Raw genomic sequence first — 144,179 nt, 5'->3', positions numbered from 1 at the left:
GTATTGTAGTATTGATTGATTGATTGATTGATTGATTGATTGAAAACTTTATAAACAGATTGCAGAATGGGTACAATACAGTACGGCTCAATGCACACAATTGTTAAGGGGATGCAGACCAGAAAAATACTTTTGTCTTGTTTACATCAGGGTCCCCCATTTTCAATTCATCATGACATTTATGACATACACGACATACAGATATACAGTACTGTTACATCCAGACATTTATGACATACAAGATATACAAATATACAGTACTGTTTAAGAGACAGAGATCCTAAAAGAAAATATATACATATATACATTTGAGGGGGAAGAAACTGTACATTGGAGGGGGTTGGGTGGGGGAATTTGGACATTTACCGGGGCCAGTTTCTAATTGCAGCCATCCATAGGTGCTCTTTGAGAGCGGTTTTGAAGGAGAGTAGGGATTCACATTATTTTACGGCTGTGGGTAGAGCGTTCCACATTATTGTGGCATAATTGCTAAACGTGTTTAGTCCCTTGTTTGAGCCGAATCTGGGTTGAACATGATTTGTGGAACTCCCTCTGGTGTTGTGGTCGTGGAATTCACTGACTTTTGGGAAGTATTTCGACATGTACATGGGTATCTTAGTGGTGTAGTGTATCTTGTAGACCAGGCCCATTGCAAGTTGCTGTACTCTGTTGTCTACTCTAAGCCATCCTAGGTTGTCAAAATGGGCAGGGGTGTGGTGGGTTTTAGGAGTAAGGTCAAGCAGTAGTCTGACCAGTTTGTTTTGTGATGTTTGTAGTCTTGTTTTTATGGCTTTTGAGGTGCTTTGCTACCATGAGGTGCAAGCATATTCGTAGTACCCTTGAATGAGTGCTCCTGTTAAGAGTCTTCAGGGTATTCTTGTTTACCAGAGAGGAGATCCGGTACAAGAATCTTGTTCGTTGGTTGACTTTTTTGATTACATTGGTTGCCATTTTGTGACAGGAAAGATTTGCCTCTAGGATTGATTGATTGATTGAAAACGTTATTAACAGATTGCAGAATGGGTACAGTACAGTACAGCTCAATACATACAATTGTTAAGGGGATGCAGACCAGAGAAAGACTTTCGTCTTGTTTACATCAGGGTCCCCCATTTTCAATTCATCGTAACATATATGACATACATGACATACAGATAGACAGTACTGCTACATCTATACATTTATGACATACCAGATTTGCAATTACAGTACTGTTTGTGATACAAAAAGAGTCCAGAAAAAAAAAAAAAAAAGTATATACATTAGACGTAGAAACTGTACATTGGATTGGGTAGGTGGGGGTGGGGGGGGACTGTACATTGGAGGTGGTTGGGTGGGTGGTTGGGTAGGAGTGGGGGGGGGGGGTAGGAGGGGTGGGTGGGGGACACTGTACAACTGTACAAACAAAACTGTACATTGGATTATTGACAAGACCATACTTGGTAATTTACTGTACATTGGAGGGGGTTGTGTTCGGACATTTACAGGGGCCAGTTTCGAGTTGCAGTCTCCCTTAGGTGTTTTTTGAGAGTGTTTTTGAAAGTGGGTAGTGATTCACATTCCTTTACAGCTTTGGGTAGGGCGTTCCACATTGATGTGGCATAATTGCGAAACGTGTTTAGTCCCTTGTTTGAGCCGAATCTGGGTTTAACATGATTTGTGGAGCTCCCTCTGGTGTTGTGATCGTGGTATTCACTGACCTTTGGGAAGTATTTTGTCATGTACATGGGTACCTTGGTCGTGTAGTGTATCTTGTAGACCAGGCCCATTGCAAGTTGCTGTACTCTGTCGTCTACTCTAAGCCATCCTAGGTTGTCAAAGTGGGCAGGGGTGAGGTGGGTTTTAGGAGTAAGGTCAAGCAGTAGTCTGACCAGTTTGTTTTGAGATGTTTGTAATTTTGTTTTTAGCGCCTTTGAGGTGCTTTGGTACCATGAGGTGCAAGCATAGTCGTAGTACCCTTGAATGAGTGCTCCTGCTAGAGTCTTCAGGGTATTCTTGTTTACCAGTAAGGAGATCCGGTACAAGAATCGAGTTCGTTGGTTGACTTTTTTTATTACATTGGATGCCATTTTGTCACAGGAAAGATTTGCCTCTAGGATGGAACCCAGGTAGGTAATATCTTCTTTCCTTGTGACAATATTGTCACCCACTGTAACTGAGAAGCCGTCGGTCTTGCTGAGTTTGTTATTTGAACCGAAGAGAATGGACTCTGTTTTGCCCATGTGTAATGATAGTTTGTTATCAGCGAGCCATATGCAGATTTTGCCTAGTTCTGAGCTGAGGGTTTTTTCAACCTGTAACTTGTTCTTGTCAGAGACCAGCAGGGCTGAGTCGTCCGCAAACAGGAACAAGTTGCAGTCACAAGCTGACGACATGTCATTTGCATAAATTAGGAACAGTAGCGGACCTAGTATGCTTCCTTGTGGAACACCACAGCTTACTGTGAGGGGGGGGGATAGGGTACCGTTTACCTCCACCATCTGCTCTCTCCCCTCCAGGTAGGATTGCATCCAGCTCACTGATAGACTATCAAAACCAATTGCTTTTAGCTTGTCAATCAGAATGGTGTGATTGACAGTGTCGAAGGCCTTTTGTAGGTCCAGCATGACCATGCCGCAGTATTTGCCCGCGTCCACCTCTTGTTTGATGTGGTCGTTTAAATAGAGAAGGCATGTGTCAGTGGAGTGGGATGTTCTGAAGCCAGATTGGAATTCGTAGATTCGATTTTTTTCCGCAAGGTATTTTTCGACCTGTTCGTATACAATTTTTTCCATGACTTTCGAGATGGAGGTAAGGATAGAAACAGGGCGGTAGTTGCCTGGGTCTAATTTACTGCCTTTTTTGTGCAGAGGGGTCACTCTCGCAATTTTGAAGTCCTTGGGGACGTGTCCCTGTTTTATGGAGAGGTTTATTATGTGTGTGATGACTGGGGTGATGGCGGCTGCTGAGTCTCTGAGGAATTTGGAGGGGATGTTGTCATGGCCAGTGGCCTTGTTGGGTTGGAGGGCGCTCAGTTTTTTGAGTACCTCATCTGTTGTTACCATTTCCAGTTTGAAGTCGTCTTTGTGGACCCCTAGGTTCTTGTAGTATGCTACTATGTGTTCTACCCCATAATGCCCTGAGTGGGAGGGTAGTTTGTTTACCAGTGTTGTTGCTATGTTTGTGAAGAAACTATTTAAGTAATTGGCTACCTCCAGCTTTTCTGTGATGAGCGTGTTGTCCGTCTTTATGTTTGAGAATCTGGTTTTAAGTTTTTTACTGCAGCCTAGTTGGTTATTGAGTAATTTCCAATGTTCACGTGGGATGGAACCCAGGTAGGTAATTTCATCTTTCCTTGTGACAATATTGTCACCCACTGTAACTGAGAAGCCGTTGGCCTTGCAGAGTTTGTTATTTGATCCAAAGAGATGGACTCTGTTTTACCCAGGTGTAATGATAGTTTGTTATCAGCGAGCCAGGTGCAGATTCTGCCGAGTTCAGAGCTGAGGGCTTTTTCAACCTGCAACTTCTCCCTGTCAGAGACCAGCAGGGCTGAGTCGTCCGCGAACAGGAACAAGTTGCAGTCATCACAAGCTAATGACATGTCATTTGCATAAATTAGGAACAGCTCACTGGGAGGGGGGGGGATAGAGTACCGTTTACCTCCACCTTCTGTTCTCTCCCCTCCAGGTAGGATTGCATCCAGCTCACTGATGAACTATCAAAACCAATTGCTTTTAGCTTGTCAATCAGAATGGAGTGATTGACAGTGTCGAAAGCCTTATGGAGGTCCAGCATGACCATGCTGCAGTATTTGCCCGCGTCCACCTCTTGTTTGATGTTGTCGTTCAAATAGAGAAGGCATGTGACAGTGGAGTGGGATGTTCTGAAGCATGTTCTGAAGTATAACTAAGGGCTAGATCCACAAAGAATGGATTGCACGGAGCAAGTTGCACCCTTACTTACAATTCATTTCGAATTGAAAATGGGGGACCCTGATGTAAACAAGACGAAAGTCTTTCCCTGGTCTGCATCCCCTTAACAATTGTGTGTATTGAGCCGTACTGTATTGTACCCATTCTGTAATCTGTTAATAAAATTTCCATTCAATCAATCACCGTGCAGATTGATTGATAGTTTTATTAACAGAATTGAAAATCGTACAAACTGGGAACACTTTGCATACATTCATATAGTTCCACATTATTTAAAATATTTAGTATTTTATTGGTCGATATAGATCAGATGTTATGCAGCAGTAGCCTATAATAAACACATGGAGACAGAAACCGTCTGCATCTGCAGCAACGTCATTCTCCTTCCTGCCTCTTCACAATAAAAGTTCTGGGTAGCGCACAGTTTTCGGAAATACCGGAATAATGTGTATAATTTCATACTAACGAATAACAAGTAATTATCTGTTCGAACCTGTAGTCAATATATGAATATTAATTAACGTATTAGCTGTAATATAATTGTCGGAATTATGATAGACTGTGCGTGTGCGCCGCTTCCCGAGATAACGAGGCGTCCCTGAACTTTTATTTGTGAAGAGAGGCGAACGGACAGGAAAGAGAATGACGTCGACGTAGATGCTAGTAGCAGTTATCTGACAATGGACACCACGGAAAAACAGGGTAAAGTACTAAAGATGTAAAAACGTTTGGCATGTAGAATTAAAGGCTGTGATTATACAACGTCAATGTCAGTGCCACTGACTGCTGCAAGGAGTGAGCACGAGAAAGACATAGGCTGAGATTCGCTTTAGGGGTTCATTAAAATAAACGTGGCTCACAAAAAAAAAAAAAAAAAGCAGGCGAAAAATAAACTCTGCGCGCTTCGATGTACGTTGTCGCTGCTGCACTTCCGCGTCCCGTGGAGCTCGTGAAGGGAGCGCGTGAGTGAATGTTGATTAGAGAGCCTTGCCGACTAGCCGTAGTTACAAGTTACACAACCAGTGACGTCACAAGGCTCTAATCAACGTTAACTCACGCGCTCCCCCCCCCGCTCTCCCACGAACCTAGTCCCTTTCGTGACTGTGATGCACCGAGTGAATCCACAGTCACTTGCTCCTCCAACGAATGTTGACCATGAAGGACTGGTTCTGGCCGAACCGTTCGTTATACAAGAATCGCAGACATGTCAAAGGTACTCACAGTTGCACGAGGGTTTCGGACAGAGATACGGGATGGTTTGAAAGCTCGGCGTTGCTAATAAACATTTTAAATATTTTTTATAAACTGCTCAACCCTGCATTATTTCCGGCGTTGGGTGCATGATGCAGTACCTTTGAAATGTCTCTGTGATATTTGTATAACGAACGGTTCGGCCAGAACCAGTCCCTCATGGTCAACATATGTTGGTTTTCTATTGAGGAGCAAGTGACTGTGGGTTCACTCGGTGCATCAGTCACGAAAGGGGCTACCACGAGCTCAACATACCGGAACGGAAGTGTTGCGGTGGTCTATAATATGGCTGCACTTTGCTCTCGTCCAAAAAAAATGTTTTCGGTTTCTTGTTGCCGACACGTGATATATGAATATAAAAAGTAACGGAGTGTCGATTCTTGGCATTATTTAACTAGGTTCTTAGTATACCTCAACGTTAGCCCATTTATGAACTATTACTCGGATATAACTCAAATCACCAGCAGAGGAGGCTCCTCAAAGCAAACAAAGCGCCAGTTGTCCACTGATGATGACGTAGGCTGATAAATGAGAATGGCTGCCTTTCCTTGTGTGTGTGGATATTATCGCGAGGCCGGTTGCTAACTAACTAACCACTGCTCTTGGTTATTAGAACACAGTTGTGGATGTGTGCCCGTTTGCAAATAAAATAAACGGTACGTTTGAACTCTTTTTGTATCACAAAGAAACAGTACTGTATTTGTAAATCTGGTATGTCATAAATGTATAGATGTAGCAGTACTGTCTATCTGTATGTCATGTATGTCATATATGTTATGATGAATTGAAAATGGGGGACCCTGATGTAAACAAGACGAAAGTCTTTCTCTGGTCTGCATCCCCTTAACAATTGTATGTATTGAGCTGTACTGTACCCATTCTGCAATCTGTTAATAAAGTTTTCAATCAATCAATGTAGGATTTTCAATTCCAATTCATTTGGAATGAGGACCAATATACACATGACCACATAACCTAATTATATGCAAATAATTTGAATAAGGACACACAAACAAGACAGATAGGCTTAACAACAGCGTGGGCTATCCATGTAATAAAGCAGCTAACATTAAATGGGCACAGAAACATCCTCAATCACCAACACTGGACAACGTTGTCTCCGAGCCCCTTCCTCTACACCCATCACCATGTACTTCAAATACTCAGATGACCGCTGTCATACTTGCATTCTTTACTCGGTTTTAGGCTATCAACACCGTATAGCTAGCTTCACACAGTGGTGCAAGAAGAAGCTGAATCTCACAAAGACAACAGAACTGTTCATTAGAACTTCCAGTATTCTGGTCTGATTATACTGTAGTATTCTGATCTGATCATACTGCAGTATTCTGGTCTGATCATACTGTAACAAACTTGGGTTGTTCGTTATTGATGACTCTCAAGGCTGTTGTTATTTCTCACTTTATGTCTTTATTGCAAACATCAGATATGGCTTCGGTACAATTGACTGGATGCAGCACCTCTGCACGTAACCGGAAGACTCATTGCTATAACTTTCCCATGCATCAAGAGAGCGCACCCTAGGTGCCACACCCTCTTATACCTTTCCCAGGTCAGCCCCTGCCCCCTCCCCTCTACCAACCCCGGGCCCGCACAACCAACAGCGTCGCCTGCCAGCCCCAGGTTGGTAGAGCGCAGAGCGACAGCCCGGCCGACCAACGACCCAAATCCCAGGGTCGCTACAATAATGTAGTATTCTGGTCTGATCACACTGTACCCACAGCATAGCCCACAAGCCCACCTGCATCAATAATGAACCTGTTGAGATGGTGGTGTGCTTCAATTCAATTAAAAAAAACTTTATTAGTCCCCGCAAGGGGCAATTTAAGGCATGATATGACAAACGGCTGTATTTCTATACATTCAAGTCTATCTGTATGTCGTGTATGTCATATATATTATGATGTATTGAAAATGGGGGACCCTGATGTAAACAAGACGAAAGTCTTTCTCTGGTCTGCATCCCCTTAACAATTAAGTGTGTATTGAGCCGTACTGTATTGTACCCATTCTGCAATCTGTTAATACAATTTTCAATCAATCAATTTCAATCAATTAGCTAACTCAGCTGAGTTAGGTTCACTGGCAGTGGATGGGTACGATGCTTAACGTTACCCATCTTCCCAGTCAAGCTAAATCTGACGGCCGCTTGGCATCTCGTTAGGTGAGTGGTGTTGAGGAATATCTGAAATAAGTAAGATTTATGTCGCACGCACGTCCTCATAACTCCCACAACGCTGTTCTGTATCCTGCAAATAAGTTGGCTATATTGACGTTAGCTAGAAACCAACCACCTCTCTGACCTGCTAGAATATATTAGCTGCATGCACCGCTCATATCGGACGCATTATGGTTGATGTTTGTTGCTGAGATTGGGCGACCTGTGGTAACCCCTATAAATGTTTGGTATTCATAAATAATATAACTGAATGCAAGTTGACGCTAACATCAGACGATCAGGGTGTCGATGCAGATATTCAGGCAAACGCCCGCTCCCAACGCCAGACAGGAAAAACACAAGGGTTGCGTTCATTTTACAGTTTAATGTTAGCTTATGGTTGCATCAGTTGAAAATGGGCACCCACAATTTTTCTAAATATTCTTCCATGCTGGAGCTTGATTTGGCTACCACAGAACACGGTAGACGTAAAGGCATAGTTCAAGGTTTGTATTATTTGTGATGTATAAAGTGTACATTACAGTGAAATGCTTGGTTTTGTTCTATAGTAGACTGCAACCCAAATCTTTGGCTATCTTGAAAGCTTTCCACTGTACTCACTATATTCAGTGTTTGAATGTGTGTTTCAATTCTCTATGAATTGAAAATGGAGGACCCTGATGTAAACAAGACGAAAGTCTTTTTCTGGTCTGCATCCTCTTAGCAGTTGTCTGTATTAATTGAGCCATACTGTATTGTACCCATTCTGCAATCTGTTTCAATCAATCAATGAATGAATCACCAATGAATATAGCTGTACCAATTTATTTACCCATTGCCATTGTTTTGTTCAAGTTATGTATGAAGACAAACATGCCATGACAGCTGTTTACTGTTATGGCATAACAAACATTTTAATGATTGTTCAGTTGTCCCCTAAAATGCAACATGACTCACTGACTCACTGAAATAGGGTTGATGGGGCAGATTAAACATCAATGTGTGAATCCCAGAAATTGGTTAGAATAGCTGCAGACTAATTAGTCATTCCTTTTGCTCCTCAATTTTGTAGTTAATCAAACCATGAGATTGTGCAGATCTGATGGGCTATATTACCAATGGGCCTCAAGATGACATGCTCATTTGGGGTTTAGCCTCAAAGTCGGGCATTGTTGAATAAGTCCCCACAGTCAAGAAAAAACACAAGTACAAGGTCACTGCATTTTTTTATTTTTTTTTTAATAAACCCCTTTATTTTAAACACTACACCATATTTGATCTATTTATTTAAAAAAATATTTGCACTACCTCATTTTTGCATTTTGTTCTGGCATTTTGTACATTTTAGTTTTGTATATATATATATTTTTTTTATCTACTTTTTCTCCCATTTTCTATTTTTCTCCCATCCCAATTTCATATTGTCCAATTCTATCCTCCCCTGTCTTGAACGCTGTTAGGCCATGCCTCCCACTGGCCGGCTGCAATGTGGATGAAGCCTTGCATCACGTGTCCCCTCCGGTACACGAGGAGGCAGCCGTCGCATCTTTTCACCTGCACAGCGCGATATCTCAGTGGCGAGGGTCTGCGTGGGAGGGACACGCCGCCCCCGTTGCTTCCTGATTCTGCTGCGCAGGCGCACCAACCGACCTGTAGGAGTCGCTGTCCACAACGTCCGATCCCCACCCACCAGCTTCCCACCCCTAACACTGCCAATTGTGTTAGTATGAACGACCAGCCAAGCTGGTAGCAATGCCGAGAGCTGGGCTCGAACCCAGCATCTCCTGCATTAGTGGCGAGCGCCTTGCCCACTGCGCCACTTAGCCGCCAGTTTTGTATATATATTGTATATTTTCTTCTTTTACTGTATGAAGCACAATCTCGGGTGGGTCATACAGAACCAAGCATTTCACTATAATGTACATGTACCTTATATGTGATAAATAAAACAACTTGAACTTGAAACAGCGGCACAAAACACTCAAAATGGGGGCGACTCACACAGTGACGTAAAACTAAGCTCAATTAAATCAAAATGTTATTTTCCAGCCAATGCAGAAGATACTACTACATACCCAGGGCTTTGACAGTTTTTCTCAACTCCATCCTCGAGGAACACTCGCAGGGTGGATTTTGTTTCTAAAATACATTTTGAATGTGATTTAATTCAATGTGACCACTAGAGTGTTTTGTATTTTAAGAACAGAAGGTCTCAGCTCTTCACGAGCTGCAACCACCTTTGTCACTCTGTTTAATCCACATACTGCTGACATCGGGTGTTCTGAAGGATCAGATTAAACCGAATATATATATTTATTTATATATATATATTTAATTGTATTTGTATATCCCCTGATATCCCTTGTATATTCCTTGTACAATATGCATTGAATATCCCTTCTAGTCTACTGAACATCCCATAATAGTCTCCATTCTACCATTGGACGAGACCTTGGTGCTTGGTCGCTATACCCCTCAGACCAGGTTCAATCGTACCGCTCAACATGTATGGACAAGTCCTAGTTCCGCGTAGGAATATGTCTACCGCACCACTAATGGTACTATTTGTTCATAGTGCGTATATATACTGCGCTATTAAAGTAGAGCTTTCTTTTAGTCCAGTTCCTTACCCTCCAACAGAGTGACAGACGCAAAAGCCTCCCCACGAACCACGTGGGGGCAGTAAGGCCAATTCGGCCCAGTATCGGCATTGAGACATCGTGTATATTAATATTTGAATAGTCATATTTGGCACTATATCGTCGAGTTGGACGTATTCTATTAAGCTAATAATAGTCTATTCATATATAGTGCCTCGTGCGGTAAGAGTTCTATAGTAATCAGCACCCCCATCGTTTCGGGCATCAGCTGGACGCTTATCCAGGGTGGTTGACCCCACGTGAAGCTGCACCCGAGGAGCTCCAGGCCAAAGAGCGAGTGGACCTGTATATTGGATTATTCTACCGACGACGGCTAGCCTTCCACGGCTTGGATTATGCTTTGAGTACTTTGATTATTCTATGGATAAAGGCCAACACTGCGGTGTGTTGGAAATACCCCCCACGGAGAGGACGACAGGTGAGAAGACGCTCTACACGACGAGGTCGCCTCACGTCTCTCCATCGTGGACCGGAGGACGCCGGCCACAGAGAGTCCAACTGCTTTCATCTGTGGATCGAGGATCGCTGGGCACCGGGTCGCACGACTGTGGGCTCTCCCAGGATACCCTCGGCCAGACGGGATACAGCCAGACTCTACCCCCCCCCCCCCCCCTCCAGCTGTCCTACAAGCAGTCGGAACCTTCCCCTAGTGTATCCAGCTATATAATCATTCAAGTATCATTGCTATTGTTCCCTAAATATTCCAGGTTGTATATTTGCTTCCTGCGCAATCAGAGATTGGACATTCGATATTGATCTACCTACGAATACTCATTTGCCATAAAAGTGCATACTATTTCAAATCATAAATGTAATTAAGTGATCGTTGTACATACCTTTTGCTATGTATTAAAACTCAAACTTTCGATTTGGTACATTTGTGTTGGATCCGTTTATCAGGTGGGAGTGTTCAACATATTCATACCTAGTACTGGGTGGCCAGAGTCTAAAGTACAAGAGGTAGTGGTAGTAAGTATCATATCTAACAATACAGTCAGGGAATTGTACCCCTCAGTTACATCGGGAGTTCAATGATGGAAACTAACCAAAATCCATCAGAGCATGTGCAAGAAACTAGTATTCAACTCTAGGAAAGGTCTGGGAAAGGTTTAGTTGAAGCCATAGGTGCCAGCAGAACTGGATCCCAAGGGTTCACATACTTATGCACACAAGGATATTTCATGTTTCATGATTGTCATCATTGTATTTAGTAAATCATCTAAATATATTCAAACTATTTGTTTTTCTTCAAGCATGACATGCTTTATCAGAAAATGTAGCTTAGATGAAGATATAATAAAGATTAATGTGTGAAATATTTGAAAAACTCACTACATACTTTCGAGCAACACTATATATATATTTATTTGTTGTGACATTTGGACGCTGCGTCCAGGCTATAGACGCAGAGCTTACAGGTGAAGCTCTGTGAATAGTGGTATAAAACAAATCGAGAAACTGCTTTAACATATATTCCTTTATGCTGACGAGTTTGGCTTTCTTTGTATTAGTTGATTCTTGTTTGTTTTGCTTGGTTGGTTTTGTTTAGCCCTATGATTTCAGGGAAGTCTTGCATTATATGAATCAGTGACTGTAAAAATTTGTTTCCCTCAGACACCTGAAGAAAAGATGTGCGAAGAGGAAGACTGCAGCCACAACCTGACGTCTAGACGGGAGTATGAGCCGGACGTGAAGGAAGCGACCCCACCCTCCTCTAACTGGCCTTCGTCATCGGGCTGTCAGAAGACTGACAACCTTGTTAATCCTAAAACCATAGACTCTTGTAAAGTGGAGCGGAAACCATAGACTCTGGTAAAGTGGAACGGAAACCATAGACTCTGGTAAAGTGGAGTGGAACACAATAGACTCTGGTAAAGTGGAGCGGAAACGCGGCATCACAACGCGAGAATGGAGAAGATGTCCGGAGATATGCCTGAGAATATCTTGACCTCTCCGGCAGACGTTAAGATGGATTCTGTGGAAGTCCATAGAAAACACGGACACCCCTTCAAGACGAAACCCACAGGGGCTGAGAAATACGAGTCTCCTTCTGGTCCCGAGGCAGCCGGGGAAAACGAGCCAAGCGATGTAAAACCTTGCACGGATAGTGCGATTCCTTTGCAAGCGGACATAAACCACAACAACAACGTTGGGATTTTTGAAACCGATAGCGCAAAAGGACCTGTAATCCACTGTCTGCCCCAAAATAACATATCTGGTCCTTGCGCCGTCGCTAACGGCGAACCGGCAGATGGTACCCCAGTCAAAAAGAAAAGAGGAAGGCCGAGGAAAATCAGACCTCTTACCGACAACTCTGTGAACTCTGTGAGCCCTGTGAACTCTGTGAACTTGGTGAACTCTGTGAGCCCTGTGAACTCTGTGAACTTGGTGAACTCTGTGATCTCTTGTGAAATGGACGTCTCTGATGCTGATAAGGACAGCGGCCCTGCGAGGAGACTGAGGAGCCGGAGGGAGCAACCCCCTACGGCGGCGTTGGATGGAAACGCAGCCACTCCTCCCTCTGTGTCGCCTGCAAGGAATACAAACGAAGCGAAGCAGCGAGGGTTCAAAAGGAGGCGCAGGATACCCGATCAGCACAATCTAGCTAAATTGTCCAAAGTCGGTGGGGATGTTTCGCCAGCGGCGGGCAGCGGAGTAGAGGGCGATGTAGGGAAACTGAACACTATCAAACGGGAGGCGGATGGAAACAGGGAAGGACAGTCGACCTCCCGGCCCGGAGAAGGGCCGAGGACCACAGTGAGACAGGTAGCGTTGGGACACAGGAAGTTACTTCCCAGGCCCCCGGTGATCCCCGCACAGCCTAGTCCGAGCGGCGAGCCCGAACACAGGAAGTTACTTCCCAGGCCCCCGGTGATCCCCGCACAGCTTAGTCCGAGCCGCAGAGCGAGCGGCGAGCCCGGAGCCGACCAGTTGCCGAACGCGAGCCGCGAACCACAGTCGCTGATTGGCGCCGCGGCTCCGCAGACTCTGGATCCTTCCGGCTCGAGTGCGAGAGGCTCGGAGGGAGACGGAAACCCATCGAGGACAGTTGACATCCTGTCCAATGTCAAGGATGAGGATGTTGAGATGGAGCTGGATAATTTCGATTCCATGTCGCAATCAAACAGTCTCGCGCGTTCGCAATATCATGCCAACGCTGCGGTGAAGTCCGAGAGTCCCAGTTGGAATTACGAACGCGACGAAGGCCAGACAAAGCGGCGGAGAAAGGTTACATTTAATGAACAAGGCGTGCCCAAAGTCCCCAGAAAACGACGAAGCCTTTTTGGATACAGGAGAAGCAAGCAAGAGAAGAGAAAGAGACCTTTGTTACCGGGAGAACCGGTTCCGGTGCCGATAAAGCGGAACCGTAGAAGTAAAAATACATCTCCAGCGAGAGACGACTCCGGCGACTCAGATAATCAGGAGGATGACGGCCAGATAACGGAGAGTGGCTCCACTAGAGGAAAGGAAAAGGTCCTGTTGAAATGTAAGGACTGTGGGCGTTCGTTTAAATTTCTGTCTCAGTACGTCATCCACCGCCGCATTCACACAGGAGAGAGACCCTACGAGTGCAACGAATGCGGTAAATCCTTCAGCAAGAACTCTAACTTAAATCTTCACCTGAAGACGCATAAAACCTACCACCGTGCGAGCCACGAGTATCCTTCCCACATGAAGATGCATTCGCACGTGCCCAAGCAGGACCCCAAGGAGGAGAAGCCCGAGAGACTCAGGAGACGACGTAACGACGATTACGGCAAACAAAACTCTCATATGCCGGTTTTGGTGCGTAAAAACAGTAAACCAACGTGCCAATATTGTGGGAAACAATTCCCGTTTCAGTCTGCGCTAGTAAGACATGTGCGCGTACACACTGGGGAGAAACCGTACACATGTGATATATGTGGGAGGGGCTTTGGTCAGGCATATTTTCTCCGTGTTCATGAGTTGACACACTGGTCCGTCAAACGCTACAATTGCACACTCTGCGGCAAGTCATTCACTCATTATAGTAATGCGAAAAACCATCCCTGCAGATTTGTAAAGGACAACCGGGAGCCTAAGAAGCGTTTCAAGCCGTCGCTGTCCTACACTTGCCACATCTGCAAGAACACTTACTACCAACTACAAGACTTCAACAGTCACATGAAAGACCACACCGGCGCAAAGCTCTACCGCTGTTTATTCTGCGACAAGCTCTTTGGCGTGTTGTCAGAGTTCAACATACATCGCCAGCAGTGCGTCAGAGCCAGAGGGGACCGCGGTGGTAACGAGGCGAGGCGGGGAACGTTCGAGCTGTCGCTGCCCAGAAACAGGAGGAACTCCTCGGGACAGATCACGGCTCCCGTCGTCCCGTCCGTGAGCGGCGGAAGACGGAGGCTGACGAGTCACGAGACTTTGCACCTCCGCCACGAGAGACCCTCGACGAAGCCGTTCCAGGCTGCCGGCGTGCCTCCCGAGCGTCTCACGCACCTCGCATCGACCTTAAACAAGCTGGACAACGGGTCGGACCCCAGGAGATACTCGTGCCCGAGCTGCGGCCGACTCTTCCGGCACATGGGGAGGCTCCGGGCCCACATGCTCACTCACGCCCGCGGCCAGAGTTACACGTGCGGCTCCTGCGGCAAAACCCTGGCGAGCTGGCAGAAACTGTGGCACCACCAGAGGATCCACCGGCAGCGGCGGGGGCGCTTCACGTGTCCCCAGTGCGGCCAGGGCTTCCGCTTCGTCGGGCCCTACAAGAGACACATGACGGAGCACCCGGAGTATCGCTGGATTCAGGGGAGGCCGAATAAAGTGTCACTCCCTTATCAGTGTGACGAGTGCAACGCCAGCTTTAAGACCCTGGATTTGCTCTTCAGTCACCAACTTTGCCATTCCTCGTCGCAAGACGCAAGCAAGGCCTCCGATTACCACGTATCCCTAGACGCTCATACCGCACACTCTATCGGGAATGTGGTCACCGCTCAAGCGAACACTGGTCCAACGGACCTCCCCCCTGAAACTCGCCACGCCGGCTACTACCTTCCCCTCCAAGTGGACGCCTCGCCGGAGGTTTCTGTTCCCTCACTGCCGCCGCCTGCGGTTCCCTTAGCCCAGAATCGGTGTCTCGAGTCGCGGAAAACCGCGGAGGAGCGGCCCGGCGGCACGCCGTGGCGCCCGGAGGGAGAATCCACCCCCGGCCGTGACGAAACGAACGCGTTGGGTGCGCAGGCCGAGACGTTGAAAAGTCCGGAAAAGCGGGTTACCGGTGGCGGTGTGAAGTTAAAGGATTGTGAAGAGCCTTCCGAGGGCTTGCAGTGTGTCGTGTGTGGCACCACAAGCCCTACCGTCTCACACCTGTACCAGCATTACTTGCACCATGCGAGAGGATTCTAATGGGGAAACCGTGATCTATACCGGTATGTACAGGTGCATCTCAATCAATTAGAATATCGAGGAAAAGTTGATTTATTTCAGTAATTCAATTCAAAAAGTGAACATTATATAGATTCATTACACACAGAGTGAAATATTTCAAGCCTTTATTTCTTTCATTTTTGATGATTATGGCTTACAGCTAATGAAAACCCAAAATTCAGTATCTGAGAAAATTAGAACATTACATAAGACCAGTACAATATAGAATATATATATATTACAGAAATGTCGGCCTTCTGAAAAGTATATGCTTGGTTGGGGCTCCTTTTGCATGAATCAATCAGTGCGGCGTGGCATGCAGGAGGCAACCAATATATTTCCTCAATATTCAAATTGATTGAGATGTGCCTGTATATACATCCGCTCTCGTGTCCAGACCACACAGGCTATTGTGACGACTGAGGCGTTTGCATTTGACTTGTGTTGTTGCCTTACAGTGTGTGTGTGTGTGTGGGACGTCCCACTTTCTAAGATGTTTTACTCCTCAAAACAAACAATTATGTAGATGTTGAATATGTTTTTCTTTTTTTATATAAAAACATAATGCATTATTTTACTTTTTACTTACTTAAACATTGAATCACTGTATGGCCAATATTGTTTTTGTATTGTAGTTAATGGCGTGTTTTCTGGCAAAAGCATAGATCTACATCTATATTACAACCTCCACCGCCCTCTGAAATGATGTGTTAATAAAATATGATTCCTGTTTACACCATGAGCATGTTGGCCTTTTAACACTTGGTTCTGCGCACTTAGATCCATGCAAGTTTCTTTTTAATGAATTAAGAACCAGGCTTTCGGCCAGAAGACCATCGTCAGGGCCCGGGAGTTAAAAACCTGTAATCCCTATCTGATTGGATCAGATTTGTATTCATTCATTTCAACTCATTATGAATTGAAAATGGGGGACCCTGATGTAAACAAGACGAAAGTCTTTCTCTGGTCTGCATCCCCTTTAACAATTGTGTGTATTGAGTTGTACTGTACTGTACTGTACCCATTCTGCAATCTGTTAATAACTTTTTTCAATCAATCAATAGGGATTCAATGTTTTGAACTCCTGGGCCCAGGGCATAGCCTTTTAACACTTATTAAATGTTTTTGATAACAAACCGTTTAAAGGCTTGTGTCAATAAGTCATAGCGGTAATTTGATTGATGAATTTGGGGAAGTCAGACGATGCCACACGATGTTACAACAATGACCGGACAGTTTCTCCTCCCCCTCACAGATGATGCTTAGAAAATCTGTATGAAACACGGATGTTTTCAGAATAAATTATATTGGGAGTGCTATGTACATCCTGAGTAAAATACTGCAAGTATGTGGATTGTATACGAACCGTTTTCAAAACGGATATATGTACTGTATGAAGGTGTCCACTAAGAGTGCCAATACACGAGGAAGTCTGATTTCTGGCAGATTTTAGTGTCTGTTTGCATTTGAAAACCTGTTACTCTGATGGAAACCCAGTTGTATATACCGGTATTTTATGTTCATAATTATGCATTGTGTAATTCAACAATAAAAGTACCTTTTTATGTTCATGTATTTCTTATGTTTTCCCCTCCATGGTTTATAGATTGAATATTCTGTTCATAATGTTTAATTTGGCTATTATATCACAACATAATTATCTTATTAATTATTATTTTCTCATGATTTTGTTGATATATTGTACAATGAGATGAGAGGCACCTTTGTGTGACGCAAAACAAAAACATGTTATTTGATGCTAAGAAATACATCTAATGGCTGCTTTTTAAAAATTAGATACAGGCTACAGTACCTATGGCTGATGTCTTGCACAATTGTTTAGGCTGACATGAATGGGAACTATTTTACAATTTCTTTCACTATTTGGGCACTTTTACACAATTCATGTGAGTCTATGGAACACCTCTGTTTTTTTTTTTTTTTTTTTTTTTTTTTGTATCAAGTCCTCAAAAACAGCATTTTTCTACCTCAAGATCTTAAGCCGTTTTGAGCCTGGGCAGCAGGCTGGGCTCCAACCACAATGGGAACTGTGTGGAGTGTGTGAGTCTCAACATGCAGCGGTGTCTCTCTGACATCACAAATCATCACATTTTCAGATGACTCAGTTCAGTGAGGGTGAATATTGTGAGAGGAGAATTGGAAGAATGCGCCAATATGAGAATTAGAGACATAGATCATATTAATATAAGTCCACATAGCTAGGAAACAATGCTAAACAATCAAAAAGGCCATTTATAAGATAGTTCCCCTTTAACAATGAATGATCACCAAGATAAAACAAGTTTAAATAGGCCCTTTTTGAAAGGCACAGAGAGGGATTGAACCCATGATCTTCGGTTTACGAGACTGACGCCTTACCACTTGGCCACCATGCCTGCAAAATAACTATTACAATTTTGTTTTCTATAGTTATAATTCTTCTGAACTTTGCCAAGCATTCTGTCTTTAGTAATGTAGGGGATGACTAAATAACCTAATTCATGTGAAGTTAGTTCTGTACTGGAGCCACTGATTTAAATTACCTGAGGGAGGCAAGGACCCCAACATTTAGGAGACCTAGAAATACTCTAATCATATTCAATTGCTTATGTTAACCTGTCACACATTTTCTTTATGATATGATGGTTATTGTCAAGTGTTTTTCTCATAGAATGGTATATCTTACAATGAATGATAACCAAGATGGACCAAGTTTAAATAGGCCATTCTTGAAAGGCACGGATGGGGATTGAACCCATGATCTTCGGTTTACGAGACCGACGCCTTACCACTTGGCCACCATGCCTGCAAAATAACTATTACAATTTTGTTTTCTATAGTTATAATTCTTCTAAACTGTGCCAAGCATTCTGTCTTTAGTAATGTAGGGGATGACTAAATAACATAATTCATGTGAAGTTAGTTCTGTACTGGTACCACTGATCTAGATTACCGGAGGGTGGTAAGGACGCCAACATTTAGGAGATCTAAAAATACTCTGCAATAATATTCAATTGCTTATGTTGTCAGACATTTCTTTATGGTTAGAATCACATTGTCTATTGAGTGTTTTCCTCATAGACTGGTATATCCTCAATATCTTAACAATGAATGATCACCAAGATAAAACAAGTTTAAATAGGCCCTTTTTGAAAGGCACAGAGAGGGATTGAACCCATGATCTTTGGTTTACGAGACTGACGCCTTACCACTTGGCCACCATGCCTACAAAATAAGTATTACAATTTTGTTTTCTATAGTTATAATTCTTCTGAACTTTGCCAAGCATTCTGTCTTTAGTAATGTAGGGGATGACTAAATAACCTAATTCATGTGAAGTTAGTTCTGTACTGGAGCCACTGATTTAAATTACCTGAGGGAGGCAAGGACCCCAACATTTAGGAGACCTAGAAATACTCTACTCATATTCAATTGCTTATGTTAACCTGTCACACATTTTCTTTATGATATGATGGTTATTGTCGAGTGTTTTTCTCATAGAATGGTATATCTTCAAAAACTTCACAATGAATGATAACCAAGATGGACCAAGTTTAAATAGGCCATTCTTGAAAGGCACGGATTGGGATTGAACCCATGATCTTCGGTTTACGAGACCGACGCCTTACCACTTGGCCACCATGCCTGCAAAATAACTATTACAATTTTGTTTTCTATAGTTATAATTCTTCTAAACTGTGCCAAGCATTCTGTCTTTAGTAATGTAGGGGATGACTAAATAACATAATTCATGTGAAGTTAGTTCTGTACTGGTACCACTGATCTAGATTACCGGAGGGTGGTAAGGACGCCAACATTTAGGAGATCTAAAAATACTCTGCAATAATATTCAATTGCTTATGTTGTCAGACATTTCTTTATGATATGATGGTTAGAATCACATTGTCTATTGAGTGTTTTCCTCATAGACGGGTATATCCTCAATATCTTAAAGGGGAACTATTTTACTATTTCTTTCACTATTTGGGCACTTTTACACAATTCCTGTGAGTCTATGGAACACCTCTGTAATTATTATTTTTTTTTATTCATTGTTTTGTATTTCTAATCAAGTCTTCAAAAACAGCATTTTTCTACCTCAAGATCTTAAGCCGTTTTGAGCCTGGGCAGCAGGCTGGGCTCCAACCACAATGGGAACTGTGTGGAGTGTGTGAGTCTCAACATGCAGCAGTGTCTCTCTGACATCACAAATCATCACATTTTCAGATGACTCAGTTCAGTGAGGGTGAATATTGTGAGAGGAGAATTGGAAGAATGCGCCAATATGAGAATTAGAGACATAGATCATATTAATATAAGTCCACATAGCTAGGAAACAATGCTAAACAATCAAAAAGGCCATTTATAAGATAGTTCCCCTTTAAGAAGTTAAATAGTAGCTTTTTATATATATATATATATATATATATATATATATATATATATATATATATATATATTAGGGCTGTCAAAATTAATGCTTTAACTTTGGAGATTAATTTAAATGAATTAAAGCATTAAAATAAATTAATCTATGCAGTGAAAAATCAAGTTCAAGTTTCAAGTTTCTTTAATAGTTGTCATACAGAAGTACAGAATACTTTTATACAAAATGCTTCTTACTGTTTTTTTTTTTTGATCCACTTTTTCTCCCATTTTCTATATTTTCTCCCATCCCAATTTCGTATCATCCAATTCAACCCTCCCCTGTCACGAACGCTGTTTCTTGCCTCCCACAAGCCGGCTGCAGTGAGGACTAAGTCATACATAGCACAAGTCCCCTCCGGTACTTGAGGTAACAGCAGTCGCATCTTTTCACCTGCGCAGCTCGACCTCTCAGTGTCGAGGAGTAACGCGTGGGAGGCTCACGCTGCCCCCGACACTTCCTGATTCTACTGCGCAGGCGCACCAACCGACTTGTAGGAGTCGCTTGTTCACAACGTTCGATCCCCACCCTTCAGTTTTTCCCTCCCCGTAATACGGCCAATGTGTATTACTGCGGACGACCAGCCAAACTGAAAAACAATGTGGAGAGCTGGATTCGAACACGCGAATCCTAGCGTCTCCACACTGGTGGCGAGTGCCTTAGACCACTACACCACCTAGCCGCCCAAATGCTTCTTACTGTTACGCTCCAGAGACTGTGCAAGACAAGATAAGTATGAAATAAAATAACATAGTAAAATTAGAAGTAAAAAAATGAGGTCACAGTGTTCAGTTTAGACATATGTACAATGTTCGATGCAGAAGACGTAACTGAGTTACCATACAATATACAATACTGTGCAGTGTACTAATATACAATACTATATAGTGCAAGGCAGAAATGGGACGAGGTGCAATTTAGGTACAATTCACAGTAGGTGTACGAGTTGTAGTGCAAATCCTTTATCAATAAATATAAAGTGTAAAGTGTGTTTGTGTGATCTAAAGTGTGGAGAGTGGGTGCTGCAGTGTGTTGTTTGTTTGAGTGAGTGTGTGGGTGTGTGTGCTGTGTGCATTTGATGGTTGTTGCATAGTGTTTATTGTTCGTTTAGCAGCCTGATGGCCTGGGGATAGAAGCTTCTTCTGAGTCTTTCTGTGCTCGCCTTAAGACTCCGGTATCGCTTGCCTGACCGCAGCAGTTCAAAGAGGCAGTTGTTCGGGTGGCTCGAGTCCTTAATAATTCTCTTAGCCTTCCCCTTGCACCGCTTGTTGTAAATGTTCTGGAGGGTGGGAAGCCCCCCTCCAATTGTGCGTTCGGCTGAACGTGTCACTCTTTGTAGTCTGCTACGGTCTTGTGCAGTGCTATTCCCAAACCAGGAGGTGATGTTGCCGGTCAGGATGCTCTCTATTGTACATGAGTAGAAGTTCCTAAGGATCTTCTGACTGACTTGGAACTTCCTTAGGCGCCTGAGGAAGTAGAGGCGTTGTCGTGCCTTCTTCACAACACTGTCAATGTGTGTGGTCCATGTCAAGTCCTCGGATATGTGGGCTCCGAGGTACTTGAAACTGTTCACTCTCTCAACCGGTGCCCCGTCGATGCTGAGGGGGCTGTAGTCCTTGACCCCCGACCTCCTGAAGTCCACAATCATCTCTCTTGTTTTGCTGACGTTCAGGGAGAGGCAGTTCTCCTGACACCACTGTGACAGGTTCTCTACCTCTTCCAGGTAGGCCCTTTCGTCGTTGGCAGAGATCAGGCCCACCACTACTGTGTCATCAGCAAATTTGATGATGGTGTTGTTGTTCCGCTGTGCTACGCAGTCATGTGTGTACAGGGAGTAGAGGAGGGGGCTCAGAACACAGCCCTGGGGGGCCCCTATGTTGAGCGTGATGGATGAGGAGGTGCAGTTGCCGGCTCTTACCACCTGGGGTCTGCCCGTCAGGAAGTCCAAGACCCACTGGCAGAGGTCATAGTTCAAGCCCAGGTCCCTGAGCTTGGCTATGAGTTTGGAGGGGACTATGGTATTGAATGCTGAGCTGTAGTCGATGAACAGCATTCTCACATAGTTCCCCTGCCTCTTGTCCAGGTGTGATGCTGCTGTGTGCAGCACATGGGCTATGGCGTCCTCCGTGGACCTGTTGGGGCGATATGCAAATTGCAGAGGGTCCAGGTTGATGGGGAGGGAGGAACAGATGTAGCCCTTCACTAGCTTCTCAAAGCACTTCATGGCTATGGAGGTGAGGGCTACAGGGCGGTAGTCGTTGAGGCAAGCGGGCGTAGATTTTTTGGGTACAGGGATGATGGTGGACTTCTTCAGACAGGTGGGGATGACAGCCTGTTCCAAGGACAGGTTGAAGATGTCAGTGAATACCGGGGCCAGTTGGTCGGCACAGACTTTTAGGACGCGGCCGGGGATGCCGTCCGGTCCTGCTGCCTTCCTGATATTCACTTTTTTAAAGATCCGTCTCACCTCATGCTCTGTTACCCTGAACACTGAGTCTCCATCAGCAGACCCCCCCCCCCCCCCATTGCCGTGGTTTGTAGGCTGGTGTTGTTATTCACAGCCTCAAACCTCGCATAGAAGGAATTGAGATCATTTGCTAAGGAGATGTCACTGTTCAGCTTGAGGGGGGTGCCTTTGTAATCTGTCATTGTTCTGAGGCCCTGCCACATGCCTCTAGAGTCAGCCTGTTCAAACTGAAGTTCAACTTTATCCCTGTAACGCCGTTTTGCCTCTATTACTGCTCTCCTGACGTTGTATCTTGCCATCTTGTGTTCTTCCATGTTGCCTGTCACCAGCCCGGTGTTGTATGCTGATGTGCGCACTTTCAGAGCCTCACGGACGGATTTGTCTACCCAGGGCTTTTGATTTGGGTAGATTTTAATTTTGGTGGAGGGGATTGTTTCTTCTACCAGAGTACAGACATAGTCAAGCACCGTTTCGGTGTATTCGTTAATATTGGCTGTGTTATCACGGAATACACTCCAGTCTGTGCATTCAAGTGCAGCTTGGAGTGACTCCTCTGACGTCACGGTCCAACGCTTAACCTCTCGCGAGACCACCGGCGTTCGCTTGAGACTTTGTTTGTACTTCGGCAAAAGAAAGATGGCGGCGTGATCGGACTTACCGAATGGACTAAGAGCCTGTGACTTGTACCCATTCTTAAATTGCGAGTATACATCTTCAACGTTAGTATATTTATATATATATATTTGCTTTTCTATCATATAATAGAAAAATATTATTCTATTATATGATGAATTGAAAATGGGGGACCCTGATGTAAACAAGACGAAAGTCTTTCTCTGGTCTGCATCCCCTTAACAATTGTATGTATTGAGCTGTACTGTACTGTACCCATTCTGCAATCTGTTAATAAACTTTTCAATCAATCAATCAAAGACGGCACTAATACCGGTAGATGCGGTCATTCACTCACACTTTGCCACTCTGCCCCTAGTGGTGGCTCACCGGCAGGGCACTTTGTGTAAGATGAGTTTTGGGTGAATGCTTTGCATCTATGATACCGACCGTGTCCTTGTTTTAAAACTTTTTAATACATAGATGAATTCATAGATGACATTTTCTTTTATAGATATAGCAATGGTCCAACGTTGATGAATGAGGAAACTAGACAATAGTTGGCAAAGAATTATCTCTTTATTATGTTAAATTTTCTTCATTCCTGTCCTTAAAGCAAATGCTCCGTCCAGTGAAGATGAGTTAGTTGTTGGACATGGTGCTTCGGATCCAGGAGGTGTACCTGCAGACCCTGGCGTAGACGCCGGGCCTGTTCCTCTCGGCACACCCGTAACCCCAGGACACCACACCCTGGAGCTGGTTGTTGCAGACCAGGGGGCCACCGGAGTCACCCTGAGAGAGAGAGAGAGACGTGAGGTGTGAGGTGTGTGAGGAGCAGGGGTGTAAAAAGTACCCATAAATTATACTTAAGTGAAAGTATGGGTATACCGTCTCAAAATCTTACTCAAGTAAAAGTCAGAGTATCTGGCTAAAAACACACTTGAGTAAAAGTCAAAAGGTTTCTACTTTTAAATGTACTTAAAAGTAAAAACCTTTTTTCTGACTATTCTTCTGATAGCAGGTGTTTAATCAAAGATCCCCGCTTTCTAGTCTTGCACAAGGACCAATCAGCATGGGTATGGGCGGGTTCATTTTCCATTGATGGGGATTTGATTGGCTGTTTTTAAATAAAGTGCGGCCGCAGGATTAATAAGGTTAATGTTAGTTTGGCCAGAGAAACAAATATACTCATTAAAATAGTTGGACCTGCGAGATTTTTACTTTGTACTTTGTAGGTCTGCATTTTAAATGTAAGGAGTCAAAAGTATGTTTTTTTTTCTCTGAAATGTAATCGAGTAAAAGTACAAGTATACAAACCTAATAATACTCGAGTAAAGTACAAATCCCCAAAAACGTAAGTATTGTAACAAAGTACAATTACTCGAGTACTTTACACCCCTGGTGAGGAGGTGCACTCTGAAACGATGGCTTTTGATTCCTACCTGGCAAGAGTCCTTTCCTCCCTCGAGGTAACCGGCACAAAACATGTTGGAGGTGATCTGTCCAGGGTAGGACTTCGAGCAGCTGCTGTCACTCAGGATGGGCATTTGCAGACACATCAGGCGGTCTGGGTAGTTGCCTATATAGAGGGGGGGGGGGGACGAGACGATAATATAACTTGTTTTTTGTTCAATTATCTTTTTATTGATTATTTTTACAATAATACAAATATAATTCAATTTAAAATAAAAACATCTATGTATTAATGTACAGTCCCCTCCCCATCATATGTATATACTCTGTCAGGATCTAGGGGTAACAGTACTGTATATTTGAATACCGTTTATGTCACAAATGTATCAGTACTAAATACCTCTATGTCCCTATGCCATAAATGTCATGTATGTTGTGTATGTCATAAATGTCTATATGAATTGAAAATGGGGGACCCTGATGGAAACAAGACAAAAGTCTTTCTCTGGTCTGCATCCCCTTAACAATTGTGTGTATTGAGCCGTACTGTATTGTACCCATTCTGCAATCTGTTAAATAAAGTTTTCATTCATTCATTCATTCATTCATTCATTCATTCATTCATTCACATATTTCAGTATAAGTAATCGAGGCATAACACAATGATGTTGGTGGATAGTCGGAGGTCCATGACGGGTTCCCAAGTTCTAAGAAAGACGTCCTCCTTGTTCTTCAGAGTATATTGTTCCAGTTGCAAAGTGTCATGAGAGTCTTTGTAAAGAGGTCAAGTGTTGGAGGTCTTTGTTTGTTCCAGTTGAGCAGGATCAATTCTTTAGCTATATGATATTATCCCAATTCTCTTCACAGATATGGGATCTAATGTCTCGTCTAAATCAGTAACATTTTGATGATTTCGTAGAAGTTGCTTAATGTCATAGTTCTACTGTACTTAACACGTTTCGCAAATTATGCCACATCAATGTGGAACGCCCTACCCACAGCCCTACCCACAGCCGTAAGAAAATGTGAATCCTTACCCACCTTCAAAACCGCTCTCAAAGAGCACCTACGGGTGGCTGCAATTAGAAACTGGCCCCGGTAAATGTCCGAACACCCTCCTAATGTACATTTCCCTCCCCCTTATCTGTTAGGATCTCTGTTTAACAGTACTGTATATTTGCATATCTTGTATGTCACAAATGTAACCGTACTGTATGTCATGTATGTCATAAATGTCATGATTAGATTCGATTTTTATATCTGTATGTCGTGTATGTCATAAATGTCATGATGAATTGAAAATGGGGGACCCTGATGTAAACAAGACGAAAGTCTTTCTCTGGTTTGCATCCCCTTAGCAATTGTGAGTATTGAGCCGTACTGTACCCATTCTGCAATCTGTTCATTAAAATGTTCAATCAATCAATCAATCAATACTTACTGCCAGAGCCGCTGGTGTTGCCCCACCCGGAGACCAGGCAGCGGGTACCGGAGCTGGCACAGCTGCTGGGCAGAGACACGGTGCGGACGCTGCTGTTCAGCGTGGCGGGCTTGCTCAGCTTTATCAGCATGATGTCGTTGTCCATGTTGCTGCTGCTGTACCGAGGGTGCCTGATGATCTTCGCAGTGCTGATGAACTGCTCGGTGCCCTCGTTGACGGCGATGTTGTGCTCGCCCAAACGCACCTGGATGCGGCTGTGTCGAGAGAGGGATATATGGGGGTTGCATATGTATGTAAATTTGTAATAAAGCAATCAGTAGATCTGTTTTACAGGTATGAAGTATCCATGAGTAGCAGAGTAGCATTGCCTGTAGCCTGGTAAGCCTAATACCTGGAGGTTTGCCGTTGGCCTAAAGTGTATATACCTCAAATTAATCTGTGATTATAAATGTTGGCCTAAAGTGTATATACCTCAAATTAATCTGTGATTATAAATGTTGGCCTAAGGTGTTTAAATACCTCAAATGAATCTGTGATTATAAATGTTGGCCTAAGGTGTATATACCTCAAATTAATCTGTGATTATAAATGTTGGCCTAAGGTGTTTATATACCTCAAATTAATCTGTGATTATAAATGTTGGCCTAATGTGTTTAAATACCTCAAATTAATCTGTCATTATAAATGTTGGCCTAATGTGTTTAAATACCTCAAATTAATCTGTCATTATAAATGTTGGCCTAATGTGTTTAAATACCTCAAGTTAATCTGTCATTATAAATGTTGGCCTAAGGTGTTTAAATACCTCAAGTTAATCTGTCATTATAATGTCAAAATGTATCTGTCATTATAAATGTTGGCCTATGGTGTTTAAATACCTACAATTAATCTGTGATTATAAATGTCGGCCTAAGGTGTATATATACCAAAATGTATCTGTCATTATAAATGTTGGCCTAAGGTGTTTAAATACCTCAAATGTATCTGTCATTATAAATGTTGGCCTAAGTTGTATACCTAGGTAGCCTATAGGTATACCTAAGATTCTTTAAAATTGAAAATCGATCAGCCAATGCTTATGGGAGTCTTCTTAAAGTTAACTGAATGTAAAAATGGAATCTAATCTACAGCACTTACGACTTGTAGCAGTGAGCAGCAGACACCACCCAGGTGCTGGAGATCAGGGAGGCGCCGCAGAAGTGGTAGCCAGAGCTCAGAGACACCTGGTAGGGCGCAGAGTTCTTTCTGCACTCATAGCCTCCAACGATCTTGTCATCCTCATCCTCAATAGGTGCGGCATCTAAGAGAAGACAAAATATAAACGGTTATAGGGTGCATTTATCTCTAGAGCTTTTATCCAAAGCGCTTTTACAATTTTGCACTCCTCACATTCACCCATTCACTCACACATTCACACACCGACGGCAGAGGCGACCATGCAAGGTGCCTACCTGTTCATCATTTTAGCATTTTCTTTTAAGTTAGCATTTTGTACGTCATTGTTTGCATTTTGTACTTTAGTTTGTACTTTAGTTGTATATTGTGTGTATAGTGTTTGGACTTTATTCTTTTAACTTTTTTACTGTATGAAGCACAATCTCAGGGGGCTCATACAGAACCAAGCATTTCACTGTAACCTTACTGTATATGTGACAAATAAAACAAAACTTGAACTTGGGAGCAGTTAGGGGTTAGGTGTCTTGCTCAAGGACATTTCGACACACTGCCCAGGAGGAGCGGGAATCAAAACCGGGAACCTCTGGATTACCAGACGACCACTCTACCTCTCGAGCCACTGTATTGTTTGGTTTATACATGGTAGAATATGTCAAAGAAATGTCTTCAGATCTTTTGTCTGGCTTGTCTGAGTTATGGATACGTCCTCGACTATGGTCACTTTGGTCACTCAAAATTGCTCTGTGAATATACATTACCACAGGCACGTGCACACATAGAGGCCAAGGGGTGCTTGAGCACCTGCCTTTTTGAGCCTCATCAAAAAAGTGCCCTTTTTGAAAAGATTAAAAATAATTTTTTACCGTTACGCATAGCCTATAGACTGCCCTTCCAACTGAAAAATTTCAGGATAGAATCAAAATATTAGGTAAAGAGAGAGAGATGCCCCATATTCCATTGCAGTTTGCACGGCCTCCTCACCGTGCCTCTCCGCGGATCTATATATTTTATGCATAGCGTGGGTGGTGATGATGATGATGATAGAAACCGCTGTGGCGCATACAGTTGAATGCTGGTATTACACTCATTGAGGGACACGAAGAAGTCAAGTCCGATGGGATTTGGGAATCTCAAATACAAATCGGGATTGGAATAAAAAATGCATTTATATTAAACAATACAGAATATACACTTCTTGGGGTCTGTAGGTTAAGCACTTATTCCCTCCCCCCTGAACATTTATGGAGATGTATGGGCCTTTTAAGTCAGTGATAAAAGTGTCTTTCAAGGATAAGTGAGCTCCTGCACTGATTATTATAGTTCAATATTCAATATTTGATCACCAAAACCCCCCAAGAAACATAAAAAGCCCCCCCCCCCCCCCCCCCCCCGAAAAGGGCCCTTGAAAATCGGGCTTAATATATACACACAAGTGTAGTGCCCTTTTCAGCCTTTGAGCACCTGCCCCTCTAAAGTCCTGTGCACGTCCCTGCATTACCACCACCAGTAGCATTATCTCAAGTCGTTATACTCACATGCTGCTGCGAACAGAGCCAGGAGAATGAAAGCCTTCATGGTTGCTGTGGTGACACTCCCAACTACTGGAGGCCCTTTTATATCCTCCATGTCGCTCTGGTATCTGATCGGCCAAGGGCGCATATTTCTATATTTATCCATCTATCAAACATATGCGTGTGAATAATGCACATGTGGTAGATGAGGGCACGGCTACCGATAATGGGCTTTTAGCCCATTTTCTCTCTTTCTCTCTCTCTCTCTCTCTCTCTCTCTCTCTCTCTCTCTCTCTCTCTCTCTCTCTCTCTCTCTCTCTCTCTCTCTCTCTCTCTCTCTCTCTCTCTCTCTCTCTCTTTTACGAATAAGGTTTGTGCAACACCCTTGTGCAACTGTACATCATATGTATATACTCTGTCAGGATCTAAGGGTAACAGTATACTGTATATTTGCATATCGCATATGTCACAAATGTAACAGTACTAAATACCTGTATGTCATGTATGTCCCAATGCCATAAATGTCATGTATGTCATAAATGTCACTATGAATTGAAAATGGGGGACCCTGATGTAAACAAGACAAACGTCTTTCTCTGGTCTGCATCCCCTTAACAATTGTGTGTATTGAGCCGTACTGTATTGTACCCATTCTGCAATCTGTTAAATAAAGTTTTCATTCATTCATTCATTCATTCATTCATTCATTCACGTGTAACAAATAGAGAATAATCCTAGAATAAACATTTTCTCATAATAATATACTTTATATTTTCTCTTTCCCTGGAGATGTTGGTTGCTATGTTGATATATTCTGGGATGGAACCATATGGCCATTTTCCTGGTTCAGTTCTAAACCCGCACGGATAGAAACCAATGAGAAAGGTAACATTTGGTGTTTTCACTTATCCTATTACATAAACCTTTCAATGACGTTTATAATGCATTGCATTATATTCGTAACCACTGATGGTGTCTATAATAGTTGGAAATATCTTACTGAAAAAATCCAGATGAGCTAACATGGAAGTACAAACCAAAACACCCAAACAACTGCCTCTTTGCACTGCTGCGGTCAGGCAAGCGCTACCGGAGTCTCATGGCCGGTAGAGAGACTCAAAAGGAGCTTCTATCCCAAGGCCATCAGGATGCTCAATGACTCTATGCAAAACTAATAACCCACCCATCTACACTCATTGCACACACATCCACATGCACACACTTTTAACATTCACTTTAGACACTTTTTAACACTACACCATATTTGATCTATTTATTAATACACATTAATTGCACTACCTCTCTACCTAATTTTTGCATTTTGTTTAGCATTTTGTAAATTCTTTGCTTTGTATATTGTATATTTTGTATAATGTTTGGTCTTTATTCTTTTACTTTTTACTGTATGAAGCACAATCTCAGGAGGCTCATACAGAACCAAGCATTTCACTATATACATTTACATTACATTACATTACATAGTCATTTAGCTGACGCTTTTATCCAAAGCTACTTACAAGTTCTGTATGACAAGTCATCAGGAAGGGCACAACTCTATCAGCTGAGTAACAATGTTCATCCAAGTGTTGAGTGCTACAGTGTAGGTTAGTTTATTAGGACAAGTGCATGACAGTACTGTCTTGCGTTGCTGGTAGGGTTAGCTCGCCTAGTGCAGCTTTCAATACACAGTAGCAGGAGTTGGTTGGGCTTGACGTGCCGAGACAGCTTGTACACAACCCTCAGCCTGTCTGGCCTCACGTGGTATGAGGCTGCAATCCATCACCTGGAAGACAATAGGCGTGGGAAGAGGACTAACAAGCCAACTCCAAAAGCCCTCCAGGGGGTTGGGCGAGGGGCTAACATCCCCACCCCGTAAAACACTATATTGTTACAGAAACGCCAACAAGAGATAAACAAGACATCAACACCTTGGCCCAGGGAAGAGAAGGGTCTTCGATAAGAAGGTCTATGACACCATGTGGTGAAAGCCAGAAGTCTCTGGAAGCCACACGGCCGATCACCCTTCTTTCATCCAGGGCTGCCCATATCGGTACGTGGAACGTGAGAACCATGTATGAGACGGTTAAGACATTTCAAGTAGCAGCAGCGATGAGGAACTATAATCTCACGCTGCTCGGAATAAGTGAGACAAGATGGACACAGTCCGGACAGAAACGACTGGCCTCAGGAGAGTTACTGCTGTACTCCGGACACGAAGAGGACAATGCCTCCCACACCCAAGGAGTAGCACTGATGCTATCTAAAACAGCACAGACAGCGCTCATAGGATGGGAAGCCCATGGTCCAAGGATCATCACCGCATCCTTTCGAACCAAGAAGAAGAGGATCAATATGAACATCATACAGTGCTATGCTCCTACCAATGACAGCGAGGAAGCAGACAAAGACCAGTTCTACAACAGACTGCAGTCCATTATAGAAAAGCACCCAGAGAGAGACATCACAATCCTGATGGGAGACCTTAATGCCAAGATCGGAAGTGACAACAGGGGGTACGAAGATATAATGGGAAGACACGGATTGGGGGCCATGAATGAAAATGGGGAGAGGCTGGCGGACCTGTGCGCTATGAACAACTTGGTCATTGGCGGCAGTGTTTTTCCCCATAAGAACATCCACAAGGCCACTTGGGTATCGCCAGACCACATAACCGAGAACCAGATTGACCACGTCTGTATCAGCAAGAAATTCATGAGGTCCATGCAGGATATAAGAGTAAAGAGAGGAGCAGATGTGGCTTCAGACCACCACCTTGTCGTAGCTAGCCTGAAGCTGAAGCTGAGAAAGAACTGGATGTCGGCACATACAACACGACACAGGTACAACACAGCTTCCTTGAGAGACGCCAGTAAGCTGGAAGAGTTTAGAGCAGGGGTAGGCAACCCTAGGCACGGGGGCATTTGCATAGGCACAGGGGGCAGCAGTAAAAAAAAAAAAAAAAAAAATTTGCTTTGAAATATTATAGTGAAATATTTTGCACTGTTGTCGCATCTTGTTGAAATCCTCCCACAGGTTCTTTTTACTACCACATATTTAATTGAGACCCTTTATTTGTTTATTATTTCAATTTAGCTGGAAATACATTGCTACATCATTCAGTAACATTTGCAGAGCCTTATAACAAAAACATTATTACGGTCACCATTGTGACCAGTGGAATTAATCAACACATTTTATTATTTATTTTTCTATTTCATTGAACATTGCACATGTTAAAAGCAATTTTTTGTACTCAAAATGTGAGTATTACCAAGTCAACTTGTGTTCTTAAAACAATGACAATAAACATAGTTTTATTAGGTTGAAATAATGTGGTTGTGTACTTATTTTTCTGTTAACTTATTATGGATTGAAAACTGAAAACCTTAATGCACAGTAACTGAACTCAATATTTTTAAGTTTTGGTAACTTATTATTATTATTTTTTTTACAGTGTAGTCTTGCGATCAATCAAAACTTATTTACACGATATACCTCACATTCACCCTCCATTCACATCCTGGTGTTCTCCTGGTGTTCTCCATTAGGCCTGTAGGTGGAGCTATGACAGCACACGTACAGTACACACACCGGTGTGTGATGTGTCCAAAAATGAATGGGCAAATGTGAGTGAAATTGTCGCACTGTATGCAGCTGTTTGTCTGCATTGATTTAGGGTTGATACAACCATCATAATAATATTGTTAATAATAACAATAACAATAATGATGTAATAATGTAAAAATTATCATAGAAAATACCTGATTATGAGAAAAAAATTATTACGATGCATGGAATATTGTTGAGGCACACTAGTTACAACTATATTTCAAACAGGCACTCCATGTCAAAAAGGTTGCTGACCCCTGGTTTAGAGTAACACTCAGCAACAAGTTCCAAGTTTTACAGGAGCTGTTGGAAGAGGACGAGTGCACCCTGGAGAACAGTTGGAAGGAGATAAAAGAGGCAGTGTTTCCGTTAGAAAAAATTGTTGCCGGTCTCCGTGACCTGCAAGATTTCAACTACCGGACAAATGAGATTAATTCCGGTCATAGTTTATTGAGCTTTAAAACAATTGATAGGCAGGCTCATGTCATCCTCAAGGCATGTAGATTTATAATATTATTACTTAAAACTAGGCTACTTTTGCGTATACAGTCATTAATATATTCCAAATAAAATAAGTCCCTCGATACTCCGTCTCCGTGCTGCTGCTGACTTGAAATAAAATAGACCGCGTATGTGGCAGTCGGTCCGACACTGAACAGCAGTCTGTTATAATCACATTTTTATGAGCTAACGAATTCCGTTATATTGGACATTTGTATTAATTATATCAAGCGAAGAACTGAGAAAGCAGAGAGACTGCAACATTATCGTGGTTTGCGTGACTACTCTCTCCACCTCAATGTCACGCGGTCGAAAAGGGCGCTTGTCTATTGGACAGTGGAAATGTGTGTGTGGCTGCGATCCTGTGTGTGCGCGCGCGCGTGTGTGTGTGTCTGTGTGTGTACTGCGGAGCCCAGATCAGCGGAGCCGAGTTTTGACATGGCATTGATCCATTGTTCTATTGAAGCACATTACCTACCACCATCCTCTCGCTAAACAACTTGTAGACCACGGTGTTTTTATGAGTGCCCACAAGTAGCCGTTTTAATAATATAATAAGCCGCGCGCCTCGGTAATAATAATAAGCCGCGTTTTTTCTTCCTTCTTCCCAAGATGCACAGACATAGAGAGAGAGAGAGAGAGAGATAGATAGATAGATAGATAGATAGATAGAGAGATTAGATGCAGTGTGCTTGTTTTGCAGTGAGTGCTGCGAGCAGTGGTAATAATAATCACTTCCTATATTTGGTTCGCGTTTGGTCCGATGAAGCGAACCGAGACCTACGTTTTTAAAGCTCTCGCTGACAACGTCGTTGTCATTATTAGAAGCAACGAGGAAACAAATGTAATGATCGTTTCGTTCATCGCATAGGCTATTTAATTTTAGCCTATTTTAATACAATTCAAATAATCAAATTGTGCTTAGACTCAGGGAATTATTTTCACCGGACATTAAGACCGGAGAAATTAAATATGTCGGACTTCAGGAGATTTTGCCGGACAAATACCGGTAATTACCGGCTAACGGAAACGCTCTACCTGCCAGGAAGTTCTTGGCCCCAAGAAGCACCAGCACAAGGAGTGGATCTCAGGGGACAGTCTGCGAAAGATCCAAGAGAGGAGGGAGAAGAAGGCGGCAGTGAACAACAGCCGGACAAGAGCAGAGAAGGCCAAGGCACAAGAAAGGTATGCAGAAGGAAACAAGCTAGTAAAGAAGAGCATCAGAGCAGACAAGCGAAGGTATATGGATGACCTGGCAACAGAGGCAGAGCAAGCAGCAAGAGAGGGGAATATGAGAGAACTGTACAACATCACCAAGAAGCTGGCAGGAAAGTACAGCAAACCAGAACGACCTGTGAAGGACAAAGAGGGAAGACCGATAACAACGGGAGAGGAGCAACAGAAGAACAGATGGATGGAGTATTTTGAAGAACTTCTAAACCGGCCAGCACCACAGAACCCACCAGACATCGCACAGGCTGACACAGACCTACCCATAGCCTGCAACGCACCAACCAGGGAAGAAATTAGGAAGACTATCAAGCAGCTGAGGAACGGAAAGGCTGCAGGACCAGACAACATCCCTGCGGAGGCACTGAAGTCAGATATAGAAACCACGGTGAAGATGCTCCACCCACTCTTCATGAAGATATGGGAGGAAGAAGACGTGCCAGGAGATTGGAAAGAGGGCTATCTCATCAAGATCCCAAAGAAAGGCGATGTATTATTTTAAAAATAATCAATAAAAAGATAATTGAACAAAAAACAAGTTATATTATCGTCTCGTCCCCCCCCCCCCCCCCCCGCTCTATATAGGCAACTACCCAGACCGCCTGATGTGTCTGCAAATGCCCATCCTGAGTGACAGCAGCTGCTCGAAGTCCTACCCTGGACAGATCACCTCCAACATGTTTTGTGCCGGTTACCTCGAGGGAGGAAAGGACTCTTGCCAGGTAGGAATCAAAAGCCATCGTTTCAGAGTGCACCAGGGGTGTAAAGTACTCGAGTAATTGTACTTTGTTACAATACTTACGTTTTTGGGGATTTGTAGTTTACTCGAGTATTATTAGGTTTGTATACTTGTACTTTTACTCGATTACATTTCAGAGAAAAAAAAACATACTTTTGACTCCTTACATTTAAAATGCAGACCTACAAAGTACAAAGTAAAAATCTCGCAGGTCCAACTATTTTAATTAGTATATTTGTTTCTCTGGCCAAACTAACATTAACGTTATTGATCCTGCGGCCGCACTTTATTTAAAAACAGCCAATCAAATCCCCATCAATGGAAAATGAAACTGCCCATACCCATGCTGATTGGTCCTTGTGCAAGACTAGAAAGCGGGGATCTTTGATTAAACACCTGCTATCAGAAGAATAGTCTGAAAAAAAGTTTTTACTTTTAAGTACATTTAAAAGTAGAAACGTTTTGACTTTTACTCAAGTGTGTTTTTAGCCAGATACTCTGACTTTTACTGAGTACGATTTTGAGACGGTACCCATACTTTCACTTAAGTATAATTTATGGGTACTTTTTACACCCCTGCTCCTCACACACCTCACGTCTCTCTCTCTCTCTCAGGGTGACTCCGGTGGCCCCCTGGTCTGCAACAACCAGCTCCAGGGTGTGGTGTCCTGGGGTTACGGGTGTGCCGAGAGGAACAGGCCCGGCGTCTACGCCAGGGTCTGCAGGTACACCTCCTGGATCCGAAGAACCATGGCCAACAACTAACTCATCTTTACTGGACGGAGCATTTGCTTTAAGGACAGGAATGAAGAAAATGTAACATAATAAAGAGATAATTCTTTGCCAACTATTGTCTAGTTTCCTCATTCATCAACGTTGGACCATTGCTATATCTATAAAAGAAAATGTCATCTATGAATTCATCTATGTATTAAAGGTTTTAAAACAAGGACACGGTCGGTATCATAGATGCAAAGCATTCACCCAAAACTCATCTTACACAAAGTGCCCTGCCTGTGAGCCACCACTAGGGGCAGAGTGGCAAAGTGTGAGTGAATGACCGCATCTACCGGTATATATTAGTGCAGTCAATAGATTTTTTTTTTTTTTACTAATTAATCTCACAATTTTCTGTAATTAATCTAGATTAAAAATATTTTTCGATTTAAGACCGAAGCTTGTAACAGATATTTACTTGAGTAAAATCATGGAATTAATGTAAGATCAACACAAAGTACATTTAGATTCAAATACTATTTTAATAGTAATATAAATCATATTAACAAAAATGTGTTCCATCTTCATGTCAGATGATTGTCAAAAAGGTGCATGAGTCGATGCGAAAAAAGAACAAGCAAATATATATATATATAAATATACTAACGTTGAAGATTTTTCACTGCATAGATTAATTTATTTTAATGCTTTAATTCATTTAAATTAATCTCCAAAGTTAAAGCATTAATTTTGACAGCCCTAATATATATATATATATATATATATATATATATATATATATATATATATATATATATATATATATATATATAAAAAAAGCTACTATTTAACTTCTTAAATATTCATGTCAGCCTAAACAATTGTGCAAGACATCAGCCATAGGTACTGTAGCCTGTATCTAATTTTTAAAAAGCAGCCATTAGATGTATTTCTTCAGAAGGATAGCATCAAATAAGATGTTTTTGTTTTGCGTCACACAAAGGTGTTAGGGTTTGACACCGACCCCAAACGCACGACACAAGAGAGTAGGAATTCAGAGTTGCCAAATACAAGGGCTTGTTTATTTGAATACTAAATATAAAGAGTACAGGATAGGCAAGTCAACAAGACAGGTACATAGGCCAGGGGGCAAAAGTTCTGCTGCTCTGCAGCTTCTCCCATGGTGGTAGTCTGGGAATAGCAGATGTTGACGTCAGAACCGCTCTGCAGAATTCTCTCGTCAGAATCTCCGATGTGTTGCGAGACCGAGAGAGGGAGAGAGGGAACGAGTCAACAACAGTGCAGGTTGAACGAGCAGGAGAACAGGGTGAACTAATCTTCGTGTAATTAAACACAGTGAGCACAATTCCAAAACAAATCCCAAGTGAAACTCTTCGTGTAAAACACACAGTGAGCAAAATTCCAAACACAGTCCCAAGTGAATATCTTCGTGTAATATACACACAGAAGTGAAGTCCAAAAACAATCCAAATGTGAATAATATCTTCGGTGTGAGCAACACACAGAGGGAGATGAAAAAGTCCCAAAAATATTATCCCAGAGGGAACAAACAAAAGGGAACGCTGGGTGAGTGACTGTCTGACAAAAAGGTGGTAATCTTTAGTGTAATAGTAACACACGAAAAACGGAATAGATCAAGACAGTCAATAAAAACTCACCCAGACGTAATGCGTAATGGTGCTGGAACAACAGCGGAGCGAGCGCGCGCCACGGGAACAGGTGTCCAAGGGGAAGGCTTCTTGGAAAAATCCTGGAGATAGCACAGAGAGCAAAAGCAGCAGCAGCAGCAAAACGGAGAATGCAACCAGAGAAAAATCAAGACGATCCAACAAACTTAGAGTGGAGAAACGGGGTATAAATAATAAGGGATTGATTGATTGACAAGCAGTGACAGCTGGGGAATGTGATTGAAAAGCGTGCGGACCTGAGAGAACCAATCAGCGACGTCTCTGATGACGTCACTGGGGAGAAGCGTGTGAATGAGGGAATTGAAATAATTAACAGAAAAAACAAATGAAAACAGAGCGAGGTGGTTAAAGGAACAGAACGAGTGAGAGAGCAAGGACAGAAACCTCACAGTACCCCCCCCTCCACGGGAGCCACCCGGCGACCAGGCCGACCCGGCTCGTCAGGATGGGCTCGATGGAAGTCGGTGATCAAGCCGGGATCCACGATGAGCTGCCGGGAGACCCAGCTACGCTCCTCAGGGCCGTAACCCTCCCAGTCCACCAGGTATTGGAACCCCCGGCCCCGCCGACGAACGCCCATCAACCGGCGGACCTGCCACTGGGGGTGACCATCCACCAACACGGGAGGCGGCGGATCAGGAGCTGGAGGCATAAGGGGACTGAGGGAGACGGGCTTAACCCGGGAGACATGGAACACGGGGTGGATGTGCATGGATGCAGGAAGCTTCAGGCGCAGGGCCGCCGGACTGAGTACCTTCAGGACCTCGAAAGGCCCGACGAAACGGGGGTTGAGCTTCTTGGCCGAGGACCGTAGCGGGAGGTCCTTCGCGGAGAGCCACACCCTCTGCCCAGGGCGGTAAGTCGGCGCAGGAACCCGGCGCCGGTCGGCACCACGACAGGCGCGCTCAGATGTCCGGAGCAGGAGCGAGCGGGAGAGCAGCGGACCAATCATCACAGTACTTCAAGAAGCCCGTGGTGGGGAAAGAGCCAAACCTTACAGCACCCGGCGACCCACACGGCTCGGGCCTGCCCGGACGGGACCCAAGGAAGCCGGCGATCAGGGGCACTGGAGAGGGGGACAAAGACAGAGGCCCGGAGAGGGGGACCGGAGACGTGGACAGAGGACCGGCGAGGGAGGCCGGAGACGGGGACTGGGACCCGACAGCGGAGGCCGGGCACAGGGACAGAGAACCGGCGAGGGAGGCCGGAGACGAGGACTGGGACCCGGTGAGGGGGCTGGACGGCACCTGAAGACACCGGGCACGACAGGAGGAGCTCCACCCCTTGATGGCACCGGAGGACCAGGCGATGTGGGGCTCGTGCAGCGCGAGCCAGGGCCTGCCCAGGACCACAGGGACAAGAGGAGAGCTGGTGACGAAAAACTGGAGCCTCTCAACGTGGTCACCAGCAACGGTGAGAAGGACTGGACAGGTGCGTTGAGTGACGTCAGCCAGGCGGCGATGATCCATTGCGAAGACCTCCAAGGGCCTCTCGAGGTCCTCAAGAGGAATGTTGGCCCGGGTGGCAAACCCAACGTCCATGAAACTCCCATCAGCACCAGAGTCCATGAGTGCACCCACCGTTGCCCGCTGGTCCGCCCAGGCTAGGGTGACGTCCGCCAGACGGTTGGGTGGTGCACGGGTGGGTATGGACGAGAGGTCCGGAGGCGACTCACCAGCGGGCCTCCGGGGCGGGGGACAGGAAAGACGGCTCACCAGGATCTCCCGGGGTCTTGGCGAGCCTGGTCCTCTTGGCCGGGCACGGCAATTGGAGACACGGTGTCCACCCCGGCCACAGTAGAGGCAACGGCCGGAGAAGAGCCTGGACTCCCGTTCGGCCGGGCTAAGGCGGTTGCGTCCCAGCTGCATGGGTTCCTCCCCGGTCACGGCTCGGGAGGGAACAAACCCACCAGTCACGGAGGGGGCAGGGCGGTCAGCACCGTAGAGGCGGCCGCCGGGAAAGGGAGCCCCTGAGCGGCGGTCGATGGCACAGTCGTAAGGCCGGCGAGGCGGAAAGACCTGAGCCCTGGACTCCCTGAAAACCCCCTTGGGGTCGTAGTAATCGGGGGGTACGTCTGGGGTAAAGAAAACCTCCTCGAGGTCGTGGTCCTCGGGGGGTACGTCTGGGGTACAGAAAACCTCCTCGAGGTCGTGGTCCTCGGGGGGTACGTCTGGGGTACCGAAATCCTCCTCGAGGTCGTGGTCCTCGGGGGGCGCGTCTGGGGGTCCCCGTCGGGTTCTCTCTCGTCTCCTCTCCTGGAGGCGTCCGTCGATGCGGATGGCGAGGCAGAACAGGTCCTCGAGGGAATCAGGTTCCTCCCGGGTCGCGAGCTGGTCCCTGACTGCGTCACTGAGCCCACTCATGAAGGTTAGGCGAAGTGCTGGGTCGTTCCATCCACTCTCCACCGCCGCCAGTCGAAACTCCAGGACGTAGTCAGTTACCCGGCTGCTCCCCTGTCGGAAGGTCCCCAACCGGGCTCCAGGGTCCAGACCTCGGGCTGGATGGTGGAACACTCTGCGGAGCTCCGCCACGAAGTCTGGATAGGAAAACAAAAAATCTGCTTCCATTGCCCAGGAGGAAGTGACCCACTGGGCAGCATGGCCTGAAAGCAAGTTCGTTATATAAGCCACTTGGGACCCACGAGCAGAAAAACGGCTTGGTTGATGACGGAAAACCAACTCACATTGCATGATGAATGTGGCACACTCCTCGGGATTACCGTCGAACAGCCGTGGGACGGAGAGACGGGGTTCCCGAGATGCGAGATCTGCTGGGGCTGCGGGGAATGCTCCTGAAGGTTGTGAGAGATGAAAGGCATTAACGGTGTCGCCCAGCGAGTGAAGCTGAGCGAGAATGTCGGACTGTTGTCCTGCCAGAGCGGCCAGGGACCCTTGAATAAGCAGGACCTGCTCTCGGAGTCCCTGTACAGCAGCTGCAGCCGCATCCAGCTGTAGGGCGTGTTCCTTGGCTGACTCTAACTGGACTGCCGCTGCTGTGCTGACTCTCTTGCGGGCGCAGACTGCGCAGGCCAGTACGAACCCCTTGACGTCGTTCCTCATGGTGGGCCACCAGAATCGACGAGCCAGGAAGGAGAACGTGCGATGAACGCCCGGGTGGCAGGCGAACCGGCTGGTATGGCCCCACTGAAGGACCCGGGACCGGACTGAGTTGGGGACAAAGAGACGATTAACAGGTACATTGCCTGGAGCGCGATGGAAGCGTAGGGCACGCCTTACCACCCCCTCGATGCCCAAGGTGACTACTCTCTCTGTGTCGGCTGGGGTCGTCATTGGTTGGATCGTAATGTTAGGGTTTGACACCGACCCCAAACGCACGACACAAGAGAGTAGGAATTCAGAGTTGCCAAATACAAGGGCTTGTTTATTTGAATACTAAATATAAAGAGTACAGGATAGGCAAGTCAACAAGACAGGTACATAGGCCAGGGGGCAAAAGTTCTGCTGCTCTGCAGCTTCTCCCGTGGTGGTAGTCTGGGAATAGCAGATGTTGACGTCAGAACCGCTCTGCAGAATTCTCTCGGCAGAATCTCCGATGTGTTGCGAGACCGAGAGAGGGAGAGAGGGAACGAGTCAACAACAGTGCAGGTTGAACGAGCAGGAGAACAGGGTGAACTAATCTTCGTGTAATTAAACACAGTGAGCACAATTCCAAAACAAATCCCAAGTGAAACTCTTCGTGTAAAACACACAGTGAGCAAAATTCCAAACACAGTCCCAAGTGAATATCTTCGTGTAATATACACACAGAAGTGAAGTCCAAAAACAATCCAAATGTGAATAATATCTTCGGTGTGAGCAACACACAGAGGGAGATGAAAAAGTCCCAAAAATATTATCCCAGAGGGAACAAACAAAAGGGAACGCTGGGTGAGTGACTGTCTGACAAAAAGGTGGTAATCTTCAGTGTAATAGTAACACACGAAAAACGGAATAGATCAAGACAGTCAATAAAAACTCACCCAGACGTAATGCGTAATGGTGCTGGAACAACAGCGGAGCGAGCGCGCGCCACGGGAACAGGTGTCCAAGGGGAAGGCTTCTTGGAAAAATCCTGGAGATAGCACAGAGAGCAAAAGCAGCAGCAGCAGCAAAACGGAGAATGCAACCAGAGAAAAATCAAGACAATCCAACAAACTTAGAGTGGAGAAACGGGGTATAAATAATAAGGGATTGATTGACAAGCAGTGACAGCTGGGGAATGTGATTGAAAAGCGTGCGGACCTGAGAGAACCAATCAGCGACGTCTCTGATGACGTCACTGGGGAGAAGCGTGTGAATGAGGGAATTGAAATAATTAACAGAAAAAACAAATGAAAACAGAGCGAGGTGGTTAAAGGAACAGAACGAGTGAGAGAGCAAGGACAGAAACCTCACAAAAGGTGCCTCTCATCTCATTGTACAATATATCAACAAAATCATGAGAAAATAATAATTAATAAGATAATTATGTTGTGATATAATAGCCAAATTAAACATTATGAACAGAATATTCAATCTATAAACCATGGAGGGGAAAAAATAAGAAATACATGAACATAAAAGGTACTTTTATTGTTGAATTACACAATGCATAATTATGAACATAAAATACCGGTATATACAACTGGGTTTCCATCAGAGTAACAGGTTTTCAAATGCAAACGGACACTAAAATCTGCCAGAAATCAGACTTCCTCGTGTATTGGCACTCTTAGTGGACACCTTCATACCGTACATATATCCGTTTTGAAAACGGTTCGTACAATCCACATACTTGCAGTATTTTACTCAGGATGTACATAGCACTCCCAATATAATTTATTCTGAAAACATCCGTGTTTCATACAGATTTTTTAAGCATCATCTGTGAGGGGGAGGAGAAACTGTCCGGTCATTGTTGTAACATCGTGTGGCATCGTCTGACTTCCCCAAATTCATCAATCAAATTACCGCTATGACTTATTGACACAAGCCTTTAAACAGTTTGTTAGCAAAAACATTTAATACATGTGTTAAAAGGCTATGCCCTGGGCCCAGGAATTCAAAACATTGAATCCCTATTGATTGATTGAAATAAGTTATTAACAGATTGCAGAATGGGTACAGTACAATACAGTACGGCTCAATACACACAATTGTTAAGGGGATGCAGACCAGAGAAAGACGTTAGTCTTGTTTACATCAGGGTCCCCCATTTTCAATTCATAGTGACATTTATGACATACACAACATACATGACATTTATGGCATTGGGACATACATGACATAATACAGGTATTTAGTACTGTTACATTTGTGACATATGCGATATGCAAATATACAGTATACTGTTACCCTATATGATGTACAGTTGCACAAGGGTGTTGCACAAACCTTATTCGTAAAAGAGCGAGAGAGAGAGAGAGAGAGAGAGAGAGAGAGAGAGAGAGAGAGAGAGAGAAAATGGGCTAAAAGCCCATTATCGGTAGCCATGCCCTCATACCACATGTGCATTATTCACACACATATGTTTGATAGATGGATAAATATAGAAATATGCGCCCTTGGCCGATCAGATACCAGAGCGACATGGAGGATATAAAAGGGCCTCCAGTAGTTGGGAGTGTCACCACAGCAACCATGAAGGCTTTCATTCTCCTGGCTCTGTTCGCAGCAGCATGTGAGTATAACGACTTGAGATAATGCTACTGGTGGTGGTAATGTATATTCACAGAGCAATTTTGAGTGACCAAAGTGACCATAGTCGAGGACGTATCCATAACTCAGACAAGCCAGACAAAAGATCTGAAGACATTTCTTTGACATATTCTACCATGTATAAACCAAACAATACAGTGGCTCGAGAGGTAGAGTGGTCGTCTGGTAATCCAGAGGTTCCCGGTTTTGATTCTATATATTGATTCTATATGAATTGAAAATGGGGGACCCTGATGGAAACAAGACAAACGTCTTTCTCAGGTCTGCATCCCCTTAACAATTGTATGTATTGAGCCGTACTGTATTGTACCCATTCTGCAATCTGTTAAATAAAGTTTTCATTCATTCATTCATTCATTCCCGCTCCTCCTGGGCAGTGTGTCGAAATGTCCTTGAGCGAGACACCTAACCCCTGACTGCTCCCAAGTTCAAGTTTTGTTTTATTTGTCACATATACAGTAAGGTTACAGTGAAATGCTTGGTTCTGTATGAGCCCCCTGAGATTGTGCTTCATACAGTAAAAAAGTTAAAATAATAAAGTCCAAACACTATACACAATATACAACTAAAGTACAAACTAAAGTACAAAATGCAAACAATGACGTACAAAATGCTAACTTAAAAGAAAATGCTAAAATGATGAACAGGTAGGCACCTTGCATGTTCAAGTTCAAGTTCAAGTTCTTTAATAGTTGTCATACAGAAGTACAGAATACTTTCATACAAAATGCTTCTTACTGTTACGCTCCAGAGACTGTGCTAGACAAGATAGTATCAAATAACATAATAACATAATATAGCATGAATTTAGAAGAAGAAAATGAGGTCACAGTGTTCGGTATAGACATATGTACAATGTTCTGAGTTACCATATAATATACAATACACAATACTATGCAGTGTACTAATGTACAGTACTATCTAGTGCAAAGCAGAAATGGGATGAGGTACAATTTTAGGTACAATTTACAGTAAGGTGTACGAGTTGTAGTGCAATCCTTCATCCATAAATATAAAGTGTGGGGAGTGGGTGCTACAGTGTGTTTGTTTAAAGTGGGTGTGTGCTATAAGTGTGTGGAGTGGGTGCTACAGTGTGTTTGTTTAAAGTGAGTGTGTGCGTGTGGATGTGTGTGCTATGTGCGTTTGGTGGTTGTTGTTGTGTAGTGTTCATTCATTGTTCGTTTAGCAGCCTGATGGCCTGGGGATAGAAGCTTCTTCTGAGTCTTTCTGTGCTCGCCTTGAGACTCCTGTATCGCTTGCCTGACCGCAGCAGTTCAAAGAGGCAGTTGTTCGGGTGACTGGAGTCTTTAATGATTCTCTTAGCCTTGCCCTTGCAACGCTTGTAGTAAATGTTCTGGAGGGTGGGGAGCCCCCCTCCAATTGTGCGTTCGGCTGAACGTGTCACTCTTTGTAGTCTGCTTTGGTCTTGTGCAGTGCTATTCAGGATGCTCTCTATTGTACATGAGTAGAAGTTCTTAAGGATCTTCTGGCTGACTTGGAACTTCCTTAGGCGCCTGAGGAAGTAGAGGCGTTGTCGTGCCTTCTTCACAACACTGTTAATGTGTGTGGTCCATGTCAAGTCCTCGGATATGTAGGCTCCGAGGTACTTAAAGCTGTTGACTCTCTCAACCGGTGCCCCGTCGATGCTGAGGGGGCTGTAGTCCTTGACCCCCGACCTCCTGAAGTCCACAATCATCTCCTTTGTTTTGCTGACGTTCAGGGAGAGGCTGTTTTCCTGGCACCATCCCGCCAGGACCTTGACCTCTTCCAGGTAGGCCCTCTCGTCGTTGGCAGAGATCAGGCCCACCACCACTGTGTCGTCAGCAAATTTGACGATTGTATTGCTACTCCGCTGAGCCACACAGTCGTGTGTGTACAGGGAGTAGAGGAGGGGACTCAGAACACAGCCCTGGGGGGCCCCTATGTTGAGGGTGATGGATGAGGAGGTGCAGTTGCCTGCTCTCACCACCTGGGGTCTGCCAGTCAGGAAGTCCAAGACCCACTGGCAGAGGTCATAGCCCAAGCCCAGGTCCCTGAGCTTGGCTATGAGTATGGAGGGGACTATGGTATTGAATGCCGAGCTGTAGTCGATGAATAGCATTCTCACATAGTTCCCCTGCCTCTTGTCCAGGTGTGATGCTGCTGTGTGCAGCACATGGGATATGGCGTCCTCCGTGGACCTGTTGGGGCGGTATGCAAATTGCAGGGGGTCCATGTTGATGGGGAGGGAGGAGCAGATGTAGCCCTTTACTAGCTTCTCGAAGCACTTCATGGCTATGGAGGTGAGAGCTACAGGGCGGTAGTCGTTGAGGCAAGCAGGCTTGGATTTTTTGGGTACAGGGATAATAGTGGACTTCTTCAGGCAGGTGGGGATGACAGCCTGTTCTAAGGACAGGTTAAATATGTCAGTGAATACTGGGGCCAGTTGGTCGGCACAGACTTTTAGGACTGGTCGCCTCTGCCGTCGGTGTGTGAATGTGTGAGTGAATGGGTGAATGTGAGGAGTGCAAAATTGTAAAAGCGCTTTGGATAAAAGCTCTAGAGATAAATGCACCCTATAACCGTTTATATTTTGTCTTCTCTTAGATGCCGCACCTATTGAGGATGAGGATGACAAGATCGTTGGAGGCTATGAGTGCAGAAAGAACTCTGCGCCCTACCAGGTGTCTCTGAGCTCTGGCTACCACTTCTGCGGCGCCTCCCTGATCTCCAGCACCTGGGTGGTGTCTGCTGCTCACTGCTACAAGTCGTAAGTGCTGTAGATTAGATTGCATTTTTACATTCAGTTAACTTTAAGAAGACTCCCATAAGCATTGGCTGATCGATTTTCAATTTTAAAGAATCTTAGGTATACCTATAGGCTACCTAGGTATACAACTTAGGCCAACATTTATAATGACAGATACATTTGATTTGATTTTGATTTGAAGTCTTTATTTTGAACATGCAATGAATACAACAAACAATAACAAAAAAGAAAAACAACTCAATCTGCATGTTCGAAAAGGAGTAGGAAGAAGTATACACTTATTTAATCCTACCCCTTTTCCACTACTCAAATGAGTGTACTATTTTAAACATAAAAAAAAAAAGAAAAAAAAATATATATATATATATATATATATATATATATATATATATATATATATATATGCAAAACAAAAAACAAAAACTATATATGTATAAAATAAAATAAAATAGAAACAAAATAAAAATGTAAACACCTGTGAATATCAAGTCCCTTCTTCATCCCTGTACCTTGTGAACATAATTTCCTTATACATCAGTTTGAATTGTCTCATGTTTGGACATTGCTTTAACACCACATTAAGACTGTTCCACAGTTTCACTCCACATATTGAGATGCAGTGTTTTCTCATGTTAGTGCGTACGTTTAGCACCTTTAAATTGTGTTCTCCCCTCAGATTATAACCCCCCTCCCTATCAAAGAACAATTCTTGAATGTTTCTTGGAAGTGCATGACTTTTTGCTTTATACATTAATTGTGCCGTTTTAAATTCCACAAGATCATTTAACTTCAATGTCTTTGACTCCAGAAACAATATGTTAGTGTGATCACGATAACCTGCAATGTGAACTATCCTTATGGCCCTTTTTTGGAGTATAAAAAGTGGTTGTAGTGTAGACTTATAATTGTTTCCCCAGACTTCAGCACATTTTTGTATATATACAACTTAGGCCAACATTTATAATGACAGATACATTTTTGTATATATACAACTTAGGCCAACATTTATAATGACAGATACATTTTGGTATATATACACCTTAGGCCGATATTTATAATCACAGATTAATTGTAAGTATTTAAACACCACAGGCCAACATTTATAATGACAGATACATTTGAGGTATTTAAACACCTTAGGCCAACATTTATAATGACAGATACATTTAGGTATATATACACTTTAGGCCAACATTTATAATGAGTTTAATTTGAGGTATATATACACTTTAGGCCAACATTTATAATGACAGATTAACTTGAGGTATTTAAACACATTAGGCCAACATTTATAATCACAGATTAATTTGAGGTATTTAAACACATTAGGCCAACATTTATAATCACAGATTAATTTGAGGTATTTAAACACATTCGGCCAACATTTATAATGACAGATTAATTTGAGGTATTTAAACACATTAGGCCAACATTTATAATGACAGATTAATTTGAGGTATATAAACACATTAGGCCAACATTTATAATCACAGATTAATTTGAGGTATATACACCTTAGGCCAACATTTATAATCACAGATTAATTTGAGGTATTTAAACACCTTAGGCCAACATTTATAATCACAGATTAATTTGAGGTATATAAACACATTAGGCCAACATTTATAATCACAGATTAATTTGAGGTATATACACCTTAGGCCAACATTTCTAATCACAGATTAATTTGAGGTATATACACCTTAGGCCAACGGCAAACCTCCAGGTATTAGGCTTACCAGGCTACAGGCAATGCTACTCTGCTACTCATGGATACTTCATACCTGTAAAACAGATCTACTGATTGCTTTATTACAAATTTACATTACACCGTATATGCAACCCCCATATATCCCTCTCTCAACACAGCCGCATCCAGGTGCGTTTGGGCGAGCACAACATCGCCGTCAACGAGGGCACCGAGCAGTTCATCAGCACTGCGAAGGTCATCAGGCACCCGCGGTACAGCAGCAGCAACATGGACAACGACATCATGCTGATCAAGCTGAGCAAGCCCGCCACGCTGAACAGCAGCGTGCGCACCGTGTCTCTGCCCAGCAGCTGTGCCAGCTCCGGTACCCGCTGCCTGGTCTCCGGGTGGGGCAACACCAGCGGCTCTGGCAGTAAGTATTGATTGATTGATTGATTGATTGAACATTTTAATTAACAGATTGCAGAATGGGTACAGTACGGCTCAATACTCACAATTGTTAAGGGGATGCAGACCAGAGAAAGACTTTCGTCTTGTTTACATCAGGGTCCCCCATTTTCAATTCATCAAGACATTTATGACATACACGACATGCAGATATAAAAATCTAATCTAATCATGACATTTATGACATACATAGATAGATAGATCTTTATTTGTCATTGTTGGTACAACGAAATTTGTTAGGAACATCACCACTGGCATACAACATAAGATATAACATGTGCAAAATAATAATGTCAATAATAGTAGTAATATAGTAATAAGTAATAAAGTATCAATGTCCCAATGTCCCAATATATAACATACCATCATTGTCCCAAGTGCATTTAGTGCTTGTGCAAATAAATTAATAAATATAAATATAAATATTTCAGTCCAGTGAGTTGATGGAAGGAGGGGGGGGGGGGGCGTTGACTTGCAAAGGATGAAGTATTGTATAGTGCATCAATGCAAGTCCGGTTCACAGTTATTGTTGTAATGTGGGAGTGGGAGTTATGTCACCGGGGGTGGGATGCGGGGGGGGGCAAGTTGATGTTCGTCGTTGAGCAGCCTGACAGCCCGTGGGTAGAGGCTGTTGGTCAGTCTGCTGGTTCCGGACTGGATGGATCTGTACCTTCGACCAGAGGGCAGCAGTTGAAAGAGATGGTTTGCTGGGTGGTACTGGTCTAGTAAGATGTTATTTATACGCCGTAGGCAGCGGGAGGTAAAGACTGTGGAGATATCTGGGAGGCTAGCTCCAGTGATCCTCCTCGCAGCCTTGACCACTCTGTGGAGGGCCTCCTTCTCTGCCCTGGTACAGCCAGTAAACCACACCAGTAGTCCGTACGTGAGTACACTCTCTACTGCGCAGTGGTAGAAGTTGGCCATCAGTCCCTGTGGGAGTTTAGCCCATTTAAGCTTCCTAAGGTAGAAAAGGCGCTGCTGTGCTTTGCCCACAGCAGAGGCAATGCTGACCCCCCAGGACAGGTCATCAGACATTGTCACGCCCAGAAACTTAAATTTTGAAACCCTCTCCACCTCCTCATTTCCAATGAGGAGTGGAGAGTGGCTGAGGTCACCAGTCCTGCGGAAATCGATGATCATCTCCTTGGTCTTCGTGGGGTTGAGAGCAAGGTTATGACCATCGCACCACTCCACTAGTTGCTCAACCTCCCTCCTGTATGAGGTCTCATCATTCCCTCTGATGAGGCCAAGCACTGTTGTGTCGTCTGCAAATTTTACTATGAGGTTAGATGGAGAGGAGGAACAACAGTCGTGTGTAAAAAGAGTGTAGAGAAGTGGGCTGAGTACACACCCCTGAGGGGCCCCGGTGCTAATGGGCAGGGTGGGGGATGTGTGCTTGCCAATCCTAACATGTTGTGTGCGATTTGTGAGAAAGTCCAAGATCCAGTTGCATAGTGTGGTGTACATACATGACATACAGTACTGTTACATTTGTGACATACAAGATATGCAAATATACAGTACTGTTAAACAGAGATCCTAACAGATAAGGGGGAGGGAAATGTACATTAGGAGGGTGTTCGGACATTTACCGGGGCCAGTTTCTAATTGCAGCCACCCGTAGGTGCTCTTTGAGAGCGGTTTTGAAGGTGGGTAGGGATTCACATTTTCTTACGGCTGTGGGTAGGGCGTTCCACATTGATGTGGCATAATTGCGAAACGTGTTAAGTACAGTAGAACTATGACATTAAGCAACTTCTACGAAATCATCAAAATGTTACTGATTTAGACAAGACATTAGATCCCATATCTGTGAAGAGAATTGGGATAATATCATATAGCTAAAGAATTGATCCTGCTCAACTGGAACAAACAAAGACCTCCAACACTTGACCTCTTCAAAAAGACTCTCATGACACTTTGCAACTGGAACAATATACTCTGAAGAACAAGGAGGACGTCTTTCTTAGAACTTGGGAACCCGTCATGGACCTCCGACTATCCACCAACATCATTGTGTTATGCCTCGATTACTTATACTGAAATACGTGAACATAGATGTTTTTATTTTAAATTTAATTATATTTGTATTATTGTAAAAATAATCAATAAAAAGATAATTGAACAAAAAAACAAGTTATATTATCGTCTCTAGAGGTATTTAGTACTGATACATTTGTGACATAAACGGTATTCAAATATACAGTACTGTTACCCCTAGATCCTGACAGAGTATATACATATGATGGGGAGGGGACTGTACATTAATACATAGATGTTTTTATTTTAAATTGAATTATATTTGTATTATTGTAAAAATAATCAATAAAAAGATAATTGAACAAAAAACAAGTTATATTATCGTCTCCGTCCCCCCCCCCCCCCCCCCCCCCCCCCTCTATATAGGCAACTACCCAGACCGCCTGATGTGTCTGCAAATGCCCATCCTGAGTGACAGCAGCTGCTCGAAGTCCTACCCTGGACAGATCACCTCCAACATGTTTTGTGCCGGTTACCTCGAGGGAGGAAAGGACTCTTGCCAGGTAGGAATCAAAAGCCATCGTTTCAGAGTGCACCTCCTCACCAGGGGTGTAAAGTACTCGAGTAATTGTACTTTGTTACAATACTTACGTTTTTGGGGATTTGTACTTTACTCGAGTATTATTAGGTTTGTATACTTGTACTTTTACTCGATTACATTTCAGAGAAAAAAAAACATACTTTTGACTCCTTACATTTAAAATGCAGACCTACAAAGTACAAAGTAAAAATCTCGCAGGTCCAACTATTTTAATGAGTATATTTGTTTCTCTGGCCAAACTAACATTAACCTTATTAATCCTGCGGCCGCACTTTATTTAAAAACAGCCAATCAAATCCCCATCAATGGAAAATGAACCCGCCCATACCCATGCTGATTGGTCCTTGTGCAAGACTAGAAAGCGGGGATCTTTGATTAAACACCTGCTATCAGAAGAATAGTCAGAAAAAAGGTTTTTACTTTTAAGTACATTTAAAAGTAGAAACCTTTTGACTTTACTCAAGTGTGTTTTTAGCCAGATACTCTGACTTTTACTTGAGTACGATTTTGAGACGGTATACCCATACTTTCACTTAAGTATAATTTATGGGTACTTTTTACACCCCTGCTCCTCACACACCTCACACCTCACGTCTCTCTCTCTCTCTCAGGGTGACTCCGGTGGCCCCCTGGTCTGCAACAACCAGCTCCAGGGTGTGGTGTCCTGGGGTTACGGGTGTGCCGAGAGGAACAGGCCCGGCGTCTACGCCAGGGTCTGCAGGTACACCTCCTGGATCCGAAGCACCATGTCCAACAACTAACTCATCTTCACTGGACGGAGCATTTGCTTTAAGGACAGGAATGAAGAAAATTTAACATAATAAAGAGATAATTCTTTGCCAACTATTGTCTAGTTTCCTCATTCATCAACGTTGGACCATTGCTATATCTATAAAAGAAAATGTCATCTATGAATTCATCTATGTATTAAAAAGTTTTAAAACAAGGACACGGTCGGTATCATAGATGCAAAGCATTCACCCAAAACTCATCTTACACAAAGTGCCCTGCCGGTGAGCCACCACTAGGGGCAGAGTGGCAAAGTGTGAGTGAATGACCGCATCTACCGGTATTAGTGCCGTCTTTGATTGATTGATTGAAAAGTTTATTAACAGATTGCAGAATGGGTACAGTACAGTACAGCTCAATACATACAATTGTTAAGGGGATGCAGACCAGAGAAAGACTTTCGTCTTGTTTACATCAGGGTCCCCCATTTTCAATTCATCATATAATAGAATAATATTTTTCTATTATATGATAGAAAAGCAAATATATATATATAAATATACTAACGTTGAAGATGTATACTCGCAATTTAAGAATGGGTACAAGTCACAGGCTCTTAGTCCATTCGGTAAGTCCGATCACGCCGCCATCTTTCTTTTGCCGAAGTACAAACAAAGTCTCAAGCGAACGCCGGTGGTCTCGCGAGAGGTTAAGCGTTGGACCGTGACGTCAGAGGAGTCACTCCAAGCTGCACTTGAATGCACAGACTGGAGTGTATTCCGTGATAACACAGCCAATATTAACGAATACACCGAAACGGTGCTTGACTATGTCTGTACTCTGGTAGAAGAAACAATCCCCTCCACCAAAATTAAAATCTACCCAAATCAAAAGCCCTGGGTAGACAAATCCGTCCGTGAGGCTCTGAAAGTGCGCACATCAGCATACAACACCGGGCTGGTGACAGGCAACATGGAAGAACACAAGATGGCAAGATACAACGTCAGGAGAGCAGTAATAGAGGCAAAACGGCGTTACAGGGATAAAGTTGAACTTCAGTTTGAACAGGCTGACTCTAGAGGCATGTGGCAGGGCCTCAGAACAATGACAGATTACAAAGGCACCCCCCTCAAGCTGAACAGTGACATCTCCTTAGCAAATGATCTCAATTCCTTCTATGCGAGGTTTGAGGCTGTGAATAACAACACCAGCCTACAAACCACGGCAATGGGGGGGGGGGGGGGGGGGGGTCTGCTGATGGAGACTCAGTGTTCAGGGTAACAGAGCATGAGGTGAGACGGATCTTTAAAAAAGTGAATATCAGGAAGGCAGCAGGACCGGACGGCATCCCCGGCCGCGTCCTAAAAGTCTGTGCCGACCAACTGGCCCCGGTATTCACTGACATCTTCAACCTGTCCTTGGAACAGGCTGTCATCCCCACCTGTCTGAAGAAGTCCACCATCATCCCTGTACCCAAAAAATCTACGCCCGCTTGCCTCAACGACTACCGCCCTGTAGCCCTCACCTCCATAGCCATGAAGTGCTTTGAGAAGCTAGTGAAGGGCTACATCTGTTCCTCCCTCCCCATCAACCTGGACCCTCTGCAATTTGCATATCGCCCCAACAGGTCCACGGAGGACGCCATAGCCCATGTGCTGCACACAGCAGCATCACACCTGGACAAGAGGCAGGGGAACTATGTGAGAATGCTGTTCATCGACTACAGCTCAGCATTCAATACCATAGTCCCCTCCAAACTCATAGCCAAGCTCAGGGACCTGGGCTTGAACTATGACCTCTGCCAGTGGGTCTTGGACTTCCTGACGGGCAGACCCCAGGTGGTAAGAGCCGGCAACTGCACCTCCTCATCCATCACGCTCAACATAGGGGCCCCCCAGGGCTGTGTTCTGAGCCCCCTCCTCTACTCCCTGTACACACATGACTGCGTAGCACAGCGGAACAACAACACCATCATCAAATTTGCTGATGACACAGTAGTGGTGGGCCTGATCTCTGCCAACGACGAAAGGGCCTACCTGGAAGAGGTAGAGAACCTGTCACAGTGGTGTCAGGAGAACTGCCTCTCCCTGAACGTCAGCAAAACAAGAGAGATGATTGTGGACTTCAGGAGGTCGGGGGTCAAGGACTACAGCCCCCTCAGCATCGACGGGGCACCGGTTGAGAGAGTGAACAGTTTCAAGTACCTCGGAGCCCACATATCCGAGGACTTGACATGGACCACACACATTGACAGTGTTGTGAAGAAGGCACGACAACGCCTCTACTTCCTCAGGCGCCTAAGGAAGTTCCAAGTCAGTCAGAAGATCCTTAGGAACTTCTACTCATGTACAATAGAGAGCATCCTGACCGGCAACATCACCTCCTGGTTTGGGAATAGCACTGCACAAGACCGTAGCAGACTACAAAGAGTGACACGTTCAGCCGAACGCACAATTGGAGGGGGGCTTCCCACCCTCCAGAACATTTACAACAAGCGGTGCAAGGGGAAGGCTAAGAGAATTATTAAGGACTCGAGCCACCCGAACAACTGCCTCTTTGAACTGCTGCGGTCAGGCAAGCGATACCGGAGTCTTAAGGCGAGCACAGAAAGACTCAGAAGAAGCTTCTATCCCCAGGCCATCAGGCTGCTAAACGAACAATAAACACTATGCAACAACCATCAAATGCACACAGCACACACACCCACACACTCACTCAAACAAACAACACACTGCAGCACCCACTCTCCACACTTTAGATCACACAAACACACTTTACACTTTATATTTATTGATAAAGGATTTGCACTACAACTCGTACACCTACTGTGAATTGTACCTAAATTGCACCTCGTCCCATTTCTGCCTTGCACTATATAGTATTGTATATTAGTACACTGCACAGTATTGTATATTGTATGGTAACTCAGTTACGTCTTCTGCATCGAACATTGTACATATGTCTAAACTGAACACTGTGACCTCATTTTTTTACTTCTAATTTTACTATGTTATTTTATTTCATACTTATCTTGTCTTGCACAGTCTCTGGAGCGTAACAGTAAGAAGCATTTTGTATAAAAGTATTCTGTACTTCTGTATGACAACTATTAAAGAAACTTGAAACTTGAACTTGATTTTTCACTGCATAGATTAATTTATTTTAATGCTTTAATTCATTTAAATTAATCTCCAAAGTTAAAGCATTAATTTTGACAGCCCTAATATATATATATATATATATATATATATATATATATATATATATATATATATATATATATATATATATATATATATATATATATATATATAAAGCTACTATTTAACTTCTTAAAGGGGAACTATCTTATAAATGGCCTTTTTGATTGTTTAGCATTGTTTCCTAGCTATGTGGACTTATATTAATATGATCTATGTCTCTAATTCTCATATTGGCGCATTCTTCCAATTCTCCTCTCACAATATTCACCCTCACTGAACTGAGTCATCTGAAAATGTGATGATTTGTGATGTCAGAGAGACACTGCTGCATGTTGAGACTCACACACTCCACACAGTTCCCATTGTGGTTGGAGCCCAGCCTGCTGCCCAGGCTCAAAACGGCTTAAGATCTTGAGGTAGAAAAATGCTGTTTTTGAAGACTTGATTAGAAATACAAAACAATGAATAAAAAAAAATTATAATTACAGAGGTGTTCCATAGACTCACAGGAATTGTGTAAAAGTGCCCAAATAGTGAAAGAAATAGTAAAATAGTTCCCCTTTAAGATATTGAGGATATACCCGTCTATGAGGAAAACACTCAATAGACAATGTGATTCTAACCATCATATCATAAAGAAATGTCTGACAACATAAGCAATTGAATATTATTGCAGAGTATTTTTAGATCTCCTAAATGTTGGCGTCCTTACCACCCTCCGGTAATCTAGATCAGTGGTACCAGTACAGAACTAACTTCACATGAATTATGTTATTTAGTCATCCCCTACATTACTAAAGACAGAATGCTTGGCACAGTTTAGAAGAATTATAACTATAGAAAACAAAATTGTAATAGTTATTTTGCAGGCATGGTGGCCAAGTGGTAAGGCGTCGGTCTCGTAAACCGAAGATCATGGGTTCAATCCCAATCCGTGCCTTTCAAGAATGGCCTATTTAAACTTGGTCCATCTTGGTTATCATTCATTGTGAAGTTTTTGAAGATATACCATTCTATGAGAAAAACACTCGACAATAACCATCATATCATAAAGAAAATGTGTGACAGGTTAACATAAGCAATTGAATATGAGTAGAGTATTTCTAGGTCTCCTAAATGTTGGGGTCCTTGCCTCCCTCAGGTAATTTAAATCAGTGGCTCCAGTACAGAACTAACTTCACATGAATTAGGTTATTTAGTCATCCCCTACATTACTAAAGACAGAATGCTTGGCAAAGTTCAGAAGAATTATAACTATAGAAAACAAAATTGTAATACTTATTTTGTAGGCATGGTGGCCAAGTGGTAAGGCGTCAGTCTCGTAAACCAAAGATCATGGGTTCAATCCCTCTCTGTGCCTTTCAAAAAGGGCCTATTTAAACTTGTTTTATCTTGGTGATCATTCATTGTTAAGATATTGAGGATATACCAGTCTATGAGGAAAACACTCAATAGACAATGTGATTCTAACCATAAAGAAATGTCTGACAACATAAGCAATTGAATATTATTGCAGAGTATTTTTAGATCTCCTAAATGTTGGCGTCCTTACCACCCTCCGGTAATCTAGATCAGTGGTACCAGTACAGAACTAACTTCACATGAATTATGTTATTTAGTCATCCCCTACATTACTAAAGACAGAATGCTTGGCACAGTTTAGAAGAATTATAACTATAGAAAACAAAATTGTAATAGTTATTTTGCAGGCATGGTGGCCAAGTGGTAAGGCGTCGGTCTCGTAAACCGAAGATCATGGGTTCAATCCCCATCCGTGCCTTTCAAGAATGGCCTATTTAAACTTGGTCCATCTTGGTTATCATTCATTGTAAGATATACCATTCTATGAGAAAAACACTCGACAATAACCATCATATCATAAAGAAAATGTGTGACAGGTTAACATAAGCAATTGAATATGATTAGAGTATTTCTAGGTCTCCTAAATGTTGGGGTCCTTGCCTCCCTCAGGTAATTTAAATCAGTGGCTCCAGTACAGAACTAACTTCACATGAATTAGGTTATTTAGTCATCCCCTACATTACTAAAGACAGAATGCTTGGCAAAGTTCAGAAGAATTATAACTATAGAAAACAAAATTGTAATAGTTATTTTGCAGGCATGGTGGCCAAGTGGTAAGGCGTCAGTCTCGTAAACCGAAGATCATGGGTTCAATCCCTCTCTGTGCCTTTCAAAAAGGGCCTATTTAAACTTGTTTTATCTTGGTGATCATTCATTGTTAAAGGGGAACTATCTTATAAATGGCCTTTTTGATTGTTTAGCATTGTTTCCTAGCTATGTGGACTTATATTAATATGATCTATGTCTCTAATTCTCATATTGGCGCATTCTTCCAATTCTCCTCTCACAATATTCACCCTCACTGAACTGAGTCATCTGAAAATGTGATGATTTGTGATGTCAGAGAGACACCGCTGCATGTTGAGACTCACACACTCCACACAGTTCCCATTGTGGTTGGAGCCCAGCCTGCTGCCCAGGCTCAAAACGGCTTAAGATCTTGAGGTAGAAAAATGCTGTTTTTGAGGACTTGATACAAAACAATAAAAAAAAAAAAAAAAAAAAAAAACAGAGGTGTTCCATAGACTCACATGAATTGTGTAAAAGTGCCCAAATAGTGAAAGAAATTGTAAAATAGTTCCCATTCATGTCAGCCTAAACAATTGTGCAAGACATCAGCCATAGGTACTGTAGCCTGTATCTAATTTTTAAAAAGCAGCCATTAGATGTATTTCTTAGCATCAAATAACATGTTTTTGTTTTGCGTCACACAAAGGTGCCTCTCATCTCATTGTACAATATATCAACAAAATCATGAGAAAATAATAATTAATAAGATAATTATGTTGTGATATAATAGCCAAATTAAACATTATGAACAGAATATTCAATCTATAAACCATGGAGGGGAAAACATAAGAAATACATGAACATAAAAAGGTACTTTTATTGTTGAATTACACAATGCATAATTATGAACATAAAATACCGGTATATACAACTGGGTTTCCATCAGAGTAACAGGTTTTCAAATGCAAACAGACACTAAAATCTGCCAGAAATCAGACTTCCTCGTGTATTGGCACTCTTAGTGGACACCTTCATACAGTACATATATCCGTTTTGAAAACGGTTCGTATACAATCCACATACTTGCAGTATTTTACTCAGGATGTACATAGCACTCCCAATATAATTTATTCTGAAAACATCCGTGTTTCATACAGATTTTCTAAGCATCATCTGTGAGGGGGAGGAGAAACTGTCCGGTCATTGTTGTAACATCGTGTGGCATCGTCTGACTTCCCCAAATTCATCAATCAAATTACCGCTATGACTTATTGACACAAGCCTTTAAACGGTTTGTTATCAAAAACATTTAATAAGTGTTAAAAGGCTATGCCCTGGGCCCAGGAGTTCAAAACATTGAATCCCTATTGATTGATTGAAAAAAGTTATTAACAGATTGCAGAATGGGTACAGTACAGTACAGTACAACTCAATACACACAATTGTTAAAGGGGATGCAGACCAGAGAAAGACTTTCGTCTTGTTTACATCAGGGTCCCCCATTTTCAATTCATAATGAGTTGAAATGAATGAATACAAATCTGATCCAATCAGATAGGGATTACAGGTTTTTAACTCCCGGGCCCTGACGATGGTCTTCTGGCCGAAAGCCTGGTTCTTAATTCATTAAAAAGAAACTTGCATGGATCTAAGTGCGCAGAACCAAGTGTTAAAAGGCCAACATGCTCATGGTGTAAACAGGAATCATATTTTATTAACACATCATTTCAGAGGGCGGTGGAGGTTGTAATATAGATGTAGATCTATGCTTTTGCCAGAAAACACGCCATTAACTACAATACAAAAACAATATTGGCCATACAGTGATTCAATGTTTAAGTAAGTAAAAAGTAAAATAATGCATTATGTTTTTATATAAAAAAAGAAAAACATATTCAACATCTACATAATTGTTTGTTTTGAGGAGTAAAACATCTTAGAAAGTGGGACGTCCCACACACACACACACACTGTAAGGCAACAACACAAGTCAAATGCAAACGCCTCAGTCGTCACAATAGCCTGTGTGGTCTGGACACGAGAGCGGATGTATATACAGGCACATCTCAATCAATTTGAATATTGAGGAAATATATTGGTTGCCTCCTGCATGCCACGCCGCACTGATTGATTCATGCAAAAGGAGCCCCAACCAAGCATATACTTTTCAGAAGGCCGACATTTCTGTAATATATATATATTCTATATTGTACTGGTCTTATGTAATGTTCTAATTTTCTCAGATACTGAATTTTGGGTTTTCATTAGCTGTAAGCCATAATCATCAAAAATGAAAGAAATAAAGGCTTGAAATATTTCACTCTGTGTGTAATGAATCTATATAATGTTCACTTTTTGAATTGAATTACTGAAATAAATCAACTTTTCCTCGATATTCTAATTGATTGAGATGCACCTGTACATACCGGTATAGATCACGGTTTCCCCATTAGAATCCTCTCGCATGGTGCAAGTAATGCTGGTACAGGTGTGAGACGGTAGGGCTTGTGGTGCCACACACGACACACTGCAAGCCCTCGGAAGGCTCTTCACAATCCTTTAACTTCACACCGCCACCGGTAACCCGCTTTTCCGGACTTTTCAACGTCTCGGCCTGCGCACCCAACGCGTTCGTTTCGTCACGGCCGGGGGTGGATTCTCCCTCCGGGCGCCACGGCGTGCCGCCGGGCCGCTCCTCCGCGGTTTTCCGCGACTCGAGACACCGATTCTGGGCTAAGGGAACCGCAGGCGGCGGCAGTGAGGGAACAGAAACCTCCGGCGAGGCGTCCACTTGGAGGGGAAGGTAGTAGCCGGCGTGGCGAGTTTCAGGGGGGAGGTCCGTTGGACCAGTGTTCGCTTGAGCGGTGACCACATTCCCGATAGAGTGTGCGGTATGAGCGTCTAGGGATACGTGGTAATCGGAGGCCTTGCTTGCGTCTTGCGACGAGGAATGGCAAAGTTGGTGACTGAAGAGCAAATCCAGGGTCTTAAAGCTGGCGTTGCACTCGTCACACTGATAAGGGAGTGACACTTTATTCGGCCTCCCCTGAATCCAGCGATACTCCGGGTGCTCCGTCATGTGTCTCTTGTAGGGCGCGACGAAGCGGAAGCCCTGGCCGCACTGGGGACACGTGAAGCGCCCCCGCCGCTGCCGGTGGATCCTCTGGTGGTGCCACAGTTTCTGCCAGCTCGCCAGGGTTTTGCCGCAGGAGCCGCACGTGTAACTCTGGCCGCGGGCGTGAGTGAGCATGTGGGCCCGGAGCCTCCCCATGTGCCGGAAGAGTCGGCCGCAGCTCGGGCACGAGTATCTCCTGGGGTCCGACCCGTTGTCCAGCTTGTTTAAGGTCGATGCGAGGTGCGTGAGACGCTCGGGAGGCACGCCGGCAGCCTGGAACGGCTTCGTCGAGGGTCTCTCGTGGCGGAGGTGCAAAGTCTCGTGACTCGTCAGCCTCCGTCTTCCGCCGCTCACGGACGGGACGACGGGAGCCGTGATCTGTCCCGAGGAGTTCCTCCTGTTTCTGGGCAGCGACAGCTCGAACGTTCCCCGCCTCGCCTCGTTACCACCGCGGTCCCCTCTGGCTCTGACGCACTGCTGGCGATGTATGTTGAACTCTGACAACACGCCAAAGAGCTTGTCGCAGAATAAACAGCGGTAGAGCTTTGCGCCGGTGTGGTCTTTCATGTGACTGTTGAAGTCTTGTAGTTGGTAGTAAGTGTTCTTGCAGATGTGGCAAGTGTAGGACAGCGACGGCTTGAAACGCTTCTTAGGCTCCCGGTTGTCCTTTACAAATCTGCAGGGATGGTTTTTCGCATTACTATAATGAGTGAATGACTTGCCGCAGAGTGTGCAATTGTAGCGTTTGACGGACCAGTGTGTCAACTCATGAACACGGAGAAAATATGCCTGACCAAAGCCCCTCCCACATATATCACATGTGTACGGTTTCTCCCCAGTGTGTACGCGCACATGTCTTACTAGCGCAGACTGAAACGGGAATTGTTTCCCACAATATTGGCACGTTGGTTTACTGTTTTTACGCACCAAAACCGGCATATGAGAGTTTTGTTTGCCGTAATCGTCGTTACGTCGTCTCCTGAGTCTCTCGGGCTTCTCCTCCTTGGGGTCCTGCTTGGGCACGTGCGAATGCATCTTCATGTGGGAAGGATACTCGTGGCTCGCACGGTGGTAGGTTTTATGCGTCTTCAGGTGAAGATTTAAGTTAGAGTTCTTGCTGAAGGATTTACCGCATTCGTTGCACTCGTAGGGTCTCTCTCCTGTGTGAATGCGGCGGTGGATGACGTACTGAGACAGAAATTTAAACGAACGCCCACAGTCCTTACATTTCAACAGGACCTTTTCCTTTCCTCTAGTGGAGCCACTCTCCGTTATCTGGCCGTCATCCTCCTGATTATCTGAGTCGCCGGAGTCGTCTCTCGCTGGAGATTTATTTTTACTTCTACGGTTCCGCTTTATCGGCACCGGAACCGGTTCTCCCGGTAACAAAGGTCTCTTTCTCTTCTCTTGCTTGCTTCTCCTGTATCCAAAAAGGCTTCGTCGTTTTCTGGGGACTTTGGGCACGCCTTGTTCATTAAATGTAACCTTTCTCCGCCGCTTTGTCTGGCCTTCGTCGCGTTCGTAATTCCAACTGGGACTCTCGGACTTCACCGCAGCGTTGGCATGATATTGCGAACGCGCGAGACTGTTTGATTGCGACATGGAATCGAAATTATCCAGCTCCATCTCAACATCCTCATCCTTGACATTGGACAGGATGTCAACTGTCCTCGATGGGTTTCCGTCTCCCTCCGAGCCTCTCGCACTCGAGCCGGAAGGATCCAGAGTCTGCGGAGCCGCGGCGCCAATCAGCGACTGTGGTTCGCGGCTCGCGTTCGGCAACTGGTCGGCTCCGGGCTCGCCGCTCGCTCTGCGGCTCGGACTAAGCTGTGCGGGGATCACCGGGGGCCTGGGAAGTAACTTCCTGTGTTCGGGCTCGCCGCTCGGACTAGGCTGTGCGGGGATCACCGGGGGCCTGGGAAGTAACTTCCTGTGTCCCAACGCTACCTGTCTCACTGTGGTCCTCGGCCCTTCTCCGGGCCGGGAGGTCGACTGTCCTTCCCTGTTTCCATCCGCCTCCCGTTTGATAGTGTTCAGTTTCCCTACATCGCCCTCTACTCCGCTGCCCGCCGCTGGCGAAACATCCCCACCGACTTTGGACAATTTAGCTAGATTGTGCTGATCGGGTATCCTGCGCCTCCTTTTGAACCCTCGCTGCTTCGCTTCGTTTGTATTCCTTGCAGGCGACACAGAGGGAGGAGTGGCTGCGTTTCCATCCAACGCCGCCGTAGGGGGTTGCTCCCTCCGGCTCCTCAGTCTCCTCGCAGGGCCGCTGTCCTTATCAGCATCAGAGACGTCCATTTCACAAGAGATCACAGAGTTCACCAAGTTCACAGGGCTCACAGAGTTCACCAAGTTCACAGAGTTCACAGGGCTCACAGAGTTCACAGAGTTGTCGGTAAGAGGTCTGATTTTCCTCGGCCTTCCTCTTTTCTTTTTGACTGGGGTACCATCTGCCGGTTCGCCGTTAGCGACGGCGCAAGGACCAGATATGTTATTTTGGGGCAGACAGTGGATTACAGGTCCTTTTGCGCTATCGGTTTCAAAAATCCCAACGTTGTTGTTGTGGTTTATGTCCGCTTGCAAAGGAATCGCACTATCCGTGCAAGGTTTTACATCGCTTGGCTCGTTTTCCCCGGCTGCCTCGGGACCAGAAGGAGACTCGTATTTCTCAGCCCCTGTGGGTTTCGTCTTGAAGGGGTGTCCGTGTTTTCTATGGACTTCCACAGAATCCATCTTAACGTCTGCCGGAGAGGTCAAGATATTCTCAGGCATATCTCCGGACATCTTCTCCATTCTCGCGTTGTGATGCCGCGTTTCCGCTCCACTTTACCAGAGTCTATTGTGTTCCACTCCACTTTACCAGAGTCTATGGTTTCCGTTCCACTTTACCAGAGTCTATGGTTTCCGCTCCACTTTACAAGAGTCTATGGTTTTAGGATTAACAAGGTTGTCAGTCTTCTGACAGCCCGATGACGAAGGCCAGTTAGAGGAGGGTGGGGTCGCTTCCTTCACGTCCGGCTCATACTCCCGTCTAGACGTCAGGTTGTGGCTGCAGTCTTCCTCTTCGCACATCTTTTCTTCAGGTGTCTGAGGGAAACAAATTTTTACAGTCACTGATTCATATAATGCAAGACTTCCCTGAAATCATAGGGCTAAACAAAACCAACCAAGCAAAACAAACAAGAATCAACTAATACAAAGAAAGCCAAACTCGTCAGCATAAAGGAATATATGTTAAAGCAGTTTCTCGATTTGTTTTATACCACTATTCACAGAGCTTCACCTGTAAGCTCTGCGTCTATAGCCTGGACGCAGCGTCCAAATGTCACAACAAATAAATATATATATAGTGTTGCTCGAAAGTATGTAGTGAGTTTTTCAAATATTTCACACATTAATCTTTATTATATCTTCATCTAAGCTACATTTTCTGATAAAGCATGTCATGCTTGAAGAAAAACAAATAGTTTGAATATATTTAGATGATTTACTAAATACAATGATGACAATCATGAAACATGAAATATCCTTGTGTGCATAAGTATGTGAACCCTTGGGATCCAGTTCTGCTGGCACCTATGGCTTCAACTAAACCTTTCCCAGACCTTTCCTAGAGTTGAATACTAGTTTCTTGCACATGCTCTGATGGATTTTGGTTAGTTTCCATCATTGAACTCCCGATGTAACTGAGGGGTACAATTCCCTGACTGTATTGTTAGATATGATACTTACTACCACTACCTCTTGTACTTTAGACTCTGGCCACCCAGTACTAGGTATGAATATGTTGAACACTCCCACCTGATAAACGGATCCAACACAAATGTACCAAATCGAAAGTTTGAGTTTTAATACATAGCAAAAGGTATGTACAACGATCACTTAATTACATTTATGATTTGAAATAGTATGCACTTTTATGGCAAATGAGTATTCGTAGGTAGATCAATATCGAATGTCCAATCTCTGATTGCGCAGGAAGCAAATATACAACCTGGAATATTTAGGGAACAATAGCAATGATACTTGAATGATTATATAGCTGGATACACTAGGGGAAGGTTCCGACTGCTTGTAGGACAGCTGGAGGGGGGGGGGTAGAGTCTGGCTGTATCCCGTCTGGCCGAGGGTATCCTGGGAGAGCCCACAGTCGTGCGACCCGGTGCCCAGCGATCCTCGATCCACAGATGAAAGCAGTTGGACTCTCTGTGGCCTGTCGTCCTCTCCGGGGGGGGTATTTCCAACACACCGCAGTGTTGGCCTTTATCCATAGAATAATCAAAGTACTCAAAGCATAATCCAAGCCGTGGAAGGCTAGCCGTCGTCGGTAGAATAATCCAATATACAGGTCCACTCGCTCTTTGGCCTGGAGCTCCTCGGGTGCAGCTTCACGTGGGGTCAACCACCCTGGATAAGCGTCCAGCTGATGCCCGAAACGATGGGGGTGCTGATTACTATAGAACTCTTACCGCACGAGGCACTATATATGAATAGACTATTATTAGCTTAATAGAATACGTCCAACTCGACGATATAGTGCCAAATATGACTATTCAAATATTAATATACACGATGTCTCAATGCCGATACTGGGCCGAATTGGCCTTACTGCCCACACGTGGTTCGTGGGGAGGCTTTTGCGTCTGTCACTCTGTTGGAGGGTAAGGAACTGGACTAAAAGAAAGCTCTACTTTAATAGCGCAGTATATATACGCACTATGAACAAATAGTACCATTAGTGGTGCGGTAGACATATTCCTACGCGGAACTAGGACTTGTCCATACATGTTGAGCGGTACGATTGAACCTGGTCTGAGGGGTATGGCGACCTGGCACCAAGGTCTCGTCCAATGGTAGAATGGAGACTATTATGGGATGTTCAGTAGACTAGAAGGGATATTCAATGCATATTGTACAAGGAATATACAAGGGATATCAGGGGATATACAAATACAATTAAATATATATATATAAATAAATATATATATTCGGTTTAATCTGATCCTTCAGAACAGCCGCCCCCTAATTGGTCCCAACCCAATTAGTTAAGCAGAGACAGATTAACCGCACTGTCTACCACTCAAGGGTTCGCTGTAAGGGTCAGTCAACTCACAAAGTCATAGGGTCATGGTCATCATCGATTGTGTCTGGGAGTCGGGGCAGTTCTATGAGCCTCGCCACAGGACGGGTGTAAATGCGCCCCTGGACGAGTACTTCAGCTGCTCGGACCTTGCCATCGGCACCGGTGATCACTTTGCTTACGCGGCCAGCCGGCCACATAGCTCTGGGTAGTGACTGGTCAATAATCATGACGACTGTTCCTTCCGTCAAATTGTCTCTCTCTTTTACCCACTTCTGGCGGGTCTGTAGAGACGGTAGGTAGTGCAGTAGGAAACTGCTCCAAAACTTGTCGGCTAATACTTGGCTGTACCTCCACATTCGTCGGCCGTTCGCTTCTTCAGGCCGGTACATTGTCTGGGGTAACGCGGGATCTAGCCGCCCCATCAGGAGGGTGTTGGGGGTGACTGGGTCGACATCTGCTACATCACTGGAGACGTAACCGAGGGGCTTTGAGTTCAATACTCCCTCAATCTCCGTGAGAACTGTCATTAGGACTTCTTCCGCCAGTCTGGGCCCCAAGTACTGCGTACCGGGCTGTCTTTATAGAACGTACTTCTCGTTCCCAAGTTCCACCGAAGTGGGGTGCGTTTGGGGGGTTGAATTGGAAGTCAATCTGGGCTGGAGCGAGGTGGGTCTTAAGTTCTGGGCCCATAGCTTGGAAGCTCTCCCTCAGCTCTCTTTCTCCGCCTTTGAAGTTTGTCCCGTGATCGGACAATAATGTAGACGGTTTTCCTTTCCGTGATGTGAATCTTCGGAAGGCCATAAGGAATGAGTCTGCGCTCATGGTCGGAAGGAGCTCGATATGTATCGCTCTGGTGGTCATGCATTTGAATACAATACCCCACCGCTTCTCGGTGCCTCTTCCTTTCTTTATGTGCAGCGGGCCAAAACAGTCCATGCCTGTTGAGTGGAATGGCTTGTCGCCGAGTCGGAGGCGACATGGAGGTAGGTCAGCCATCCGTGGTATGCTGGGCTGCGCGCGCCACTTTCGGCAGTCTAGACAGGTTCGCTGGAAGCGTCGCACCGCCTCTCTTCCTTGAAGTATCCAGTAACGACGTCTGATTTCCGCGAAGACTCTCTCTGCTCCTGCGTGGTGTACATCCTCGTCGTATTTCTTTATAATCAGCTCTGTGACCTTGTGTCGGCTGTTCAATACGATCGGGTACTTAATGTCATCCGGTAAATTGGGGGCTCTCCGCAGGCGACCACCCACTCTGATGAGGGTATGTGTGTCACTCTCGGGGGCCAGATGAATCAATCTGCTGTCTGATGGGACGGGCTTTCCTCCCTGTAGACAGTCTAGTTCATCGGGGAACGAGTCTCTCTGGGCTCGTTGCAGTAGAAGCAGTTCTGCTTCCTCGTAGTCAGCTGCTGACATATCAGCGGGGGACTTAATCTCTGGGTGGTGCCGCAGGAATGTCCGTTGCTGCGCACTCTCTATGGTAATGCAATCGTCTATGTTGGGGTCTGCGGAGACAACAGTGCTCAATCCACAGAACATGGGTTTCTTATTCTCAGCCTCCTCGTCACTTGCTTCCCTCGTGGTGGGCGTGGGCCAATCTCCTTCCGGGAGCTTGAGGAATGCTGGTCCGTCACTGTAGATGTTATGACGGGTTAAGTCATCTAGGGACATTCCCCGGGTGATGATGTCAGCTGGGTTGTGTTTTGTATCAACATAGCGCCAGTTTGCTTCTCCGGTTAACTCTCCGGTTAACTCTTGAATCTCAGTGACTCTGACTCCCACGAAGACTTTGTATTTGCATGAATCCGATTTGATCCAGGCGAGTACTGTCGTGGAATCTGACCACAGGATTGTTCTATGCACCGGAATGGTGAGCTCACGTTGGATGAGCGTGGCTAGATGCGCTCCTGCGAGGGCTGCGCAGAGCTCTAGACGTGGGATAGACTGTTGCTTGCGTGGGGCTATTCTCGAGCGGGCGAGGATGAATGCTGTGTAGATCTCTCCCCCCTCTTCTTGGGCCCGCAAGTAGGCTACTGATCCGTAGGCGACCTCGGAGGCGTCACTGAAGACGTGTAAATCCATTTTACATGTCTCTGGCCTCGCCGTGGGTGGGAAGTAGCTTCGGCGTATATTAACGCCTGGGAGTGAGTGGAGTTCCATCTCCCACTCTCTCCAGGTGGATGCAAGGTGTGCGGGAATGGGGTCGTCCCAGCCCTGGTCCTTGTCCCACAATGCTCGTACAATCATCTTTGCCCTGGTGGTGTACGGTAGTATACATCCTAACGGGTCATATTGTCGGGCGAGTGTTCTGTACACACTCCGTCTGGTGGTCGGTATTGCCGTCGACCTTCCCTGCTCCGTGGTCAGGGGTTTGTGTCTATAGTGGAGCGAATCTGTTTTGAAGCGCCACACTAGTCCTAGTGTCATCTCTTGGGCTTCTCCTGGGATTGTGGCCATCCAGGTCTCGCTGCTCGCTGCCTTGTCCTCGGAGGAGAGGCTGCGCAGTACGTGCGGATCGCTGCTGGCCCACTGCCTGAGATCAAAGCCGCCTTTGATCAGAGAGGCGCGGAGTTTATGTAGGAGAGCCTCGGCTTCTTCCTGGGTCGAAACGCTTTGTAGACAGTTATCTACGTAGAAGCTGTTCTTCACACTGTGTCGGACCTCTTCGTCCGCTGCTGGGTCCTCTGCGACATGTCTCTGTAGTGCAAATGTAGCACAGCATGGGCTGCATGTAGTTCCGAAAGGGAGGACTTCCCATTGGTAGATGGCTGGGTGCTCATCTCCTGGCCTCTCTCTCCATAGGAACCGCAACAGGGGCTTGTCCTCTACTAATCTCACCTGCAGGAACATCCCTTTGATATCCCCGCTGATAGCCACCTTGTCCTGGCGGAAGCGGAGTAGTACGCCTAGTAGGGAGGGGCCGAGTGTAGGACCGGGCAATAGCTCTTTATTCAGATTTTGGGATCCGATCTGGTAGCTGCAGTTAAACACGATGCGGTCTTTGCCGTTGTGATGAACCTTGTGGTGGGGCACGTACCACGATTCAGTCGTCTGGTCGGCCTCTTTAATGTCAATCTTTGTGACGTGTCCCGCTGTGATGAGCTTCTCAATCTCAGCGCGGTATACACTTTCTTGGGCGGGGTCCTTGGCTAAGCGCCGCTCTGTGTTTAGTAGGTACCGCTCTGTGGCGTCTTTCTTTGCGTGAAAGGTAGGCATCCCTTCCCGCCGCAGGAGTGGCGTGGCGTATCTCAACACGCCGCTGACTGGGACTCTCTTTGTTCCCGTCTCGAGGAGGTTAATGGCGTAGATGTCGTCTTTAGAGCGAATGTCTTTCTTTTCGTTCTTAAAGGGCATTTGTTCTAAGGTCCATAGCCTCTCTACATGCTGCAGGAGTGCAGTGTCTCCCTCTGTGACTCGGGAGTGGAGACAGCTAGTGGCTGTGGTTCGGTTGAGAGATTTGGCGAGTGGGCCTTGGAGAGTCCATCCTAGGCGGGTCTCGACTGCTGCAGGACAGCCTCTGGGTCCGGTATGAACCCGGTCTATCGGGACAATGAGGTCTGCATGGTCGGAGCCTATCAACAGTGTCGGGGTAGCACCGTCTATGAGTGGGATCGGTAGCTTGCGTAGATGTACATATTTCTCCATCAGCTTGGCTACGGGGTATGTGTACCGCGAGAGTCCTATTTCTTGGCTGGTGAAAGCGTCTGTAATCCTGTACCGTCGCTCGGGCTGGCCGCTTGCTGCGATAGAGAATGAGACATTCTCGCCCTTTATCGTTTTCAAATCTCTTCTTATTGTCCGAATTGTCATTTGGTTTTCGCTCCCCCGCAGCCCTAGCTGGGCCGCAGCGGACGCGAGCAGGAGGGTCTTCTCTGACCCGTCATCAAGGACGGCGTAAGTGTCCATGACTTTATTCTGGTAGCTCAATGTCACACGGACTACCTTTAAGAGCACTCTGGCTCCGCTGCTGCTGGCGGGGTCGATGTACATGACGCTTGCTTTGCTGCTTGATGGTGCGGGTGGAGGCCGCCGTCTGTTACTGTCGTGGAGTATGTCCAGATGGGCTCCATCGCACCGACTGCACTTTTTCTTTAAGCGGCATTCGGCTGCCATGTGTGATCGCGCACAGCGAAAACAGCGTCTGTTGGACTTTATCCATTGACTCGCTTCCTCCGCATTCATCTTGGGGAATGAGTCACATTGTGACAGCCAGTGTTCTTTCTCACAGTAGGGGCACACTATCTTCCACTTCTCCTTTCTTGGGGGGGTACTGTGGCTCCTACTGCTTGGCACTGACTCCGATTGGTGCATGACAGTCACCGATCTTCTTCCATCATTTAGTCTCCTGGTTCCTTCTCTGGAGCCAGGGGTGCTCCGTCCGAATGTATCTAGCCGTAAGCTGCTGACTTCTCTCGCCAGGAAGTCGGCTAGATCGAGGAGGTTCGGTTCGGGGCCATTAGGGTCTCGGTGGTCTCTCTGCCGCCTAAAGCGCTCCTGTCGGGCGGGCGGTAGCTTCTCCAAGATCCTCTCTACATTTGAGTTGGCGTATAGTTCATGCCTACCCTTTTCCCTCTGCGCTCCCAGCATCCCTACCAGGGACTGCACTCTGATGGACAGGTCGTCCAGTGCTCGATTGTCTGTTGCTGGGGGTAGGCGGTCGATGTGCCTGATCTCCTGGATCACGTAATCCCATATACGTCCATATCTCTGGTCCAACGCTACCAGCGCTGCGGTGTATGGGGTCGTGGAAGTGGCGTAGGCGAGCGCTATGTTGTGCGCGCGGGGTACCTTTAAATGCTTCAGTAGTATCGCGTATTTATGGCGTTCATCAATGACATCCACCAACATTGTCTCCAGACACATGCGGAGCTCCGTATACTGGGCCCGGTTCTCCTGAGTGAAGTCTGGTACCATAGGTGTGCCAATGTATGACGCGGATTGTTGATACATCGGCGAGCGTTGGGGGAGAGGCCTCCTAGGCGAGTCTCCTCCTGCTCCTTGGCGTGGGCTGGTACCGGCTGTGTACCATGGCCCGCTGGTCCAGGTGCTGTTCCTCGGTGCGGGTCGTGCGTCGTGCTCACCCGTGAATAGCGTCGGGGGTCTGTAGCGCAGCTCCGCGGGGGTATAGCCTGGGCTGTACTGGACCTCCTGGTCCGGTAGAGTACTGTGCTGTCGTCGGGCGTGGTTCTCCTCCTCTTCCTCTTCGTCTTCCGTTAGGTCATCCAGGGCTTGTAGTCTCTGATTTAGCCTCTCCGCAGTGTATGCTGCTCCTTCCTGGTGGCTGGGTCTCGCTTGGACCGGTTGGGGAAGGGGGTCTGCGGGGGGTATAAACCTCGTCTGTTGGTCAAGTTCAGGGTCGCTTACTCGGCTAGGGGATGCCGCCCTGGAGTGATGTCTAGACGAGTTCCTGGAGCCTCTGGTGGAGGGAGGGGGTGTTGTCCTTCTGATCAGCTGTTCTATTAGTTGCGCTTGTGCTCTGTCGCGCTCGGCTTCGCGCTTGGTGAGATCCGATTCTCTCTGGGCACCGGTGGCGGCGCGCTGGGCGTCGGCCCGGTCTCTTGCCATGTTCTCTTCCATCTGAATGCGTCTTATTTCCAGGCGTATGTGCTCTTCTTCGCTCCGTTGCTGTATCTGCAATCGATCGCGTTCACCCTGGAGTCTATCGCGTTCAGTAGAGGCTTTCAGGCTGACGAGGAATGCCTGCTGTAGTGTCCTCTCTGCCTCGCTGGGAGAAGACGGTTGTATAGGGGAGCCGTCCCTTGGGGTACTCCGTGCGGAGTCTTGGAGCTCTATCTCCACGGTGCTCTCCTCATCTTCTTCCGTGCCGAGTTCTCTCTCGGTAGTGTTGTCTTCCTCCCGGGACTCGTCGGGGACTACTTCTTCGGTATTGGCGGGGTGTAAAGTCATGTCTGGTTCCCCCTGGTCCCCACCGTGAGCTGGGTCAGTTACGTTAGAACCCATAGGGGCCTCTATGGTCGGGGTAGCCTGGTCGTTAGGGTTAGACATAATTTTACTTTCTAGTTTTACCGCGTTTACTGTTGGTAGAAGACTAGGTTGTTGACTGACAGCGTAAGCCTCTAGGTACTGAGGGAGCTGTCGTTTGCGCCGCGGGCGTTGTTGGTTAGGAGGATCGTTTCGTGGAGTGTTCATCATAGGCCATTTTAATATTAATAACACTATATTAATATTACACTGATTACCCTCCGGCTCGAAGGACCAATTGTAACTGAGGGGTACAATTCCCTGACTGTATTGTTAGATATGATACTTACTACCACTACCTCTTGTACTTTAGACTCTGGCCACCCAGTACTAGGTATGAATATGTTGAACACTCCCACCTGATAAACGGATCCAACACAAATGTACCAAATCGAAAGTTTGAGTTTTAATACATAGCAAAAGGTATGTACAACGATCACTTAATTACATTTATGATTTGAAATAGTATGCACTTTTATGGCAAATGAGTATTCGTAGGTAGATCAATATCGAATGTCCAATCTCTGATTGCGCAGGAAGCAAATATACAACCTGGAATATTTAGGGAACAATAGCAATGATACTTGAATGATTATATAGCTGGATACACTAGGGGAAGGTTCCGACTGCTTGTAGGACAGCTGGAGGGGGGGGGGGGGGTAGAGTCTGGCTGTATCCCGTCTGGCCGAGGGTATCCTGGGAGAGCCCACAGTCGTGCGACCCGGTGCCCAGCGATCCTCGATCCACAGATGAAAGCAGTTGGACTCTCTGTGGCCGGCGTCCTCCGGTCCACGATGGAGAGACGTGAGGCGACCTCGTCGTGTAGAGCGTCTTCTCACCTGTCGTCCTCTCCGTGGGGGGTATTTCCAACACACCGCAGTGTTGGCCTTTATCCATAGAATAATCAAAGTACTCAAAGCATAATCCAAGCCGTGGAAGGCTAGCCGTCGTCGGTAGAATAATCCAATATACAGGTCCACTCGCTCTTTGGCCTGGAGCTCCTCGGGTGCAGCTTCACGTGGGGTCAACCACCCTGGATAAGCGTCCAGCTGATGCCCGAAACGATGGGGGTGCTGATTACTATAGAACTCTTACCGCACGAGGCACTATATATGAATAGACTATTATTAGCTTAATAGAATACGTCCAACTCGACGATATAGTGCCAAATATGACTATTCAAATATTAATATACACGATGTCTCAATGCCGATACTGGGCCGAATTGGCCTTACTGCCCCCACGTGGTTCGTGGGGAGGCTTTTGCGTCTGTCACTCTGTTGGAGGGTAAGGAACTGGACTAAAAGAAAGCTCTACTTTAATAGCGCAGTATATATACGCACTATGAACAAATAGTACCATTAGTGGTGCGGTAGACATATTCCTACGCGGAACTAGGACTTGTCCATACATGTTGAGCGGTACGATTGAACCTGGTCTGAGGGGTATAGCGACCAAGCACCAAGGTCTCGTCCAATGGTAGAATGGAGACTATTATGGGATGTTCAGTAGACTAGAAGGGATATTCAATGCATATTGTACAAGGAATATACAAGGGATATCAGGGGATATACAAATACAATTAAATATATATATATAAATAAATATATATATTCGGTTTAATCTGATCCTTCAGAACACCCGATGTCAGCAGTATGTGGATTAAACAGAGTGACAAAGGTGGTTGCAGCTCGTGAAGAGCTGAGACCTTCTGTTCTTAAAATACAAAACACTCTAGTGGTCACATTGAATTAAATCACATTCAAAATGTATTTTAGAAACAAAATCCACCCTGCGAGTGTTCCTCGAGGATGGAGTTGAGAAAAACTGTCAAAGCCCTGGGTATGTAGTAGTATCTTCTGCATTGGCTCGAAAATAACATTTTGATTTAATTGAGCTTAGTTTTACGTCACTGTGTGAGTCGCCCCCATTTTGAGTGTTTTGTGCCGCTGTTTCAAGTTCAAGTTGTTTTATTTATCACATATAAGGTACATGTACATTATAGTGAAATGCTTGGTTCTGTATGACCCATCCGAGATTGTGCTTCATACAGTAAAAGAAGAAAATATACAATATATATACAAAACTGGCGGCTAAGTGGCGCAGTGGGCAAGGCGCTCGCCACTAATGCAGGAGATGCTGGGTTCGAGCCCAGCTCTCGGCATTGCTACCAGCTTGGCTGGTCGTTCATACTAACACAATTGGCAGTGTTAGGGGTGGGAAGCTGGTGGGTGGGGATCGGACGTTGTGGACAGCGACTCCTACAGGTCGGTTGGTGCGCCTGCGCAGCAGAATCAGGAAGCAACGGGGGCGGCGTGTCCCTCCCACGCAGACCCTCGCCACTGAGATATCGCGCTGTGCAGGTGAAAAGATGCGACGGCTGCCTCCTCGTGTACCGGAGGGGACACGTGATGCAAGGCTTCATCCACATTGCAGCCGGCCAGTGGGAGGCATGGCCTAACAGCGTTCAAGACAGGGGAGGATAGAATTGGACAATATGAAATTGGGATGGGAGAAAAATAGAAAATGGGAGAAAAAGTAGATAAAAAAAATATATATATATACAAAACTAAAATGTACAAAATGCCAGAACAAAATGCAAAAATGAGGTAGTGCAAATATTTTTTTAAATAAATAGATCAAATATGGTGTAGTGTTTAAAATAAAGGGGTTTATTAAATAAAAAAATAAAAAAATGCAGTGACCTTGTACTTGTGTTTTTTCTTGACTGTGGGGACTTATTCAACAATGCCCGACTTTGAGGCTAAACCCCAAATGAGCATGTCATCTTGAGGCCCATTGGTAATATAGCCCATCAGATCTGCACAATCTCATGGTTTGATTAACTACAAAATTGAGGAGCAAAAGGAATGACTAATTAGTCTGCAGCTATTCTAACCAATTTCTGGGATTCACACATTGATGTTTAATCTGCCCCATCAACCCTATTTCAGTGAGTCAGTGAGTCATGTTGCATTTTAGGGGACAACTGAACAATCATTAAAATGTTTGTTATGCCATAACAGTAAACAGCTGTCATGGCATGTTTGTCTTCATACATAACTTGAACAAAACAATGGCAATGGGTAAATAAATTGGTACAGCTATATTCATTGGTGATTCATTCATTGATTGATTGAAACAGATTGCAGAATGGGTACAATACAGTATGGCTCAATTAATACAGACAACTGCTAAGAGGATGCAGACCAGAAAAAGACTTTCGTCTTGTTTACATCAGGGTCCTCCATTTTCAATTCATAGAGAATTGAAACACACATTCAAACACTGAATATAGTGAGTACAGTGGAAAGCTTTCAAGATAGCCAAAGATTTGGGTTGCAGTCTACTATAGAACAAAACCAAGCATTTCACTGTAATGTACACTTTATACATCACAAATAATACAAACCTTGAACTATGCCTTTACGTCTACCGTGTTCTGTGGTAGCCAAATCAAGCTCCAGCATGGAAGAATATTTAGAAAAATTGTGGGTGCCCATTTTCAACTGATGCAACCATAAGCTAACATTAGACTGTAAAATGAACGCAACCCTTGTGTTTTTCCTGTCTGGCGTTGGGAGCGGGCGTTTGCCTGAATATCTGCATCGACACCCTGATCGTCTGATGTTAGCGTCAACTTGCATTCAGTTATATTATTTATGAATACTAGGCCTGCCACGATAACAAATTTTGCTGGGCGATTAATTGCCCCCGAAAATATCGCGATAAGCGATATTATTGCGACCGGTTAAAAAAAAAATTGAGAAATTTATTTCCCAAAACTTTTATTTTGAAGCCCACCGCTCCGTCTCTTCCGGTTTAAGACTTTTATTTTGAAGCCCACCGACCGGACCGGAAGTAATGTTGCGATTATCCTAGCCGACAACTTGTCTCGTCTGGTTGTGTTTTTTAGTTTTAACGTTAGCTACTAACGTTAGATGCAGCTACTACAGGCAATCAACGATGAGGAGGACGCGTCAAAGCCGTATATAATAGAATAGCTGTGGTGCGTAGGCACTGCAGCACGACTCGAAAACGACCCGTTATAATAAATTAATTCATGTTTAACTTGTCCCCGTCTCCAGTGCTTTGACTAGCCCCACCCGTTCATTGTAAACAATGATGCATGTAATTGTATTAACGTTATTCTGTGTTATTCTAACGTTACACTACAAATAACGCTACTTGGTTAAAAGGAGCAACACTATTGAGAAATGTAGGTAAGCTAAATATGTGGCGTTGCTACTGCCCCACGGAGCTCCGTAGTGCTCTGTAGTAACGCCAGCGGCCAACCCACACGGAGAGTGACTGACAAGGGGCACTGGTTCCGCCTCATTAAAACAAACGCGCAAATAGCAATTAATCGCGCCCGTCAAAATCATTGCATTCATTTTAATTATCGCGGCAATTAATCGATTTATTGCTTATCGCGGCAGGCCTAATGAATACCAAACATTTATAGGGGTTACCACAGGTCGCCCAATCTCAGCAACAAACATCAACCATAATGCGTCCGATATGAGCGGTGCATGCAGCTAATATATTCTAGCAGGTCAGAGAGGTGGTTGGTTTCTAGCTAACGTCAATATAGCCAACTTATTTGCAGGATACAGAACAGCGTTGTGGGAGTTATGAGGACGTGCGTGCGACATAAATCTTACTTATTTCAGATATTCCTCAACACCACTCACCTAACGAGATGCCAAGCGGCCGTCAGATTTAGCTTGACTGGGAAGATGGGTAACGTTAAGCATCGTACCCATCCACTGCCAGTGAACCTAACTCAGCTGAGTTAGCTAATTGATTGAAATTGATTGATTGAAAATTGTATTAACAGATTGCAGAATGGGTACAATACAGTACGGCTCAATACACACTTAATTGTTAAGGGGATGCAGACCAGAGAAAGACTTTCGTCTTGTTTACATCAGGGTCCCCCATTTTCAATACATCATAATATATATGACATACACGACATACAGATAGACTTGAATGTATAGAAATACAGCCGTTTGTCATATCATGCCTTAAATTGCCCCTTGCGGGGACTAATAAAGTTTTTTTTAATTGAATTGAAGCACACCACCATCTCAACAGGTTCATTATTGATGCAGGTGGGCTTGTGGGCTATGCTGTGGGTACAGTGTGATCAGACCAGAATACTACATTATTGTAGCGACCCTGGGATTTGGGTCGTTGGTCGGCCGGGCTGTCGCTCTGCGCTCTACCAACCTGGGGCTGGCAGGCGACGCTGTTGGTTGTGCGGGCCCGGGGTTGGTAGAGGGGAGGGGGCAGGGGCTGACCTGGGAAAGGTATAAGAGGGTGTGGCACCTAGGGTGCGCTCTCTTGATGCATGGGAAAGTTATAGCAATGAGTCTTCCGGTTACGTGCAGAGGTGCTGCATCCAGTCAATTGTACCGAAGCCATATCTGATGTTTGCAATAAAGACATAAAGTGAGAAATAACAACAGCCTTGAGAGTCATCAATAACTAACAACCCAAGTTTGTTACAGTATGATCAGACCAGAATACTGCAGTATGATCAGATCAGAATACTACAGTATAATCAGACCAGAATACTGGAAGTTCTAATGAACAGTTCTGTTGTCTTTGTGAGATTCAGCTTCTTCTTGCACCACTGTGTGAAGCTAGCTATACGGTGTTGATAGCCTAAAACCGAGTAAAGAATGCAAGTATGACAGCGGTCATCTGAGTATTTGAAGTACATGGTGATGGGTGTAGAGGAAGGGGCTCGGAGACAACGTTGTCCAGTGTTGGTGATTGAGGATGTTTCTGTGCCCATTTAATGTTAGCTGCTTTATTACATGGATAGCCCACGCTGTTGTTAAGCCTATCTGTCTTGTTTGTGTGTCCTTATTCAAATTATTTGCATATAATTAGGTTATGTGGTCATGTGTATATTGGTCCTCATTCCAAATGAATTGGAATTGAAAATCCTACATTGATTGATTGAAAACTTTATTAACAGATTGCAGAATGGGTACAGTACAGCTCAATACATACAATTGTTAAGGGGATGCAGACCAGAGAAAGACTTTCGTCTTGTTTACATCAGGGTCCCCCATTTTCAATTCATCATAACATATATGACATACATGACATACAGATAGACAGTACTGCTACATCTATACATTTATGACATACCAGATTTACAAATACAGTACTGTTTCTTTGTGATACAAAAAGAGTTCAAACGTACCGTTTATTTTATTTGCAAACGGGCACACATCCACAACTGTGTTCTAATAACCAAGAGCAGTGGTTAGTTAGTTAGCAACCGGCCTCGCGATAATATCCACACACACAAGGAAAGGCAGCCATTCTCATTTATCAGCCTACGTCATCATCAGTGGACAACTGGCGCTTTGTTTGCTTTGAGGAGCCTCCTCTGCTGGTGATTTGAGTTATATCCGAGTAATAGTTCATAAATGGGCTAACGTTGAGGTATACTAAGAACCTAGTTAAATAATGCCAAGAATCGACACTCCGTTACTTTTTATATTCATATATCACGTGTCGGCAACAAGAAACCGAAAACATTTTTTTTGGACGAGAGCAAAGTGCAGCCATATTATAGACCACCGCAACACTTCCGTTCCGGTATGTTGAGCTCGTGGTAGCCCCTTTCGTGACTGATGCACCGAGTGAACCCACAGTCACTTGCTCCTCAATAGAAAACCAACATATGTTGACCATGAGGGACTGGTTCTGGCCGAACCGTTCGTTATACAAATATCACAGAGACATTTCAAAGGTACTGCATCATGCACCCAACGCCGGAAATAATGCAGGGTTGAGCAGTTTATAAAAAATATTTAAAATGTTTATTAGCAACGCCGAGCTTTCAAACCATCCCGTATCTCTGTCCGAAACCCTCGTGCAACTGTGAGTACCTTTGACATGTCTGCGATTCTTGTATAACGAACGGTTCGGCCAGAACCAGTCCTTCATGGTCAACATTCGTTGGAGGAGCAAGTGACTGTGGATTCACTCGGTGCATCACAGTCACGAAAGGGACTAGGTTCGTGGGAGAGCGGGGGGGGGAGCGCGTGAGTTAACGTTGATTAGAGCCTTGTGACGTCACTGGTTGTGTAACTTGTAACTACGGCTAGTCGGCAAGGCTCTCTAATCAACATTCACTCACGCGCTCCCTTCACGAGCTCCACGGGACGCGGAAGTGCAGCAGCGACAACGTACATCGAAGCGCGCAGAGTTTATTTTTCGCCTGCTGCTTTTTTTTTTTTTTTTTTTTTTTTTTTTATAGCCACGTTTATTTTAATGAACCCCTAAAGCGAATCTCAGCCTATGTCTTTCTCGTGCTCACTCCTTGCAGCAGTCAGTGGCACTGACATTGACGTTGTATAATCACAGCCTTTAATTCTACATGCCAAACGTTTTTACATCTTTAGTACTTTACCCTGTTTTTCCGTGGTGTCCATTGTCAGATAACTGCTACTAGCATCTACGTCGACGTCATTCTCTTTCCTGTCCGTTCGCCTCTCTTCACAAATAAAAGTTCAGGGACGCCTCGTTATCTCGGGAAGCGGCGCACACGCACAGTCTATCATAATTCCGACAATTATATTACAGCTAATACGTTAATTAATATTCATATATTGACTACAGGTTCGAACAGATAATTACTTGTTATTCGTTAGTATGAAATTATACACATTATTCCGGTATTTCCGAAAACTGTGCGCTACCCAGAACTTTTATTGTGAAGAGGCAGGAAGGAGAATGACGTTGCTGCAGATGCAGACGGTTTCTGTCTCCATGTGTTTATTATAGGCTACTGCTGCATAACATCTGATCTATATCGACCAATAAAATACTAAATATTTTAAATAATGTGGAACTATATGAATGTATGCAAAGTGTTCCCAGTTTGTACGATTTTCAATTCTGTTAATAAAACTTTCAATCAATCAATCTGCACGGTGATTGATTGAATGGAAATTTTATTAACAGATTACAGAATGGGTACAATACAGTACGGCTCAATACACACAATTGTTAAGGGGATGCAGACCAGGGAAAGACTTTCGTCTTGTTTACATCAGGGTCCCCCATTTTCAATTCGAAATGAATTGTAAGTAAGGGTGCAACTTGCTCCGTGCAATCCATTCTTTGTGGATCTAGCCCTTAGTTATACTTCAGAACATGCTTCAGAACATCCCACTCCACTGTCACATGCCTTCTCTATTTGAACGACAACATCAAACAAGAGGTGGACGCGGGCAAATACTGCAGCATGGTCATGCTGGACCTCCATAAGGCTTTCGACACTGTCAATCACTCCATTCTGATTGACAAGCTAAAAGCAATTGGTTTTGATAGTTCATCAGTGAGCTGGATGCAATCCTACCTGGAGGGGAGAGAACAGAAGGTGGAGGTAAACGGTACTCTATCCCCCCCCCTCCCAGTGAGCTGTTCCTAATTTATGCAAATGACATGTCATTAGCTTGTGATGACTGCAACTTGTTCCTGTTCGCGGACGACTCAGCCCTGCTGGTCTCTGACAGGGAGAAGTTGCAGGTTGAAAAAGCCCTCAGCTCTGAACTCGGCAGAATCTGCACCTGGCTCGCTGATAACAAACTATCATTACACCTGGGTAAAACAGAGTCCATCTCTTTGGATCAAATAACAAACTCTGCAAGGCCAACGGCTTCTCAGTTACAGTGGGTGACAATATTGTCACAAGGAAAGATGAAATTACCTACCTGGGTTCCATCCCACGTGAACATTGGAAATTACTCAATAACCAACTAGGCTGCAGTAAAAAACTTAAAACCAGATTCTCAAACATAAAGACGGACAACACGCTCATCACAGAAAAGCTGGATGTAGCCAATTACTTAAATAGTTTCTTCACAAACATAGCAACAACACTGGTAAACAAACTACCCTCCCACTCAGGGCATTATGGGGTAGAACACATAGTAGCATACTACAAGAACCTAGGGGTCCACAAAGACGACTTCAAACTGGAAATGGTAACAACAGATGAGGTACTCAAAAAAACTGAGCGCCCTCCAACCCAACAAGGCCACTGGCCATGACAACATCCCCTCCAAATTCCTCAGAGACTCAGCAGCCGCCATCACCCCAGTCATCACACACATAATAAACCTCTCCATAAAACAGGGACACGTCCCCAAGGACTTCAAAATTGCGAGAGTGACCCCTCTGCACAAAAAAGGCAGTAAATTAGACCCAGGCAACTACCGCCCTGTTTCTATCCTTACCTCCATCTCGAAAGTCATGGAAAAAATTGTATACGAACAGGTCGAAAAATACCTTGCGGAAAAAAATCGAATCTACGAATTCCAATCTGGCTTCAGAACATCCCACTCCACTGACACATGCCTTCTCTATTTAAACGACCACATCAAACAAGAGGTGGACGCGGGCAAATACTGCGGCATGGTCATGCTGGACCTACAAAAGGCCTTCGACACTGTCAATCACACCATTCTGATTGACAAGCTAAAAGCAATTGGTTTTGATAGTCTATCAGTGAGCTGGATGCAATCCTACCTGGAGGGGAGAGAGCAGATGGTGGAGGTAAACGGTACCCTATCCCCCCCCTCACAGTAAGCTGTGGTGTTCCACAAGGAAGCATACTAGGTCCGCTACTGTTCCTAATTTATGCAAATGACATGTCGTCAGCTTGTGACTGCAACTTGTTCCTGTTTGCGGACGACTCAGCCCTGCTGGTCTCTGACAAGAACAAGTTACAGGTTGAAAAAACCCTCAGCTCAGAACTAGGCAAAATCTGCATATGGCTCGCTGATAACAAACTATCATTACACATGGGCAAAACAGAGTCCATTCTCTTCGGTTCAAATAACAAACTCAGCAAGACCGACGGCTTCTCAGTTACAGTGGGTGACAATATTGTCACAAGGAAAGAAGATATTACCTACCTGGGTTCCATCCTAGAGGCAAATCTTTCCTGTGACAAAATGGCATCCAATGTAATAAAAAAAGTCAACCAACGAACTCGATTCTTGTACCGGATCTCCTTACTGGTAAACAAGAATACCCTGAAGACTCTAGCAGGAGCACTCATTCAAGGGTACTACGACTATGCTTGCACCTCATGGTACCAAAGCACCTCAAAGGCGCTAAAAACAAAATTACAAACATCTCAAAACAAACTGGTCAGACTACTGCTTGACCTTACTCCTAGAACCCACCTCACCCCTGCCCACTTTGACAACCTAGGATGGCTTAGAGTAGACGACAGAGTACAGCAACTTGCAATGGGCCTGGTCTACAAGATACACTACACGACCAAGGTACCCATGTACATGACAAAATACTTCCCAAAGGTCAGTGAATACCACGATCACAACACCAGAGGGAGCTCCACAAATCATGTTAAACCCAGATTCGGCTCAAACAAGGGACTAAACACGTTTCGCAATTATGCCACATCAATGTGGAACGCCCTACCCAAAGCTGTAAAGGAATGTGAATCACTACCCACTTTCAAAAACACTCTCAAAAAACACCTAAGGGAGACTGCAACTCGAAACTGGCCCCTGTAAATGTCCGAACACAACCCCCTCCAATGTACAGTAAATTACCAAGTATGGTCTTGTCAATAATCCAATGTACAGTTTTGTTTGTACAGTTGTACAGTGTCCCCCACCCACCCCTCCTACCCCCCCCCCCCCACTCCTACCCAACCACCCACCCAACCACCTCCAATGTACAGTCCCCCCCCACCCCCACCTAACCAATCCAATGTACAGTTTCTACGTCTAATGTATATACTTTTTTTTTTCTTTTTCTGGACTCTTTTTGTATCACAAACAGTACTGTAATTGCAAATCTGGTATGTCATAAATGTATAGATGTAGCAGTACTGTCTATCTGTATGTCATGTATGTCATATATGTTACGATGAATTGAAAATGGGGGACCCTGATGTAAACAAGACGAAAGTCTTTCTCTGGTCTGCATCCCCTTAACAATTGTATGTATTGAGCTGTACTGTACTGTACCCATTCTGCAATCTGTTAATAACGTTTTCAATCAATCAATCAATCCTAGAGGCAAATCTTTCCTGTCACAAAATGGCAACCAATGTAATCAAAAAAGTCAACCAACGAACAAGATTCTTGTACCGGATCTCCTCTCTGGTAAACAAGAATACCCTGAAGACTCTTAACAGGAGCACTCATTCAAGGGTACTACGAATATGCTTGCACCTCATGGTAGCAAAGCACCTCAAAAGCCATAAAAACAAGACTACAAACATCACAAAACAAACTGGTCAGACTACTGCTTGACCTTACTCCTAAAACCCACCACACCCCTGCCCATTTTGACAACCTAGGATGGCTTAGAGTAGACAACAGAGTACAGCAACTTGCAATGGGCCTGGTCTACAAGATACACTACACCACTAAGATACCCATGTACATGTCGAAATACTTCCCAAAAGTCAGTGAATTCCACGACCACAACACCAGAGGGAGTTCCACAAATCATGTTCAACCCAGATTCGGCTCAAACAAGGGACTAAACACGTTTAGCAATTATGCCACAATAATGTGGAACGCTCTACCCACAGCCGTAAAATAATGTGAATCCCTACTCTCCTTCAAAACCGCTCTCAAAGAGCACCTATGGATGGCTGCAATTAGAAACTGGCCCCGGTAAATGTTCAAATTCCCCCACCCAACCCCCTCCAATGTACAGTTTCTTCCCCCTCAAATGTATATATGTATATATTTTCTTTTAGGATCTCTGTCTCTTAAACAGTACTGTATATTTGTATATCTTGTATGTCATAAATGTCTGGATGTAACAGTACTGTATATCTGTATGTCGTGTATGTCATAAATGTCATGATGAATTGAAAATGGGGGACCCTGATGTAAACAAGACAAAAGTATTTTTCTGGTCTGCATCCCCTTAACAATTGTGTGCATTGAGCCGTACTGTATTGTACCCATTCTGCAATCTGTTTATAAAGTTTTCAATCAATCAATCAATCAATCAATCAATCAATACTACAATACTGAACGACGTAGGTTGGGTCGGGAAATACCTGACCTGTCATCTATCTATCTGAAAGATATCTGTGGCTAAAACCCAGAGTGCGCTCAGAACTTGTAGGTGTGGAGGCACAGGAATAGATCTTGACATATCTAAATATGCGTTATATGCGTACGGCCTGGGCGGCCAGAGCATCTAACTGTTCTAACAGCAATATATAATCCATTTCAGAAGCAGAACGCACACAATAAGTTATAATGATAATAATAATTATTGCAAGTTCTGGCTTTTTTTAGGTCGTATTTGGGGCTATTTGGGGGCAATTGACCAATGGTTTGCTTTCAACCCATGAACTCCTTCCTCTCTCGGCTTTTTATATAATTTTAAAATTGTCTCTACTAGAACTGTATTGCATTGTTTGCAAAGTGTCTTTGAGCATTAGGAAAAGTGCTATATAAATCTGATGTATTATTATTATTATTATTATTATTTAAAAAAAAAAATCTCATCTGGGTAAGAGTTTCTTATCTGGGTAAGAGTGCTCTCGACCACTCTTAGAATCTGGTCTTGCCTAAGAGAAAAGCAAAAATAAGAAAACATTGCTGAATCCCAGGTAAGAACAAAATAAGGGGGAGCTCCAGTAGCTCACCACGTACCGCGAGTGCTATTTCAGCGCCGTGGACAACCGTGCTCGTCATGGATCTGGGGCTGAGCGAGTTCGAATCCCGGACTGCAGCCGTGCCTTTCCCAGAGTGTCTTCCCCCCCATCTGAACCCTTTCAGCCTGCTTCTGTCGGTCGAACTTGACCAAGTATAAATGCGATAAACGTATAAAAGAGCCAGGGAAATGGCCAAAGTTAAAAAAAAAAAAAAAAAAAATAACAAAATAAGAAAAAATGCTAGTTAAGAACAAAATAAGAGGAAATCTGTTCTTATATCGCTTCGTGAATGAGGCCCAATGCCTCCAAAAGGCTTGGCCTCCCCACCCCCCACCCCCAACCTCTCAGACCTCAACAGCTAAAACTGCTGCTGTGACCCATTGTCACCTCCATATTTATATTGTAAACACTGTGAATCGGAACGTGCAATAACGTCAATGTTACTCACTGTGCCTTATATATCTTGTATATTTATATACAAGCACTCGCTTGTATTTAAATTGTTTATTTTTTAGCTAAGTATTGTGTGGTTTTCTGTGAATGGCAGACTAGCAAAGTAAGATTTTCATTGTATGGCAAACTGTCTGTTTAACTGTGCACATGACAATAAACAATCTTGAAAAGTCATCATATGCAAAGCACAACCTTTACCACATGACCCCAGGAACCCCCCCAACCCATTCTACACACTACTTCCATCTGGTTTCAGCAGTGGAACGGAGAAATCTCGGGTCTGGCGCTCAACCGCTGGCGAGTTAACCCGGGATATCTCGGGTCTGGCGCCGAATGTGTTAATGACCGATTAGTCCACTAATTTACTAAAAAGGACACTCACCGTGAATCTTTAAAGGGTAAAGGCTTTGCGGTGGATTTTACGGCGGTCGGGCCAATGTCCGCTGTTCCCACGGCCTTCACCTCAGCCACCATCTGGAGGTACATGGAACACATCTCTCCAAATGAGACTTGGAAACCACCCACTGTCAGTTTTGTTTGCCTGGCGGCGGGATGGCCTAGAGCAGCAGTTCTCAAACTACGGGTTGCGACCCAAAGTGGGGTCGTGGGTAGGTGACAGGTGGGGTCGTGCATTGAAAAGTAAAACATTTAAAAATCTATATTTCTTTGTTTTTTGGCAACATATTTTGGTTAAATATGCCTCGTTTTATAAATGTGTATTGATAACATAGTGCTGTAATTAAATGTTCTAATAAATATGCATGATCAAGTTCAACAACGTGTGGTTTTATTTTGATATTCCTTAATTCCACATTGAAATTACGCAATACATTAAAGAACAGAAATTATACAACTTTGATTTTAATCTGAATCCCCCCCCCCCCACAAACTAGATTATTGTACTGGATCTCCTCTCTGGTAAACAAGAATACCCTGAAGACTCTGGCAGGAGCACTCATTCAAGGGTACTACGACTATGCTTGCACCTCGTGGTACCAAAGCACCTCAAAGGCGCTAAAAACAAGATTACAAACATCACAAAACAAACTGGTCAGACTTCTACTTGACCTTACCCCTAGAACCCACCTCACCCCTGCCCACTTTGACAACCTAGGATGGCTTAGAGTAGACGACAGAGTACAGCAACTTGCAATGGGCCTGGTCTACAAGATACACTATACGACTAAGGTACCCATGTACATGTCAAAATACTTCCCAAAGGTCAGTGAATACCACGACCACAACACCAGAGGAAGCTCAACAAATCATGTTAAACCCAGATTCGGCTCAAACAAGGGACGCCCTACCCACAGCTGTAAAGGAATGTGAATCCCTACCTTAAAGAGCACCTACGGGAGGCTGCAATTCATGCTACACTTGAAAAAGGCCACAGGCCGAAACGTTGTGTTAAATTATATTAAACTTGGGAACACTGCAGACGGTGTGCTGACTTTTTTTCCACAACTTTGCAATTCGAAACTGGCCACCGTAAATGTCCAAACACCCCCACCCCACCCCCTCCTAAATAATAGACAGTCTCCTCCCCACCGCACATATATTCTCTCCCCACCGTATGTATATTTCTCTCCCACCCACCCACCCCCTCCTAATGTACAGTCTCCTCCCCACCGTATGTATATATTCTCTCCCCACCATATGTATATTTCTCTCCCACCCACCCACCCCCTCCTAATGTACAGTCCCCTCCCCATCATATGTATATACTCTGTCATGATCTATGGGTAACAGTACTGTATATTTGCATATCGTATATGTCACAAATGTAACAGTACTAAATACCTGTATGTCATGTATGTCCCTATGCCATAAATGTCATGTATGTTGTGTATGTCATAAATGTCGCTATAAATTGAAAATGGGGGACCCTGATGTAAACAAGACAAACGTCTTTCTCTGGTCTGCATCCCCTTAACAATTGTGTGTATTGAGCCGTACTGTATTGTACCCATTCTGCAATCTGTTAAATAAAGTTTTCATTCATTCATTCCTCGTATCCATCGGTTTCCAGGAATTGCCATGCAATCAGAGCCCCTGATTGGTTGCCATAGTTGTTGACCTAAAATGCAGCTGGCAAAACATAATGGTTTGATTGATTGAACATTTTATTAACAGAATGGGTACAGTACAGTACAGTACAGCTCAATACACACAATTGTTAAGGGGATGCAGACCAGAGAAAGACTTTCGTCTTGTTTACATCAGGGCGGGGGTGGGGGAAACTGTACAACTGTAAAGCAAAACTGTACATTGGAATATCGACTAACCCATACTTGGTTCTAAGAAGAGGGTCTCGTGTATTCTTGGGTTAGGTCATTTACTGTACATTGGAGGGGGTTGGGTTAGGACATTTAGAGGGGCTTTTGGTATCTCCCGAAGCAACGAGTGGTAATGTTAATATTAGTAGCATAAACACAACGAGTGGTAAAGAATACTACAGTATGATTAGATCAGAATACTACAGTATGATCAGATCAGAATACTACAGTATGATCAGATCAGAATACTACAGTATAATCAGATCAGAATACTCTGACATACACTGTACAACTATACAAGCAAAACTGTACATTTGGAATATTGACAAAACCATACTTGGTCATTTACTGTATATTGGGGGGGGTTGGGTTAGGACATTTATAGGGGCCAGTTTCGAATTGCAGTCTCCCGTAGGTGTTCTTTGAGAGTGGTTTTGAAAGTGGGTAGTGATTCACATTCCTTTACAGCTTTGGGTAGGGCGTTTCACATTGATGTGGCATAATTGCGAAACGTGTTTATGTAACGGGGAAGCCCGTGGGTATGTCCACAGTCACGGAAACAGGGGTGTTGATGAGTGACTGTGGCATTGCGGGCTGGTAAGTTAAACTCACTTCCTCATAACAGGGTTAACAGACGCATAGGTATGGTAGTTAGGAGTGAATTCACTTCTTAGTGCAGCGGCCTGTGTCGTTGCCCGCGGCGCGGGAGCCCCCTGTTCGACTCCCCCTCGGGACATTAACATTTAACATCAACACAACGCAGACCAATATGATCCGTCACAGTGGTGCCCAGTGACCCAGATGTCCTGAGGGAGGTGAGTGTAACGGGGAAGCCCGTGGGTATGTCCACAGTCACGGAAACAGGGGTGTTGACGAGTGACTGTGGCATTGCGGGCTGGTAAGTTAAACTCACTTCCTCATAACAGGGTTAACAGACGCATAGGTACGGTAGTTAGGAGTGAATTCACTTCTTAGTGCAGCGGCCTGTGTCGTTGCCCGCGGCGCGGGAGCCCCCTGTTCGACTCCCCCTCGGGACATTAACATTTAACATCAACACAACGCAGACCAATATGATCCGTCACATTTAGTCCCTTGTTTCAGCCGAATCTGGGTTTAACATGATTTGTGGAGCTCCCTCTGGTGTTGTGATTGTGGTATTCACTGACCTTTGGGAAGTATTTTGACATGTACATGGGTACCTTGGTCGTGTAGTGTATTTTGTAGACCAGGCCCATTGCAAGTTGTCTACTCTAAGCCATCCTAGTTTGTCAAACTGGGCAGGGGTGAGGTGGGTTTGATAAGTAGGTTTATAGAAGGATTATGTGCATGTATATTCAAACAGGTATATATATATGCAGTAAATACATAAATATAGATTGTCTTTGTGTAACGGAGGTACCGCGAGTATATCCGATGGACTTCAAGTGTTGTGAAGTGACTGTGGATGTTAGCGGTACTGCAAGTTAAACTCACTCCCCCTTAACCCTTTCACTGCCACACGACAGAAGGTTAACCCTTTACTATCACACAACCGACGGTCGGCTGTTGTGTGGCAGTGAAAGGGTTAACCTTCTGTGTATTGTCGCAGTGAAAGGGTTAACCGTTTGGTAGTGCGGCAGTGAAAGGGTTAAAAGGCAGGAGTTCACCTCTTGGTATAGTGGTCTGCGATGTCGCCCGCGGCGCGGGAGACCGGGGTTCAGCTCCCACTCGGGGCAATCCCTTAACAGGGGTTGAATCTGAAACACAACACAGAGCAATACGAGACCGGTTACATTTGCTTCTGTCTCATCCTTCCTCTCCCAGTAACCATCCCTCACCTCCTCTCTCCGTCCCTCCCCTTCCAGTGCCCCCCCCCCCCCCCCACACACAGATGGTGTTGACATTTATTTCAAGATGCCTGGGGGGCGACGACGGTGGCGAGCGCGCCAACTTCCTGCCTGCCAAAATGGACCCAGAGGAGAGCCGAGAGCAGACTATCCAAGAGGGGTGTAAAGGTACACGTATCCGTACCGAACCGTTTCAGTGTGTACCGTACCGTACGGCTGTGTACGGAACGAATACAACGGTATGTTAACCACTAACGACCGCCCACCGGGGGCTGTTTTTTTTCACAATCTAATATAATTATTATTATAATTTTTTTTTTTTATTAATTTCAATATAGAATATTCGTTGACAGCCCTACAAGTACAATTAGTTACTGCACACTACATCACCCCTGAGTGGAACATGTACCGAAAACCTGTACCGAACCTTGACTTCAAAACCGAGGTATGTACCGTACCGTGGTCTTTGTGTACCGTTACACGCCTACTATCCCATAATATGGGGCGTGACCCACCCTGTGTTACCGTCTCCTTCTCATTCCGGCAGAGGGACACTAGACCACAGTGACCTGCAGCACAGATAAAGAAGAATCCTATGTGGGGGGGGCAACAGTGGCTCGGGAGGTAGAGCAGTCGTCTGGCAATCCGGAGGTTCCCGGGTTCGATTCCCGCTCCTTCCGCCCAGCCACGTGTCGAAGTGTCCTTGAGCAAAACACTTCAAAAGAACACGCCAAAATTTTTGGGAAATTAGCTTATCGTCTTCTCCAGAGAGAGAGAGACAAGAAGATGGTTAACTTACCAGTTTCCTCTCTGTGTGCGTTCAGTAGAAAGCTATCTGGCTGCACGTTAGCCTAGCTTAGCACAATGAATGGAAGCGAACAGAGCCGGATAGCCTAGGCATTGTCCAACTAACACCTCTCCCGAAGGCTAACCGGCCATGTCCGCTTCCATTCATTGTGCTAAGCTAGGCTAACATGCAGCCAGATAGCTTTCTACTGAACGCACAGAGAGGAGACTGGTATCTATCTTCTTGTCTCTCGCTGGAGAAGACGATAAGCTAATAATTTTGTTGGGGAAAAAACCTAACTTCTCCCGGTGAGCAGGTCGGCACCTTGCGCGGTCGCCTCCGCCCATCGGTGTGTGAATGTGTGAGTGAAGGGGTCAAATGTGAGGAACAAATTGAAGTGCTTTGGATAAAAGCTGCTATATAAATGCACCATTTACCGTTTACCATTAGACCACAGGGCCTGTGTTGGCCTGCGTTCAGCACGACTGCAGAGGAGCACAGAGAAAGAAAGACCCACTGCAAAAGTGTCAAACTGCCCACATGCATGTAGTACTTTTTGAGTGTTTCATATAACATTTACATCTCTTATGTTTATTTGGGATCCCCATTAGTTGTTGCCTTAGAGACAACTATTCTTCCTGGGGTCTTTGTGTGTGAGACCAGTTGGATGGACACTACAGACTCGTGACTGTCGCTCTCCTGCTCCTCGGCCGGTGACAGTTCTGAGCAGGATGGATGCTTGTGTCGTGCAGGTCCACACAGTGGCCTGTTGGCCTGTGTTGAAATATGACACGTATATCATGTAAATTAATAGCAGAGACATACTCCCATCATTACACTATACAAAGTCTGTATCCTCCTAAAAGGACGTCTCCCAGCCAGAGGGCCACTCACAGATTCTTATCAGTGACCTGCTGACCCTTGGTGCAGGCCGTCCCTCTCACACACAAGCATACACACACACATACACACAGGACAGATACACACACACTTACACATAGGACAAGCACACACACACACACACTTCCACACCCCCACACTCTCAAAGCACACACACACACAAACCTACACACACGCACACATCTCCCCCACACACACACACACACACATACATACACCCTCGCTCTCAACGCGCACACAGTTACTCCTTTGGTGCTGAAATCCCACCAGACCACCGGATCAAATAATTCAACAAAATGCCACAAGCCAACTAATATACGACCAGGTCAAACACTGGTCACATACTCTAGTCTCCATTAGTTACAGATCGTTATCATAGAGACACACACGCACAAAATGCGCACGTAAGTGTGCGTACCACGCACTCATGCACGGCTGACATACAGGCTGACCAATACACAAGACACACGACGTGCACTGAGGAGAGACACCACACACACACACTGGACTAGGGGACTAATAAAGATCACCCTCACAGGGAAGGGGGGACTTCTTCTGCTTTGACTTCTACTGGACACTGACTGGACGGACTGACTGGACTCCACGGACGAGACTGCTGGACTGACCCACAAAGACTTGACTGTTTTTTATTTCTTTTATATACTCGACCGGCCGGTTGTAACAATCTAGATTTCAATTGTACCTTGCTATATTCACCTTGTATAAATACTTTGCTTATTCACTTTTATATTACATTGCTTGTTAACTTTTTATAATAAATACCTTCAAAAGTGTTTCATCTCTTATATTTTTAAATATTTTATTACAACTTTCACGATTGAGTCTAAAACGTGACACCTGCATTCAGTGCGACTGCAGAGGAGCACAGGTAAAGAAAGATACAATGCTAAAGTGTCAGACTGGGGCGACAGTCGTCTGGTAATCCGGACAGCGTGTCGATGTGTCCTTGAGCAAGACACTTAACCCCTAATTGCTCCCGATGAGCAGGTTGGCACCTTGCATGGTCGCCTCCGCCGTCGGTGTGTGAATGTGTGAGTGAACGGGTAAAATGTGAGGAACAAATTGTAAAGCGCTTTGGATAAAAGCTGCTATATGAATGCACCGTTTACCATTAGCCATTAAACTTTGCACAATGCATGTAGTACTTATTGGTACTAAGGGTGTTTCATGAATTGACATTATAACATTTACATCTCTTATGTTTATGTTTATTTAGGATCCCCATTAGTCGTTTCCTTAGAAACAACTATTGTTCCTGGGGTCCAGACGAAAGACACAATAAAACCCTCACGTCTTTGAGCATTTGATAAAGTGCTATATAAATCCGATGTATTATTATTATTACATTTACAACAGTTACAATTATCAAAAACGATTGAAAATAAATTCAAAAATAATAATAAGAATATAAGAAGTTATCTCACCAGAATAACAAACTCGTGACTCTCGCTCTCTTGCTCCTCTGCTGGTAACGGTCCTGAGCCGGATGGATGTTTGTGTTGTGCAGGTGATTGAAGAGAGGAGGAACCAGAGCTCTGCTGGACGTGGTCCCCGCCCTGTCGGAGGTCCCTGTGGTCCCTGTGGTCCCCGCCCTGTCGGAGGTCCCTGTGGTCCCTGTGGTCCCCGCCCCGTCGGAGGTCCCTGTGGTCCCCGCCCCGTCGGAGGGCCCTGTGGTCCCCGCCCTGTCGGAGGTCCCTGTGGTCCCTGTGGTCCCCGCCCCGTCGGAGGTCCCTGTGGTCCCTGTGGTCCCCGCCCTGTCGGAGGTCCCTGTGGTCCCTGTGGTCCCCGCCCCGTCGGAGGTCCCTGTGGTCCCCGCCCTGTCGGAGGTCCCTGTGGTCCCTGTGGTCCCCGCCCCGTCGGAGGTCCCTGTGGTCCCTGTGGTCCCCGCCCCGTCGGAGGTCCCTGTGGTCCCTGTGGTCCCCGCCCTGTCGGAGGTCCCTGTGGTCCCTGTGGTCCCCGCCCTGTCGGAGGTCCCTGTGGTCCCCGCCCTGTCGGAGGTCCCTGTGGTCCCCCCCCGTCAGAGGTCCCTGTGGTCACCGCCCTGTCGGAGGTCCCTGTGGTCCCCGCCCTGTCGGAGGTCCCTGTGGTCCCCGCCCTGTCGGAGGTCCCTGTGGTCCCCGCCCTGTCGGAGGTCCCTGTGGTCCCCGCCCTGTCGGAGGTCCCTGTGGTCCCCGCCCTGTCGGAGGTCCCTGTGGTCCCCGCCCTGTCGGAGGTCCCTGTGGTCCCTGTGGTCCCTGTGGTCCCTGTGGTCCCCGCCCTGTCGGAGGTCCCTGTGGTCCCCGCCCCGTCGGAGGTCCCTGTGGTCCCCGCCCCGTCGGCCTAAGCTTAACCGGCGAAATAACTTGCCGTCACACGATATCGCCCTGCTCTAAGACAAACTCTAACCTTAACCAACTTCGAAAGAGCGCCTAAGCTTAACCGTTCAAAGTACTTGCCGTCACATGATTGGGCGCACATGTCACATGACCAGAAACGTCAGTGGCCAATCAGAGCGCAAAACGGGAACGCGGAAACACGAACCGTTTGGTAAAAGCGATCAGGCGTACAGCCCCCCCCAACCCCACCCCACCTACCCAACCTCCTCCAATGTACAGTTTCTACGTCAAATGTATATACACTCTTTTCTGGACACTTTTTGTATCACAAACAGTACTGTATTTGCAAATCTGGTATGTCATAAATGTATAGATGTAGCAGTACTGTCTATCTGTATGTCGTGTGTGTCATATATGTTATGATGAATTGAAAATGGGGGACCCTGATGTAAACAAGACGAAAGTCTTTCTCTGGTCTGTATCCCCTTAACAATTGTATGTATTGAGCTGTACTGTACTGTACCCATTCTGCAATCTGTTAATAACGTTTTCAATCAATCAATCAATCAATCAATCAATCAATCAATCAATCAATCAATCAGCCTACTCAATCAATCAATCAATCGTCATGACTCATGGCCAATCACTTCCTTTGATCCCCCACCAGGGGGCAGTCCCAGCCACACTCCCTATGATGTATTTAAAATGTATGGTAATGTGACCATAAAATAACTTGACAAACAAATAAGGGGGGGGGGGGGGGGGGGGGTTGTGAATCCCAATCCCACTGTAAATGACCAACAACGACCGATCATCATTTCTAGAATGTGAACCTGGGATCATCTTGGGAGACATCTGCTCTGTCTATCTGTATGTCGTGTGTGTCATATGATGAATTGAAAATGGGGGACCCTGATGTAAACAAGACGAAAGTCTTTCTCTGGTCTGCATCCCCTTAACAATTGTATGTATTGAGCTGTACTGTACTGTACCCATTCTGCAATCTGTTAATAAACTTTTCAATCAATCAATCAGTCATAGACTGGAACTCCATTTCAGTGACCTGACAGGTTTGGTAAGATTTGCTAACATTCATTAACAGAGAATGAAGTCACCCTAGTTCATTGTTAACGTTGCTCTGTAAATATTTTTTATGTACAGATACCGAGATGTCACACCATGTTACCTGTTACCTGTTTATTGCACAATGTTGTTTTTATTGGATTCTATTATATGTTGTACCACTGTATTGCACATCGTTGCGGGCAAGACCACCCGCATTTCATTGTATACTTGTATGCCGTGACAAATAAAACTCTTGACTTGACTTGAACGTTGATTGATTGATTGAAAACTTTATTAACAGATTGCAGAATGGGTACAGTACAGTACAGCTCAATACATACAATTGTTAAGGGGATGCAGATTGCAGACCAGAGAAAGACTTTCGTCTTGTTTACATCAGGGTCCCCCATTTTCAATTCATCATAACATATATGACATACAGATAGACAGTACTGCTACATCTATACATTTATGACATAAATACAGTACTGTTTGTGATACAAAAAGAGTCCAGAAAAGAGAGTATATACATTTGACGTAGAAACTGTACATTGGAGGAGGTTGGGTAGGTGGGGGGGACTGTACATTGGAGGTGGTTGGGTGGGTGGGGGGGGGGGGGTTGGGTAGGAGGGGTGGGTATTTTGACATGTACAAGGTTAAACTGGTTAACCTTAATGTTAAAGCATAGAACCCTAACCATCACTAGTTTGTCAACAAATTTAAAGTGAATCGCATCTTGTGAGAGCAGGGGCGAATGTTAGGATTCACCATTGGGGGGGGGGGTAAGGTGCCTGGTGGTCCTCCCCTGGAGATTTTGAGCATCAAACACTTCATTTCCTGCATTCTGAGAGACATGTCTGCAAGGTTGAGATGGTACGGTCTTGTAAGGGTGTCTGAAACTGTTGGTTAATATATAGTTACAGGTATAGTGACCATATTTATTGTAACATAATATAACTGATTATAGCCTATATAGGGCATACAGACCCTCATCTGCACCTTTCATCATTACATTATTGCTTACTTGCTCATATTTGATGAAATATGACATAAATAATAGCAGAGACATCTTCTCTCATTCCTTGACACACAAGCACACACGACACCCTCTCTTCTTCTCCCCCACACAGACACACACACATTGAGTTAGCATGGCAAGGCCACAGGCCACTCACAGATCGTTATCGGTGCACATCTCCTCTCCCCACTGCCCACAGAGCAAGGCGAATAAATTAAACTAATTTGACACGAAATGCCACAAGTCGCTGAATTATATGACTAGCGAAATACCACACTCTCCATCAATCACAGATCGTTATCAATAAGACAGACACACACACATATGTGCACGTAAATGTGCGTACCACGGACTCACTCATGCACGGCGGACATACAGGCTGACCAATACACAAAGACACACGACATGCACTCAGGACAAAAGACACATACACACTGGACTATGGGGTCGCTAATAAAACACTCGGACAGGGAAGGACGGGCACTTCTGCTGCTTTTACTTCTTCTGGACACTGCTTGACGGACTGACAGGATACTGACTTGACTGCATTTTCTTTTTCTACACAACCGGCCGGTTGTACCAACTTGATTTCAATTGTATCTTGCTTATTCACTTTTTATAATAAATACCCTCAAAAGTGTTTCATCTCTTTTATCTTTAAATATCTTATTACAACTTTCACGTATCCAAGTTTAAAATACGTGACAATATTCAGAGTTAATTATATTGTTTACACTGCTTATTTTTATCTGTACTATATTTATGTCTTTCTACTATTACCCTGCCCATACCTGTACCTCCCCTCCCCCCATGCTGCTATGACTCCTGCATTTCCCCCAAGGTGATCAATAAAGGAATATCTTATCTCTCCTGGGTGCCAGGCTTCATCTTGTCAAACACTGAAGAGAGGCTTATGGCTGTATTTCTGGAACTCTACATGGTGGGAGAACCAGGGAAGACAACATAATAATATATATTATTATTATATTATATTTAGGATAGTGTTGTGACACAGCTGTTTCCTCTTGTCGTCTCACAGCCTTGAGGATGTCAATCTGATCTTCAACCAAAACGTGTCGAAATCTACATCAGGTAGAACGTCCATCTGTCAACACGCTGGTAAAAGTCTGTAGTGGATTGTTGCTACTACAACATTGTGCCAAGAAAAACGACAGAATGCCTGTAAGAATGTGAATTTAACTTTATGTCTGCAGACATTCCACCTGCCTTTTTGCCTTGTTTTTTTTTTTTCAATTATTGGATTGTATTTTTGTTCCGTCTCTCAGATTGATAGAATGCTGCTGCAGCATGAGACATACATGTGCTCACACACACACATTGCACTGCACTATTTTACTGTCTATTCTATTTTACTAACGATTTTATTGCACTGCACTATTGCATTATTTTACTGTCTATTCCATTTTACTCTTTTATTAATGTCTATGTGATTATCAAACTGTAAACAAAGGGGCCTAATATTAGATCCCAATATGAAAAACGATGTGATTTAATGTTCTATGCCCTAACTTGACTGTCTATTTTATGCTTGTTTTATAATTATTTTATGTCTGAACTTTATGCATTGCTCTTGATCTGCCAATTTTATGCCAATTTTTTTTTTAACTGCTGTGAAGCTCTTTGAGCTGCAATTCTTGTATGAAAGGTGCTATACAAATAAAGTTGATTAAATCTTCATACAGGCAGGGTGTGAAATATGTAGGATCTTGGGGAAGGTATAAGAAAAATTACACTCAATACACACATTCATTACATGAATGGTTAGATGTGCATATGTATGTCTACTATAACCGATAGGCATTACAGACCCTCATCTGCACCTTTAATCACTTGCTCATATGCGTATTCAGAGTTAATTCTATTGTTTACATTGCCTATTTTTACTTTTCTACTGTACTATAATTGTATTGTGTGTATTTATGTCTTCAACTATTACCCTGCCCATACCTGTACCCACCCTCCTGCTATGATGCCTGAATTTCCACAAGGGGATCAATAAAGGAATATCTTATACATAATATTCTATTAAAGTATTCCTATAATTTGTATATGTGGTCTCACATCTGTGTATATGGAAACAATTGTTATGTGTGCCTTTGTAAGCACATATGGACCGAGCGTCTCCAAATTATGAGACCCAATGTGTTACAACAAGCACTGTGATCGCAGCCACTGAAATGCAGTTTGGTGAGGAGTTCAAACTTATATAGAATAGAAACCTTTTGCTATGTCCGCCTGATAAGTGGAATCCTACTCCTGGAAATAGAAGCAGGTAAGTGATGAAGGTAATGTTTTTGATCTGTCCTGACTCCTGGGAGATAATGCAAATAAATTGCACTTAAGTGTTATTGTACGGTAGTACTAGGCTACTTTATATGATAACCCGTGTGCACCTTTGTAAGAATGCTGAACACATATCTGCATTTTTTTTGTTTGTTAGATTACAATGAGAAGTTGGATTGAGTGGCAAAGTGCAAGATACTACAGAATAGACCCACACCATCAGAAGATGTTTTGGTTGTTGGGACATCATTTCGCCTACCTATTTCCCAGTATAACCATATGATGGTCAATTTGAGGATATATCAAGGCAAGTAAAACATTTAAAATTACGCAGGGAAGGTTTAACCTTGGGGTTAAGGAAAAGGTTAATAAGCAGCTTTTAAGGCGACGGGTTTTGCTTGTTTCCAAAACATGACTAGGCGCATCAGGCGCACAACAATGACGTAGGGTGTGAGGCCGCGCCCCCCGGATGAAAGGCAGAATTCGTAAACATAATCGTTTCATCATTAGAACACGATTTGAGCTATATTATTAATACCACTGCGATTGGCTAATATAACAAAGTTTCTAAGCACATTATACTCATAAACCATCTTATTCCGGGGTCATAGTCCTACATTAGAAAAACTGCAGATCTATTTTACAGATCCATTTCTTTTCGAGTTGGTTATTAATTAGAAAAAGGTCGTTAATCTGAATTTCCAACTGGGAACTTCCGACTTAAAAAAAAAAAGGAACCCAGGGTTGGTGTCGGGAAAGTAGCTCACGTTCATACATATTTATTGACTTTACATTACAAGCTCATGGAAACATATTGGAATTCTTAATCCGGGCGGTGTTCACAAGCTCCTACTTGTGAATGGAATTTGCCATAAATGCCATTTGAAAATCTGCCCCATTATCCCAAACACACAGCAGAGAGAATATACGTGTTTTATTCTTCTTAAAATGGGTCCTTAATTTCTAACAAACGGGTAGAAACACACAAGACATTGTGGCCAGCAGTCCCCACAACACCACAAACTCTGAACCTACTATAAAAAAAAACATATTTACATAAAAAGTTTAAAACAGAATATACAATATGTAATTATGCAAACTCAAGAGGGTGTAAACCATGCGGTTACAAATTTTTTAGCAAAAAGGCAGGTTTGCCAAATTCCTTTTATTGGGGTATTAATGCTCATTCTTTGCTGCACCTACAGAAGACGACAATCCCACCCTCCTAACATTGTAAAGCATCAGATCCATCTACTAAAATATATCAGAGGATGCTCAGCAGCACTGTGCACACTTTGCATTGCAAGTTGGACTGAGTGAGGACCAAAACACGTGGAACCAGGAGGAGGCGGCCATCTGTAGCACGCGCCCGGTCCACTCTCCGAAAGTTAACAGAACGTAGATAGTCAACATGGGGGGAATGCTTTTTTTGGGATGGGGGGGACAATTCATATCTTTATAACGGGGAGAGAGGAAGTTAGTTGGTAGAACATTTGAGTAGTTTTGGCCGGGGGGCTATCGACTATGTAACAGTCATCTTCCGAAGCCATTTCGCCTTTAGTTACGGGAGACGCCCCTCCCACACTGGCCGATCCGTCCGTCTTGTGGTACATCGACGCCGCCACGCCCAGGTTTCTGTTGCCAGTTATCTGAATCGAAGGATACGGGCTTCTCACGGGCGCCACTTTCTTGTACCTGTTCACTTGTTTGCCAAACATCGCCTGTTTCTCCACAAACTCCTGCGCCCTGACGCACTTGTGCCTCTGGAGCAGCATGAGGCTCCCGAAGACGATGCCGCAGACCCGGCACGTGTGCGTCTTCGACCCGGAGGCCGCGATGTTGATCTGCAGCTTCCTGGGGATGGTGGCGGTGGGCAGCTTCCCGGCCCAGCCGGCCGGACTCCGGCCCTTAAAGGCCACGTTTGGCAGCGTGTTGGTCAGTGGCATCGCCGTGATTAGTCTGGTCTTAAGGGAGGAGCTGGGCGAGTTGCACTGATGGTAACGAGGCACTGATTTCTTGCTGGACAGGAGGAGGCCGCACCCCAGGCAGCCCACGATATTATCCTTAGTGTGGGTGTTGTGGTGCAAGGTGAGCTCACTCCTCTTGACAAAATTCTGCTCACATTTACCACACTTGTAGGGTCTCTCCTTGTCGAACTGACGCAACGTGTTGACCAAGACCACCGGCTGATATACTGTCCACAGGTCCACCGTCGGCGCGCCAGAACCGGCAAAGAAGTTAGAGTTGATCTGTGCTGGGGGCGTGGCGTTCGGTACTAGAGGTCTCTGTGAGACAGGTGGAGACGACATTTTTGAAGCGTGAGCAGCAGACTGCGAGGGGATTTGCCACCCTCGAGATGACAAAAAAGGAACCGCCGATCTGGGTCCCGCCTTGGTCAGAGAAGGCCTCGGCGCGGGGACTTTCCACGTAGCCGTTGACAAAAAGGGATTATCTGATTTGGACCCCTTCATCAAATGCGGTAACGACAGTGCGCTCAGTATCGGCAACGTCGAGCGGCCCTGCTCAATGGCCTCGAGTCTCCTCAGTTGCTCTTCCTGCTGCTGGTGCTTCTCCAACCTGCGCTTCAATATAGTCTGGTGATCGAGCACTTTGTGGCCCGGTTCATGCTTCTTGCTGTGGTCCAGCATGTCCATGTAGAAGCCAAACTCGGTTCCACACGAGCAGATGTAACTGGCGGCGGGACAAGTGTGTTCCTCCAACAGCATCCGGTCTGGAAACATCTGCTCACAGCTGAAGCAAAATGGGGGATGATCTTCTGAGAAGCCTTGTGCCATGCTCACGGTCTTGGCCATTAGATACTGGACTTTGGGTTTCCCCCTTTTCATTACGAGGCTTTGGTTTTCGTAAACACCTGTCAAGGCGTCCTAGTGGGGCATTCAAAGTATCTATCGGATGGAAAGGAGAGAAAAACACGTTAGCCACTCGTTATACGTTTGCCATGTGAAATAATCACACATTCCTGGTGATCTAGAGCTGCAGTTTGTCCACTATAGGCAAATGATATGCAGTTCAGGGCTGGGCTAGTATAAAAAAGGGATGCTAACGTCACGTTAGCTGTAAAATAAAGCTAACCAATAGCATGCATAACGTTACTAACCACACAGTCGAACAATAAGAAGCATCCGAACCGAGGCCATGGATATTATTAACACGATCCTAACAAGTCAACGTATAGATGTACGGTAGCGTAACGTGTTAGACAAACAGAAGATTCTGATTTGGAAACAAGTTGGCTAACGTTAGCGTTGTTAGCTAGCCATTTGCACAACATGCGGTCAGTCTAAAGAAGCGCGCGAATGTAACGCTACTAGCCTAGCTAGCATTAGCCAAAGTAACATTAGCCGCCGGTGGAGAACATCTCCGCTACCTGTACAAAAATAAAAAGCAATGCCCAAGAAGGAACGGAGTTCTATATGTTACTTATTTCACTAAAACTAGACAAGGCAGCAACTGGTAAAAGCACTTATTACAACGCCAATAATAATAACCTACCGGTGTGTAGCTGGAGTCGGCCGAGGGGAGACGTTTCTTTGTAGTTTATCTCTCAGCTAGCTAGCTAGGTCAGTGCACTTCTTCTGCGCACGGCGCGGCGTTCACACTGCAAGCTGTTATAAGCCTGCTCCCAGTGTATAGTGACACCTACCGTGCGGAAGAGATATGGCTGGCTCGTATTCTCGAAGTCAACTTCCTGAATGAATGAATGAAAACTTTATTTAACAGATTGCAGAATGGGTACAATACAGTACGGCGTTAAGGGGATGCAGACCTGAGAAAGACGTTTGTCTTGTTTCCATCAGGGTCCCCCATTTTCAATTCATATAGACATTTATGACATACACAACATACATGACATTTATGGCATAGGGACATATAGGTATTTAGTACTGATACATTTGTGACATAAACGGTATTCAAATATACAGTACTGTTACCCTTAGATCCTGACAGAGTATATACATATGATGGGGAGGGGACTGTACATTAGGAGGGGGTGGGTGGGTGGGAGAGAGATATACATACGGGATACGGCGGGGAGGGAATATATACATGTGGTGGGGAGGAGACTGTCTATTAGGAGGTGGTGGGGGTTTTGGGCATTTACGGTGGGCAGTTTCGAATTGCAGCCTCCCGTAGGTGCTCTTTAAGAGCGGTTTTGAATGTGGGTAGGGATTCACATTCCTTTACAGCTTTGGGTAGGGCGTTCCACATTGATGTGGCACAATTGCTAAACGTATTTAGTCCCTTGTTTGAGCCGAATCTGGGTTTAACATGATTTGTTGAGCTTCCTCTGGTGTAGTGGTTGTGGTATTCACTGACCTTTGGGAAGTATTTTGACATGTACATGGGTACCTTAGTCGTATAGTGTATCTTGTAGACCAGGCCCATTGCAAGTTGCTGTACTCTGTCGTCTACTCTAAGCCATCCTAGGTTGTCAAAGTGGGCAGGGGTGAGGTGGGTTCTGGGGGTAAGGTCAAGTAGTAGTCTGACCAGTTTGTTTTGTGATGTTTGTAATTTTGTTTTAAGCGCCTTTGAGGTGCTTTGGTACCATGAGGTGCACGCATAGTCGTAGTACCCTTGAAGACCCTGTGGTCTTTTTAACTTTCTGTCGTGCATCACATAGATATCTATCTATGGTGCATCATGTCTATGGCTTGGGGGGGGGGCATGCACTTTTAGAATCACCGGAAAGGCTTTCGAAATAGTGAAATGCCATGTTGGCCTCGATATTTTCAAACCAAATGATATGAAAAGGTTATGTAATGAACGAGAATGTGATAAAAAAATATGTACTAAAAACGGAGCTCAACGCATACATTTGTCCACATACATTGTTCCACAAGGAAGCATACTAGGACCGCTACTATTCCTAATTTATGCAAATGACATGTCGTCAGCTTGTGACTGCAACTTGTTCCTGTTTGCGGACGACTCAGCCCTGCTGGTCTCTGACAAGAACAAGTTACAGGTTGAAAAAGCCCTCAGCTCGGAACTAGGCAAAATCTGCATATGGCTCGCCGACAACAAACTATCATTACACATGGGCAAAACAGAGTCCATTCTCTTCGGTTCAAATAACAAACTCAGCAAGACCGACGGCTTCTCGGTTACAGTGGGTGACAATATTATCACAAGGAAAGATGAAATTACCTACCTGGGTTCCATCCTAGAGGCTAATCTTTCCTGTGACAAAATGGCATCCAATGTAATAAAAAAAGTCAACCAACGAACGCGATTCTTGTACCGGATCTCCTCTCTGGTAAACAAGAATACCCTGAAGACTCTAGCAGGAGCACTCATTCAAGGGTACTACGACTATGCTTGCACCTCATGGTACCAAAGCACCTCAAAGGCACTAAAAAACAAATTACAAACATCTCAAAACAAGCTAGTCAGACTACTACTTGACCTGACTCCTAGAACCCACCTCACCCCTGCCCACTTTGACAACCTAGGATGGCTTAGAGTAGACGACAGAGTACAGCAACTTGCAATGGGCCTGGTCTACAAGATACACTACGCGACCAAGGTACCCATGTACATGTCAAAATACTTCCCAAAGGTCAGTGAATACCACGATCACAACACCAGAGTGAGCTCCACAAATCATGTAAAACCCAGATTCGGCTCAAACAAGGGACTAAACACGTTTAGCAATTATGCCACATCAATGTGGAACGCCCTGCCTAAAGCTGTAAAGGAATGTGAATCACTACCCACTTTCAAAAACACTCTAAAAAAACACCTACGTGAGACTGCAATTCGAAACTGGTCCCTACAAATGTCCTAACCTAGTTGTACAGTAAATGACCAAGTAAGGCTTTGTCAATATTCCAATGTACAGTGTAAACTGTGTGTGTGTCCCCTACCCAACCCCCCCCCCCCCCCCCCACCTCCAATGTACAGCCCTCACCCAACCCACCCAACCCCACCCCACCCAACCAACCTCCTCCAATGTACAGTTTCTACGCCAAATGTATATACACTCCTTTTCTGGACACTTTTGTATCACAAACAGTACTGTATTTGCAAATCTGATATGTCATAAATGTATAGATGTAGCAGTACTGTCTATCTGTATGTTTGATTGATTGATTGATTGATTGATTGATTGAAACGTTTATTAACAGATTGCAGAATGGGTACAGTACAGTACAGCTCAATACATACAATTGTTAAGAGGATGCAGACCTGAGAAAGACTTTCGTCTTGTTTCCATCAGGGTCCCCCATTTTCAATTCATCATATGACACACATGACATACAGATAGACAGTACTGCTACATCATATATGTTATGATGCATTGAAAATGGGGGACCCTGATGTAAACAAGACGAAAGTCTTTCTCTGGTCTGCATCCCCTTAACAATTGTATGTATTGAGCTGTACTGTACTGTACCCATTCTGCAATCTGTTAATAAACTTTTCAATCAATCAGTAGAAATCCGTTTGTTTCCCCCCAATACCAAGATGGCGGCGGTCTCGTGACGTCAGAGTGTCTTCGAGATATTGACAACTGCACTTCCTCGTTACGTGGAGCTCGTGAGGGGGGAGGGGGGAAGAGCGCGCGGGGGGATAAAATGAATGCATGTTAATTCGAGCCTTGACGTGGTTGTAGCTTTCAAACGTTCATTCATTTGATCCCCCGCGCTCTCTCCCATGAGCTCAAAATACCGGAAGTGTTGCTACATAGGCTGCTACTGTAATTTTCCACAATGCTCATGCTGTAAATCAAGACTCGCCCAGGTGAAAGGTGATGGCACCCAGTCATATAGGTTGGGTAAAACGAGAGAAAATATCCAACGTTTTAACAAAATCTCTAGAACTCACTGCCCTGGCTGTATGCAACGTTATGTCTTGCAGAAACACAGCAGTGCCGTCATGGTCATATATCCATAAGAAATATCCATTTAAAATACTGGCTAACTAACAGTCTCCCTCAATTAATATTCAATGTGTTTGTGAATGAATGAATGAATGAAAACTTTATTAACAGATTGCAGAATGGGTACAGTGCAGTACAGCTCAATACATACAATTGTTAAGGGGATGCAGACCAGAGAAAGACTTTCGTCTTGTTTACACCAGGGTCCCCCATTTCCATTTCATCGTAACATATATGACATACATGACATACAGATAGACAGTACTGCTACATCTATACATTTATGACATACCAGATTTGCAATTACAGTACTGTATTTGTGATACAAAAAGAGTCCAGAAAGAAAAGAGTATATACATTAGGCGTAGAAACTGTACATTGGATTGGGTAGGTGGGGGTGGGACTGTACATTGGAGGTGGTTGGGGGGGGGGGGGGGGGGGTAGGAGTGGGGGGGGGGGGGGGTGTTGGGTAGGAGTGGGGGGGGGGGGGGGGGGGTTGGGTAGGAGGGGTGGGTGGGGGACACTGTATAACTGTACAAACAAACTGTAAATTGGATTATGGGACTGTACATTGGACTGTACATTGGAGGTGGTTGGGTGGGTGGGGGGGGGGTGGGTAGGAGGGGTGGGTGGGGGACACTGTACAACTGTACAAACAACACTGTACATTGGATTATTGACAAGACCATACTTGGTAATTTACTGTACATTGGCGGGGGTTGTGTTCGGACATTTACAGGGGCCAGTTTCGAGTTGCAGTCTCCCTTAGGTGTTTTTTGAGAGTGTTTTTGAAAGTGGGTAGTGATTCACATTCCTTTACAGCTTTGGGTAGGGCGTTCCACATTGATGTGGCATAATTGCGAAACGTGTTTAGTCCCTTGTTTGAGCCGAATCTGGGTTTAACATGATTTGTGGAGCTCCCTCTGGTGTTGTGATCGTGGTATTCACTGACCTTTGGGAAGTATTTAGTCATGTACATGGGTACCTTGGTCGTGTAGTGTATCTTGTAGACCAGGCCCATTGCAAGTTGCTGTACTCTGTCGTCTACTCTAAGCCATCCTAGGTTGTCAAAGTGGGCAGGGGTGAGGTGGGTTCTAGGAGTAAGGTCAAGCAGTAGTCTGACCAGTTTGTTTTGAGATGTTTGTAATTTTGTTTTTAGCGCCTTTGAGGTGCTTTGGTACCATGAGGTGCAAGCATAGTCGTAGTACCCTTGAATGAGTGCTCCTGCTAGAGTCTTCAGGGTATTCTTGTTTACCAGTGAGGAGATCCGGTACAAGAAACGAGTTCGTTGGTTGACTTTTTTTATTACATTGGATGCCATTTTGTCACAGGAAAGATTTGCCTCTAGGATGGAACCCAGGTAGGTAATATCTTCTTTCCTTGTGACAATATTGTCACCCACTGTAACTGAGAAGCCGTCGGTCTTGCTGAGTTTGTTATTTGAACCGAAGAGAATGGACTCTGTTTTGCCCATGTGTAATGATAGTTTGTTATCAGCGAGCCATATGCAGATTTTGCTTAGTTCTGAGCTGAGGGTTTTTTCAACCTGTAATTTGTTCTTGTCAGAGACCAGCAGGGCTGAGTCGTCCGCAAACAGGAACAAGTTGCAGTCACAAGCTGACGACATGTCATTTGCATAAATTAGGAACAGTAGCGGACCTAGTATGCTTCCTTGTGGAACACCACAGTTTACTGTGAGGGGGGGGGATAGGGTACCGTTTACCTCCACCATCTGCTCTCTCCCCTCCAGGTAGGATTGCATCCAGCTCACTGATAGACTATCAAAACCAATTGCTTTTAGCTTGTCAATCAGAATGGTGTGATTGACAGTGTCGAAGGCCTTTTGTAGGTCCAGCATGACCATGCCGCAGTATTTGCCCGCGTCCACCTCTTGTTTGATGTGGTCGTTTAAATAGAGAAGGCATGTGTCAGTGGAGTGGGATGTTCTGAAGCCAGATTGGAATTCGTAGATTAGATTTTTTTCCGCAAGGTATTTTTCGACCTGTTCGTATACAATTTTTTCCATGACTTTCGAGATGGAGGTAAGGATAGAAACAGGGCGGTAGTTGCCTGGGTCTAATTTACTGCCTTTTTTGTGCAGAGGGGTCACTCTCGCAATTTTGAAGTCCTTGGGGACGTGTCCCTGTTTTATAGAGAGGTTTATTATGTGTGTGATGACTGGGGTGATGGCGGCTGCTGAGTCTCTGAGGAATTTGGAGGGGATGTTGTCATGGCCAGTGGCCTTGTTAGGTTGGAGGGCGCTCAGTTTTTTGAGTACCTCATCTGTTGTTACCATTTCCAGTTTGAAGTCGTCTTTGTGGACCCCTAGGTTTTTGTAGTAAGCTACTATGTGTTCTACCCCATAATGCCCTGAGTGGGAGGGTAGTTTGTTTACCAGTGTTGTGGCTATGTTTGTGAAGAAACTATTTAAGTAATTGGCTACATCCAGCTTTTCTGTGATGAGCGTGTTGTCCGTCTTTATGTTTATGTTTGAGAATCTGGTTTTAAGTTTTTTACTGCAGCCTAGTTGGTTATTGAGTAATTTCCAAAGTTCACGCGGTTTGTTTTTGTTTTCCTCGGTTTTGTCATTGATGAATTTTTTCTTTGCTGTTTTGATCATGGAGTTTACATCATTTCTTAGTCTGTTTCTTTGCAGTTTGAGTTCAGTCACGTGGGCTTGGAGTTCACTGCTCGTGCTTATGTTAAGCTTTGACTGACTTTTACGAAACTCAGAGCATTTTTTGTCTCTGGTTTTCATAGCGGTCAGTATTTCAGCGTGCATCCACGGCTCAGCGCGATTTTTTACCCTGGTGGTTCTTAGGGGGGCCATGTTGTTTAGTATCGTTGAAAATTTGGTTTTGAAGCCAAGCCATGTTTCTTCAACCAGTGTACCATTGAGCTCATCTGACCAGTCCAGACCCTCCAGTTCAAGGTTAAAGGCCTCGCTAGATGAATATAGGTCAGGCATATTTCACAGGATACCCTTTTCATGAAGAAGTGAATGACAACTGTCAGTATTATGTACAAAACTGTGTATACATCTGATTAGCACCATTACTCATTTATATATTTTATACCCAGTTAAATCACCTGTACATTGTATATTACTATTGCACTTTACTGTTACATTTGCAGTCGTTGGATGCCAAACCTATTTTCGCTGTACTCTATGACAATACATTTGAATCTCATCTAATTATGAGCGTATTTCCCATCTCTTACAGGGCCATTTATTTTTATGGCTCTGAACTATATTGGATGTTCACTTTTAACTGCACACTACCTTTTGGATACATATGGGTCCTTCATCAAAGCAGTCTCCAATTATCCATATTATGCACCTGCATACTAGGATCCTTAGTTGCGGCTTCCGAATTATCCATGCAATATTCTGTATGCAAAACAGATTTGTATGAATACTATAAGGAGCTACATTTTAAGTATGGAGTGGATGGATCGTTGCAATCCCACATTTCTCATAAATTTGATAACCCAGGGTGAGTATTCACGAAAAACATTCAGAGTACTCATCTAGAGTCTGCAGTCAATTTCTACAAATTGTTGGCTCCTGAAGGTGGAAATTGTGCAATTCACCTCGAATGTAATACAAGACCAGACAAAGCATCAGAAGGGCTGCACAAACTGTTCATATTTTACTTTAACTAGTACAGGTCTTCCCTTAATTAATGTTGTGGTTGGCTATTGGCATAGCATAGGCCTACTTTTCCTATATTATGTTTGCATCATCTAGTGATGCAAGCAAGCTCATTCTAATCATAACTTGTAACAAAATTGCAATAATCTTTTTGTTTGCCTAATAAAAACAACCCCATTACACACAAAAATGACAGAGAATGCACTGGTGGCTAGTTTTATTGACACAGACAAGCTACTGACACAAGCTACATAATTTTCCTCTATGATAAAGTCCCGACTTGAGTATTATTTATGACAAAGTAGTCAGGAATATTTAAAAGTGGATGAAGCTATATGTAATATGAAGGTAGAAATTCACATGTAAAAACAAGAGAAATAATAAACAAAAAATTATCTATGATGGCTGGTTAAGATGCTCAGTCACATTCCACCAAAACAAAAGTACAAGGTCAAAAGTATCCCCGCTCAGTTAAGAAATATACAACCAACTGGCAAACACAGGAAAAGTCTAAATAATGGAAATGTTTTATTGTACGACAAAGTTATTCCATAATGCATTCGTATGGGATTCTTTTTAGATTCAAATTATAATACACACTCTTACGCAGAGTTGCCTGCACATCACGTGACAGTCATCCAACTCTACACAGGCAAGCGATTATAATATATATACACACAGGGAGCAGACATTCTTGAGAAGAACTTTTGAAATAAAGACTAGTTTGCATAGGTGTTCATTTGGGCTTTATTGCCGTACAGGCAAACATCCATTTCAACATGTCATGTTACTCAGAAATAATCTTTAGATTCTATTGAGGGGTCTTGTCCAGTGTTTTCAAATTTAGTTAACTTAGTTTTTCTTGTTAACAAAGCTGAGACCAGGGCCTGTAACAACAATAAACAATAATGTATTTTTCTTTTAGGAGTGCTGATCCAAGCGGCTCGTCACCAACACGTGAGACACCGGTATCGAATCCGGCTGTCAGAGTTGCCTCCGGCTTGGGCCGGCCGTCATACTGACTCAATTGGCAGAGTCAGCGGGAGGGGAGTCGATGGGTGGTAATCTGGTCGTTGTAAACAGCGACTCCTACAGGTCGGTCAGGGCGCCTGCACAGCAAGGACAGGAGATGTCGAGGGTAGTGTGAGCCTCCCACACGTTACACCTCGCCAATGAGAGTCCGCGCTGGCAGGTGAAAAGAAGTGGCTGGCTGACTCTGCATGTATCGGAGGGGACATGCGATAGATTCAACCCTCCCTACGACCGACCAGTGGGGGGCACATGCGAGCAATGATCAAGACAGGGGAGGGGGGAATTGGCGCGACTAAATTGGGATGGGAGAAAATTTGAAGACATTTTGCCAAGTTAAATTTGTAGTCAGATATTTGATTCGTTTCAAGCACATAATTTGCTTATGATTTTTGCAGTGTGGAGTTCTCTCTCCCGATTGGAAAAAGTGGGAAGAGATAGCAGAACATTTATTTTCTGTTAACTGCAGAACTGAGGGACTGGGATACACCCATGTTACTGACCAGACACTATAATCAGTGATGGCTGTCGGAATGTAGAGCTATTATTTTAACATGTAGACCACTTATTTTAACAAAAGAAATACCACTTGCAGCTCTTTAACCTTCTGTAGTGTGGTTGTGAGTTTTTCCGAATTTCCCATCAGTTAATTCCCCCAAAAAAGTTGAATACACAAATGTGGCTGGGGGAACTGATTCACTCAGCATGAATGGATTATAGGGTAAATAAAAATACACAAAAAAAAACATTAAAAGACCCCCCCCCCCCCCGTTTAATTTTGATTATAATAGATTCTAACATATTCAAATCGATATGCATCGTTACACCCCTACTAAGGCTATGTTCACACTGCAGGCCAGAGTGGCCCAAAATGTCATTTCTTTGCTCATATGTGACTCAGATCAGATTTTTTGTGTGAACAGCACAAATCACATGGAATCTGAGCTTTTCAATTCAATTCAACACTATTATGTGGTTCCTAAATCAGATACAGGTCAGATTTTTTGCAATGTGACCTCAGTCTGAACATGTCACCTGACTTTCATGAGACTTTTACGACATTCTAGATTTACATTAGTCAATGTGTCCATCTTCTTTGTTAATTTGCGCATGCGGGTCAGTTCAGGAGCATGACCAGTTCACAATGGAATCTGATATTGGGACACGTAAAAAAAATAAAGAAGAAATTATAATAATGTGAACAGCCAAAAATAAAAGCAGATCCGAGCAATAAATCAGAATTGAGCACTAAGGCTTGCAGTGTGAACGTAGCCTAAGCCTCTCAAGTGTGCGAGTACTGATCTAGAGTGTGCTTCGGTCCGTTTAAATAAGGTCACAAAGAGAAGTGTTACAGGCAGTCACTGGCCCCAGATCAGCGTTCCTATTCTGGGAAGCTTTGTGAACATGTGGTCCCCGGAATACATCTCGATGGCCCTCAACCCTTTCACTACCACACTACAGAAGGTTAACCTTTCACTACCACACTACAGATGGTAGTGAAAGGGTTAACCTTATGTAGTGTGGTTGTGAAAGGGTTAACCCTGTCGCAGTATAATGGTTAACCCTTTCACTACCAAAGGGTTAAGAGTAGGGGTGTAACGGTACACAAAAACCACGGTACGGTACGGACCTCGGTTTTGAAGTCAAGGTTCGGTACGGGTTTTCGGCACAGTGGGGGAAAGTTTGGCTTTTCATGTTCCACTCAGGGGTGATGTAGTGTGCAGTAACTAATTGTACTTGTAGGGCTGTCAACGAATATTCTATATTGAAATTAACACTTTGATCGCCATGGGTTAAATTCATAATTTACCATCCCTCGCCAGCTCTATTTGTCTATGGAGAAGTTCCCCTTCTTTGCAGGGCTATAACTTTTTAAATTCTATTGCTACATTGCCATTATTATGGCCCATTCAATGTCCTATATGTATTGTTCAGGGTGTAGCAACGTTAAACTTTTTCATTCACATATTCATACTAAAATATGGTCTAATGTATAAGTATGTTTTTATCGTTTTCTGCAGCTTTCTTCAGAACGTGATTTATAGCCCTAAATGCATTATATTGATGATCAAATACAGTTTGGTAGGAATCTGTGCGAGATAAAAAGTTTCAACTGGACGTGGTTCTAGACGTTTCTACGCATCATCTGATGATGACCGGATGGGCGGGGGATCGTTTATAATTCCGTGGGCAGCGTTAGAGGATTCATCCAGAGTGGGTCATATGTTCATCAGATCAGTTAGTATAGAATACGTTAGAATATAACGCTGAATCTTACCGTGGCTTCCTCGCGCCGCTGGCAGATGAGCGTGGAACAGATTTTTTTCTATTATGGGGATGTAGAAATGCCCGATCCATTTCCAGGTTGTATAATAGTATATACGTCCAAATAACGTTGTTTATTGATTTAGGGCGAGCGATCCATTATCCAGTGTTTCAAGATGGAGTCGCGGGAGCTATAGAGAGTGGCCAGACCACATTTGGATGAGTACTACCGGTTCAAAGGTTAATATCCGGTTGGCGATCTGCCGATCGGCCACCAGATGGCGCTCTTGAACCGCTAGAGAGTTGAGAGGAGATCAGCACTGTGTCTCAGGGCTCCGGAAAGGAAATATGATTTCGATGACAGATTTTTGAAATATTGACATCAAAGACGAGTTACGGCGTCTTCGGCAGAATGAGCATGGCTCTGAATGACGTGAAAACTCGTTCCCGGCGATCATAGTGTTAATAATCGACTTGTAAAAAAAAAATATATATATAATATTATAATAATTATATTAGATTGTGAAAAAAACAGCCCCCGGTAGGCGGTCGTTAGTGGTTAACATACCGTTGTATTCGTTCGGTACACTACACAGCCGTAGGGTACGGTACGGTACACTGAAACGGTTTGGTTCGGTACGGATACCTTTACACCCCTAGTTAAGAGTGATTTTTTTAGTACGGACCATCAGAATGGATGGACCAAAATGTTCACCCTTCCATCACTATGTGAAAATAGGTCAAGTGTAATTTCAGTTACGTTTCGCTATACAATTTTACATTGGAAATTACAGGAAAAATGATCACATAGTGATGACATTTGAATATTCTAATGTATAGTTTATCCTTCACACTAAAATCACATCGAGATGTATTGAGGGGACCTGGGCTCAGTTTTGTTATCAACAAAGACAGAATACAACCACATTTGACAAGAAAATAGTGCTCAAAACCCCTATCTCAAGACATCCGAGTAACATAATGGAAATCCTTTGTTAAGCGTGCCAATTTAGCCCCAAAAGTTGCAAATCAGCTGTTATTCGAGTGGTTTACATACATCCAGGCAGACATATTGAAATAATTCTGTTGCACAATAAAATGTGGTATTCCATTCATTTCTCTCTCAGCAACTGATGGCAATAACAATGTCCTAACGTTCTCAAAAATCAGTGTTCTTACAAGTTACATTTACGGACAACTATTCCATCCAAACTATACTGCAGTTAATCCTCCTTTTCTTGTTTTGTTCTGGGCATGGTCGCTGGACCAGCCATAATGCGATGAACCCTCCGTCTGTGGTTCTTCAGCGACTTGATGTTTCGGTACATACCCAGGCAGACGTCGCAGCGATGCGACTCGGACTGGCTGTGTGTGAGTAGGTGCTTCTGCAAGCCGTCCATGGTGCTGAACCAACGCACGCACACGGAGCAGCGGATGGGCTTGAAGGCGGGTTTGCAGTTGCCGCTCCTCTGGTGAAACACCAGACTCATGACGTTGGGGAAGTCCGCGTTGCAGCGAGAGCAGCGGGAACTCACCTTGGGCAGGGTCGCCACGCGTCCCCCTTTGCACCGGTTCAGGGCTATGTGCTTTCGTAGCGAAGCACGGTTGGAGAACGTGCTGTTGCACCGCATGCACGGGATCCGCTGCTTGGCGTTTAGATTCGGGAGGTGCAGCGCGGGGTGCGGCTGCTGCTGCTTGGGCGGAGGCCGGTGTTGCTGCGCCGCGGAGGGCTGCTTGGGCGAAGGCTGCCGCCCCTGAGACGGAGGCGGCTGTGCCGGCTGTTGCTGGAAACGCAGCAGCAGCGGTTGCGACCGCTGCGGCGGCGGTCCCTTGTAGAGCTCGTTACGTGGATGCATGTGGTGTTGCAGGTGGACCTCGTAGTCGGCCCAGGAACTCACGGTCTCTCCGCACGTGGGACAGGTGTAAGATTCCTGCGCGTGTTTCTGGAGATGCTCCAGGAGGAGCCTCGGAGATGTAAAACCAGCCCCGCACTCGCATGTCACTCGCCTGGGAAGCACGGAGGGCAGAGACATGATGCCCCAGTTCCCTTCGTCGTCCTGCTGACTTTGATCCTCGGGCGACTCATTGCCTGAGAAACTCTGCTGCACGGGTTCACCGTCTGTGCTCGTCGTGGTTCGTTTCAACTGACATTTCTTCCTGTGGGTCAACATGTTATCTTTGCGGTTGAAGCTCTTCCCGCAGACAAAACAGTCAAATATAGGTTTCACCCTGGGAGCATCAAGTGGCATGGCCCCCAACATATGTCGGACCTTATCGGCATTCTGCGGGATCGGCCCAAATCCGGGTGGCCTGAATCCACACAGCCTGAGATGACGTCTTAGTGTGTCTTGCCGGCTATAGATCTTCTGACAACTATTGCAGGGGTAACGTTTCACGCCGTCTCTAATGAAGAACGGCATGCTCTGAGCCACGACCCCCGGCGACATGGGTTCCTCTACTTCGCTGTCCCCATCCTCAGCAGCGCTCAGCGCCTCCTCCATGTCGTCATCCAAGGGCATCGTCCACTGCCCTCCATCGTTCTCTTCGGGACAAGCCGCCGCGGCTTCGTCCTCCTGCGGCAGCGAACTCTTGGATGGAGTAGGGTCCGTGTTGAACGTGGACGCTTTCAGGCGGAAGGGCAAGAAGCTTTTAGGCATACCGGACCAGGGGAATTGGGATTTCTCAGAATCTTCGGACATATTCTCTACTTTGATTTTAGCAGCCTCTGTGCCCACGGCGATGTCCCTGGACGCCTCTGAAACATCTAGATCAGTACCGTCGCACTTAGTATTGGATCTAGTGGTGTGCCGTGCGGGGGACAAATCTGGACCCATATGCCGAGGGAGGGACGCACCTGCACTCGGACCCTGACACTTGTGCTTGGTGAGGTTATACCGCCGCGCATAGTTGTGCTTGCACACCGGACAGAAGAAGACCCTTTTAGTATTCTTATTCGGATGGCTTGGTTGACTTAAATTGTGGAATGGTCTAATTTTGTCCCCGAAGGAGAACTTACTAACCAATGAGCTGGCGATTCTGCCCGGTAACTGAGGGCAGATGTGATTGTCCGGAAACGGAGGCTTTCCGATGATCAATTGTTTGCAATGACGACAGCATTTAATCTTCTCCTTCCTGTGCAGGGAATGATGCTCAGTCAAATTGTCCAGATCTTGAAAGACCCTGCGGCAGCGACCGCACTGATATCTCCCCTCTTTGACGTAAGCATCGGTAAGCTTCTGACGGGTCTCGAGAATCACAACCGGTGAAAAGGTTCTAGTGAGCGACACGATGCTCTTACTACTGGAATCGAGGATCCTGCCGACACCGGGGGACTTAGTCTTCAAACGGGGTTTCGTAAGCAGCCGCCTTAACCGGCCAACGGAGGGATCCGCGTTAGGCGGCGCATCGGAATTCATCGCTTGCGTAACTATCTCAACCGGGATTACCTCCGTTTTGGGCAGGAGAGGTTTTTGAGACTCAGGGGGCTGAAAGCGTTTCATGTAGGCAGACGCCAGCATCTTCATCAAAGTTTGATTTTTGGGCAGAGCGTCGCACTGTGAAATCGTATCGCCGGGGGTAGAATCGTTCTGGTCCTCGGTGGCTTGCGGCGATTGGTCCTGCACGGTAGATATTTTCTCAGACGGGTCTGGAGGATTCTTGCCTTGATCTTGAGGCGCAGTCGCTACAGCGGCGCCTCCCTTTAGGCCCGCGGCGACCATAGAGTCCAGCGAAGCACCGCCGAGGGCGGGTACCACGACACAACGTGGCGACACGGACGCGGCGGGGCGACCGATCTCCCCGCACTTCTCTTCCACAGAGTACACAGGACCGATATTCAGCGGGCTAGAAATATGCAACCTCTTATGTTCCAGCATAAGATTAAAGTCTTGAAACTCATCCCCGCAGTCGCATATGAACAGAGAGGCGGCGACAGGGGCCTCGGGCAGAGGAGTGGGCGGGCCGGGATGCGGTTTGGGCAAGTTGAGAAACGCCATGCTATGATTGGCGGCGTTGGCGATGGCGTTGGCGTGAGTAGCCTGGTGCACCAGTAGGGAGGCCAGGCCGGTGAAGGTGGCGGAACACGCCACGCATCGGTACACTTTAGAGGACGACGAGTTCCCTTGGAGGCCGAGCATCGTGGAACGAGAGCCCACCGGATCTGCGGGGTGTGTCGGGCGTTCGATCACAATTTGTCATGAGGCAATTTCCTGTAAAACGAGAAGAAAACAAGGTGTCAAAGCGAGAAAAGGGACAAATGAAAGACGACAATTAGATCTCGTAATTTCACAAGGATAATTTTGTAACCAATAGTCTCGTCCCCAGGCATGATTACTTTTCTGGGGGTGGATTTAGGCAATTTTGCACTTCACTAAAAATGTCATGATACTATTATGACTTCGTTGGGGTGTAACAATGTATCAATGAATCGGTCCTAAGGTGACGATTCAACTGCATCGATTTGAAAATGTTAGAATCTATTAGATTTTTAATTTTTATTTAAATATATAACTAACGATTTTTTTATTGACCTATAGTCAATTCATACTGAGTGAATCAGTTCCCCCTGCCACATTTGTGTATTCAACATTTTTGGGGGAATTAACTGATCGAAAATGTATCGAATCGCATCATGGTCAAATTAACCCATTGCAAACTGGGAAACACATTTGTGTGTATATGCAGGCTATATAGTGCTTTTTTAGCAGCCGTTTTAGGTCTAAATTGGTTAAGATATTTCATGATGCATTGAATCGTTGACTGAAAAATCGTAATCGAATCAAAGTGGGGTCAAATATTTACACCCCTATAACTTTACTTTAAATATGAGAGTAAACAATCAGCTAAAAACAAGTTATTAGCCAACTTAGTATAGATAACTAAAGGTTATACAAGTTAGCTGGCATAGACTGTGTTGGGGACAGTCTCATTTAATTGTCAGTCTGTTAACACATTGGGCGCCATGTGTTGGTTGCCAATAACGTGATTTCTCGTTATTTCTTTTATTAGCGATATCCATTCATTTTTCATCCGTCCAGCCTGACATCATCATTGGGAATGGCTCCGAGCTCGAAAAGGGCAAATACCGCCCCCTATCGTCTCCCGGATGGTAATGCACATCATTGGATTGGATTGGAGTGAAAAAGTGCATCAGAGAAAAACTCTGCCCCAGGGTTTTCCCACCTCTGGCAAGCAGTGTCGTGTTACCAGATACACTGGCGAGGCTGGAAGCAGCTTGGATTATGCGTTTCGGACTATAACGTTGGATCAATAAACGCGATCAATATTTGGAATGGTGATCAGGAATTGGATTCATCTTTTTGCAGAACATCTGATCTGAGGTAAGGAATCTATATGACCAGTTTTGGCTTAATCAGAGTTGTTTTTCACAGATTTCACAACATGCGTGTGTGTGTGGCATTAGGCGCAGCACGAATAAATGATTTTTCAGCCCGCTTTTGTATCGTGCATAAGAACACAAATACTCTCGATAATAGAGCGTTTATTTGAAAACTATTCATAAATCAGCCGGAAAATGACAACGTGTTTTGTATATTCCAGTAAATGGCTATTTTCGCGGAATTTCTCTGAAATTACTAGAACACTCCGAAACTATACTCGTATTCAAAACGGTATTAAAAGGAAATGTACTGATGAAAAAACAATCCGTGACTGCAAGCAAGTCATTGATAAGCGACAGGTGTATTAGACACAGCCATCATTTAAGATATAGTTTATGCATTCGCAAATGTGCTCGTCCTCCCATTCATTAACGTGGTGGCATCCAAGCGATAAATCGCCATATCCGGCTGGCAACCAATAATGTCGCACCAAATGACCAAAACAAATTCCTTGTATGTGCAAACTATTTGACAAGACCTTTCTGATTCTGATAGGGTTTTGCAATAGACATATTTATAAAAAGGTTAGCTCAAGGTTAGTCTTTTCTCCATATCATGTGTGATCAGGGCTCCAGACTGACTATTTAGTTGCATTTTGGAACCATCTTGTCAAAATTAACACTTAAGGAAAACTCCAACATTTTGGGAAATTAGCTTTTTTAACATCTTCCCTGGAGTTAGACAAGAAGATACATACTTTTTTTTGTCTCTGTGCATGCAGTAGGCTTAGGGAACGCCCGCACCGTTAGCGTAGCTTAGCTTCATCACTGGAAGTGGGGCAGTCCTTTACCCTGAAGTTCCCTACAGTCACGAAATACACTCCAAAACATTCCTGTAAACATGTTGTGACCTGTGTATTTACAACGTGGAGAAATAAAAAATAATTGAATTAGACATTTACGTTTTCTAAGCAAATATACTCTGAACAATCTTTTGCCTAACCACTCCTGTCGGGGCGCAGTGATTTCACGCAACGCAGTGCTACTTTCTAACGTGACGCCAGTGTTTGTTTACACGAACCTAAACTAACGTTACATCGTGTTAACGTTAGTGTACAAAATAAACGTATTTCCGGTGCTTTAGACGTCGCTCTTTTATTTTGAAACCCCCCGACCGGAAGTATAGTAGATGCTTAGTTATCTGCTTTAGTGTCCGGTTCTGTGTTTGTTGGTTTTCGTTAGCTAGCAGCATATCAACACCAGCCATGGGAATACTGTTTTCTAAATTGTGGAGGCTTTTAATGGTCAAGGTAAGATGATTTGAAGGCATGGTATCCATAAACTTCAATCGGTTCGGATCCTTTGAATGAAATGAACATGTAAACAAACACTGGCGTCACGTTAGAAAGTAGCACTGCGTTGCGTGAAATCACAGCGCCCCGACAGGAGTGGCTAGGCAAAAACATTTTCAGAGTATATTTGCTTAGAAAACGTAAATGTCTAATTCAATTATTTTTTATTTCTCCACGTGGTCACAACATGTTTACAGGAACGTTTTGGAGTTGTAGGGAACTTCAGGGTAAAGGACTGCCCCACTTCCAGTGATGAAGCTAAGCTACGCTAACGGTCCAGGCGTTCCCTAAGCCTACTGCATGCACAGAGACAAAAAAGGTATGTATCTTCTTGTCTAACTCCAGGGAAGATGTTAAATAAGGTAATTTCCCTAAATGTTGGAGTTTTCCTTTAAGAGGTCCCAACATTTTGGGAAATTAGCTTATAGTCTTCTCCAGAGAGAGAAAATAAGATAGATACTAGTTTCCTCTTCGTGTTCAGTAGAAAGCCAACTGGCTGCACGTTAGCCTAGCTTACCACAATGAATGGAAACGGACAGTGCCGGATAGCCTTCTAGTCGTCTAGTATAGTAGGCTACGTAGCTGCAAGGAAAACACAAGTCTGCAAGAGACGACCCCAAATTTAATCACGGAGCGCTCGTTAATCATAGTAACAGTACAGGGTATGAAATACGCAGGGCCAGGATTCCTCTCCCGCAATGACCTGGTGGACCTCTGGATGCTAAGGGACCACCGAGAAAATGTAACACGATTTCTAATACATTTTAATTGATTGAGGGTGAGGTGGAGGAGTCATAAAAGTTCCTTGGGGTACACCTGAACAATAAACTGGACAGGTCGGACAAGACAGAGGCCCTCTACAGGAAGGGACAGAGCAGGCTGTTCTTCCCGAGGAGACTCGGGTCCTTCAATGTTTGCAATAGACTGCTGCAGTCATTCTACCAGTCTGTAGTGGCCAGCGTCCTCTTCTATGCTGTGGCATGCTGGGGGCAGAGAGGGGGATGAGAAGGAAGCTGGCTGCTATCCTGGAGAATCCCTCCCACCCCCTCTACGACGAGCTAGTCAAGATGAGAAGCACGTTCAGTCACAGACTCATACCCCCCCCCGACACTCAACTAACCGCCTCGGCCAGTCCTTCATACCAGCGGCCATCAGGCTCCACAACAGTGGGCAGGGACTGCTGCCAGACATCCAACTACTAGGAACCTAAAAGGACAATATACTACCTTATGTGAATATTGTATACTTCACCAGATCATATATTTAGCATTTTTAGATTTTTTCCCAGACTATATATTAGATTAGATTATATATTGTAACTATTTATTGTAGGGCAAATATAACAAGAGGGCATACATACTCATTTCACACCTTGTTGACCATTATGTCCAGAGTTAATTATATTGATTTGTTATTGTTTACACTGCTTTTTACTACCTGTACCTCCCCTCCCCAAGCATATATTATACTTAAAGTTTTATATATTCCATTTTATTCTACCTTAACACTTTCTATGCCACTCACAAGTTCTCGGAATTATTAATATCTCGTTGAAAGCCACTCACGAGATTTCTGATTTTTTAGCGATCTGAAATCATATTGCATCACGCGAGCCTACCCTAGTATACCCGAGTGCCGCCGGCGATCAGATGTGGAAAAAAGCGCCCCCTATCATCTCCCAGATGACATAAGGGATTTTGGAATGGACTCAATGAAAATGGATGGGGAAAAAAAAATCCTGTACTCCACATTTTCCAGTCCACTGATCCAGCCAGGGTTACCACAGTTCATTCTGGATCCTCTGAGCCCCACGGAATCATGTGTACTACTGTATCACGTTGGATCTATACACTTATTTATCCGTGCGCGGCTCGAATGTGCGTGTGTGCACGTATAATATTGATCATCTAGCGTTTATTTGAAAACGATTCATAAATAGGCAGACGATTATCATAAAATGGTCCAGAATGGACTGTTTTTTACCTCAAAACGGGTGCTTTTCAAAATGCTCTCAAACGGAAATGAAGCGATAAAAATTAGGCGATATTAAGCGTAACATTGGCGCCGATGGTGGCATTCAAGAGCCAACTCTGGCGCCACCTCGTGGCACTGAAAGTGTTAATTGTCTGTTAATGTTGCACCAACCAAAACAAATCCCTTGTATGTGCAAACTTACTTGGCAATAAAGACCTTTCAGATTCCTTTTGAATGGAATACATAAAAAAGGGAAATAATTAAATAAATGAAAAAGATTCAGATTATTTTAGATAATTGTATCGTCACCGCTTGTTTAAATGTAAATACATTCAGAAAAAACATGTAGTGCCGATTGTTGATTTAAAGGATATGTTTACCATTTCTTTGGGGACCCAGGCTCCATTTAAACATAGTCTGGCATAATGTTGACAACTAGTACAGGCCATAATTTCACTGGTCATTTTAGTATTGAGAAAAACATGACCGTGCCGCTTCCTCCGAGAGAGTCCGGGAGGGCAAGTTTTCTAGCCTTCAGAAACCATACAAGCCCTTTTCCAAAATAGGGATTAATTAGATTTAGATTAAAATGTGTCATCATCATAAAGCACAATAAAAATAAGTGGCATCCAACCACAGTGCAAATGTAACAGTAGTGCAATAGTAATACACAATGTACAGGTGATAAAATATAATAATTTAAATTTAATTTAGGACCTGCTCCGAGGTCATCAATTGGCACACATGCGATGCATGCATGCAATTCGTATCTGCGATTAACCCATCCCGTCGTCCTTCCCCCCCAAGGGCAGCCGGGAGCAGACAGGCACAACGTGAGCCGCGCCAGGGGACCAATCCAAGTGCTCCTGTCCGTCTTCGTCAAGGACGCCACAGCGTTAGCGATCTTGTTGTTGTGCATGTTTTTCCATTGGGTTTATCTTATCGGGGGGGAAACCCTTGCGAGCACGGGGAGAACATGCAAACTCCACACAGAAAGGCCTGTGAGTGCTACTGAGTAATAGTCCTAATCAGATGTATGTACAGAGTTGTTATATAATAAATAAAGACAGTATGACTACTACCGTCTGGCAGCGTAACTAGTAAGAGTTAGGATATGTACAGATATAGATATAGTAAGGGACTATGTGCAGGTAAGTACAGACAGGTGAGGATAGATATATATGCGGTGAGAAATATATATATACTGTATATATATGCATACATATAGCATTATTGTACATGCTATCATACAGAGCTATGGGTTATGTGCAGGTGTATAAGCAAGTATATAGAGGGGTTATATGCAGGTATATTCAGACAAATATGGGTATATATAGGCCTGCCACGATAACACATTTTGCTGGGCGATTAATTGCCCCCGAAAATATCGCGATAAGCGATATTATTGCGACCGGTTAGAGATTTTTTTTTTTTTTGGAGAAATTTATTTCCCAAAACTTTTATTTTGAAGCCCACCGCTCCGTCTTTTCCGGTGTTTAAGACTTTTATTTTGAAGCCCACCGACCGGACCGGAAGTATTGTTGTGATTATTTCAGGTACTTTTTGGGTACCAGAAAAGTCACGTGAAACACTGCAGACCACTGAATAGAGACGCGTCTCTAGGATTTCATAATCATTATGTTTGCAGCAGGCACAAGTGCAATAAACAAAGGATACAGTCACTGTGTATTCTGCCTCATTTATTGATTAAACAAAACCGACATCAACACAATTTGCCACCGAGCGGAGAGTTTAGTCTCGCAAAAAGATCGCTGACTTGTTAAGGCTTGTTGTTAGGTTAGGTGCTAATGTTGTGCTAGCGTTTTAGCATGGCTATCGTACATAGCGTGATCAATATAACTCGCTATTGATTGTTTGTATGAGTAACGTTAATGCTAGTAGAATAGACACAACGTGAGGTAATCACCATCCATTTTAAACCGGTTATTACCTAATGCTAACGTTAGCAAATAGACGCGACTGGTAACGTTACAGCTTGTTAGCCTAATGCTCGTTAACGTTAGCATAGACAGCCTAGCTAACGTTAACGCTTGTAGAATAGACACAATGAGAGGTAACGTTAGCGTTAGCAGAATAGACACAACGAGGGTCTCGTTAATGTTGTTATTGATTGATTGATTGAAAACTGTGTTTACTCTGTTTGTATGAGTAACGTTAATGCTAGTAGAATAGACACAACACGGACAGTGACTGACAAGGGGCACTGGGTCCGCCTCATTAAAACAAACGCGCAAATAGCAATTAATCGCGCCCGTCAAAATCATTGCATTCATTTTAATTATCGCGGCAATTAATCGATTTATTGCTTATCGCGGCAGGCCTAGGTATATATATATAGGCTATATGCTGTAAATATAAAGATATAAATGTAAATATGCGGTGTATAATATACAGCACTGTTGTACATGCACGCAGTATAACCAGATGTCTCTTCTGCCTGGTCTCCATTAGCTCATGTTCAGCCTGGCTGGGGCTAGCCATGGTCTAGCAAGGTACGGTATGGTTGAGTTTGCGTCTCCATTGTGTTTCTTGTAAACTCTCCTTTCAAAATTCACACAGACAACTGTGGTGCACAAGCTAAACCGTGATGATACAACAGTCCCAGACAGGTTTGACCAGGTTCTAAAGACAATGGAGACGCTCACTGTGTGCCAGACAGGCAACAGCATGGCTAATCCCTGGCTAGTGGAGACGAGGCCACAGCACGGCTAATCCCTGGCTAGTGGAGACGAGGCCACAGCACTGCTAAACCCTGGCTAGTGGAGACAAGGCCACAGCACGGCTAAACCCTGGCACTGTGCAATACTCTAATTCAGCCATTGGCAATTCAGCCGTTGGGTGGGGGGCGCCGTTGAGCGGGCCTGTGACCGGACCTGAAAGCGCCCCTGGCTCTGCAGTTGCATACTATTGGGATTCGTTGGGAACAGCAGCACGGAGTCTCGACTCAGGACTTATTTGATTTTATTTTAGCAGCAGTTATCATCAATATCGACCAGGAGGACAGCGCGATCTAAGGGACATGTTTCATTACTAGTCAAGTGTCATTACTTTAGTTATCAAAGGTGGAATCTCTGGACGCAATGACATTATATAGTTTAAAGCTCAACTACGTTTTTCTTTCTTGTTAGGAGAGGGATAACCTATTCAGTTAGATTTGATCTTTATTTATCTCTAACATTTTCAACCATAAACACACACATTTATAATAACAAAAAAAACTAAAACGAAATAAAATACAAATACATTTAAATATATTTTCCTATGGAAGGAATAATCAACATGGCTCCAATTGGTTGACTATAACAGCACCGTGACCAAATATCCCTATACTAGCACCTTGTTAAACACTTTTTTTTATATATATTTATTTATTTTTAATCATAATTATTCTTGTGAAATCTTTCCACCTGGGAGCCTTTTGACTAAATCAATTTATTCTCCCCTTCTCTGAATGGTGTTTCTTATGGCAATAACAACTATAGACGACAAAACCAAAGTAAAGAAACGACATTTGATTTTTGGGACGGTTACATTCACTTTGGGACGGTTAAGATTGTATTTCGGGACGGTTCTGGGACGGTGGTGAAAAAAGTTAGTCTGGAGCCCTGCAAGGGGGTCTCGCCAAACGCGCAATGGACGCACTGTAAATTCACAGAGGCGCCAGCGTCAAGACAGCTTAGCCCTGAGCTGAATGAGGTTGACAGAAGTTATAAACGTGGTAAATTTCATCAAAACCCGACCCCTGAAAGCGCGCCTGTTCTCTGCGCTGTGTGAGGAGATGGGAGCCGACCATTCTGCAGTGCTGTTTCACAGCGAGGCAGGTGGCTCTCGCGAGGGAAGGTGTTGTCAATTTGAAAGGTCACGATATTGGTGTTATTTCAATCAATTTAAACATGGCCCATTTCATGACTATTTTGTTGGGCCGAGGGGGGGGGGGCCCAAAATATTTTGGTCCGCCAAAGGGGGGCCTGACCGAAAAAGTTTGAGAAGCACTGGTTTAAACAGATTGAATACAATTTTTTTTTTAAATATATTGTTTTTTTTAAATAAATTTAAAATTCGAATGTTGATTTAGAATTCAAATGTCAATATTATGATCGAAGCTTCGAAGCATTTGGTACAGCCCTAGATATCAATCATACTTACACGATTATTAATTCAACATTAAATATATTTTCTTACTTGTGTTGACTTGTCGCCAGATTCCTGTTTTTGGGTTCCAGATGATGAGGTAGGAGCTGGACAACACAACAGTAACAGTTCCATAGCCTGAAGTCTTATGGTCATACAGTCCAAAGTTTATAAAAATCCCACGGAAAATGAGTTTTGTAGATGTTTTGTAATGTGTGTACCGGTAACAGCGTGATTTCAGGAAAATATAAAGATTCTGTGATAAACGGCCTTTACTGGAATATTCTGGAATACACAAACTTTGTAATTTTTCTGCCTATTTATGAATCGTTTTCAAATAAACGCTAGATTATCGATAGTATGCGTGTACTTATGCACGCTAGAGAAGCAAGCTGAAAAATCTATTCTCTCATTTCCTGATCAGCGCGCACACACACACACACATATGGCACACGCTGATATCTGTGAAAACAGCTGATTATCCTAAGACTGGTAAAATAGATTCCTTACCTCAGATCAGATGTCCTCCAAAAGAAGTATTCCAATTCCTGATCGCCATTCCAAATATCGATCGTGTTTATTGATTCAGCGCTGGGTACTGGAAATATGTATGTACGCTGTTTTGCAGCTCGGCAATGACTTGGGATCTCTTCGGATGGCTTGCCGGAGAAGTAAAATGAGGAAACTGGATGTTTCAAACCAAAGTGATTTTTTTAGAAGGAATAGTCAAATGTAATTTTTGCCCAGTTTTGACAGCTCCACTGCAGACTACAGTTGCCGTCTGTAAGAAACAGGTGTATATCAATATCAACTTGGCTCTAATCAGTAGCCTACAATTATTTTGAAAGGCATGTCACACAGGCACTACAGAAGACATCAAAAGCCTGTCACGCATCATAAATAATCAATGCACCGTGTTGTATTGACAAATAGTGACTGAGAATAAAAGTGATCCAATTGTTTTTTAAGCATCCGTGAGGTTAAATTTGTAACCTCATACATGATCATAAAGTATATCATGCCAGTTAGCCATGCCAGGTACCTTATGTATACCGTTTACCGATATATATATTCCGATATATTCTGGCCTATATTTATAGACCCTCATCTGCACCTTTGTTTATGGTTTATTTCTCATATTTTTATATTCAGAGTTAACAATATTGTTTACACCATCTATGTTTTCTCATATTTTTATATTCAGATCTAAATGTTATTGCTCTTTCTACCATTACCCTGCCCATACCGGTACTTTTATCCAAAGCGCTTTACAATTTATTCCTCACATTTTACCCATTCACTCACACACACCAATGGTAGAGGGAACCATGCAAGGTGCCATCCTGCTCATCGAGAGCAATTAAGGGTTAAGTGTCTTGCTCAAGGACACTTTGACATGCTGCCCGGGAATCGAACCGGGGACCTCCAGATTACCAGACGACTGCTCTACCTCCTGAGCCACTGTCGCCCCTGATAAAAGTCAAGAGCTCCAATCCAGCAATGAAGTGATGCAGGGCGGGAGATCACCAATAATGGCTTTCTACATGTCAATGAGAGTTGCATCTCTCTGCCACAGAGGACCACCAAACCTCATCAGGATACAGTAGGGGTGTACACACACAAGCCACGATTCGGTACATACTTCGGTTTTGGGGTCACGGTTCAGTACAACAGGAAAAAGTATTTATAATAATTATTATATATTTAACATAAATAAATATAATTATCTTTTATTAAGTTCTACTTAGTTCCACCTAGGCTTGCCGCGGTATTCAGTGATACCGGTGTCATTCTGTGTTCAGGCATCCACTGAGTAAATTAATTGCCTACCGCCCCCGCTGGTGTATGCTTTTTAAGTTTCACTTCTAGAGTAGATTTAACTTCACGTGAATAAAATTCTGCACGCAAAAATAATGTCTGCACGTGTGTTCCGTTAGTGGTTAACGTACCGTTGCATTCGTTCGGTACACAGCGCGTACTGAACCAAAGGTCCAGTACTAAAACGGACAGAAAAACTGCTCGTCTGAATTCATAATGGGGGGGGGGGGGCGACAGTGGCTAATGGAGGTAGAGCAGTAGTCTGGTAATCCGGAGGTTCCTGGTTCAATTACGCTCCTCCCGAGCAAGACACTTAACCCCTAATTTTTCCTGATGAGCAGGTTGGCACCTCGCATGGTCGCCTCCGCCATCGGTGTGTGAATGTGTGAGTGAATGGGTCAAATATGAGGAACAAATTGTAAAGCGCTTTGGATAAAAAGCACTATATAAAATGCAGCCATTTATTTACCATTCATAACGGAATTCATGCGACTTTTATGTCACTCTAGATTGACATTAGTCACAATTGCGTGCTGTGGGAATCACTGTGAATATAAACATGGAAGACAGCTGTGGTGGAGGTGGTCAGTGGAGGGACAGTGAGGCGTTTACCTTGTAGGTATTTGGGCTGATCATTCTGTACAAGCAAAACTTGAGGGCACATACAGTATCACAACTGCTGTGTTTGAAAGCATATTGAAATGCCTCTCTAACCTCCTCACCCCCATTATCATCTGCTCACAAATTACTTGACAGCTCCACTGCACATCAACTTCTAAATTAAACCATAAACTGTGACTTCAGTGTTCCCATGTTTGAACCCATCTTCTTAATTGTTCATTTTGCACATGCGGGTCAGTTCAGGAGCAGTGACCAGTTCACACTTCGGTCTGTTGGAAATGATTATTCATGCATTTGTTTCATCCCGCCTGCACTACTTTAACTCCCTGTTCACTTGCCTCGATGCGTCCACCCTTGGCCGGCTACAAATGGTCCAAAATGCAGCCGCAAGGCTGCTGACTAGGTCCAGAAAGTCATGCCACATCACTCCCATCTTAGTTTCCCTTCACTGGCTCCCCATCAATATAATTCAGTTTAAGGTTCTGGACATCACCTACAGAGCACTTCATGGTCAGGCACCTGCGTACATCTGCGTCCTTACACCACGAGTGGATCTCTCAGGTCTTCTGACCAGGGCTTGCTGGCTGTCCCTACTGCGTCCTTACACCACCAGTAGATCTCTCAGGTCTTCTGACCAGGGCTTGTTGGCTGTCCCTACTGCGTCCTTACACCACCAGTAGATCTCTCAGGTCTTCTGACCAGGGCTTGCTGGCTGTCCCTACTGCGTCCTTACACCACCAGTAGATCTCTCAGGTCTTCTGACCAGGGCTTGCTAGCTGTCCCTACTGCGTCCTTACACCACCAGTAGATCTCTCAGGTCTTCTGACCAGGGCTTGCTGGCTGTCCCTACTGCGTCCTTACACCACCAGTAGATCTCTCAGGTCTTCTGACCAGGGCTTGCTGGCTGTCCCTACTGCGTCCTTACACCACCAGTAGATCTCTCAGGTCTTCTGACCAGGGCTTGTTGGCTATCCCGCGGTCTAGATTAAAAACAAAAGGTGACCAAGCCTTTGAAACCGTGGCCCCCAGGCTATGGAATGCTCTTCCCATGGACTTAAGATCTGTGGTCTCTGTAAACACTTTTAAAAAGCAGCTAAAGACTGTTGTTCAAACTGGCTTTTGGCTAAACTATGCGTGTAAATCTTTTATGACTTTTTTTTCTTTCACGTTTTACTTACTTTCTTCTTAACACTTTGGGTGCCGGGAAACGCTTAAACACGTCATTCCCGGCCATGCTCAAGTTGCCGAAGACGCTTTACAGCGTCTTTGATATCAATATTTCAAAAATCTGGGACCGGATTCATATTTCCCCTCCGCTGGCCTGAGATCCACCAGGAGGACCCACTGAGCTCTCTGGCGGTTCAGGAGCGCCATCTGGTGGCCGATCGGCGCAATCGCTTAACAGGAAGTGCCGTAGAGGTTGTGCTGGTCGCCCGTATTACTTCCGGGCACTCGCTATAGGTCCCGAGGCTCGATCTCGACACACTACATAGCGATCGATTGCCAATAACTCGATAAACAACATGATTTGGACGTATATACCATTATACAAGCTGGAAATGGACCGGGTAAATCTACATCCCATAATGATAAAATTTCTACTCTACGATGATCGCCCAACGGCGCGCGGAGACTGGGGTGAGTTTTAGCGTGTAAAATTACCGTCTTCGATACTAACTGCTATGATCAACATTTGACCCACATCAGATGATGTGTAGTAACTTCTAGAAGTACGTCTAGTTGGAATTTTTTATATCGCGCTGATTGCCATAAAACTGTATTGCATCATCAATATAATGCATTTGGGGCTATAGATCACGTTCTGGAGAAATCTGCAGAAAGAGATGAAAACATACTTATACATTAGACCATACTTTACTATGAATATGTGAATGAAAAAGTTTAACGTTGCTACACAATGAACAATACATATAGGACTTTGAATGGGCCCTAATAATGGCAATGTAGCAATAGAATTTAAAAAGTTATAGCCCTGCAAAGAAGGGGACTTTCTCTATAGACAAATAGAGCCGGCAACCTACGGTTGATAATGAATTTAACCCATGGCAGCCAAAGTGTTAACATGCTGCTATCCTTGCACTCTGTTGATGTTTTTATATGTGAAGCACTTTGTGACCCTGGTCTGTGAAAGATGCTATATAAATAAACTTTACTTACTTACACTGGAATCTGATATTGGCCAAAAAAATTAAGATAATAATAATGTGAACAGCCAAACACTCTTTTAGTGGACATACTTTGACATGCTGGTTTGTGTTGTCCGATTACACCGCAGCCCGTTTTGCAGCTGCCGGCTGAAGCGATCTCCATCAATACTTGGCCAATTACAAAAAACGTTTGTCCCCGTTATTCATTTGGACACCACATGGGAAATAATAGGGTCCAGGTCCGAAATTCCCCATTTAACGAGCATCACTGCAGTCGTTAACGGAACTGGTGATTGGCACGGCGCGGCCCCAACAGTGATTGCTACTATTCAGTAGTAAACAATGTAATATAGCATGATTGACAACCATATCGGATAATCATAGATGGTTGTTAAAATCAAAGCTCTGCTACTAATCATGAACAAGATGCTGATGCTTTGACAGGTCTGAGAGAGAGACATCTGTGGAGTAGAGAGAGAGAGGTACATCTAGGGAGTAGAGAGAGAGAGAGAGGTACATCTGTGGAGTAGAGAGTGAGAGAGGTACATCTGGGGAGTAGAGAGTGAGAGAGGTACATCTGTGGAGTAGAGAGTGAGAGAGGTACATCTGTGGAGTAGAGAGTGAGAGAGGTACATCTGGGGAGTAGAGAGTGAGAGAGGTACATCTAGGGAGTAGAGAGAGAGAGAGGTACATCTGTGGAGTAGAGAGTGAGAGAGGTACATCTGGGGAGTAGAGAGTGAGAGAGGTACATCTGTGGAGTAGAGTGAGAGAGGTACATCTGTGGAGTAGAGAGTGAGAGAGGTACATCTGTGGAGTAGAGTGAGAGAGGTACATCTGTGGAGTAGAGAGTGAGAGAGGTACATCTGGGGAGTAGAGAGTGAGAGAGGTACATCTGTGGAGTAGAGAAGGTACATCTGTGGAGTAGAGAAGGTACATCTGTGGAGTAGAGAAGGTACATCTGTGGAGTAGAGAGAGAAAGAGACATCTGTGGAGTAGAGAAGGTACATCTGTGGAGTAGAGAGAGTGAGAGGTACATCTGGGGAGTAGAGAGGGGTACATCTGTGGAGTAGAACGAGTGAGAGAGAGGTACATCTGGGGAGTAGAGAGAGGGGTACATCTGGGGAGTAGAGGGGTACATCTGGGGAGTAGAGAGTGAGAGAGGTACATCTGTGGAGTAGAGAGTGAGAGAGGTACATCTGGGGAGTAGAGAGTGAGAGAGGTACATCTGTGGAGTAGAGAGTGAGAGAGGTACATCTGGGGAGTAGAGAGAGAGGGGTACATCTGTGGAGTAGAGAGTGAGAGAGACAGAGACATCTGTGGAGTAGAGAGGTACATCTGTGGAGTAGAAAGAGGTACGTCTGTGGAGTAGAGAGTGAGAGAGGTACATCTGTGGAGTAGAGAGTGAGAGAAATCTGGGGAGTAGAGAGGTACATCTGGGGAGTAGAGAGTGAGAGAGGGGTACATCTGTGGAGTAGAGAGTGAGAGAGAGGTACATCAGGGGAGTAGAGAGTGAGAGAGGTACATCTGGGGAGTAGAGAGTGAGAGAGAGGTACATCTGTGGAGTAGAGAGTGAGAGAGGTACATCTGGGGAGTAGAGTGAGAGAGGTACATCTGGGGAGTAGAGTGAGAGAGAGGTACATCTGGGGAGTAGAGAGTGAGAGAGAGGTACATCTGTGGAGTAGAGAGTGAGGTACATTTGGGGAGTAGAGTGTGAGAGAGGGGTACATCTGTGGAGTAGAGTGAGGTACATCTGGGGAGTAGAGTGTGAGAGAGGGGTACATCTGTGGAGTAGAGAGTGAGAGAGAGGTACATCTGGGGAGTAGAGTGAGAGAGAGGTACATCTGGGGAGTAGAGAGTGAGAGAGAGGTACATCTGTGGAGTAGAGTGAGAGAGAGGTACATCTGGGGAGTAGACAGTGAGAGAGAGGTACATCTGGGGAGTAGAGAGTGAGAGAGAGGTACATCTGGGGAGTAGAGGGGGCAGGGGAGGAAACTAATAATAATGGCTTGGATTTATATAGCGCTCTTCATGACACCCAGAGCGCTTCACAGAGTCCATTATTCGTTCATACACAGTCATACCGGTGGTGGTAAGCTACAATTGCAGCCAGAGCTGCCCTGAGGCAGACTCACGGAAGCGTGGTGAATAATCATCGCCTACGGCCCCTCCGACCACCACCAACATTCATTCACATTCATACGGGAGGAAACTAACTTTTTGGCTTACCAGCCAACTGGCGAGTATATGATTTTTTTTACCAGCCAACCAGATTTTTTTACCAGCCATAAATAAATCTCTAATTGTGATAATTACTTCTTTGTATGTCTTCGTCTAAATTGATTTTCAATCATAGTAATAATCACACCGTGTCTCTACTCTTTAAAATATTTATTACCATAAAACATTAATAAGTGTCTCTACTCTTCACAATATTAGCATAAAACATTTATTAATCACACCGTCTCTACTCTTCAAAATATTAGGATATCACATATTAACATGAAAGAGGGAACTATTCTGGACTGGGTTGGGCTGAACTGGGCAGTGAAAGATGCTGGACTGGGTTGGGCTGGACTGGGCAGTGAAAGAACCAAGCATTTCACTGTAATGCAATAGCTAAATAAAACAACTTGAACTTGACTTTTTACATTTGCACTCTGGTTGGATGTCAAAGGTATTCTGGTTGTACTGTACTTGTGCTGTATGATGCCAATACATTGGAATCGAATCTCATGTCAACGCTAGGGGTTCAGCAGGTGTATTCTGAATGACAAGTATGACAACATCACCGTTGTGAAGGGCATATGGGCGAGTGGTGATATGGGGGGAAACCCGATAATGATTCGGTAATAATAAAATGTCACTCGGCTGCATTGAAAGCTCGGCGTTGCTAATAAACATTTAAAATAATTTTTATAAACGAGTAAAAAAAGCACTGAGCTAGCCTTGGCTAAAATGGCTACTTCCACATTTTCATGCAGGAGCGCTGTGATTGCTGGCTGCTTTGTCACGTGCCTGGTGCGCCCAAGTTTAAAGCTCAATATATCAAAACGTGGCACTTTATTATAGTGAACAGGAGGTCTATTTGTATTAAAAACAATAAATAGTTTTTCATTTAAATGTCTGGAAGAGCTAATTTTTTTTTCCAAATTATATTTGTTACCTTTTGAGTTGATCTAAATGTTACCGATTGTGTTAAATGGGCTTATGATATCATCTCATATCGATTGCAGGCACCTGCATTGTATCGTATCGTGGCAGATAGACAAATATCATATCGTTGTCCAAAGAATCGATATCGTATCGTGATGAAACTGGTGATTCCCACCCCTAGTAGAGTCCATACACCCAACAACAAATCCCATAATTCCTTACACGTAACGTGTCTGGCTGTGTGACGTCAACTTGTCAGCATGAAAATGACAGCCAAACATGGCACTGCAACTAAATAACACAAATACAATAGGCACATTTGTGACTGTTACAAATATAACACGTTTTATACTTGTGCTACAAGATATTGGCCTGTGCTACAAAACTATCAACCTCTGTAGCACCAGTGATATGTGCAAAAAAAGTTTAACGTACAGCCCTGCTGTACTGGTAACATTATTTGTGTTAACTTCTGAATAAAACAATTTATTAAACACAAGTACATCTTATTGAACATTATTTTGATATTTCATTACCAATTATCATAGCAAAACAGCTTTTTCAAACAAGTCTGTAATGCATTTTGGAAACGGGAGATGGGCTCATGGTGTAATGGGCCACCTGGCCTGAGAAACGTAAGGAGGAAAGAAAAAGTAAGGACTTACTTCTGGTCATTATTTGGGTAGAACACACATATTTTGAATGCCTTCGGCAGACTTCAAATTAGCCATTTTAATCTAGATTAACTCCAGGATTGCAGATAGATTAATCTAGATTAAAAAATGTAATCTATGCCCACCTCTACTATTAATACACTCAAGAGTGTAACACTCAGGGGTGGCTAAGTGGCGCAGTGGGCAAGGCGCTCGCCAATAACGCAGGAGATGCTGGGTTCGAGCCCAGCTCTCGGCGTTGCTTCCGGCTTGGCTGGTCCATACTAATACAATTGGCAGTATTAGGGGGTGGGAAAGCCGGTGGGTGGGGATCAAACGTTGTGGACAGCGACTCCTACAGGTCGGTTGGTGCGCCTGTACAGCAGAATCAGGAAGTATCGGGGGCAGCGTGAGCCTCCCCCGCGTTACTCCTCGCCACTGAGAGATCGCACTGTGCAGGTGAAAAGATGCGACGGCTGCCTCTTCGTGTACCGGAGGGGACACGTGATGGTGATGCAAGGCTTCGTCCACATTGCAGCCGACAAGTGGAAGGCATGGTCTAACAACGTTCGAGACAGGGGAGGGTAGAATTGGATAATACGAAATTGGGATGGGAGAAAAATGGAAAATGTGGAGAAAAAGTAGATAAAAAAATAAAAAGAGTGCAACACTCAAGCTCAATACTATTTGACGAACAACACCACTGACCCTTAGCTGCCAGAGATGTACCGCTCCTGGTGACATGTTGGTCACAATCTTTTTGGATAAAAGAGTCAGCTAAAAGGACTAAATTGTAAATCTGTTACCTCACACATCCAGAGACCAACAGATGGCATCTGCGCTGCATGGTGCCCACATTCATATATGGCCATTAAATATTAACCTAAAGATAAAATGCGGGGCCACTTAACTTATTTGTCAAACACTCACCGCAAAGTTGTTGAAATGGTCCAACTTCTCAAAACGTCATGTGGATTTACCAGGTCTGAGAGAGGTACATCTGTGGAGAGAGAGAGAGGGATTCTTACTGCTGCCAAGATGATAAGGTTAGGGAGGGTGTTGCTGCACAAATACTCTATGTGCATGTCAACGAGTTCTACGCAAGAGTGACTGGAAAGGAAACTAAAAACTACATGGCATGTTGTTCACAATCTAAGTGGCTTTGGATAAAAGTGTCAGCTAAATTACTAAATTGTCAAACTACTAAACAATGTAGCTAAACGTTTGCCCTCTTTTATTTAGGGCAACCAATTATTATTTATTAATATATTAAATGTACATAATAAATAATATTTGTTTTCATAGACGTTAGTATTGAAGTGATCATTTGTTGGATTAATGGATTGAAGATCCTTTATCGAGGTAACAAATTACAGACTGCACCAACCAGACTGGACCATGGCCAGAAGGCACGGGCGCACAAATGGCGTTTAAACCAGGAGCCTCCACCTCCGTCAAGGCTGTGTGAGGGGGCCATGGCCGTCCAAAAGGAGCTCAAAACGGAACTTGGAGCAGCCAAGGACAGCTACAAGGACAGACTGGAAGGTGGGCTACAGGCCAACAGCCCCAGGGTAGTGTGTGTGTGGTAGGGGGGGGGATAAGGAATATAACAGGCTTCAAGCAGCAAGGCATGGCTCTCGGGGGGCCCCAGAGTGTGCAAATCAGTTCAACTCGTTTTTCCAACAGGTTTGACTAGATGAGCCCCTCCCCACAAGTACCCCAACACAGCAGTGGCCCCACCCGCTACCCCCGAAGGCAGCAGCAGCTTGCACTTACCCGTCTTATTGCATAATAGTGTTGTCACGATACTGGAATTTCGAACTTCGATACGATACCTTGAAAAGTATCGATATTCGATACCACAGGGAAAAAGGTTCGATCTTAAAATGTAAAAAAATGTATAATTAAAAATGTTGCTTTTGTTGCTGGTTGATTCCTCAGCTTCTCTCTGGTACTATAAGAGAAGATAAATATATTTTAAAACCCTTTGTTTATCTTTAGATCACACATTTAAAAATAACTGTTCATCTCACTTCAATAATTTTTATTGCAGAACATGGTATTTTCTCAATCAGACAGATGTAAACACTATAATCTGTGTTGCATGTACTGACAAACTGAACTGTTTGTATTACAGTCATATTCCGACTACTATTACAGGTATTGAAATGAACAATGCAACTTCCTTATACAAAAAATAATAATAATTATTATTATGAATAATTAAATATCGATATTTCGGGAAATGAGTATTGAAACAGTTTTAAATATTCAGAATCGATATGCATCGATTTTTCTATATTTTTGACAACACTATTGCATAATACAACGTTTACGAAGTACGGACGTTTGGATTAAACCAAGTGTATGCAGTGATGCTGATGCTTTCCCAGCGGAACACAAGTTACTTAACGTAACACGGGTAAGTTATGTTATGCACGTTAATTAAGCTATGTAACGTTAGAGCGCAGCCCTTTAGCTTGCTAACGTTAAGATAGCAGGAGCCGTTGGCCAACAAAGATTGAAACAAATGGATTCACAAAATGGATCATCATCAGTTATTGAAGCCTCCGGTGACCAGTACGTAGCCGGTACTCTTTAACACATTGGCGACCAGACCCGAGATTTCTCGGGTTAACTCGCCAGCGGTTGAGTACCAGACCCGAGATGTCATTTTCTCTTTTATTCGATTCGATTTTTTTTATTCATCAAGGACCTCTGTGTTACCATAGGAAATCATAGGAGATCCGAAAAGTGCAATACCGGCCACATCCTGCTAGGTGGCAATACTGGTCAACACTGCTCCAAACAGCTTTAGCTGCCTGTGATCACAGCGCATCCGGCACCCAATGACGGAAATAAAGCTGTGTTGACCAGTTTATTAAAATGATTTAAAATGTTTATTAGCAATGCCAAGCTTTCAAACCATTGCGTTTCTGTCCAAAACCCTTGTGCAACTGGGAGTACCTTTGAAATTTAAATTTCCCTGCGATACTTACTTGTACAACGAGTGTTTTGTGGAGGACCAGTTCTTCAGAGTTAATTATGGGATTTTCCTATGGAGGAATAAGGGACTGTGTATTCACTCGTCCAACCCTGTTGGCGTGCATTACAGTCACGAAAGGGGCTAAGCAAAGCATAGCGGTAGATAAGATATTCCTTTATTGATCCCCTTGGGGAAATTCAGGCATCATAGCAGCATGGGGGATGAGGGGGTACAGGTAGTAAAAACAACACAAGCAGTGTAAACAAATAAGTCAATATAATTTACTATCTAACTAACTGAAATAGTATTCACAGTATCACATACACATACAGCTAGGAACCAGCTAATTCAATTCATGCTAGTTCCATGCAGTTCATTTTTGTCTCAAAGTGGACAGGGTATATACCTGTAAAGCTGAGAGTGCACTTTAAATACATACCCCTGGTTTATAAACAGAATCACCATTGGGGCACACAATGTGAGTCTAAAAAATATGCAGCATAGATAGAAACAAGTGCATGTAACGACCCATTTCAAAACCAACACGCTGCAAAAAATAAAATGCCAACAGCTCCCCCCTGTGGTTAGCGTTAGCATTTAACAAACCAACCATCAGTGCAAGTTCAAGCTAGCTGTGCTGCTAACGTTAGCCACCTTGCTCCTCGCCGCCAGCGTTATTAGCTATAGCTTACGACGCGAGGTATTCGAGCTAGGTTTATTATTAACCTCAGGTGCATTTGCCACTTGTTAGCTAACGTTAGCTATACACCCAAATGTTGGTGAAAATAGCACTAGCTTTAATAACAGTGTCAAGTGGCGTTCGGCGGTTTTTCCTGTGGTCAGTGGTGCGTTCGCTAGCTCAGGAGGAAGGTGGCCTGGCGTCGTGTTCTTTGAGGGGAAAACGAGTCGCAAGCTAACACAGCTAGCTACTATCATCTGCACAATAGCTTACCGTGTTTTATCTGGTCCACGGTTGGCCCGTTTTTATAAAGGAACCGAGCTTCCTTCCTTCCTTCCCCTCTGGTGCTGCAGCTTGACGGGTGGTGGTTAGGTAGGTAGTGTCGGTTGTGTTAGAACTGGTTCCTGCAGAATCCTGCTAGCAGCCCACATACACTGTCACTCAGGAGGAGCGCGAGCTACAAGACATGATGCTGGAGCGATGGCGGCGCGCGCCTCTCTGTGTGGCCCCTCCCCCCTCTTCTGCTGCTGCAAGCCGGAGTTTTGATTGATTGATTGAAAACTTTATTAACAGATTGCAGAATGGGTACAATACAGTACAGCTCATTATACAACGGCATGCAAATTTCTCGATTCTGATTGGCTGAAACAGTCATTTTACACGTGTTTATTTTTCACAATTCCACGCTGCTGGCCCAGGACCCGCCCACAACCGAATCACATCACATCACTCCGCCGGATCACAAGATGCCGGACAATAATTTAACAAATGGATATGTTGATTGATTGATTGATTGATTGAAACGTTTATTAACAGATTGCAGAATGGGTACAGTACAGTACATCTCAATACATACAATTGTTAAGGGGATGCAGACCAGAGAAAGACTTTCGTCTTGTTTACATCAGGGTCCCCAATTTTCAATTCATCATAACATATATGACATACATGACATACAGATAGACAGTACTGCTACATCTATACATTTATGACATATCAGATTTGCAAATACAGTATTGTTTGTGATACAAAAGTGTCCAGAAAAGGAGTGTATATACATTTGGCGTAGAAACTGTACATTGGAGGAGGTTGGTGGGGTGGGGTTGGGTGGGTTGGGTGAGGGCTGTACATTGGAGGTGGGGGGGGGGGGGGGGGGGGGGGTTGGGTAGGGGACACACACATTTTACACTGTACATTGGAATATTGACAAAGCCTTACTTGGTCATTTACTGTACAACTAGGTTAGGACATTTGTAGGGGCCAGTTTCGAATTGCAGTCTCACGTAGGTGTTTTTTGAGAGTGTTTTTGAAGGTGGGTAGTGATTCACATTCCTTTACAGCTTTAGGCAGGGCGTTCCACATTGATGTGGCATAATTGCGAAACGTGTTTAGTCCCTTGTTTGAGCCGAATCTGGGTTTTACATGATTTGTGGAGCTCCCTCTGGTGTTGTGATCGTGGTATTCACTGACCTTTGGGAAGTATTTTGACATGTACATGGGTACCTTGGTCGCGTAGTGTATCTTGTAGACCAGGCCCATTGCAAGTTGCTGTACTCTGTCGTCTACTCTAAGCCATCCTAGGTTGTCAAAGTGGGCAGGGGTGAGGTGGGTTTTAGGAGTCAGGTCAAGTAGTAGTCTGACTAGCTTGTTTTGAGATGTTTGTAATTTGTTTTTTAGTGCCTTTGAGGTGCTTTGGTACCATGAGGTGCAAGCATAGTCGTAGTACCCTTGAATGAGTGCTCCTGCTAGAGTCTTCAGGGTATTCTTGTTTACCAGAGAGGAGATCCGGTACAAGAATCGCGTTCGTTGGTTGACTTTTTTTATTACATTGGATGCCATTTTGTCACAGGAAAGATTAGCCTCTAGGATGGAACCCAGGTAGGTAATTTCATCTTTCCTTGTGATAATATTGTCACCCACTGTAACCGAGAAGCCGTCGGTCTTGCTGAGTTTGTTATTTGAACCGAAGAGAATGGACTCTGTTTTGCCCATGTGTAATGATAGTTTGTTGTCGGCGAGCCATATGCAGATTTTGCCTAGTTCCGAGCTGAGGGCTTTTTCAACCTGTAACTTGTTCTTGTCAGAGACCAGCAGGGCTGAGTCGTCCGCAAACAGGAACAAGTTGCAGTCACAAGCTGACGACATGTCATTTGCATAAATTAGGAATAGTAGCGGTCCTAGTATGCTTCCTTGTGGAACACCACAGCTCACTGTGAGGGGGGGGGATAGGGTACCGTTTACTTCCACCATCTGTTCCCTCCCCTCCAGGTAGGATTGTATCCAGCTCACTGATAAACTATCAAAACCAATTGCTTTTAGCTTGTCAATCAGAATGGTGTGATTGACAGTGTCGAAGGCCTTTTGTAGGTCCAGCATGACCATGCCGCAGTATTTGCCCGCGTCCACCTCTTGTTTGATGTGGTCGTTCAAGTAGAGAAGGCATGTGTCAGTGGAGTGGGATGTTCTGAAGCCAGATTGGAATTCGTAGATTAGATTTTTTTCCGCGAGGTACTTTTCGATCTGTTCGTATACTATTTTTTCCATGACTTTCGAGATGGATGTAAGGATAGAAACAGGGCGGTAGTTACCCGGGTCTAATTTGCTGCCCTTTTTGTGCAGGGGTGTTACTCTCGCAATTTTGAAGTCCTTGGGGACGTGTCCCTGTTTTATGGAGAGGTTTATTATGTGTGTGATGACTGGGGTGATGGCTGCTGCTGAGTCTCTGAGGAATTTGGAGGGGATGTTGTCATGGCCAGTGGCCTTGTTTGGTTGGAGGGCGCTCAGTTTTTTGAGTACCTCATCTGTAGTTACTATTTCCAGTTTGAAGTCGTCTTTGTGGACGCCTAGGTTCATGTAGTATGCTACTATGTGTTCTACCCCATACTGCCCTGAGTGGGAGGGTAGTTTGTTTACCAGTGTTGTGGCTATGTTTGTGAAGAAAGTGTTTAAGTAATTGGCTACATCCAGCTTGTCTGTGATGAGCGTGTTGTCCGTCTTTATGTTTATGTTTGAGAACCTGGTTGAGTTTTTTACTGCAGCCTAGTTGATTGTTGAGTAATTTCCAAAGTTCACGTGGTTTATTTTTGTTTTCCTCGGTTTTGTCATTGATGAAATTTTTTTTAGCAGTTTTGATCATGGAGTTTACGTCATTTCTTAGTCTGTTTCTTTCTAGTTTGAGTTGATAACGACTAAACGACTAAATATCAAGCGATTCTGTCACAGCGAATGTCTTAGTGCTTTAAACAATGTTGGATGATGTAATTGATGGGTCTTGAATCATTCTGTAACAAAAGAAAAATTGGTGGGTTGATTGATTGATTAATTTTCAATTTTTTTTTCAATTTTTTTTTCCTTTCGACTGTCAGCGCTCACTCTAGTCTCCACCCACCGCCACACACCCCCCCCCCACACACACACACGCACGCACACACACACACACACGCACACACACACACACACACACACACTCTGCCTGCAACGCGGGGGATAGTCAGACTGAGAGAGAGCTGGGTGCTGCGCTGTTCTAAGTGAGCATGGCCTATTGAGTTGGTTGATTGATTGATTGATTGATTGCTAATTTTATTAATGTACGCTTGGTTTCCAACTGGTTAAGTTTAGGCCCTCTACAGTAGGTTTAAAAAAATAAATAAAAAAATAGGGCGAAGAAAACTTTTTTTTCCTATAGGGCAAAGAAAACTTTTTAATTTGTTTTACCTACTTTCTATAGAAGCATCTAAGAATGAAGTTCTATAGAAAGTAGGTCTGCATCCCCTTAACAATTGTGTGTATTGAGCCGTACTGTATTGTACCCATTCTGCATCTGGTAATAAAATGTTCAATCAATCATTCCAATAATACACAGTTGGATGTGTTAGTTGGTTGGATGCACTTCAAGCTGCTTCCACATGAGGCAACTTCTCTCAATCATTCCAATAATACACAGTTGGATGTGTTAGTTGGTTGGATGCACTTCAAGCTGCTTCCACATGGAGGCAACTTGTCTTTTTTGTAGTTGTGGGAACTACTTTTTCTGGCGGATGGTTTTTTCAATAAATCTTCGATTAATGTGTGTTTATTGTATAGCAATAAGGTTGGATGAATATGGCAGTTGTATAAAAGCATTACACCACTTGCAGTCGTGATTTGTGAACAATAAACCATGCCTAGGGGGGTCTAACGACCACCCCTAGGCATGGTTTATTGTTCACAAACCACTCCTGCGCGTGATGTAATGCTTAAATACACACAATTGTTAAGGGGATGCAGACCAGAGAAAGACTTTCGTCTTGTTTACATCAGGGTCCCCCATTTTCAATTCATCAGGACATATATGACATACATGACATACAGATAGACAGTACTGCTACATCTATACATTTATGACATACCAGATTTGCAAATACAGTACTGTTTGTGATACAAAAAGAGTCAAGAAAAGGGAGTATATACATTTGACGTAGAAACTGTACATTGGAGGAGGTTGGGTGGGGGGGGGGGTTGGGTACATTGGGATATTGACAACCATACTGGGTAATTTACATTAGAGGTGGTTGGGGGGGGGGGGGGGGGGGGAAACACTGTATAAACAAGCAAAACTGTACATGGGGGGGGGGGGGGGGCACACACTGTACAAACAAGCACAATTGTACATTGGAATATTGACAAAACCATACTAGGTAAATTACTGTACATTGGAGGGGGTTGGGTTAGGACATTTACAGGGGCCAGTTTCGAATTGCAGTCTCCCGTAGGTGTCCCTTGAGAGTGGTTTTGAAAGTGGGTAGTGATTCACATTCCTTTACAGTTTTGGGTAGGGCGTTCCACATTAATGTGGCATAATTGCGAAACGTGTTTAGTCCCTTGTTTGAGCCGAATCTGGGTTTAATATGATTTGTGGAGCTCCCTCTGGTGTTGTGATCGTGGTATTCACTGACCTTTGGGAAGTATTTTGACATGTACATGGGTACCTTGGTCGTGTAGTGTATCTTGTAGACCAGGCCCATTGCAAGTTGCTGTACTCTGTCGTCTACTCTAAGCCATCCTAGGTTGTCAAAGTGGGCAGGGGTGAGGTGGGTTCTAGGAGTAAGGTCAAGCAGTAGTCTGACCAGTTTGTTTTGAGATGTTTGTAATTTTGTTTTTAGCGCCTTTGAGGTGCTTTGGTACCATGAGGTGCAAGCATAGTCGTAGTACCCTTGAATGAGTGCTCCTGCCAGAGTCTTCAGGGTATTCTTGTTTACCAGAGAGGCGATCCGGTACAAGAATCGAGTTCGTTGGTTGACTTTTTTTATTACATTGGATGCCATTTTGTCACAGGAGAGATTAGCCTCTAGGATGGAACCCAGGTAGGTAATTTCATCTTTCCTTGTGACAATATTGTCACCCACTGTAACTGAAAAGCCGTCGGTCTTGCTGAGTTTGTTATTTGAACCGAAGAGAATGGACTCTGTTTTGCCCATGTGTAATGATAGTTTGTTATCAGCGAGCCATATGCAGATTTTGCCTATAAGAGCTGAGGGTTTTTTCAACCTGTAACTTGTTCTTGTCAGATGTTCCTTCACGGGCAACTTCCGCCAGCCACACGACATTTCTGCCGCTGACAGAACACGCGCTGATTGGCGGAAAGTACGGAAGTATCTCTAAGTACGTCTGACGTATCTCGAAGTACGTCTGACGTTTCTCTACGTTAGCGAACGTTAATTGAACGTCAAAAGCAAGTACGTCTGCGCTGACGTGCGGTTGTTGAGAGTGATTGATTGAAGAGTTCCTTGTTCCGTTATCAACATGAGAGGGGGGGGGGGCGAAGTTACCGAACGTATATCGATTGATTGATTGATTGATTGATTGAAAAGTTTATTAACAGATTGCAGAATGGGTACAGTACAGTACAGCTCAATACATACAATTGTTAAGGGGTTGCAGACCAGAGAAAGGCTTTCGTCTTGTTTACATCAGGGTCCCCCATTTTCAATTCATCATAACATATATGACATACAGATAGACAGTACTGCTACATCTATACATTTATGACATATCAGATTTGCAAATACAGTACTGTTTGTGATACAAAAGTGTCCAGAAAAAGAGTGTATATACATTTGACGTAGAAACTGTACATTGGAGGAGGTTGGGTGGGTGGGGGGGGGACTGTACATTGGAGGTGGTTGGGGGGGGGGGGGGGGGGGGGGGGTCGGGTAGGAGGGGTGGGTGGGTGACACTGTACAACTGTACAAGCAAAACTGACGACAGAGTACAGCAACTTGCAATGGGCCTGGTCTACAAGATACACTACGCGACCAAGGTACCCATGTACATGTCAAAATACTTCCCAAAGGTCAGTGAATACCACGATCACAACACCAGAGGGAGCTCCACAAATCATGTTAAACCCAGATTCGGCTCAAACAAGGGACTAAACACGTTTCGCAATTATGCCACATCAATGTGGAACGCCCTACCCAAAGCTGTAAAGGAATGTGAATCACTACCCACTTTCAAAAACACTCTCAAAAAACACCTACGGGAGACTGCAATTCGAAACTGGCCCCTACAAATGTCCTAACCTAGTTGTACAGTAAATTACCAAGTATGGCTTTGTCAGTATTCCATTGTACAGTGTACAATGTGTGTGTCCCCCCTACCCAACCCCCCCCCCCACCTCCAATGTACAGCCCCGCCTCCCGTGATGTTGAAATGTAAAAAAAGTGAGATGGAAGTGATTTTTCTGCAGGAGACACATTTGGTAGCACAGGATCATGAGAAACTGAAGAGATTTGGATATGAAAATGCATACTATAGTTCCTTTAAACGGAACCCGAGGAGAGGAGTAATCACGTTAATCAAAAACACAGTCAAATTTGAATTGATCAAGGAAGTAAGAGACAAGGAGGGAAGGTTTGTTCTGGTGAAGGGGAAAATGGAGGGCCAAATGGTTACGTTAGTGAATGTTTATGCACCCCCAGAGAGTGAGAGGGATTTATATGAGACCATTTTTGATATGATAGTGATGGAACTAGAAGGGATATTGATATGCGCGGGAGATTTTAATGTAGTACTGAATCACGACCTAGACACCACGAGTACTAGAAAAGGACGAGCACCCATCAGTAGATATATGAATATTCAGATGATGGAAATGGGAATTACAGATGTTTGGAGGGGGATGCACGCCATGGACAGGGAATACACACATTACTCACACCCACACGTGACATATGCGAGAATAGACTATTTTTTGATGACGACGGGGGACAGTTACAGGGTACGGGAGAGCAGAATAAGAGTAGCGGACATATCGGATCACAGTGCCATATATCTGACAGTAGATCTAGAAGGGAGACGGAGGAACACGATCTGGAGACTAAATGTAGGAATACTAAATAACAAGGGGGTGGTGAGTCAGATCAAGGAGGAGATAGCCAGGTATAAGGAGGAAAATGACAACGGGACGGTAGACCCGAACATTCTATGGGACACACTGAAGGTGGTGATAAGGGGGAAATTGATGGAGAAGACAGCAATGCTGAAGAAAGCCAGAACGGAGACATATCACAATCTGATAGGGAAGCTGAAGGATCTAGAGGGGAGACACCAGATATCAAAAGAACAGGGAACGCTCGGAGAAATCAAAGAAGTAAAGGCCAGGATAAATAGGGAATTATTGACGGAAATAGAAAAGAAAGCGAGGTTCATGAAACAAACATACTATGAAGGGGGACCAAAAGCGACCAGACTGTTGGCTAGGAGAATTAGGACGCAACAGAAGTTGAACACGATACACACAATAAGGGATACAAAGACTAATGAAATATTGCGAGACCCAGCGGAAATAGAGAGGACATTTAGAGAATACTATGAGAAACTATACACACAGCCAAAAGCAGCGGGAGAAGAGGAAATAGAAGCATATCTGGAGAAGCTAGAGCTACCATCGATAGGGAAAGAACAGAATGAAGAATTAAATAAAATAATTACGGAACGAGAACTGGAAGAGGCAATTAGTAGAGCTAAAAACAACAAGTCTCCAGGGAGCGACGGATTCCCATCGGAATTCTACAAGACATTTAGAACTGAATTAGCACCCATGTTAGGGGCGGCGTTCAGACACACGATGGAAGAGGGAAAAATGCCCCCCTCGTGGAAGGAAGCCATAATCACCACGATACCGAAGGAAGGAAAGGATAGAGAATTATGTAGTAGTTTCAGACCTGTGTCCATACTCAACGTGGATTACAAGATGTATACATCGATAATATCAAAGAGATTTGAGACGTTTATGCCAGACATTATAGATGAAGATCAAACTGGATTTATTAAAGGGAGACAGACACAGGACAACGTGAGAAAGACATTACACATAGTAGAGGAGATACAAAAACAAGGAGGTAGCGCGGTACTGATTAGCCTAGATGCAGAAAAAGCATTCGACAGTGTGAGCTGGAAATTTTTATATAAAACATTGATGAGGTTCGGACTGAACGGGAGGGCGATGAAGATGATCAAGGCGCTATATCAAGAACCGACAGCGAGGGTTAAGGTGAATGGCAGCTTGACAGATAGAATCAGATTAGAGAGGGCTACCAGACAGGGATGTTGTCTCTCACCGACGCTCTTCGCCGTTTTCATAGAACCACTGGCACAACTGATCAGACAGACCGAGGACATTAAGGGAGTAAGGATAAAGGGAACGGAATATAAACTAGGCCTATTTGCGGACGACGTGATAGTATACATGAGGCAACCAGACAAGAGCTTCCCGGCACTGATGGATCTACTGAAGGAATATGGCCACTACTCAGGTTACAAACTAAACGTGACAAAGACACAGACCTTAGCATGGAACTATACCCCAACGACGGAAATTAGGGAACAGTACGGGATAAGATGGGACATGGACAAGATTAAATATTTAGGGGTGAACATCACAAGAGGGGTGGAGAAACTATATGAGGCGAACTATACACAGATAAATCAGAACATCAAGAGAGACTTAGAGAGATGGACAGTAATGCCCTTGGACTTCAATTCAAGAATAGAGGTCATTAAAATGAACATACTATCAAGGTTACTGTACCTATTCCAGTCACTACCAATACAAATACCACAGAATCAATTCAGGGAGTGGGACAGACTGATATCGAGGTTCATATGGGCGGGGAGAAGACCACGGGTCAGATATAAAACACTACAACTACCAAAGGAAGAGGGAGGGATGGCAGTACCCAGCCTACAAGATTATTACTATGCAGCACAACTGAGAGCAGTGACGTGCTGGTGTAACGACAAGTATGAGGCAAGATGGAAAGACATTGAAAAAGAAGGGGAGGGATACAAGGTACAAGCTCTGGTGGGAGATAGGGAACTATTTAAAGAAAAAGAGGGACTATTAGATCCAATCACCAAATACACCTTGACCATATGGAACAGAG

General features: G+C 44.3%; 6 protein-coding genes across 8 annotated transcripts; 2 read left to right on the top strand and 4 right to left on the bottom strand.

Annotated features, from left to right (window-relative positions):
• Window positions 1-4,542: 4,542 nt before the first annotated feature.
• On the top strand, window positions 4,543-16,963 carry LOC311224081 (uncharacterized protein). 2 transcript variants are annotated; one of them, XM_084308897.1, is made up of 2 exons: window positions 4,543-4,616; window positions 11,619-16,963. In XM_084308897.1, the coding sequence occupies exon 2, from the start codon at window positions 11,913-11,915 to the stop codon at window positions 15,381-15,383; it is 3,471 nt and encodes a 1,156-aa protein (XP_084165023.1). In that variant the 5' UTR covers window positions 4,543-4,616; window positions 11,619-11,912; the 3' UTR covers window positions 15,384-16,963. The 2 variants fall into 2 exon arrangements, with proteins under 2 accessions (XP_084165023.1, XP_084165024.1); XM_084308898.1 differs by lacking the exon at window positions 4,543-4,616 and adding an exon at window positions 5,712-5,821.
• A 6,588-nt stretch (window positions 16,964-23,551) lies between these two features.
• Window positions 23,552-28,514, bottom strand: LOC311224085 (trypsin-3-like; the record flags this gene model as incomplete). The annotated part of the gene is made up of 5 exons (XM_084308904.1): window positions 23,552-23,701; window positions 24,352-24,488; window positions 25,764-26,017; window positions 26,901-27,063; window positions 28,475-28,514. 5 exons carry the CDS (start codon window positions 28,512-28,514, stop codon window positions 23,552-23,554), a joined length of 744 nt encoding a protein of 247 aa, XP_084165030.1.
• Window positions 28,515-42,573: 14,059 nt separating this feature from the next.
• LOC311223211 (trypsin-3-like) lies at window positions 42,574-50,900 on the top strand (the record flags this gene model as incomplete). Its single annotated transcript, XM_084307976.1, has 5 exons — window positions 42,574-42,613; window positions 45,238-45,400; window positions 47,270-47,523; window positions 49,965-50,101; window positions 50,751-50,900. The coding sequence occupies 5 exons, from the start codon at window positions 42,574-42,576 to the stop codon at window positions 50,898-50,900; spliced, it is 744 nt and encodes a 247-aa protein (XP_084164102.1).
• A 6,131-nt stretch (window positions 50,901-57,031) lies between these two features.
• Window positions 57,032-77,860, bottom strand: LOC311247886 (uncharacterized protein). 2 transcript variants are annotated; one of them, XM_084337940.1, is made up of 2 exons: window positions 77,787-77,860; window positions 57,032-62,367 (listed from the first exon to the last, which is right to left on the bottom strand). In XM_084337940.1, exon 2 carries the CDS (start codon window positions 62,071-62,073, stop codon window positions 58,612-58,614), a length of 3,462 nt encoding a protein of 1,153 aa, XP_084194066.1. In that variant the 5' UTR covers window positions 62,074-62,367; window positions 77,787-77,860; the 3' UTR covers window positions 57,032-58,611. The 2 variants fall into 2 exon arrangements, with proteins under 2 accessions (XP_084194066.1, XP_084194067.1); XM_084337941.1 differs by lacking the exon at window positions 77,787-77,860 and adding an exon at window positions 76,569-76,678.
• A 19,066-nt stretch (window positions 77,861-96,926) lies between these two features.
• Window positions 96,927-99,620, bottom strand: LOC311248853 (uncharacterized protein). Its single transcript, XM_084338083.1, has 2 exons — window positions 99,521-99,620; window positions 96,927-98,913 (listed from the first exon to the last, which is right to left on the bottom strand). Exon 2 carries the CDS (start codon window positions 98,851-98,853, stop codon window positions 97,456-97,458), a length of 1,398 nt encoding a protein of 465 aa, XP_084194209.1. The 5' UTR covers window positions 98,854-98,913; window positions 99,521-99,620; the 3' UTR covers window positions 96,927-97,455.
• Window positions 99,621-108,417: 8,797 nt separating this feature from the next.
• LOC311223204 (uncharacterized protein) lies at window positions 108,418-135,175 on the bottom strand. The gene is made up of 3 exons (XM_084307967.1): window positions 135,028-135,175; window positions 132,020-132,089; window positions 108,418-114,068 (listed from the first exon to the last, which is right to left on the bottom strand). The coding sequence occupies exon 3, from the start codon at window positions 113,994-113,996 to the stop codon at window positions 111,084-111,086; it is 2,913 nt and encodes a 970-aa protein (XP_084164093.1). The 5' UTR covers window positions 113,997-114,068; window positions 132,020-132,089; window positions 135,028-135,175; the 3' UTR covers window positions 108,418-111,083.
• Window positions 135,176-144,179: the final 9,004 nt, after the last annotated feature.

This window comes from Notolepis coatsorum (assembly GCF_963971535.1).
Source record: "Notolepis coatsorum genome assembly, chromosome: 2".
Taxonomy (NCBI): Eukaryota; Metazoa; Chordata; class Actinopteri; order Aulopiformes; family Paralepididae; genus Notolepis; species Notolepis coatsorum.
The sequence above is the reverse complement of the archived record's forward strand: the minus strand, read 5'-3'. Positions and strand labels throughout refer to the sequence as shown.

Bases quoted from the DNA above. Each gene is read 5' to 3' on its own strand.
- LOC311224081 (XM_084308897.1), top strand. From the start codon at position 11,913: ATGGAGAAGATGTCCGGAGATATGCCTGAGAATATCTTGACCTCTCCG.
- LOC311247886 (XM_084337940.1), bottom strand. From the start codon at position 62,073: ATGGAGAAGATGTCCGGAGATATGCCTGAGAATATCTTGACCTCTCCG.
- LOC311248853 (XM_084338083.1), bottom strand. From the start codon at position 98,853: ATGAAAAGGGGGAAACCCAAAGTCCAGTATCTAATGGCCAAGACCGTG.
- LOC311223204 (XM_084307967.1), bottom strand. From the start codon at position 113,996: ATGCTCGGCCTCCAAGGGAACTCGTCGTCCTCTAAAGTGTACCGATGC.